General features: G+C 38.9%; 1 protein-coding gene across 6 annotated transcripts; it reads left to right on the top strand.

The window, feature by feature from the left end:
• Window positions 1-65,634: 65,634 nt before the first annotated feature.
• LOC149138573 (pre-mRNA-splicing factor ATP-dependent RNA helicase DEAH7-like) lies at window positions 65,635-141,188 on the top strand. Of its 6 annotated transcripts, none has more exons than XM_089449756.1 (20): window positions 71,814-71,888; window positions 72,077-72,516; window positions 72,879-73,064; window positions 116,376-116,423; window positions 116,555-116,689; window positions 116,982-117,197; window positions 117,594-117,646; window positions 117,864-118,323; window positions 118,511-118,687; window positions 118,855-119,003; window positions 119,196-119,305; window positions 119,504-119,612; window positions 119,886-120,063; window positions 120,264-120,493; window positions 120,685-120,864; window positions 120,997-121,068; window positions 121,228-121,404; window positions 122,163-122,224; window positions 139,052-139,204; window positions 139,297-141,188. In XM_089449756.1, the coding sequence occupies exons 4-20, from the start codon at window positions 116,414-116,416 to the stop codon at window positions 140,894-140,896; spliced, it is 4,071 nt and encodes a 1,356-aa protein (XP_089305882.1). In that variant the 5' UTR covers window positions 71,814-71,888; window positions 72,077-72,516; window positions 72,879-73,064; window positions 116,376-116,413; the 3' UTR covers window positions 140,897-141,188. The 6 variants fall into 6 exon arrangements, with proteins under 6 accessions (XP_089305883.1, XP_089305882.1, XP_089305881.1 ...); XM_089449755.1 differs by having other exon boundaries at window positions 72,875-73,064; XM_089449759.1 differs by having other exon boundaries at window positions 72,875-73,064; window positions 116,376-116,419; window positions 139,297-141,187.
• Window positions 141,189-144,179: the final 2,991 nt, after the last annotated feature.

Raw genomic sequence — 144,179 nt, 5'->3', positions numbered from 1 at the left:
TTGTCCAACACATAAGTCTTGTCCCTAAATCTGATCAAACCATTTGTTGTGAGATGATAGTCCACCTCTTTTTCACATGTACCCTGTTATTGTCACTTGTGCTTAAGCTCCCTACACCTATCATCTTGTTATCCTACCTATAGGATCTGATCCTATAAATTTGTCCCATATGAACTCATAGCTTCTATATGATTTACATGTACACTTCTGCTAAGAGCATCTGCCAACCATGTTCTCCTTTCCCTTAATGTACCTAATCTTGAACTCAAACTCATTGATCATCGCCAACCATCTAGCTTGCTTGGCATTCATATTCAGTTAGCCAAACAAGTATCTCAATCCACAGTGATCACTCATCAATACAAACCTCCTGCCAAGAAGATAATGCCTCCACATCTTCAATGCATGAATGGTCGCTGCTAACTCAAGATCATGTTTCACATAGTTCTTCTTGTGCTCATTCAGTTTCCTTAACTCATATCATACTACCTCTCCCTCCTGCATCAGGACTCCACCAAGTCCTCTCTTGCAAACATTTGTACACACCACAAACTCTTTTTTCGGATCTGCAATCTTTATAATTGGAGCATTTGTAAGCAATTGGTTCAACTCCTCAAAACTTGTTGCACATTCCTCTGTCCATTCAAATTTCTTCCCTTTTTGCTGCAATGATGTGATAGGATATGCAATCTGCGAGAGGTTCCTAATGAACCTCCTGTAGTATCCTGTCAACCCCATGAATGATCTATCATCCACATTCCTAGGAGCTGCCCATTCCATGGCAGCTCTTATCTTTTCCGGATCCACTGCTATGCTTTCCTGGGAAACAACATGCCCCAAGTAATGTATCTTGTCTAAAAGAAACTGCATTTGCTAAGTTTGGCATATAATTGATGCTCTCTTAGCAATCTCAATAATGTTGATAAATATTTGGCATGCTCTTTCTCATTCCTAGAATATATCAATATATCATCAATGAATACAATAAAAAAAACTTGTCAAGATAAGGACACAATACACTATTCATCAAGCACATAAAAGTAGTTGGAGCATTAGTCAAACCAAAAGGAACTACAACAAAATCATAATGCCCATACCTGGTCTGGAAAGTAGTCTTGTAAATATCCTCTCCTTTGATGCGTACCTAATGATAACTTGATCTCAAATCAATCTTCAAGAACACTACACCTCCCTTCAACTTATCAAACAAGTCAACAATCCTCTGCCACAGATACCTGTCCTTAATTGTCACCTTGTTCAACTGCCTATAATTAATACACAACCTGAGAGAACCATCCTTCTTCACAAAAAATATTGGTGCACCTCGAGGCGATACACTTGTCCTAATGTATCCCTTTTTAAGAATTTCCTTCAGCTACAACTTCAATTCTACTAGCTCTGGAGTGCTCATCCTATAAGGTGCCTTAGATGTTGGTGTTGCCCCTGGTAGCAACTCAATAGAAAATTCCACTTCCATGTGAGGTGGAAAATCTGAAATATCTACGGGAAATACATCCTGAAACTACTGTAAAATTGAGTACCTGTTTGAAACCTCCACATTCTCAACATCCTTACCTTTATCACTAGAAATATGCACTACAAATAACACACACCCTTTCCTGCGACTATGTTTTGCCTGCATAGTCATCACCATTCTATCTAATGTAGCTTTCTTCTTACCCTGTAAGATTCTCTATTCCCCATCGTCATCCAAGCACTCAATAGCCTTATCATAACAATATACTTTCGTCCTGTGAAGGTACAACCAATCCATACCCAAAAACATACTATATGATCCCAACGGAAGTACATTCAAATGTGTTTATGTAGGAATATCATTGTGAGAAAAGTATATATTACAGAGCAATGGAACACATAAAATATTGCATAAACACAAACACAGAAAATGCATAAAACAAGAGAGACATGAATATACGTGGTTCACCCAATTTGGGCTACGTCCACAGAGAAACAACCAGTCCTTCCTTTTATATTATCCACCAAAATGATGAGATACAACCTACATCAAATCTATTGTAATTTCCTCTTCGTTCTCACACAATCTCCTCTCTTTTTTGCTCAGAATACACATATACACCACCACAATACAATTCCCTCATATAACTCGAGGGGTTTCCTTCTAGATTAAAAAACCCTAAATTAAAGATAACTTCTACCATCAAATCATCCGCCTAATGAATGACCCAGATTGACTATGAAATTACAATATTTTATAAGGCAATTTTACATCTATTTTTAGCTTTGGGGGTGTTGTTCCCATAAAATCGTCGTCATCCCCCCTGACAACGATTAAACAGGCGGCGTTGCCACCTCGTTAGGAATTGGGGTACAACACAATGATACCTTTGAATAAAGAAGATAATCAAGCTCCACACCCAACAACCATTCAGCTCAAATGCACAAGCTCTTACCCAATGATGAACTATTTTCTTTGTACCTGTAGCCAACTGCACTAACCAATATTCTGCATGTACTTCTTTATTCAAACCACACTTATCCACGAGGTCAGAGTTAACATAACTATAATTAGATCTAGGGTCAATCAAAATAGAAACAACTTGATCACAAAGCTTACCATCCATCTCGATAATAGATGTTTGGCGATCCATATGCCTATTATCCAATGTTGCATAGATCCAAGGAATGTTATGCCCATCATCCCCAACTGTCTGTGCCTCCTAAGCACTTAGATTTAAGGCCTACCACCCTGATTTTATGGACAATCTTTCTTAAGATGCTCTTTACCACATGTGTAACACTGCAACTGTCTCCTACCATCACCTACGTTTTGTTGTTCTCCCAGTTGAGGTCCATTAAACTTATTGTAAGGTACAACATTCTCTTTTTCACTTGCATCTTGGGGTCTTGCCCTTTTTGGCTACCATTTACCTTTATTCTTGTATTTCCCTTTCCAACCTTGCAGAGATTACGTCTTATGCTTTGATTTCTTATAACAATATTTCAATTTCCCAATGAATTCTTCAAGTGATCAAGGCTCATCATACTCGATCTAATCTTTAAATTCTAATGGCAATCCACTAACAAATATATGAACTTTGTCCTTTTCATCCTTAAGATACAGTACATACCTCAACAACTTTAGGAAGTTGGTCATATACTCCTCATTTGTCATTGATCCCATCTTTAGCTCATAGAATTCCTTGGCTTTACTGTCATAGTACATTTTTGACAAGTACTTCTCCTAGAAAATTTTATAGAATTCATGCCAACTCAACTCCTCTATCTTGATGTCTCTAACCCGCTTCACATCTTTTGTAACACCCTTCTCCCACATCTACCCACACAACCAGCCAGCTGGGGTAAACTTGCGACGAGAGGCTACTATGATATGATTCAACCTCCTAGGTGACCTTAAGGAAATGGAATCGATGAAAACACAACACATAGACCTCCCTCGGGTGCTTCAGGACCCCAAGGAACTAATCCACCACTCCAGGTGCCCAACCCCTGAGTTAACCTAGCATTTAGATGAATTAAACCCAATGTCACTCCCATGATAAGGCATGCATGCGACTGTAACCCTATAGTCGCTCTCACAGGCTTGCCTACCAGTGACCAAAGACCCAATTTGTCAATGTTATGATAGCGACTCTGGGATTTGAGCCACTTTTTTCAGACCCAAAGCCCAAGTCACTGGCCATAATTGAACCATCTCTTCAAATCAGTAAAATAACATGGAAATGACAGTACTAAAGAAAATACTTGTTCAAGACCTTCATTGGACCCCTACTAGCCATGACAAGTATTTTGTCAAACACTTAGTAAATATGCAACCTATAGGTGTAAATAACATATACGAGCATAGGGGTCTCATACTTATCTGAGATTCACTATGAAGCATTGTCTCCTTATCAGATTAGTTGTCATTTCATCCATTAGGTCATAAATACATTGATAATTCAATAACAAGTAAGAACATGATGAGAGCCACTCATGGTTGTTATCATAAAACATGTAAATAACTAGCATAATAGGAACATAAATACCAATGAAATCACAACCATATAAACCACATATAATCCATCATAATTCTCATAGAGATACAAGGAGAAATAACCTTTTGTTAATGATGCAAAATCCAAACCTAGGATGGGACTTCCATGTTCCACTGGACCGTAGAATGGCTGAGCCAAATCTCTCTTCAGCGATTCACCCTTGTGCCATATTCCAAGCATGAATGTCGGATCTCATAAAACACATCAATCAAAACTCATCCAGGGCTTCCAGAGGCTATCCACCTCAACTCATCAAACAATGATTCCACCTCACGGTCGGACATCACAAAACCAACATCAGATCAGTCTCTATCCCAGCTTTCCAGGGCTCCAGAGTGTTTTTTCCAACCAGGCTCCTAGGACTAGTAACTCAAGCCATGGTTGTTACAGGGCTCCAGAGCGTTTGTCCAACCAAGGCTCCAGGACTAGTATCTCAACCCACAACTATTGTCGGGCTTCCAAACGTTTGTCCAACCAAGGATTCCAATACTAGTAACTCAACCCACCAAGGGCTTCCAGAGCGTTTGTCCAACCAAGGCTTCTAGGACTAATAACTCAACCCAAGTTGTTGCAGGGTTTCCAGAGTGTTTGTCCAGCCAAGGATACGGGACTAGTAACTCAACCCAAGTTGTTATAGGGCTTCCATAGTGTTTGTTCAACCAAGCCTTCGACGAACTAATAAGTCAACCCAAGCTAAGGAAAGATGAGAACCAACCAAAACAAAACAAGGAAATAAACCCATAAATAAACAATGCGAGAGCATAACACATAAAACACATATACACAGAGATTTTCCCCTGGATCCCAAAACCGGGACTACCAGCTTGATTTTTCATTATATTCCTTTCAATGTTACAATACATATTTATACATGCCGAAGCATCCAATACCATGGACCGAAAACCATAGGTAGGTTCGCCCAACCTAATATAGGGTCCAAAAAAAAATTTCTCGGGGCGCTGCCCCGGACCCTGTAGAGGGGGGCTACCCGTCCCCCTCAAACCCCCCGGACAGGGGGGGCTCCGCCACCCCAATTCACTACGTGGATTAGTCGTGGCAAGAATATAACACAACCCAACAATCTCCCACTTGTTGTTTTCTTTCCACAGGGGGCCACAGGAGAGCTTAGTCATTTTTCCAGCCCTGAAATGCCCATTGTTTCTCTACACCAAGAGAACTTCTAAGAGCTCACAGATTTTGTCAATGCATCTGCAGTATTCTTCAAAGTGTCCACCTTTACCAGCAACACCTTTTTGTCTTCTATCATATCCCTCACAAAGTGATACTGAACATCAATGTGCTTTGTCTTTGAATGATAAGCAGGGTTCTTTGCCAAGAAAATTGCACTTTCGCTGTCACATTCTATTCTTATAGCTCCCTGTACTAACCCCATACTTGAACACAATCTCTGCAACCAAACTGCTTTCTTGCTTGCATGAGTGGCTGCCAGGTATTCTGCCTCTGTAGTTGATAGTGCCACTACATATTGTTTCTTACTCATCCAACTGACTGCACCTCCAAATAGGTTAAACACATACCCACTTGTAGATCTTCTCTGATTCAGATCTCCAGCCCAATCTGCATCAACAAAGCCGCGAATATCCAACACTCTGTCCAATCCTGGTCTTCCTTGGTAGCACAAACCATAATCACTAGTGCCACACAAATACCTGAAAACCCGCTTCACTGTTGTCCAGTGCTGCTTCCCTGGTTTTGACATAAACCTGCTCAATACTCCCACTGCATGTGCAATGTCTGGTCTAGTACAGACCATCGCATACATCAGGCTACCGACTGCACTCGCATATGGAACACGGGACATGTCCTCTTCCTCTTCTTGTGTCTTGGGACACTGTTTAGCAGATAACCTCACACCTACAGGAATAGGAACCTTCACCGATTTACTATCCTGCATATTAAACCTCTACAATATTGTCTCGACATACTTCCTCTAGTTTAACCAGAGCTTCCTCTTTGCCCGATCTCTTTTAATTTCCATGCCCAAAATATAGTTTGCAGCACCAAAATCTTTCATGTCGAATTTGGAGGACAATTGGGTCTTCAAATCCTGGATAATTTCTTTGTCATTTCCAACCAGCAACATATCATCCACATACAAGACCAGATAAATAACACGGTCACCAATCAATTTAAAATACACACAATGATCTGCTTTGCTTCTGATGAAGCCAAGTCCCCGTATAAATGTATCAAATTTCTGATACCACATCCTTGGTGACTGTTTTAACCCATACAGAGACTTCTTTAACTTGCATACCAGTTCTTTCTTACCCTTCACCGCAAAGCCTTCAGGTTGCTTCATGTAGATTTCCTCTTCCAAATCCCCGTGAAGAAATGTTGTCTTCACATCCATCTGTTCTACCTCAAAATCAAAAGCAGCAGCAACAGATAAAAGTAATCTAATAGAATTTACCTTGGCAACAGGAGAAAAAAATCACCAAAATCAATTCCCGGCACTTGGGAATATCCTTTTGCTACCAACCGAGCTTTGTATTTCTCCACCTTCCCTTCTGCATTGGTCTTCTTTTTGAACACCCATTTGCTGCCAATGGGTTTCCTTCCAGTCGGAAACTCCACCAGATCCCAAGCCTCATTTTTGTGCAAAGATGCCATTTCATCAACCATGGCCTCTTTCCAGAGTTTTCCATCCTCTGAATCTACTACTTCCTTCACAATTCTGGGATCATCATCAGTCATAGACAAAGAAAAATTTGAACAGAAAGCAGAAGGATTATACCTTTCTGGCTGCCTTCTTTCTCGAACTGATCTTCTCACAGCCGGAGTTTGTGGCTCTTCATCTTCTGATTCCTCCTCTGCTGCAGAGTCTGATTCTTCCTCCTTTAGCTCAAACTCTATCTTCTCAGGTTCCTTTGATTGGACTTCATGTTTAATAACATCTTTCACCTCTCTGAACACCACATCTCGACTGTACACAACCTTCCTTGTTATTGGGTTCCAAAGCTTATAACCCTTTAAACCATCCTTATACCCAATAAAGATTCACTTTTCAGATTTACTATCCAACTTGGTTCGTTTCTCCTTTGGAACATGTACATATGAATCACATCCAAATACCCTCAGATGTGAAAGAGAGGGTTTCTTACCAGTCCATACTTCTTGTGGAGTCTTATCCTCCAACGCTGATGAAGGTGACATGTTGACCAAGTAACATGCAGTATCCACCGCCTCTACCCAGAATTCCTGTCCTAACCCGACACCACTGAGCATGCTTCTTGCCCTTTCCATCAATGTCTTGTTCATCCTTTCTGCGACTCCATTTTGTTGAGGTGTATATGGAGTAGTCTTCTGTCGTGCTATACCACACTTCTTACAGAATTCTTCAAATTCCTTGCTGCAAAACTCTCCACCATTATCTGTCCTCAACACCTTTATCTTCTTCTCTGTCTGATTTTCCACCAGAGCCTTAAATTCTTTAAACCTGTCAAAGACTTCAGATTTCTTCTTAAGGAAATATATCCATGTATTCCTTGAGAAGTCATCTATAAATGATACATAGTACACAGACTTACCCAGTGATGGAACCTTCACAGGTCCAAACACATCACTGTGCACAAGCTCTAATATCTGTTTCGCCCTCTTACCACCAAAGGGGAAACTCACCCGATTCTGCTTCCCATATACACAATTTTCACAGAAATCAAAATCCAGAGAACTATTACTCATACCTTTACCATGAAGTATTCGAAGGCCCTTATCTCCAATATGTCCAAGCCTTTGATGCCACAGCATGGTTTTCTCTCCAGAGACCATTTTCAGCTCCACTTTCAGGAACCACAGAACTGTTGCATCTATCAACAACAGTGCTACCTTGCAGCTTGTACAAAGTTCCAGTCCGAACTCCCCGCATCAATACCAGTGCTCCCCGAACCATCTTGCGGGTATCCTTCTCAAACACTATTTTTACACCTGCATCATCCAACTTGCTTACAAAAATCAGATTCCTGGCCAATGCAGGAATATGCAGAACACCCGAAAGTTTTCTAACCCTTCCACCTTGCAACTTCAACTTTACTTTTCCGCGACCAATGATTCTAGCCTTCCTATCATCTCCTAAGAAGACATTACCACCATCGTATTTCTCATACTCGCAGAACCACTCTCTATGGGGAGTGAAGTGAAAGGATGCACCTGAGTCAATCAACCATGCCTCATGATTTACATGTGTACTTGAAGAAGCCAAGTACACATCCCCACCTTCATCTGAGGTGGTTTTCACCTCTATAGAAGGAGCATCATCAGATCCCTTTCCTTTATCAGGAGCTTTAGATTTACAGTCCCTTTTGAAGTGCCCTTCCTTTCCGCATTTCCAGCACACCACCTTTACAGGTTTTCCTGGAGATTTAGATCTCCCTCTAGATTTAGATCTCCCACTCGATGACTTATTTTTGTTTCTATTCTGGGACCGTCCTCGTACAGACAAGGCATCACCATTCTGGCTCTCCATATTTTTCCATCTCATCTCCTCCGTCAGCAACGCTGAGACTATTTCATCAAACTGCAAAGAAGTTGCATTGCTACCTATTGCAATAACCAGACTATCCCACGAATCTGGTGGAGAACACAACAAACTGATGCACTTATCTTCATCTGAAATTTTAATATCAACAGACGCTAACTGACTTACCACAGTATTAAATGCGTTCAGATGCTCTGTCACCGAGTCTCCATCTTTCATCCTCAGGTTATACAACTTTTTCCGCAGGAACAGTTTATTCACCAGAGACTTAGATTGGTACAAAGTCCCTAACTTGTCCCACAAAGCCTTCGCCGTAGCTTCCCCTGATACATTCAGCAATCCTGATACATTCAGCAATACTGAATCTGAGACACACAATCGTATTGTGCTCTTTGCCTTCCGATCCAACTTCTTCCATTCTTCATCGGTCACTCCCGTTGGTTTAGTACCTGGATCTACCGTGATCCACTGATCTTTATCCACCAACAGATCCTCCATCTTGAGTTTCCACAACTCAAAACTCTGACCATTGAACTTCTCGATCTCTATCTTTCCGCTGCTCGCCATCTTATTTCACCACTAGAATCGATCTCACAGATCTCCCACTGAACAGGGTCTACCACAGGCCCGAGCGAAACCCCTCAGCAACAAAGGCGTCCCCTTGAAGCCAAAACAGCTTTGATACCAAATGTAGGTTTTAACCCCGTACAGAAATTACCTGCATACGAATTTTAAATCACAGAAAAATAAACAATGCGAAAGCATAACACATATACACAGAGATTTTCCCCTGGATCCCAAAACCGGGACTACCAGCTTGATTTTTCATTATATTCCTTTCAATGTTACAATACAAATTTATACATGCCGAAGCATCCAATACCATGGACCGAAAACCATCGCATCCAAAACCATGGACCGAAAACCATAGGTATCCATGGACAACCCAACATGGCTATCCAGGAAATAGCAAGGCTAGGCAAATCCATTTTCAATCCAGGCAATCCTCCATGCCAGTGACAGATCATGACCAAGAAACTGCATGCATGTGTCATGCATGCCAAAACTATTGAGGAAAATATATATGCAACTCGATAACTGCAAGCAAAACCCGTTGTAGCTGCTGATACTGATGCCCTTTTGCGCTTTCCTGCTCTTCCTTTTCCTTCTTGCTCCAAAACTCCAAGTATGCCACACCCTTCAAGAGTGCTCCAAGAAAACTTTAAGTGTCCAAGAGTATGAGAGAGAGAGAGTAATGAGAGAGCTCCAAAACTATGTTGATCAAGTCTTACCCACTGATCCTTAGAAGCCTTTTTATTAATGAGGTCTATATTTTCTTCATTTTTCGTTATTTTCCTCCTCACTTGCAACTTGTGACCTTTCACCTTCCTTTTCTCCTAATTTCCATTATTTTCATAAATAAATTCCAATTAATGCCTCATGCCTTTCCAAAACCTTAGTCGTTGCCTTTTCCAATTTCCTTAGCCATAATAAACCGAAAAAACTCCCACTAGGATGTTTCCCCCACCATTTAGCTTGGAATACATGTTGCATTACAGTGGCCTTATATATATTTTACATGGAATTTTCACTAGGGTTGTTATAGAAGCCTCCCCCTTGGGGGAACACCGTCATTGGCATACAATCACACCTATAACCACAATACTATGGAGAAAACAAAACATACTGCCCATGGAGCTTTATAATACATCTTGTTGCGATATTTACAATGACCAACGCTGAAACATGACAAACATACCAATTATTGGAGCTCTATAACATATCTCATTACTATATTTACAATAACCACACATACACATTTTCTTCAACCAAAAATAACCATGTTGTCTATGGAGCTTTATAAACTAGCTCGATATAGTATTTACAATAATATACACATGCACATTTGCTCAACCAGCAAATAAAAGGATATGATGCATGCATCCGCAACAAGGGAATCCAGAGGCTCACACCTCCACCCTTAAAGTAATACCAGGATTCACATCCTTCCCAGGAAGTCCAGAATCCACTGTAAAGTCAAATCTACATCCAATGTCTAGCGCTACAATCCTGCGCCACTTGTCTTCTCATTGAACATTTACCGGTTCATTATCCCAGGGCGCATTCCCAATGTGCATCTGATTCCATCTGGCAATGCTAATGACCAAAACAAATATATCCACGACCTTCCCTTCTCTCCTACACAGTCCCTCGGGCAATCCGGTCACCCCTTCCGTGCAGTCACTCACCTTCCAAGTTCCACTGGCACCCCCATTTCGAGCAGTCCATCCATTGGCAAGGCTTCCTAGCATCGGAAGATACAAAAACCAAGGCATATCCCTGCCTCAAAACCATCATATCAGTCATAGCATGCTCATGGAAATCAATGGACACCATTGGGTACCAGTGTCCCACAATGGACATGTTCCTGAATGCTTTACAACATGTTGCTGCATCTTCCAATTCCTTTTGTTGTTGCCAATTCTTGCAGTCGATTTCAATCACCTAGCCGTGCATTTCATGCATTCTTGCACCAAGCACATAACTTCCATTAGCTTTAAAATAAATTGAAATAAATCCACATCGTACCTCATTGGTAAATCGTCAATAAGGTACATTTGCCATCATGTTTGCTTCCTGTCACAACAAGTCAAACTAACGTATTTGACCAAATCAACATGTATAAAAATATCTCATCAGGTTAGCTCAAAACATAACCATCATAGATCAAAATCATAAATCACATGTAACCATCGTAAACTAGAATCATAGCACACATGTAATCATCATATACCAGAATCATAAATCACATGCATAATAAAACTGAAATAATATATCAATATTTATCCTTTAATTGATCCTTACTTCTGCCTTTGTTCTTATTTCGTATGCACACCAGATCGGTTGCCACACCCGACAAACACCCAATGCCTTCTCCTCAACCAGGTGCACATATACATAGTGTGCATCACACACATACAACCACACATGACATACAACTCCATGCAATACATGCACCTACACCTGACATACAACACATACACCTACACCCAGTGTATACAATACAATACATATGCCTACATCCAATGCATAACATAATACATACACCTACACCTGGCATACAACACAACACAATACATCTATACCCAATGTACAACACCACACAATACATGCACCTACACAATGCACATACATAGTACCACATGCCCTCAACACAACATGTATGACATGCACACAATACCATACATACACTAGTACCATATGTACAACATGTACACAGTATCACCTGTACACTGCACCACCTGCACAACATGTGCAAAGCATCACATGTACACGGCGCCACCTTCACAACGTGTACACAATGCCACATGTACACTACACCACTTGTACAACGTGTACACAATGCCACATGTATGTAGTACCACATGCACGACATGTATGCAACACCACATTTACACAGCGCCACATGCACAACATGTACACAATACCACCTGCACACAACGCCACTTGTACAACATGTACTCAACACGACATCCACACAACACCACTTGTACAATCATGCACACCACACCATATGTACATAACACCACATGTACAACATGCACACAGCACCACATGTACATAACACTGCATGTCCAACATGTACATAGCACTGCATGTCCAACATGTACATAGCATCATCTGTACACAACACCGCATATCCAACACAAGCAGAGCACCATATGCATATAACACCGCATATCCATCATGCACACAGTACAATCTGTACACAACACCGTATATCCAACATGTACATATCACCATCTATACCTAGCACTGAATATGCAACATTCATACAACACTATTTGTACTAACACCATGTACATGATATTGTATAAATAACATGTACACACACTACATATGCACAATATTGCATGCGCACAATCATCATAGATGCAACATGTATGACATATGCACAACAGTAATACCACACATCTGAAACCACACTACCTCTACCAAGCAACCTTGCTTCCAACTTGTCCTAGCATGTTGTGGACCACACTGCTTTCATTTCACTGATGTATCCCTTGGTATAACATGTCCATGACATAGACATAATATAATCACATAATATCAACTCATAACCACATGATACTGACCTCATATATTTGTCATGACTACTCTTCCCAATTGATTCTTCGTAAGATCAAGAACCTCTTCATGTCATTTGTTTGCATAAGCAATCATTCCTCCATGAGAATGACTCATGATGACCCTATCAGATAACAACGTACATACATATATATATGCCTATAATCATTAGCATAAAGCAATCATGATCACAACATAAATACTAGATATCAAGGTCAAGGTTAAGAGAACTTCTTTTATTCATGCACAACATTGAGAACCACTATTCCCAACTTAGTCAAGCCATCCGACATCTCAGGTCCATTTACTTTACCTTTTCTGGTTACCTTTCTCCTGCCTATCCTGCCATCATCCATTTACACCAATGGACCCAACCAGTCCAACTGGTTTTCATAGTCTTACCCTCCGTTGTGCTTACTCATGCATAGAGCTTCATTTGAATCTCACATTACCTTTCAGGTACCACACAACTCTCTCGAGCTCCATCAACTTTCCTCTTTCCCAAAAAATTCCCAAGACTCAAAACACAAAAGGCAAGATAAGAAACAACTAAGAAGAAAACCATGAAAGTCAATAACAATATGACACCACAACGAAGTGGCAAGGCCTTGCATCAAACATAAACAAAACCACAATCAAACTCAACAATTCATAAAAGACCAAAAGCACAAGATTGGCAATAGACACAATGACTCAATCCTCATGTTTCTCAAGGAAACTCAACCAGACCCTTCTTCAAGATTTAATGGCAACCTCTCTTTTTCATGTAACTCCCTGCATCATACTGCCATCAACACATAATTGTCGGTGCATAAATAAACATAACAATACACTAGTTACCTTTCCTTGTTGTGCTAAGCACATTGCCTTGTAGCTGAACACATATGTGCCATGTCTCAAGGGACTCCAATTCCCTTGACAAATCCACCTGTAACTAGAGACTAGCTAATACACTTGTCAAATACATATTCATGAATCTAGCACACATCCATATAATTTCAAACAAAACCAAGGTTAAGAAGACTTCCTGTATGTAAAGCACTCATTCATTTGGAATTAATGTTTCCAAACATAGCCAGAGGAATTATTACCCTAGTCCTTTCTTTTACCATTTATCTTGCTACAATTGAGTCTTATTATATGCTATCACATCATCCAACTATTAGTTATATAACCACATGAACTATTACCTTGTCAAGCTAATACCAAGCATGTTACCCTACAACTGCTCGCACATGTCAACCACATGTTCCAAATATGAGGACAATCATATCTATCAATTTGAAATCAACTTTTACAAACAATCATGTCATAATCCATAGTCAACACATAGTCATTAGACATAATGTTACAATTTTCACCTACTATACTCAAGTAAATATTAACTATCTCAACACATATGAGTTAGTACAATCATCTCAAAACAAGATCATTGGAACACGTACTCGTATTATGCAACTCATTAAACATTCAACCAACTTGCAAACATACCATGTTAAATAAATCAACTAGATGACATGATAGACACCAAACACTCAACATCAAATAGATGACATAATCAAGAATGAAGCACCAAGTATACTACATAAGAAAACTCATACCTTAGTGTACCTTAGGGGAGGCTATCTTGTCTGCACAGTCAATCTAGTTAGCAAGATATAGCTTTACAACATGTCAACCCAAACATAAATAATATCACGATATCCCTAACACTAACTAACTAACAGTTTCGCATCATAAACTCATAAGCACTTATCGTTCATGCATAACAACCACGTGTGCAAAGTCATCACAATTATGTCGGCTCATACCTAAATATCATAACCATAACCATATGCATAGTCCAATCCAATTTAGCGTGATACATATAACATGAATATATTAATGTTATAACCCTAATCGTCAAGTTAACTAGCATATAACAACAATCAGTTAACATATAACATGCTTACCAACAACATATGACCTAATCATCAAGCTATCTATCATATAAAAACAACAAGTTAACCTATATCATACTCATCAACAACATATAACATGATCATCAAGTTATCTAACATAAAACAAAAATAGCAATGCATACAACCACAGGTTACTATCATTCATGACACATGTGCATGTGACTATACTAATCAACTATCATATATCATGTATGTAAGCATAACATCAAAAACATGTACATAAACCTAATGCATATGACAATCCTTAACTTACATACCTGCATGCCAAACATACAATACATGTATGACGATCTGCTCTTGCCTCGAGGTCCAATGTTGTAACTTCACTTTAATGATCTGCATCTCATGTTCTATCTCAGTGAACACATTAGCATCATAACAGCCAATAGCACCATGATGACCTAAATTTGCATACAATGACTTCACAAGGTATTTTTGACTTACTATTCATGCATAACTATAACCAAGACTATACATGCATAACAATTGCATATAAACATATAACACATGAGTGCAAAACCATATACACACCATTCTAGCTAAAGTCCAATCATCAATGCTTAACCATATCAACTACACAAACCATGACCTCATGCATGACAACAACAACCATATCATTTGCACTTGATAATATGTGAACACTGACGTGCATAACAATGCATAATCAACCATGCACACATGAAGACATACTCCACGATAACACCTTCAACCTTCACATGGCAACATCACTACAACCATGATCAACACCATGCAAATGCAACAAACACATGGACTACATGCATAAGGAACACATGTGCAACCAACATGAAAGCATGATCAACACACAACCCAAGGAGAGCGCAACAACGCTCTGATACCACTCTATAACACCCTCATACCACATCTACCCAAGCAACTGGCCAGCTGGGGTAAACATGCGACGAGAGGCTACTATGATATAATTCAACCTCCTAGGTGACCTTAAGGAAATGAAATCGACAGAAACCCAACACACGAACCTCCCCAGGTGCTTCAAAGAAACTAATCCACCACTCCAGGTGCCCAACCCTTGAGTTAACCTAGCATTTAGATGAATTAAACCCAAATTCACTCCCATGACAAGGCATGCATGCGACTGTAACCCTATAGTCGCTCTCACAGGCTTGCCTGCCAGTGACCAAAGACCCAATTTGTCAATGTTATGCTAACAACTCCGAGATTTGAGCCAATTTTTCAGGCCCAGAGCCTAGGTCACTGTCCATAATTGAACCATCTCTTCAAATTAGTAAAATAACATGGAAATGACAGTACTAAAGCAAATACTTGTTCAAGACCTTGACTAGACCCCTACTAGCCATGACAGGCATTTTGTCAAACACTTAGTAAATATGCAACCTACAGGTGTAAATAACAGATCTGAGCATAGGGGTCTCATACTTATCTGAGATTCACTATGAAGCATTGTCTCCTTATCACATTAGCTTCCATTTCATCCATTAGGTCATAGATACATTGATCATTCAATAACAAGTAAGAACATGATGAGAGCCACTCATGGTTGTTGTCATAAAACATGTAATCCATCATAATGCTCATAGAGATACAAGGAGAAATAACCTTTCGTTAATGATGCAAAATCCAAACCCGGGATGGGACTTCCACGTTCCACTCAACCATTGAATGGCTGAGCCAAATATCTCTTCAGCCATTCACCCTTGTGCCATATTCCAAGCATGAATGTGGGATCTCATAGAAAACGTCAATCAAAACTTATCCAGGGCTTCCAGAGGCCATCCACCTCAACCCATCAAACATTGATTCCACTTCACAGTCTGACATCACAAAACCAACATCATATCGGTCTATATCCCAACCTTCTAGGGCTCCAGAGTGTTTGTTCCAACCTGTCTCCCAAGACTAGTAACTCAACCCATGGTTGCTACCGAGCTCTAGAGAATTTGTCCAACCAAGGCTCCAGGACTAGTGACTCAACCCAAAACTGTTGTCGGGCTTCCAAAGAGTTTGTCTAACCAAGGCTTCCAGGATTAATAACTCAAACCACCAAGGGCTTCTAGAGCATTTATCCAACCCAGGCTTCCAGGACTAATAACTCAACCTAAGTTGTTACAAGGCTTCTAGAGCATTTTTCCAACCAGGGCTAAGGGACTAGTAACTCAGCCCAAGTCGTTACAAGGCTTCTAGAGCATTTTTCCAAACCAAGGCTTCCATGAACTAATAACTGAACCCAAGCTAAGGAAACATGAGAACCAACCAAAACAAAACAAGGAAATAAACCCATAATCTCCATGGCTATCTAGGAAATGGAAAGGCTATTCAAATCCATTGCTAATCCAGGCAATCCCCTATTTCAATGACAGATCATGACCAAGAAACCACATGCATGTGCCATGCATGCCAAAACTAGTGAGGAAAATATAAATGCAACTTGATACCTGCAAGCAAAACCCGTTGTAGTTGCTGATACCGATGCCCTCTTGCACTTTCCTTCTCTTCCTTTGCCTTCTTGCTCCAAAACTCCAAGTATGCCACACCCTCCAAGAGTGCTCCAAGAAAAATCTAAGTGTCCAAGAGTATGAGAGAGAGAGAGAATAATGAGAGAGTTCCAAAATTGAATTGATCAAATGTTGCCCAATGATCCTCATAAGCCTTTTTATTAATGAGGCCTCTATTTTCTTCATTTTCCATTATTTTCCTTCATTTTACTCCTCACATGCAACCTGTGACCTTTCACCTTCCTTTTATCCTAATTTCCATTATTTTCATAAATAAATGCCAATTAATGCCTCATGCATTTCCAAAACCGTAGTTGTTGCCTTTGCCAATTTCCTTAGCCATAATAAACCGAATCAACACCCACTAGGATGTTTCCCCCACCATTCAATTTGGAATACGTGTCCCATCACCATGACCTTATATATATTTTACATAGAATTTTTCCCACAGCTGATACATCTTCTCACCAATTGTTTGCTTTCCCTTTAAGGATGAAGATAGTTATTTTGGCCCTCATGTTCTCTTTATAGTCATGCAACTCAAAGAACTTCTTCATCCCAAGTAACCATGCCTTTGCATCTTCTCGCTTGTTCAATTCTCCATCAAATGTAGTTGGCTTGACTTTCTTGAACTCATCTGGCAAATGTCCCTTGTCACTCCTCCTATAAGGATGATAATGATGATGACCATGATACATATATAAACCAGAACTAGAATAGAACATGTGTCCCTCTCCTATCTGGCATATCCGAGAACCTGCCATCTTTGATCATGTCATCCTTATCCGACTTGTTCCCACCATGAAGCCTACTTCCATATGCCCCATTAATTATGTCCTCATGTCCATGATTGATTCTAAGCAGTCCTTGTCTCTGCAAATCTCACAAACTCTAAAGGATAATTGCATTAACCTTTGCTTGTTCGCCTGTGCTCGAATGATCCTATCATTATCTGATTTGTAGCTTCTTATTTATGCCTTCAAACTACTCAATGTGTTTGTGATGTCAGGAGAGTACCCATCACCACATTTCTCATCTGATCTATAGGGAGAACCTCATGAACTCTAATCCACCATCTTGCTAGTCATCTTTGATCTTCTTCTTCTTCCTGCAAGCATACCATGTCAGCTAAACTAAAATATAAACATAACCAACATACCTCAATATAGTTCAGGGGAGGATATCTCGTCTGCAAGTGTAATAGCCCTGGTCAAAAATCCATGTAATAAAGTTAATAAAGTCAAAATAATAACTAAGGTCATGGGAGTTGTATTCCAAGATGAATGTTGAGAAATCATCCTAGTGTGGGTGTTCATTTGGTTTATTATGACTAAGGAAATTGGCAAAGGCAATGTCAAAGGTTTTAGAAAGGAAAAGTGGCATTAATTGACATTTTATTTATGAAAATAATGGAATTAGGAGAAAATGAAGGTGAAAGGTCACAGGTTACACGTGAGGAGGAAAATGAAGGAAAATAATGGAAATTGGAGAAAATAGAGACCTCATTAATAAAAAGGTTCTTGAGGATCAGTGCACAATATTTTTTTAGTTCAGTTTTGGAGCCCTCTCTCCATGCTATCTACTCCCTCATACTCTTGGACACTTAGATTATTCTTGGAGCACTCTAGCATTGGAGGAAAGTAGGCAAAGGAAGGACAAGAAAGCAAGAGGAAGCAAGGATCAAGCAAGGAGGAGCAAGATTCAAGTGGCTATAACGAGATTACTTGTAGGTATCCAATTGCATTTATGATCTCCTTTCTAGTTTTGGCATGCATGGTACATACATGTGTGTTTTTGGTTCTCTTGTTGTCATTGGCATGGGTCTTTCCTGGTGTGACAATGGTTTTTATCCTTGCCTTGCCATTTCCAGATAACCATGGTGTGATGGGGTTCTCTTGTTTTGGTTGAGATGGATTGCTGGATGGTTTTCAAAACTAAGTGGGGTGTTCTCAGGGGAGAAACACAAGGCCTAGGAATCCATGAATCGGTGAAGGTGGGATTGCGGTAAAGCCTAATTATTTATGCCCTCGTTAGGCTTAGGAATCCTAGACCAGTGAATGGCGGAATATACAGTAAATCCTAGAGGTTGGAGCCTCGTTGGGCCTAGGAATCCTCAACCGGTGAATGGAGGGATATACAGTAAAGCCTATAGGTGGAGACAGACAAATTACTCACAGTTTAGGTGGAGAGATCTGGAGGCATCCAAGCTTGTTCAGGGCCTAGTGATCCAGTGGGATTACGGTAAAGCTCGGTTATATTGATGACGGTTTCGGACCAAGGAATCCCTTGGTGGATATATGGTAAAGCCAAAGGAAACCTTGATTGGTTCTATTGTGAGTCCCACATTCATGCTTGGAATATGGCACGAGGGTGATTGGATGAAAGAAAGATTTGGTTCAGCCCAATCTATGGTCGAGTGGTACGTGGAAGTCCCTGGCTTGGTTGGATTTTGCATATGTTAATAAGAGTTCTTTTCCTCTTGTGTTTTATGTGTAAATGTACTTGTTAATGTGTGGCTTTAATGGTTGTTCTATTATTGTTATTATGTTGGTTATATGTTGGTCATAAGCATGGTTCATGACAGACTTTGGTTATGGCTTTCATCATGATTTGATTAGTACAAGAAATGTGAATGAATATATGACCTAATAGATGATAATGCAGCTATAGTGTGATAAGGCATCAATCATTCTTGACGTTTCTCAAATAAGTATGAGACCCCTATGATCAGATTTGTGGTTATGACCTGTATATTACATGTTTTTGATATGTTTGACAAAATGCCTATCATGGATAATAGGGGTCAGGTCAAGTCCTTGTACCAATGTTTGCATTAGTAACTTCAATTTATTGTTATTTATCATTTCTTAAAGTTTCATGAACTTCTTGGCAGAGACCTGAGACCTCGCCCTGAACAGTGGCACAGAATCCGGGGTCACTAGCTCAGAACTACCTGAAAAAGGCCACAGTTGCATGCATGCCTTGTTGTGGGAGTGACTAGACGGTCTCAGTCGCAAGCATGGCTTGTCATGGGAGCGACTAGGGGTCTAGCTCAGTAGAATGACAAGTTGGCTCAAGGGTTGGGCACCTGGAAGGGTTAGTTATCTCCTGAAGTTTTGTAGCTCCTAAGAAAGGTTAGATTGGTTTTGTTTTGTCGGTTCCACTTCCTTAACTTTACATGGGGATTTGAATCACATCATAGTAACTTTTCGTTCAATGTTTACCCCAGTGAATCAGTCATCTTGGGTAAATGTGGGAGGAGGGTGTTACAGAGTTGTATCAGACCCTGGTTCACCCATTGGACTAGATGGGCGGAATGTGTTAATCATGCATACATGTCAGTTTCATATGTGTTCTTTATGCTTGTGGTATATGTACTTGTTGTGTGGGCATGGTCACAGTTTTTTCGCCATGTGGAAGTAGATGGTGTTGTTGTTGGATGTATTTATCATGAGTGTGTGCCGATTATGCATTTGTTATGTATGTCATTGTTTATACTTCATTATGAATACATTGACATAGTTATAGTTATCGTGCATGAGGTCATGGTATGTGGTTGGTATGGTCATGCATGGTAACTGGCTGATGGTTGATATGATGTTTATATAATGTTATGATTATGTTTATACATGTATTGCGCTAATCTAGTTGATCTTACAAACGCGATATCCTCCCCTAAACTATATTGAGGTATGTTGATTATGTTATTTTTTGGTTTAAGCTGACATGATATACTTGCAGGAAGAAGATCAAAGGTGACTAGCAAGATGGTAGACTACAATTCACGAGACTCTCCCTATATATCAGATGAGAAGCATGGTGGTGGGAACACTTTTGACTTATCAAACACATTGAGAAGTTTAAAGGCAGAAATAAGAAGTTGCAAAGCAAATAATGACATAATCATGCAGGCACGGGAGAAACAAGTAGAAGTTAATGCAGTTATCCTTCATAGTTTTTCAGAGTTGCAGAGACAGGGACTACTTAGGATCAGCCATGGGCAAGAGGATAGGACTAATGGGGCATATGGCAGTAGATCTCATGGTGGGCACAAGTCTGATAGAGATGACACAATCAGAGATGGTAGGTTCTTGGATACACAGGATAGGAGAGGTGATGGACAAAGGTTCTATTCTAGTTATGGTTTTAATAGGTACCATGGTCATCATCATTATCATCCTTACAGGAGGAGTGACAAGAGATATTTTCCATATGAGTTCAAGAAAGCCAATCTGCCTACCTCTGATGGGGATTTGAAGAAGCCGAAGGATGCAGGCGCATGGTTACTTGGGATGAAGAAGTTCCTTGAGCTGCATGATTACACAGAGAATATGAAGGCCAAAATAACTATATTCAGTCCCAAAGGGAAAGTAGACGTCTGGTGGGAAGATGTGAAGTGGGTTAGAGACCTCAGGATAGAAGAATTGAGTTGGCATAAATTCAAGAGACTTTTCAGGAAGAAATATTTGTCAGAGAGGTATTACGACAACAATTCCAAGGAATTCTATGAGATAAAGATGGGTTTGATGACGGATGAGGAATATATGACCAAGTTCCTAGAACTATTGAGGTATGTATTGTATCTTAAGGATGAAAGAGCCAAAGTTCATAGATTTTTCAGTGGATTACCATTAACATTTAGATATCGGATTGAGTATGATGAGTCTCGGTCACTTGAAGAAGTCATTGGTAAATTGAAGCATTGTTATGAACAATCAAAGCACAAGATAAAGTCTCAGCAAGGTTGGAAAGGGAAAGACAAGGCTAAATGTAAATGGTAGCCAAAGTGAACAAGACCTCAAGATGCAGGTGAGAAAGAAAATGTTGCACCTTACAAGAAGTTTAATGGACCTCATCCTGGAGAACAACAGAATAAAGGTGATGGTAAGGGACGATTGTAGTGTTGGACATGTGGTAAGGAGCATCTCAAGAGAGATTGTCCACAGAATCAGGGTGGTAGGCCTCATATTTACTGTGCATAGGACGCGCAAACATTTGGGGATGTTGGGCAAAGGATTCCATAGATTTATGTAGCACTGGATAATAGGTAGGCGAATCACCATGCATCTATTATCGAGATGGACAGTAAGATTTGTGATCAAGTTCTTTTTATTTTGATTGACCCTGGATCTAATTATAGTTATGTAAGTCCTTACCTGGTGGATAAGTGTTGTTTGAATAAAGAAGTGCATGTAGAATCTTGGTTAGCACAGTTGGCTACAGGTATAAAAAAGAGAGTTCATTACTGGGTAAGAGCTTTTGCATTCGAGTTGAATAGTATGACTACCTCAACACATTTAAATGTATTATCGTTGCGATCATATAGTATGCTTTTTGGTATGGATTGGTTGTATCTTCACATGACTAAGGTGGACTACTATAAGAAAGCTATTGAATGCTTGGATGACAATGGAGAACAAAGAATCTTGCAGGGTAAGAAGAAAGATACATCAGTTGGAATGGTGACAACTATGCAAGAAAAGTGCAGTTGCAGAAAAGGGCGTGTGTTATTTGCAGTACATGTTTCTAGTGATAAGGGTAAGGATTTATGAGAGATTTTTCGGCATAAATCACAAGATCTATCATTTGTCGACGCGTTTCAAACCAGCCAATGTGGTTCATCGTCAGGACGATGAACCACATTGGCTGGTTCGAAACGCGTCGACAAATGATAGATCTTGTGATTTATGCCGAAAAATCTCTCATAAACCGATATGGATCATAGAAGCCTCAATTCAACAAGGGTAAGGATGTTGATGATGCAGAAGTTATGAAGAGGTACCCAATCTTGCAGCAGTTTCAGGATGTGTTTCTAACAGATATTTTAGTGTTGTTGCCTCACAGGGAAGTGGACTTTTCTAATGGTTTATTACTAGGGGCAGCACGAGCATCAAAGGCACCATACAGGATGAGCACACCAGAGTTAGTAGAGTTGAGGTTGCAGTTGAAGGAAATGCTTGATAAGGGATACATCAGGCCAAGTGTATTACCTTAGGGTGTACCAGTGTTATTTGTGAAGAAGAAGGATGGTACTATCAGGTTATGCATTGATTACATGCAATTGAACAAGGTGACCATCAAGAATAGGTATCCATTGCCAAGGATCAATGACTTGTTTAACCAGTTGAAGGGAGTAACAGTGTTCTCGAAGATTGACTTATGATCCGGATATCATCAAGTGCACAATAAAGAAGAGGACTTCTACAACTGCTTTCCGAACCAGGTATGGGCATTATGAGTTTGTTGTAGTTCCATTTGGTTTGACTAATGCTCCAACTACTTTTATGTGCTTGATGAATAGTGTGTTGCATCCTTATCTGGACAAGTTTGTCATTGTATTCATTGATGATATATTGATATATTCTAAGAATGAGGAAGAGTGTGCCAAACACTTAGCAACGGTGTTGATATTGCTAAGAGAGCATCAATTGTATGTCAATCTTAACAAATGTAGTTTCTTTCATATATAGGTACATTACTTGGGACATGTTGTTTCCAAGGAAGGCATAGTAGTGGACCCGAAGAAGATAAGAGCTATCATGGCTTGGGCAGTTCCTAGAAATGTGGATGAGGTAAGATCATTTATGGGGCTAACATGTTATTATAGGAGGTTCATAGGGAACTTGTCTCAAATATCATATCCTATTATGTCACTTTAGAGGCAAGGTAAGAAATTTGAATGGACTGAGGAATGTGCAACAAGTTTTGAGCAATTGAAGCAGTTGTTGACAAACACTCCAGTTATAAAGATTGCATATCCAAACAAGGAGTTTGTGTTGTGTACAAATGCATGCAAGAGAGGACTTGGTGCAGTCTTTAGTGTGCTATGAGTCATGGAAATTGAATGAGAACGAGCAGAATTATCCGATGCATGGTCTTGAGTTGGCATAAATCATCCATGCATTGAAAATGTGGGGGCATTATCTTCTTGGCATGAAGTTTGTATTTATGAGGGATCACAGTGGATTGAGGTATATGTTTGACCAACTGAATCTGAATGTCAGGCAAGCTAGATGGTTGGCCATGATTAGCGAGTTTGAATTTGAGATCTGGTACATTAAGGGAAAGGAAAATAGGGTTGTAGATGCTCTTAGTAGGAGAGTGTAGGTGAATAATATAGCATCTATGAGTTCTTATGAGACAGACTTACATGATTGGATCTTACAGGAAGGACAGCAGGATGACAGGTACATGGAGCTTAGGCACAGGTTACAGTAGCATACAAGTGATCAGGATGTGGACTATCATCTCACAATGGATGGTTTGGTCAAATTTAGGGACAGGATATATGTGCTGAATGACAGTGACCTCAAGAAGACTATATTGCGAGAATTCCATGCAAAACCGTATTAAGGGCACCCATGATACCAGAAGGCATTGACAGCAGTGAAGAAGTTTTATTATTTTCTGAATTTGAAGAAGGAAGTGGCGGATTTTGTGACTAGATACTTGGATTGTCAATAGGTAAAAGCAGAATGTAAGCACCCAGGTGGATTACTACAACTGATTTCGATTCCAAAGTGGAAATGGGAGGTCATTTCCATGGATTTCATCATAGGATTACCAAGGATATCTAGACAACGTGATTCTATCACGGTTTTCATGGACACGTTGACAAAGGTAGCACACTTCATTCCAGTGAAGTCTACTTATTAAGCTAATGATGTAGCACACGTCTTCATCATAGATGTAGTGAGGTTGCATGGTGTTCTAAGGAAGATTGTGTCAGACAGGGATGCTTAGTTCCCTTCTAGATTCTAGAAGGAGTTGTTTTCAAGTTTGGGCACAAAGTTGGCCTTCAGCAAAACTTATAATCCGCATACAAATGGACAGACATATAGGGTCAACAAGATATTGGAGGACATGTTGAGGATGTATGTGATGCTTCAGCAGAGGAGATGGGAGGAGTACCTTCCATTGGTTGAGTTTGCTTACAAAAGTGGGTATCAAGAGCCATTGGTGATGAGTTCGTTTAAGGAACTATATGGGCGGAGTTGTAATAATCCCATTAGTTGGAGTGATCCAGTGAACAAGGTGTTGATAGGATCAGACATGTTGGCAAAGATGGAACATGAAATGCAAGTAATCAAGAAGAATCTGAAGGCAACACGAGACAAACAGAAAATTTATGTAGATCAGAACAGGATGTTTAAGGAGTTTCAGGTTGGGGAACAGGTGTACTTGCGCATCAAGCCCAAGAAGAGCTCCTTGAGGATTGGATCGTGTGCCAAGCTGACACCTCAGTTTTGTGGACCTTTCAATATTATTGAAAGGATTGGACCAGTAGCCTATCAACTTGCACTGCCTCCGACAGTGAAATTCCATGATGCTTTCCATGTGTCATTACTTAAGAAGTATGTTAAATATGTTGATCATATGATTGACTGGTTTGTATTGTAGGTGGAGCTGGATGGAGAATTCTAGTTGAAACCTCATTGTCTTTTGCAGAGAAAGATGCTCATGCTCGGGAATCGAGCAATCGAGCAGGTCAAAGTGCAGTAGAAGAACTTTGGCCTGATGAAGCTACATGGGAGATGGTGGATCAGATGCAGTGTATGTATCCTTCTCCATTCGATAATTGAATGAATGTTTTTGGAATATGTTTTGGTACATGTATATATGTACATGGATGTAAATATCGCCACAAGTTGTGTTATAAAGCTCCAATAAGTGATATGGGTGTCATGTCGTTATGGTTATCATGTTGTTATGTTCCTCATGTTAATTTGCTTCTCAGCAGGATAATTATTGTAAACATTGCATCGAGCTAAGTTATAAAGCTCCATCGGCAATATGTTTTGCTTACAGTAGTCTTGTTGGTTGTAGGTGCCATTGAACATCGAGGACAGTGTTCCCCCAAGGGGGAGGGTTCTGTAACAACCCTGGTCAAAAATCCATGTAATAAAGTTAATAAAGTAAAAATAATAACCAAGGTCATGGGACACGTATTCCAAGTTGAATGCTAAGAAAAACATCATAGTGTGGGTGTTCATTTAGTTTATTATGGCTAAGGAAATTGGAAAAGGCAATGGAAAAGGATTAGAAAGGCAAACTGGCATTTTATTTATGAAAATAATGGAAATTAGGAGAAAAGGAAAGTGAAAGGTCACAGGTTGCATGTGAGGAGGAAAATGAAGGAAAATAATGGAATTTGAAGAAAATAGAGGCCTCAATAATAAAAAAAGCTTATGAGGATCAGTTCACAATTTTTTTAATTTTTTTATTTTTTATCGGTTCAGTTTTGGAGCTTGAGGTGGTCTCAGTGGAGAAACACAAGGCCTATGAATCCCTGGGCCAGTGAAGGTGGGATTGTGGTAAACCCTGATTGTATGTGCCCTTGTTGGGCCTAGGAATCATCAAACGGTGAATGGAGGGATATACGGTAAATCCTAGAGGGTGGAGCCTTGTTGGGCCTAGGAATCCTTGATGGGTGAATGGCAGGATATACAATAAATTCTAGAGTTGGATACAGACAAATTCCTCATATTTTAGGTGGAGAGATCCAGAGGAATCCATGCTTGTTTAATGCCTAGTGATCCGGTGGGATTGCGGTAAAGCCTAGTTATATTGATGAGGGTTTTGGGCCTAGGAATCCCTTGGTGGATATACAGTAAATCCTGAGGAAACCTTGATTGACTTTGTTGTGAGTCCCACATTCATGCTTGGAATATGGCATGGGGGAGATTGGATGAAAGAAAGATTTGGTTATACCCAATCTATGGTCGGGTGGTACATGGAAGTCCCTGGCTTGGTTGTATTTTGCATGTGTTAATAAGATTTTTTTTTCCTCTTGTGTTTTATGTGTAAATGTACTTGTTAATGTGTGGCCTTAATGGTTGTTCTATTATTCTTATTCTGCTAGTTATATGCTAGTTATAAGCATGGTTCATGACAAACTTTGGTTATGGCTCTAATCATGATTTGATTAGTACAAGAAATGTGAATGAAAATATTACCTAATAGATGATAATAAAACTATTGTGATAAGGCATCAATCCTTCTTGATGATTCCCAGATAAGTATGAGACCTCTATGCTCATATACGTGGTTACGACCTGTAGATTACATGTTTGTGATATGTTTGACGAAATGCCTATCATGGCTAGTAGGGGACAGGTCAAGTCCTTGTACCATTTTTTGCATTAGTAGCTTTAATTCATTGCTATTTATCATTTCTAGAAGTTTCATGAACTTCTGAGTAGAGGCCTTAGACATAGCCCTGAAAAGTGGCACAAAATTTGGGGTTGCTGGCTCAGAACACTCTGAAAAAGGCCACAGTCGCATGCATGCCTTACTATGGGAGCGGCTAGAGGGTCTCAGTAGCCTGCATGGCTTGTCATGGGAGCGATTGGGGGTCTAGCTCAACAAAATGACAAGTTGTCTTAGGGGTTGTGCACCTAGAAGGGTTGGTTGTCTCTTGAAGGTTTTGTAGCTCCTGAGAAAGGTCAGATTGGTTTTGTTTCATTAGTGCCACTTCCTGAACTATACATGGAGAGTTGAATCACATCATAGTAACTCTTCGTCACATGTTTACCCAGTGGAATGGTTAGCTTGGGTAAATGTGGGAGGAGAATGTTACAGCAAGATCAAGCATATTAGCAAGATACATGTATAATCATAATCATAACAATATACCAACATCATCTCCATCTTGTCCAGTTACCATGCATGACAATACGAACTACATACGATGACCTCATGCACGACAAATATAACCATGACAACGCATGCATACATCCACATAGACAACAAAAATACACAACAAATGCATATTCAACTGACATGCATTCATGACAACCACATTCCAACAACAACATCATCAATTTTCACATGACAACACAACTGCAACAATGACCATCACCATTCATACACATCAAGCACATATGCAACCTACATGCATACATGACAAACACATTCCACCCATCTAGTCCAAGGGGTGAACCATGCTCCAGTACCATTTTTTCGTATCAGATATCACCCAAAGAGGACAGAACCTGCTTTGATACCACTCTATAGCACCCTCCTCCCACACTTACCAAAGCTAATCGGTTTGTCGGGGTAAATATGTGACGAAGACGTACTATGGTATGACTCAACCTTCTAGATCACCTTAAGGAAGTGGAATTGATGCAACAAAAACCTTAGTGACCTCAGGAGCTACAGGACCCCCAGGGGCTAACCAACCACTCCAGGTGCCCAACCCCTGAGTTAACTTGTTTTTTCACTGAAATATATCCCCAGTCACTCCCATGAAAATCCCTCCATGAGACTGTAACCCTCTAGTCGCTCCCACAACAAGGCCTCCATGTGATTGCAAACTTTTTCAGCCAATTTTGTGCCAGCGACCGCGGGATTTAAGCCACTTTCCAAGGTTAGGACCCAGAACTTGATGAAACAATCAGAAGTGATAAATAAAAAATAATACAAGGCCTCTAATGAAAAAATTGAACAAGGAACTGACCCGACTCATCCTAACCATGATAGATGATCTGAAAATGGGAGCACAACACTCCCCACTAAAAACCGATTGTCCTCTGACACTTTCCAAGTTAAAAAATGGGTCTTCAAAGGTAAAATACGTTTCACAACCTCTTCAATATGGTGAGTTAAGTTTTCACATGAAATTAAAAGATTCAAATGCAACTTAAGATGATAAACATGATAAGAAGAAACTAGAATTTGATAACCGAGTTCACCCCTCCTGGGCTATGCCTTATGGCCCTGCTCCAATGACTAGGCCTGATATATTGATTTAAGCAAAAAATGAGTACATCACAAATTGTTCACACAAGAGTGAGTTGTTTCTCCTACAAAGAATTCTCACTCAAAAATATGACTCCCTACAGTCAGTCATGATGGCGAAAACAAGGACACTCTCACAACATGTCCTTGTACTCCACCTGAAATCCAAGCACATAAACATACCAAAAATCCATAATGAAGTGTTGAAAATAGCTTCTCTCATGAGCACACTGAGAAAAGACTGAAAATAGCTCCTCTGAAGTAACAACTAGTGCAGATGAAACAAGAAGGTTGGAGAACCTCTGACTAAGCTCTCTCCATGCTCAAATATGCCTTCAACTTGCTGCAAAACTTTGATTGTCATTAGCACTAAAGGAATTTAATCTGAAAAAAGTCCATCATACAATGCTCAAATCAAAGAACAGAGGATGCCAATGAATCTATGACACTCAAAAACCCCTATCTAGGCTTTTCTTGAGCTCAAAAAGGTTAAAAATTGAGCAAGATATGCTTCTCCAAGCCATGCTCTGCTATTTGTCCTGCAAATGGGCAAAACCCACTAACTATGCAACGATTTCGCCCTTTTCATAGTCCGTTGAGCAATAATTTCACCCGAGACCAGCAAGATTCCCGCTGCAAAAGGTGCATTTGGTCTCCTGTTTAAATTCACCCATGTAGAAATTCCTTATAGATTCAAAGTGCAAATTGTAATATGCTAAAACAGTTGACTTTAATCTACTCTACTCATCATCAAAAACAATAAACGATAAATGAAATCACGGAGCATATAAGAGAAAGAATTCAATCACACATAACACAATAATTTTATGGGGAAAGCCACAGCTAAAAACCCCTGCTATATGTATATTTCATTAATCAGAAAATGTGAGAAGATTACAATGCTTTGCTCAAGCCTTAGCAACCTCTACATTATCTCTATCTATCTCACTGCTTCTCAGACAATCTCAAGGCAATACTTAGCCAATTCTACTTTTGGTCAAGCTTCTATTTCCTTGCGAAGTTCCCTTGGGAATTAACCCATATTTAATTGGGAAATTCCACAATTATGAATTGCACAATCCTCATAGGCCTTCCTCTGATTACATGCACCACCTGTACAATTCAGATGATTATAAAACTGATAGTACGCAGTCCCTAAACTCCAACCTCAATTGGATTTTTCTCTTATCTGACATGCATGAATTAATTATGAGTGAATCATCAGTTAATTGGTTGAACACATGAAGCAACACCCAACTATCTGACCTCCTACTAGTTCCCCCATCAATTGGAGCTAGTTTAACTGACTTTAACTCAGTGAAACTGAAATAATTAATTACAACTCAATATAAACTCAACCAAGGCTCCTGTAAAGTAGGAGACACTCTACATGACTCAAGTTAGACCCTCAACTCGAACTAACTGAGCCAACTAAGTCAAATTAACTTAGTTAACTATTACAAGTTGTCATGAGATGCTAAATTACAATTTAATTCCTAATTTAATTCAAGGACAAAATTAAATTAGGATTTTCTTGTTGCATTTTCAACACCCTCTCAACAATAAAGGGATTATCTACTACCCCCGATCATGCCCCTATGAAACTCAAATTTGCATCTTGAAAATTCCTTTGTCAAAATATCTGCATCCTACTCCTCTATAGAAATATACTCTAGCAACATGATTCTCCTTTGCACATAATATCTTAGATGGTGATACTGGATGTCGATATGCTTGGACCGATCATGACAAACTGGATTCTCAGAGAGTTTGATACAACTATGATTTTCACAGTAAATCATTGTAGTACCCATCTACTGACCAAATAACCCAACAAGGATCTTCCTCATACAAATAGCCTCACAAGTTGCTTGACTAGTATCCATGTATTCTGCTTTTGCTGAATTGAGTGCACCTAATCTCTACTTCCTGTTGTACCAAGAAACAGTTGTTGACCCAATACTGAAGACTCCCCCTGATGTGCTCTTCCTGTCAGATGGACTCCCTGCCCAATCTGCATCTGTGAAGCCTTGAATCTTCACTCCATTTTTCTGTCTGTACCAAAGACCAAATTGAGTAGTGCCTCTAAGGTATCTAAACACATGTTTAGCAGCCTTCAAATAAAGTCTGGTTGGCTTAACCATGGGTTAATTGCAAAACACATGTTCAATCGTGTGTTCACCAAATACATTAGTGAACCCACAAGTTGTCTATAAATAATAGCCTCCACTCTTCACCTGAAGTAGCACATTCCTTCCTCCAATTACTTGTTAGAGGAGTCTCCATGGGTTTGTTTCTCTCCATGTGAAACTCCTTCAGTATCTCGTTGGTATACTTTCCTTGAGAGACAAACAATTCCCCATCTCCTTTCCCTACTTCCATACCATGAAAGTAATGCATGAGCCCCGGGTCCTTCATCTCGAGTTCTCTTGCAAGATCCTCTTTGCAAGATTTTATCAACTTCTCATCACCTGTTAGAATCAAATCATCGACATATAATACTATAATCAACAATTTACCTTCAACCACAATATGCTAAAGGTTCGCATCTCCTTCACTTTCGGTGAATTCCAACCCGATGAAATAGATGTCAATTCTGGTGTACCAAGAAAGGGGTCCTTGTTTTAGTCCATATAGCACTCGCTTGGGTCTGCACACATGTGACTCTTTGTCGAAGGTCTCAAATCCTTCCTACTGATCAATATACATTTCTTTCTCAACCATACCATTGAGGAATGTTGTCTTCACATCCATGTGATGTATCTTCTATCCCATCTGTGCTGAAACTGCTATAATAGATCTGATTGAAGAGTACCTTGCTACTAGAGCAAAGGTCTCATCATAATCAATTCCCTCCACCTAAGAGAACCCTCTGGCCACAAATCTGGCGTTGTGTTTCTTCACACTCCCATATGCTACTTGCTTTACCTTGTAAAGCCATCTAGAACTCACCACTAACTTGTCCGTTGGTCTTGGGACCACTTCCCAAACATTATTTCTTATAATGTAGTCATGCTCCTCAACCATGGCATCAACCCATACTGCTTGTTGCACTGCTTCCTCGAATGAGGATGGCTCAACCTCTACACTCTCGCTCATTAGAGCCATGTAGCCAGTGTACCAATATGGTGACCTTCTCTTCCTATGTTGTAATGTGGGTGCTCCAACATTCTCTCTAGCATCATGCATAAATCTTTCAGCCTCTCTGGTGCGCTTCCTTCCATCTCTAGAAGTGTTTGCATGAATGGGTGTTTCCACTCTCTGCTCCTTTGCATGTGGTTGCTCCACATCATCCTGAGGTTCCTCCTTTGGAGCTAAAATCTCATCATCTGCATGTAAATGAAGCTCCCTCTCAAGGGAACATCTCATGGCCTTCTCTTCATAGAAATTCAGATCTCTACGAACCACTGTCATTCTATTGGATGGCAGGTACACCCAATAGTTGTGAGGTGTATCAGTGTACCCCACGAATATGGTCAACTCAGTTGTTGGCTCCAGCTTTTTTCGTGCATACTTGGTAACATGATAGTAGACTGATGAACCAAAGATCCTGAAGTGTTCCACATCTAGTTTCTTACCTGAAAAAGCTTCTTCTAGTGTACTCATCCCGAGAATTTGATGAGGGCTTTTGTTCTGCAAATAAACAATTGTGTTGCATGCTTTAGCCCACAAATGCAACAGTGGGCCCTCATCATGTAACATCGCCTATGAAGCTCCCATAATACATATGTTCTTCCTTTCAATGACTATTAGGCGGATTAATCCCTCTTACAGACAAGATGGATCTCATAGATACATGTCTTTCAGAATAATCACATCATTAGGAATAATCCATTCGCAAAAAAACTCACACGGGACAATATCTTCATGCTAGTTGTCATCATTTTCCTGCTCATAAATTTGGTGTTATCAGCACCCTTGCTACCCGTGCTCTGAGAATCTCTGATGAAAACCACCTAGAGCAGGAGAAATCTCATCTCCTTGAAGTTTTTAAGAAGAATGGATACATCAGAACTCAGAGCCTCAAAGCTTTTCAAAGAGCTTGTAAAGAATCTAGAGTGAAAATTACCCGTGTTGATCATATCGCCAAGGTTCATCTCCCATTTATTCAAGGGACCTCTGATAAGATTTCTCATATCCTTAGGCGGAATAATGTTTCCTCTTTGTTCAAACCTCTAAGGACCATTAGAAATTCTCTTGGTTCAATTAAAGATCCTATTGACCCGAAGGACATGAAAGGTGTTTACCTGATTCCATGTTCATGCTACACTCCATATATTGGAGAAGCAAGTCGATCGATCAACCAAAGGATCCATGAACACACGACAGACATAAGGCACAATCATTCCCGCTCTTCGGCTCTAGCTGAGCATGCAGAGAAGTCCAAACACCATGTGTGTATTGAGGATTCCAAAATCCTCGCTAGGGTTGACCATTTCCACCATAGGAAGCTTAGAGAGGCTATTGAGATTGAAAGGCATGCTAGGAATCCCAACAGAGATGATGGTTGGAAATTGAGTAAAAGTTGGATTCCTGCCCTCTCCTTATGATCCTCTTGTCTCTTTTTTCATTTTTTCATTTTTTCTCTTTTCCATTTTATTTATGTATAGCATATTATTTGTAACTTAATGCTCATTCTCCCTTTGTTTATAACATATATCCCTATTTTGACTTCTATAGTATTTAACCTCTTTTTTCCTTGTAATACATATTATTGAGATCTAAACCTTATTATTACTTATAATCTCCTTATTAAATTTTATAGCTTATCCTGCCCCCCCACCCTTATTAATTTATGAGTTTTCTTATCATTATATCACTCCTTATTACTATTTTATAAATTTAAAAGATTGATTAATTCCTATCCCCCTTTCAAAATCTCTTTACCTTATTCTAGAACCAATCTCTTATCCTTACACTTAATCATCATCTAATATTACATAAACATCTTTTTTTAATGTATACCCCTTATTACTTTGTTTTTATTTATTAAAAAACCCATTTTTAACCCCCCTAACATCTACTTTATTACTAAATTAAGAACACTAAATATTTTATTTCTAATAAAAATTCTAGGATTTTATATAATATTTATTTCTAACTTTTAATATTAAAATATTAAAACTCTTGATTACTAAATTAAGTATATTAAATAATTTAAATCTAAACAATTTGTATGTTTTTTGGGATTTCAAATAATACTAAGATATTAAAACTATTTTATTTTTTTGGGATTTTAAATAGTATTTAAATATTAAAAAGTCTTTAATAAAAATATTAAAAAAATTAAATAATATTTTGTTTACTTGTTTGATTGTTCTCCAACGACTAACCTGGAGTAATGATGCATCCTTACTATTTATTCTTGAAGATTGTACGATTTCTCTCACCTTGTCCTGAGGATGAACCACATTAGTTGGTTCGAAACGTCGATCAAATCCTAATGATGTGATTATTCCGAAAGACATTTATCTACAATATGGATCACAAAAGTCTCAGATCTAACAAGATGGATCTCCCTAGACCTCAAAGAAATCTATTAACAAACAAGAAAAGAACTGCTACCTTTCCTTAGCTTATGATTGATTTAAACAAATAATTTGAGAGAGATCACTTACATGTTTAACAAAATGCCTGTTGAAGTCCCTTTCAGTGCCTTCGACAATTAGCTTCCTCTTGATGCTTTAGAGACTATTCCAATGCTTTCCACAACTTCTCCATGATGTTTCAAAGGAGATTTGCATAGACAGAAACACAAAAAGGATCAAAGCATCTAGTGTATAGAATGAAAGATAAATGAACTACTTAACTCAACATATAACCAGTCATAACTTATGTGAGTGATCACGGAATCCCACAAATTATATCATAATAGACATGATTAAGAAAGGATATTTTCTTTTTATTAAATAAAAGGGAGAACTAGCTTACAACCTCAAAGCCTTGATATTACAAGCCTCTTCTCACAATCTCCAACCCTCTCCTTGGATGAAAATCCTTCTAGCCTTATTTATGTAGCGTAAGCCTGCCTTCAATAATCCCGATCAATCCTCTGGCCCATGTTTGATTTATAGGCCAAGAGGAGAAGGTTTGGGATCATCTTCCTAATGGATGAGATCCACAAATGGTGGGATAGGGGATCCACAAAGAGAGGGACGTAGCTCCATGATGGGAGGGATCATGCTTGAATGGGCATTCATTCGAAGCTGTTAGTTGGGAAATATTCGACTAACAAAGCTTCTAGATTATTTTTTTTACTTGCGTTAATTCATGTGTGCAGGCCATAGTGTTAGATAGAGCGCACTTTTGCTTCATTTCTAGTTGTCTCTTCTGCATATGCGCATAAATGGACTAGGGAACTGCGTCGGAATCCAAACAAGATTTTTGAAGCTTGAGATATAGGAATTTCATTCTATTTGGGATTATTTGGGTTCTAACCTTGTAAGGGGATGATTTGGAACACTTTGATGGATAACGAAAGATCTAGACTGGTAGTCATTTGCCTAATGCGACAAAATGACGTGTAACATATTACCCCCTAAAGTGCAAAGTAAGAAAAGATGTTTGATGACTGTAGCGCTTTATCGTGCCAAGGTTTGGGTTAGAGACTATAGTCAGAAACCTGAAACAATTAATCAAATGTTACAATGCAATATAAAATCATCGCCGAGGTAGGCATTCCCATACTCAGAGCATAAATGTCTCAAAGAACCAGTACAAAAATACATCTAAAGATGCATGTCAATAGATGACATAGTATGGACGCAACCATCAATGGATTTATGTTTACAATCATGAATATTTAATAACTCCACGTAGCCTGGATGGATGAAACTAGATTCAGGGTCTTGATCTCCATCTCTCAATCTATAGTACAAATCTAGCCATGCGAGTAAATGTCTCGTAGTCGAACATGGTAGAAACCATTTGATTACTAGTCAATGATGTGAACCGTTAACAAGTGCTACAGAAACCACCAATAATGACAATGGTTCTTAAGGTACTTCCGGTACAATTTATGAAGTGTGAATAGATGTGTTGAAGTCAAACATTCATAGAATCATTTTATCGAAGGTCAATGATGAGAACCTATCATTGAAGGTGAGAAACCTGCCATTACGGCATGCAGGCTCCAAGGTACTGAAGGTTTCTAAATAAACTTCCTAGATAATGAGCTGAAGTTGATAGGAACTGGTCCGTCATAGGAGGGCCTACGACACGAAACTAATATCAAGTTTTGAAGAACAACAATTTGGAGTAATCAAGGACTAACTTAGGGATGGATGACGTGATTGAAGACTATAAATAACAAAGAAATTTTGACTGAGGTTGGAATTCTCTTGAACATATCGATGACACGACATTCTGAATTGACAGCATTTGACTCAAAAAAGAATACCCAAAACCAACTGAAGACTTTCAATGAGGTATGGTCAATTAGGAGACAAATGGATTTCCCAACCCGAACACAAAAGTGATGGAGTGTCATTTTCAAGAGCGACATGCTGCCTTTGTAATATAAAAACAAACATTCTTTCCCAATTGCTCCCCACCATTACTGGCAAGTACCTATTTATTTTTGGCAAGCTTGAGGAGGATAACATATGCTTGTCTTGTAAGCTCATCCTTCGGATGAGTCCTTCGAAGTATTTTTAATGAACTCTAGGAAGGAGTGGTTCGGTCTCATTATGATTGACGAGTCCTACATTTTTTATGTTTTATGAGTCTAGTGAAAGGGTAACTTGATGTTGTTTTCATGTTTAAATAGTTTGAAAAGACACAAAAGTAAACTCGTGCTGTTCTTTCAACATAAAATTTTAACGAGCCCGGAGAAAGTAAATCTCGGTGTTTTTCATTTTGAGGGAGTCAATAGAAAAACATAAGTAAACTCCATAGTGTCCTTTTTCGTAAATTTTGTCTCTCAAGCCCGAAAAAGGGTTAAATAATGCAAGAGAGAACTCTATTGACCATTAGTCAACGTATACCTTTTCGTAAATAGTCTAGTTCAGTCCATAAAAGGGGTCAACTTATACTGAATAGATGGCTGTTCATTTAGTTTTACGAGTTCAAATAGTCAAGTACTCCAACAATATTTTCATGTTTAGGGAGTCTGAAAAGGGCGTAAAGAGAATTCTTAGTTTTGATTTTTCGTAAGTTTTTAACGAGTTCGAAAAAGTGATAAAAATGTACTCTTCATCAAAATGATTAATCTTCATAAATAACCTGTGTTATGCACATTTACTCAAAAATAATAGTCACTCCTAAAAAATATAGTAAAAACATTAAAAAAAAATGGATTTCAGAGACTAATAGGAAAAAAATAATATTTTAATGGGCCTACAAACTTATAAAAATTCAAAAAAGTAAAACTTTTTACCATTTGTGTTTTTTACCATTTGAGAGTGGTTGAGTGCATTTTTCACTAAGAACTTCAAAGGTAGATCCTAGGCAAACCATTGGACCAAATCACGAGTCGTATTTTCAAGGTAAATGATCTCTCCAATATCTTTGTTTTCATTATTTTTATTTTGCTTTTCACCATGTGTTTTGGTTTTTTAGAGGGGTTATCAAATCAAAAATTGTCCTCAATGTGCATAGTTCATCTTCATTGGGCTTGTGCACATCGACTGATTTTTTAACACAGAAAAAAATGAGAATTGCGCAGTTTCTAGGGCTAGAAACGTGCAAATCCGCACTGGTATTCAATAACGGTCGTGCACAGCACCAAGGGCTTCGAAAAATTCATTAAAAATGCCTTTTTTTTGCAAAAAAATTACCACAACATTTTCTAATTATCCTCCATGTTTATTTGCAAGGTTTTGAGCTACAAAAATGGAGTGGAGAGAGCGTGAACATGAAGAACAAGATATAGCTACATTAAACCATCCAGAGACATTAGAGGCTCTGAGAAACTATGGGTTGTATAAATTTTTTACAATCCCAGGCATGAAGGCCCAATTAGATTTACTGGAATGGATGGTGAGAAAGTGGAATGTACAGGAAGAGTGCTTCCTGATAGGAGACCATAGGCTCACTATAGATGTCGATGACATCTATTTCTTATCTAGGCTCCCACGTCGTGGAGTGGACATTTCTATGTATGGACATAGACGAGGTGGTGAAACAATTGCCACCTATCTAGTGCAACATTACTTTTAAGGAGTTGAACTCAAAGACGTGAGAATTGATATCAAAACCATTGAGAGGCTTCCTTTGAGAGCTATTGGCTTCACTGTTGCACGATTATGTGGGAGTGCAACACTTCACCTGCTCACCAAGGCTTAGATGTAGATCTCCGTAGAGTGCTTGCAACCTACAATATTCAACTAGTGTGAAGGGGTAGTTTCCAACCTGAAAGGGCAACTAACTAGAGCGAAAATAGGCAAACTCAAGAACTTTGGGTATGGTGCCTTTGTTATCTTGTTTTCCCTATAGAGGATCCCCCTTCTCGCCCCACAGGTATCCATATATGGAGGAGGGTTGTGAGATCCTCACATGCTAAAGTGGGTCACATTGATGGCACGCCACGGAGTTAGTGAAGGCCCAAATGTTCGATATACTCCTAATTTATTTGGAGGGTTGGAACGTCGAATCGTTATGATCGAAGACTTTCCATATGAAGGCATGGATTAAACAGGTGATCCAAATATTCCACTAATAGTTGGAATGCAATGGAGTGGCCTAGGTAAAAACTTCACATTTTGGTTTTTTGTTTTTTGTTTTTTTAGTTTTGGCATCCAAAACCAATTGTCCAAAATTATCATGTCGATGTGGACCTGGTGAGACTAGTAGGACTACGTAGATTCAACAAATGAGGTCAACAGCCAGTAGCTACCGTAGTATAGAACCCTGACGCAGCTGAGGCTTTGATAGCGCTGTTGCACAACCTAGAGAGGTTGAACCTAGACACCCCGAATGTCTAGATTGATGACTTGCCTCTTTGGTATCAGAGACACACCGTGGGGGTTCCTGGATCGATTAGTCGCTTACTATGATGAGTAGCTCGCGCTATTGTCTCCTACCATGATCATCATGCGTAACTGCTAGTCTTAGGGCTTCTTCTTTTTTTTTATGAGGTATCGGCATGTTCAGAAAATAAAGGCCACGGGGCCTCATGTCTTGGATGACAGTTTTGTAAAAACCACACTTTTTATAAATATTTTAACTAATGAAAACTACTACTCTTATCTCAATTTATCTTGTACAATATATGGATGAATATTGTGTTTGCTTTCTTACAGATATTACAAATGTCGATTTAACACATAATTATCTAATGCATCAGCTAATGTGTTTAAATGTCTTCGAATGTGTTGATATTCGATGTAATCATGTGTTGATGTTCGATTTAATCAAACTCTCTTTCCAAGAGACGAACCCGCAAAAACATTCTTAACATTGCAACACTTCTTACCGAATAGACACCATTTAAATGTAATACTATGAGTTGAGAATCTAGCCTAATGATCAACCGACGAATACCAAATGAAATGACGTCAGATAATAGTTCAATCACTGCATTATACTCTGCGATGTTACTCGTTGTTCGACTAAGGCATTTTCCATGAATAGAAACTAACTCATCTATGGGTGAATAAATGACCCAGGCTGGATAAGACAAATATTGATTACTACAACTAGCACCATTATCAAAGATAATGTAAGTTTGAGGGAGTGTCGACATCTGCATATCAAGTGTAACACAAGATCGGCAAGAGAAGTAGCAGAAAATAATAAAAAACTGCTAAAAAATTGCCACACACAAAATGTGATACAACAATATACAAATTCTTCACAAATTCATTTAAGCATAATATTTCTTTAAGTAAAGACCATTTCTGGGATTTCCTAAACAAATTTCGTCATAATCAACTAGATCATAAGCCCCTTTTTCCAGTACACGTTTTACAATATAAGGGCCATGCCACATGGGCTCGAATTTACCAACACCTAATTTATCGTGCTCTTGATCATAAACCAAGAATAGGTCACCTTCTTAATATGAGCGAGGTTTTACATTTTGATCGGAGTATGCCTTAACTCATTTCTTATGAGTCTCGCTAGCTAATGCAACATCACGACGAGTCTCATCTAGTCCTTCAATGTACAAAAAAAGTTCTTACTCTGCAGAAGTGGTCGGTAACAATTTGATTGCCAGTTTCAAAGACAATATTTCACATTCAATAGGAAAAACTGCTTCCAGACCATAAACCAGCAAGAAGGGAGTAAAACTAGTCAAAGTTTTTGCTGAGGTATGATATGCCCAAAAGGTTGGAAAAAACATTAGATGTTAGTTTCATTTATGAATTCCAAAAATTTGTTTAATCATGGTGGTCAAAACCTTGTTAACGACTTCTACTTGGCCATTTTCCTCCAGGTAATATGAAGTAGAACTGTCATGAGCAAGCCTAGCTTCACAATAAGTTCAGTCATCATAAAGTTTGGAAAATAGCTACCATGGTCTGTGACGTTGGCTCATGGAACCCCGAACCTAGCAATAAAATGATTGAATATGAAAATAGCTTTTGTTTTGCCATCATCCTTATATGTAGGCATCGACTCAGCCCATTTCGTAAAATAATCCATTACTAGGATAATGTACCCATGCTCCCTGACCGAGTGAGGGTTACATGTAAGGAAATCGATGCCCCATTTGGAGAAAGGGCTGACAATAATGATTGGGTGAAGAGGAGTTGGAGGTGCAGGCATTTTGTGATCATAGATTTGGAAATTGTGGCATTTCTGGATTGCAGTTATACAATCTTTGAAAATTGAAGTTTAGAAATACCCAGCGCGCAATATTTTTTGGGCAATGGCAAACCCTAACATATGATCGCCACAAGCTCCAGAATGGAATTCATTCAATGCCTTTTCAGTGTCCTCGTGCGTCAAACATTGTGAAAATGGAATCAACATGACGACGATAAAGTGTATCACCAACAATAGTGTATTGTTGGGATTGGTATCGAATATGACAATGGTCGATTCGAGTCAATTATGGCTGAAAAGTTTGGGTTTGAAGATACATTATGGTATCTCCATACCAAGGGTCTAAGGTACTGATAAGAAAGAGGTATTCATCTGGAAGAGAATCCTTTGCCACATTTTCCGTTTCAGTATAAGAAAAGTCACATAAAAACTCGGAAAACACCAATGATTTCTTAGGCTTAGATTTTATGAATTCTAAATCAAATTCATGCAAGATAACTATCCATTTAGAATATTTGCTCCCTAGTAACTGTCTCGTAAGAATGTAAAACATAGGGTTGTAATCTGAAATCATTGTTCTTTTGCGTAAGAGAATGTAGTGACGAAATCTTTGGACAACTTGAACGGCTGCCAAGGCCAATTTCTCCACATGTGCATATTTTACTTCAGTTTTTGTAAGATTTCTGCTTAAATAATATATCACGTGCTCATCGGTTAACTTGTCTTCTTGAACTAAAACCATGCCAATGGTGACATCAGATGCAACTAAATACAAAAAGTAGTCTCGATGATAATTGGGAGGATGCAACAATGGTGTATGAGTCAATGCGAGTTTGAGTGCATCAAAGGCTCCTTAAGCAACTTCATCCCATGTAAATGAGATTCCCTTTTTCAACAATCAAGTAAAATGTTTAGTTAGCTTAGTATAGTTCTAGATGAATCAACATAAGAAGTTTGCTTTCCCTTGCAAACTTTGGAGTTGTTGGAGGTTGGAAGGAGGAGGCAAATTCAAAATAGCCTCTGCCTTGAGTGGATCGACATGAATGCCTTCCTTTGATACGACAAATCCCAGTAATCGATTGGATTGGACACAAAAAAACACATTTGTGAGTGTTCAAGCATATAATGTAGTGTCGGCACCTAATAAATATATCTCTCAAATGCATTATATGATCTTCCCGTTTCAGTGAATGAGATGGTAAATAATCCAAAAAGGGTTGTACAATATTCTTAATATATTGAAATGTGTAAGACATAGCCCGTTGGAAGGTGGTAAATAATCCAAAAAGGGTTGTACAAATAATCCAAAAAGGGTTGTACAATATGCTTAATATATTGAAATGTGTAAGACATAGCCAGTTGGAAGGTTACACCCACATTATTTAATCCGAATGGGAGTTTTCGATAAGAAAAAGTCCCCCATGGACAGATGAATGTGGTTTTATGTTGCTCAATTGGGAGTACGTTGATTTGGTTGTACCCAAAAAATCCATACATGAAAGAAAAAGATTTTGTTCCCGACATAATCGTCAATGATTTGATCGATATAGGGGTTAGGATATTTGTACTTGGGATAAGCCTTATTAATATACCTATAATCTATGCATACTTTGATAGTCCCTTTCTTCTTGTTAACAAGAAAAATATTGGAAACCCAATCAGTCAAGGGAACTCGGTAGATAAAACTTGCTTTAAGCAGTTTTTTCAACCTCAACTTTAATAACAATAGCCTTCTGTGGATGCATTGGACATGACCATTGTCTAATAGGTTTAGAATCTAGGTAATTCTAATACTCATGAACAACAATACTCAGGTCAATTCTTGGCATTTCCTTGTAGGACGAGGCAAAAATGTCACAAAAATATTGAAATAGGGCTTTGTACGTTTGAATTTCTTCAAGTGAGCATGAAGCACCTACGTGAATGTTCTCGATAATTCCTGTTTTGATTAAGATATCAATCGCAAACGTTGTAGATATGTTTCCCAAATTCTTTTTAGATTCAGCTTGAAGAACTGACATGGGCCATTCAGGACTATCTACAATCTTAGTCGAAAATATAGTTGAAAAATCATTCTCGATTTTATCAAAGTTAGGAAGAAAATATGAACAATGATGATAATCATCCCATGGCATTTCATCCAAAGTCATAATCTCCATAATACTTTCATTAGTTGGAAACGTATTGTCGAAAGGATCAGGAAGTGAAATTGGTTCTAACCAAGGTAATTGAGAATAATCGTCATTGATCGCATTCACTCGATCACTCTTAGAAGATGGTGAATCGAAAAATGATTGAACTGTCCGATAAGCCAATTCAAGTGGGCTCAAAGGCATCTCATTGCCATATGATGTCAATTCATATTCTAAAGGCACTATCCACAGATCATAAGATTCCATAGTGCTTGATGTGATCATGTTAACCTGGGAAACATTAGAAGGAAAATTCGGTGGAGGAAGTGCAAAAGTTCCCATTAGCGATGAATCTTTAATAAAACCAACATCAATATCCCCATAAGGAGTAATCGTTTTTTTGACGAAAGGTACGCTACTTGTAGAGTTAAGGTTGGAAGTGTAGTGAGACAACTGGTCTACTTTGACCATTTTCCCTTGATGAGGAAATAGTATCATACGGAAAAGAGATGAGACCACTGCAGACATAGCATAGGTCTAAATTTGATCAAGTAAAAGGTTATAATCAAGTTGAGCATCAACAAATTTAACTTCGATCGCGGTCGTCTTACCCTCTAACGCTATAGGTAGATCATTTAGGATTCCATAAGGACGAAAACCTCTTCCATCAAAGGATTTCAGAGTGGTAGGTGACTCATTGATAGTTGGAGAGACTAAAGCTTTCCAACAAGAAATAAACATAATACACGTAGAATCTCCTTCCTCAATTATTGTGCGAAACACTCGTTTGGTTTTGACAAAAACAAGTATTTTGAATGATAGTTGATGCAGGAGTCTAGGTATATGAATTTCAAGATCAAACATAATAAGATTAGAATTATGAGGATTAATTGCTCCAATAACTTACAATAGTAACTTTCTTTGTGCTGGACATGTTTGTAGCACCCCAAGAGCTGGCATTGTCAAAGGAGACATAGCCAGGTCTTCAACGATGTTGTAATTCTGAGCAGCTCTAGCATGTGGGTTGAAAGCTGGTTTTCGAACAACACCTTTGGGAGGTGGTTGGATCATCATGTCAGGTTTGGTTTCTCAATCTGCAATGGTTCAGAAGGAGGAGGAGGAATTGAATTGAAAGGTTGACAAGATGGACTAGCATCATTTCCATTTATTGCACAACCCTTATATCTGTAAACTTTTGATCTTGTTGCTAACATAACCTGTTGCAAAGACATCATCATGATATATGTTGATGTCGAAGAAGAATATGGATTATGTGAAATCATTTTTTTGTGTTGAGAAGGAAAGGATACTTCAAAACAACAGGAGTTGGAGAACCTTTTAATAATTTGGTACCCTTTGCCCGATTTGGGCATTCCTTTGTATAGTGATCTTCATTACAAATTAGGAAATGATAACGAGGTTTCATTTTCTTATCAGTAGGTTCATTTTAGTCGGTTTCCCTTTCTAAGAAGCATTTTGTTTTTTTTTACCTTTCCCCTTCTTTTTACCTTCAGATGATTGATTCTTGCCAGTAGATGACTCTATGGCATTAATTTCAAAAGTAGTTTCTGGAGAAAGGATTTCAACGGGTGAATCTTGTATAGCCAAAGTTCGAGTGCTTTTAGAATTCTTCTTTTTGCTCTTAGACTGATGGTTGACATAACCAATTACACCATCAATGGTGTTAGATCCTATAAGAGAAGAGTCTGATTGATCTACAAATTTTGGGCGAGGTAAATTAGGGATTTTCCTTTACAAGGTGCCAGATTGGGTATAGACTAAGTCTAAGCACTAGGCAAGAGCAATTACATGTTCTTCTGTTACAACACCTCCCTTAGAAACATCCTTGATAATATCGGGAAGAATTATTTTGTAAACCATTCAGCTAAAATTTCATTTGGAATAAAAACTTTGACTAATTGACGTCTACGTCTCCATTCATATATATGACTTGAAATATAAGTAGATTACGATTGTTTTAAGGAAGTCAAAAGTTCAGTACCAATGTCATATCAAATTGGTAGCTAAAAATGTGTTAAAAATGTTGTTGCTAAAGAGTTGAAATTATGGAAAGAAGTGTGAGGTAACTCAATGTACCATTTTGTTGCTGAACTGGTTAAAGTTCGTTGGAAAAGGTGAAGTCTGATAGAATCATCGATTAGTGAATTCGATGCACACCAAAGATGATATGTCATGACATGATTTGATGGGTCCTCTCCTGATTTGCCTTTAAACTTCGTTATATCACTCAGTAACTTGGTGGGAATCGTCGGCCAAAAAGGATAATAATAGATAGGATCGTTTGTTAAGTGGGATAAATATGGTAAATCTAAAGTTGCAATGAACGATAACTGTCGGTTAGGGTCTTATTGTGGAGCTTGAAAACCTTGAGAGTTAAGTCCAAACCTTGGAGGAGGATACCTAGGATATCCTAGAATAGCCTGTGCAGTTGAAATTTGCATTCCTCTAGGATACTCAGGGTGAATCATACCAGGTTGCAGTTGAAAAGGAACTTGATAAGTATGACCAAGGTATGGTTGACTCTGGAATGTGGACTTTGACCCATTTGACCCAAGCAATATTTCCCCTGTACAGGTTGAGCTTGCAAAGGTTGACCTTGAACAAATTGACTTTGAACAGGTTGACTCTAAAAATATTGACCTTGAAAAGGCTAGCTTTGGATAGCTTCACCTTGGAAAGGTGGGCTTTGAAAAGCTTGACCTTGAAAAGGTGGAACCTCAAAAGCTTGACCTTGAAAAGGTGTTTGCATTGTCCTTGTACCAGGTTTTCCGATAGGAATCTATGTTGTAGATTAGACAGTAGGACCAGTTTGATGAGAAGATGCTTGAGGAATAGCTTGTGTAGGTTGTGAAACAAGTATTTGAGGGGTAACTTGGACAGTCGTTTGTGACACTCCTGGGATAGGTGTCTGAGGTGAACTCAGAACCAGTTGTTGAACAAATGTCTAGACAGGTGTTTGAGGTCCACTTTGAACAGGTTGTTGGACCCGTTGTTGAACATGTGTTTGAGGAATTCCTTGGACAAAATGTTGGACAGGTGTTTGCGGTCCACTTTGAACTGGTTGTTGGATCAGTTATTGAATAGGTGTTTGAGGAATTCCTTGGACAAACTTTTGGACAGGTGTTTGTGGAATTCCATGGACAGGTACTGCAATACTTGGCATAGGTATTTATCGAATATATTGTCCAGTAGGCTCAACAAGTTGATAAATTGGAACTTGTGGAGCAACTGGAACAAACTGTTAAGGAAAAACAAGGTTCCAAATCGTATTCATCCTAGGGTAAGGATTATCAACCAAGGGTTGAGCCACAACAGGTTGACCTAGACCAACCTGAGGTATTTGACCATAAGTTCCAGTAAAAGGTTGTCCTCCAAGTGTAGGATATGATCCAACAACAGGTTGTCCTCCAGGTGGAGGATAAGGTGGTTGCCCCCCAAGTAGGTAATAAACACCAGTTGGGGTTACTTAAGGATTACCTAAGATATTGGATATCATGTGAACATATTGGTTTGATGCCAGAGGTGCTTCAAGCATGGATGTCATGCTCTAAACAATAGATGTAGATAGGCTAGATGACCAAGTAGAAACTTGAGGGGAAGAAGTAGCTCTTGTAAAAGTTCCAATAAGTGACTGGTACCCAGGAGGAACTAAAGGACCACCATACAATAATGACTCTAGAGAGATGGTAAACATATAAGTGTATGTAGGTTGGCTCCCAAGAGGAATTTATGACATGGTTCGTCTCGGTGAATAAAAAGGAATGTGGTGAGGTGGAAAACTTGGACCTAAAAAGTTCAAAAGCGATAGAATACCAAAGATAAAGTCAGAAAGGATCAAAAGGAACTCTTGGAAAAATTCTTGGTTCACCAGTAGTAAATGGAGTATGAGGTGATTCTTCCTCCTCATTCCCAATAATATCTTCAATACTAATTAAACCAGGAGGTAGTCTAGTTGTAATTATAAGTTTCCTTCGAGGTGAAGGTGGAGAAGGAGTAGGAGCTATAACAACTGAAGGTGATTCAAATTGAGAAATATCATACTTGGGTTCTTCAACTTCTGGTTCAGTTAGTTATGTGTTTGAAAATTCACTAGTATCAGATTCACTTTGAATAAGTTCGGTAACTTTTGGGCCATGATGAACTAAACTTGATTCTACTTCTTGCGTTGGATTCAATTCATTTTCTATTGTCTCAGATTCTAAAACTGTAGATGTTTCAGGTTGTTTTGAGGTTCCATATCCTATTGATTTTGACCTTTCAGTTTTAATCTTTTCCAATTGACTAGGTGTAAATTCAGGGGGTAAACCCTGTATTCTATGCGAATGCCTTGGTGAATCAGGGACGATGAAATTTTATCAAAAAACCAAATAATATTCACAATCCAATCCTAAGGTCTCTAAAAAGTAAAAATAAACAATTAACACGCGCTAGTAAATCTAAGGAATCAAACCATGCAAACAAGTTATTCACAACGAAATCACTAGTTGGTGATGAAATCCAACATCGCGGAGATCAATGTGAAAAGTGGCTAAAGATAGAGCGGGTGGAACCAGTTACGTTGACAACCTACTTAACGTACACAGTCTAGTGCAAGTAAACTTCATTTATGCCATCTCGGATGAGGAATACCCTCCAAAAAGGTCAAAGTGAGTCTAGTAGTGTATGTTCCAACTAAAGTAGAGATTTCCCCTCCCCCTATCACCTTGGGTAATAGCCCTAAGATTATGGTCTCTAATGTTACCACGTAAAAGAATTTAACCTAGGGGAATAGTCGCAGATCAAACATACACGCAAGGGCAGAGTAACAAAGCTCAATCCTCTTGAAAGTTCCTCAGCATGGTTAATTTGAGGTTTACTTCCAAGTGAGTCACAAGTACCTTTCGGAACTATTTTTAATACATGTAAATCACTCTATTGTAACCAATGAAGTGGGGTCGATCACTCCACTAGGTCCGACATGATCTCGTGCTTAACTCCTTTGTAAGGGGAGCTTCCTAGAGCCAAATTGTAGTAAATGGATTTACTCCCTATCGCAAGATTCTAATGTTTGTTTGCAGCTTTGGAAAGTTAACTCACTTCCCTATTCCAAAGCCCTACAACCTGATCTAATGTAGGTGGAAAAGAGCCCTAAAATAATAAAAATTCTAGATTGATTTTATTAGTGTTATTTTTAGCTATTATTTACTCAAAGGTAATGGACGTGAAACTGATGGTATTATGACTTGATGCAAATCCTTAATGCAGTCGAATATGAAATTGTAATCTTTTCTTTTCAATGAATTTCTAACTGAAGTAAGGAGAGAGTATTTTCAATTTTTAAATGGAAATGCAAAAAAATATTAAATCCCCACTAAATTCCTTTTCCTAAATGCAAATCTTCAATTTCAAATTACCCAAATGCAGAAACTAACTTTTAAAATTTCAATTCTCCTAATAACTAATAAAATCAAGAAACTTTCCTTTTGACATACAATCACTCAAAAAATTTCCAAAATGCATGAAGAAACCAATCAAAACTTAAAATGAATTTCTCTTATTGAATGTTATGAATTTGCTGCAGTTGAGATTACAATTTTGGAACACTTCAGTAATGGAAGAAAAATGACTTTTCGTTTCACATTCAGCATAAGAAGCACTTTTCATAAACAATACTCATTCTTTTAAATCATTGTTTTTCATTCACTTAACAATCTTTCACAACAAAGTAACATAAACACATGATTTGATTTGTTCAAAAGAAGAAACACAGGAAGACTGGATAGTCAAACCAACTGATCTTTCTTTTGATAGATCGACAACACATTAGATGAAGCTTTTACCCTAAATTATGAAAACAATAAAATTTCAAGCAAACTCTTTCACAACACTCAACCAAACTCACTAAGACATAATGAAGGTACAAACAAGTGTAATTAAACAGGAAAAATAAAAATATCTGGACTTAACGAAGAGAAAGTCATTTTTTTCAAAACTCTCAGGTATGTGCGCATACGCATTGTTGCAAAGGGCTAAGTGCACAGAAATACGCTATATGCCTAAAGATAAAGTGCGCAAAATGGAAAACTTTTAGAAAAACTAAAAATAAGTCAAACAAATCATAAAATCCAAACTTTCAGTATTTCCAAAACACTCAGAGAGGGCTATGACAAAAGGATCAAAGGTCAAAATAAAGAGAATTATAGAGAGTGAGACGATCCCTAGTATGGTCACCAATTTGTTAGGCAGACTAATCCCTCTTGTGGACAAGATGGATCTCGCTAGACCTTAAAGAAATCTAGTAACAAAAAAGAAAATAACGTCTACCTTTCCTTAGCTTATGATTGATTGAAACAAATAATATGAGAGATGTCACTTACTGGTTTAACGAAATGCCTGTTGAAGTCCCTTTCAGTGCCGTCGATAGTTAGCTTCCCCTTGATGCTTTAGAGGCCGTTCCAATGCTTTTCATAGCTTCTCCATGATGTTTCAAAGGAGATCTGCAAAGAAATAAACACACAAAGGATCAAAGCATCTAATGCATAGAATGAAAGATAAATGAACTCCTTAACTCAATATATATCATAAATTAAATCAATAACCAAACATAACCTATGTGAGTGATCAAGGAATCCCACAAATGATATCAGAATAGACATGATTAGGAAAGGACATTTGTTTTTTATTAAATAAAAGGGAGAACAAACTTACAACCTCAAAGCCTTGATGTTACAAGCCTCTTCTCACAATCTCCAACCCTCTCCTTGGATGAAAATCCTTCTAGTCGTATTTTTGCAGCATAAGGCTACCTTCAATAGTCCTCCCCAATCCTCTGGCATGTGTTTGATTTATAGGCCAAGAGGAGAACGTTTGGGATCCTCTTCCTAAGGGATGAGATCCACAAATGGTGGGATAGGGGATCCACAAAGAGAGGGAAGTAGCTCCATGATGGGAGGGATAAAGCTTGAATAGGCATCCATTCAAAGTTGTTAGTTGGGAAAGATTCGACTAACAAAGCTTCTAGACTTTATTTTTTTATTTTTTATTTGCGTTAAGTCATGTGCGTAGGACATAGTGTCATACAAAGCGCACTTTTGTGTAGTTTCTAATGGTCTCTTCTGCGTATGAGCAAAAATGGACTAGGGAACTACACATGAAGCCAAACATAGGTTTTTGAGCCTTGAGATCTAGGAATTTCATTCTCTTTGGGATTGTTTGGGTTCTAACCTTGCAAAGGGATGTTTTGGAACACTTTGATGGATAACGAAAGATCTAGATTGATAGTAATTTTCCTAATGCGACAAAATGTTGTGTAACAGGCACCCCATAATGGTGTGGGTTATGAGGTGCTATTAACTCTTGTCAAATGCCTTCTGATGCACAAAATCTCTTGAATTCATTTGACACATTATCCACCATTATCGTTTCTAAGAGATTTAACTTTCCTGCCAATATCTTTCTCGACAAGTGCTTTAAATTCACAAAATTTATTGAACATCTGATCTTTATTCTACATGAAGAAAATCTAGCACTTACGAGAAAATTCATAAACAAATATTACATACTACCTATGCTTGGCTGTGGATGTTTTAGAGAATGATCCACACACATATGAATGAACCCTATCAAGGATTGCTTACGCTCAACTGTCTTTATCATGAAAGGAAGCATTGGAGTACTTCCCCAATGTACACCTTTTGCATGTGTCTCTCGTCTCTAGTGTACCCTTGGGAAGTCCTGTAGAAATTTGTTGCATGATCTTCAAAGCTCTGTGGTGTAAGTGACCCAATCTTTAATGCCACAACTCATCGATGTCTCAAATTTGCACCTTCTCTGCTTTTGTGCTCAAAGTACCGCAGTCTTCTACATCCAATTTGTAGAGGTTCTTCACCCGAACCCTAATCCACTAAACATGTCCTGAAGCTATGTGACGAAGGAAAGCCTTTCGCTTTCTAAATATCACATTATAGCCACGGTCTTCCAACATGGCAATTGAAACCAAATTCTTCTTCAAACCTGAAACATACATGACATCTTTTAATGTGAGAGGAGAACCAAACTCCCTCTGAAAGGTAACAGTATTGATGTCAGTCGCGCTATACCTCCCATCATCTCCCATATCGATGTGCATCTAGAGGTCCTTCTCCTCCAAGTCACTGAAGAACTCTTTGTTGTCGGTCATATGGAATGAGGTTCCACTATCTAGGTACCACACACTACCCATCACCGATGTCACCATGCAAGCGATGAGGGTGAAATACAGCTCAAATTGTGAAGCAAGAGCTTCACCTACCACTGCTCCTAAGGGATTCTTATCGACCTTCTTATGCGAACACTTTGTGGCATAGTGTCCCAGCTTGTGGCAGTGAAAGCATTTAATATTTGACATGTCCTTCTTCTTGCCGCCCTAACTGGAATCTGATTTGGAATAAGATGACTTCCCCTCCCCTTTCTTCGCCTTTCCAGCTAAGGCACAATTCTCCTCATCATCATGCTTGGATGAGGATCCATCTCTGGTGTTCCTCTGAATCTCTTCTTGTACTAAGTCAGACGACAATCACTCCCACTCTAGTAGTTTCTCCATCCCAGTAACTGAGTCTTGGTAGTTGTGGCAACTCTTGGGAAGGCGTAGAATTGCTAGGCTCACCATATCGTCTTCAACAATCGCAAAACTGACACTTCCAAGCTCATCCTGACATTGGGTGAACTTGGTCAAGTACTTAGGTATTGAGCCACACTTCTCCATCTTGATCTTTATGAGCTTGTCCTTCAATGTTGGCTTCCTGTGGTCACTGTTGTTTTGAAACAGGTCTCTCAAGGCCTTCCACATTGCAAATGGAGTTTCCTTACCCTGGAGGTTCGAGACAATATGATCTTGAACTCCTTCTACGATAATCCTTCTCGCCTTTTCCACACATTTTCTCCACTTTGCCAGATCTTGAGCATCAACTAGCTTAGGAATATCTTTGTTTATGAATTCCTTAAGCCCATTGTCTTCCAACACTACCTCCATCCTATCCTTCCAAGCAATATAGTTCGGACTACCTTGAAGGGTATATTCGAGTCTCAATCCGTAGAATGACATCATATTGGCTCTAAACTATGATACTACAAATTTGATTTCTCCTACAAAAGACAAACTCGTATTCTCCTCTTCTATAGTGATTTTAGCTTTGATACCATGTAGAAATTCCTTGTAGATTTAAACTGCAGTTTGTAATATTGTAAAACAATTGAATTGAATCTACTCTACTCACCAGTGGAAACAATAAACGATCGATGAAATCGCGAAGCATATAAGAGAAAGAATTCAATCACACATAACACAATAATTTTATGGGGAAAGCCACATTTTAAAACCCCTGCTATCTGTATATTACATTAATAAAAAAAAATTTATAAGATTACAATGCTTTGCTTAAGCCCGAGAAACCTCTGCACTATCTATATCTATTTCACTGCTTCCCATAAAAGCTCAAGCCAATACTTAGCCAATTCTGCTGTTTGCCAAGCTCATATTTCCTTGCACAGTTCCCTTGGTAATTAACCCATATTTAATTGGGAAATTCCACAATTATGAATTGTGCAATCCTCGTAGGCCTTCCTTTGATTGCATACACCACCTGTACAATTCAGATGTTTATACAACTGATAACACATTTTCCCTGAACTCCAATCTCAACTGCGTCTTTCTCTGATCTGACACGCATGAGTTAATTATGAGTGAATCATCAGTTAGCCAGTTGAACACATGAAGCAACACCCAACTGTCTGACCTCCTACTAGTTCCTTCATCAGTTGGAACTAGTTTAACCGACTTTAACCAGGGCTCCTCTGAAATAAACTCAACTAGGGCTCCTATAAAGTAGGATACACTCTACCTGACTCAAGTTAGACCCTCAACTCGAATTGACTTATTCAACTAAGTCAAATTAACTTAGTTAACTATTACAAGTTGTCATGAGATGTCAAATTACAATTTAATTCCTAATTTAATTCAAGGACAAAATTAAATTAGGGTTTTCTTTTGCATTTTCAACAACCAATAACCCTTAAGCACTAAAGTAGGGTCACATTGAGCCATGTGGCCAGGGGTCGGGGTTAACTGCCCAACCCCGTCAGCTTAGCCCTCTTTCTCCGTCTCCGGATGGTCATATGTGGCAATATGGTCAGGGGTCAGGGCCAACTACCCACCCCCGACGGCTTTGGCTCCTTCTGCTTAGGGACAAGGTCACATGGGCATTGATGTGGCCGAGGGTCAGGGCTAACCACTCGCTCCCGTCATCAAAGCCCTCATTTGTGGTCATGTGGGTAGCACATAAGACCCTGGGACATGGCCAAGTGTCTCGCCCCCACCATAGCTCTTCGCTCGATCGTATAGGTGATGATAGGTTCGGCAGCTGGAGCTTCCCGCTCGCCCCTCTCCACTCCACCTATGCCATGGGCATATGGGTGTTCAATGTGACCTAGGGTTGGGGCCAACCGCCCGAACCCTCCTCCCAAATGAAAAACCATACGATAATAATTAGCAATTACACCGAGAGGTGCAAAGGAACGCCGAAAGCTCAAAAATCCAAGCATTTTGTTTTCTACTATCTTTGTTTATGGTTGTCTTCCATTTCGTCTCAACTTCGTTGTCTCTATATTTTTCTGCATGGAGGGTGAAGAAGAAGTAAAGTGTAAATTCAAAGATATTATGCAGAAAACAAACAAAGGTGTAATGATCGATCCCTGACGTCCAAGCGTGGGGGCATCTTAAGTTTGGGCCACTTGATTGGTTGTTCTAGGGGATATTGTAGGGTTCTATCACCGGTGAAAATTGGTTGGATCTTGGGTGATTATTCATGATAGATGGTTAAGTACCATAAAATTGGTTGAAACAATTCCAATTGGGAGGGTTTTTGCGACCCCTACGCATAGAGGGCTATGATATACATACATCTAACTATGCCTGGGAAGGATATGAAGGGGCGTACAACATAGTGGCCATGGATATTTTCATCTCTCTATTTATTTTGACTTGGTCGTTTTCATTTATTTTGTATGCGCAAAATTACACCAAAAAAGAAGAAGAAGAAGAAAGAAAAAAAAAAAAAAAAAATTTGAAAGAGCAAGGGGATTGAGTCAACCATTAAAACAAAATCAAACATCTAACTTGAGATTCTCTCAATTTTCTCAACGCAACTCCTAAAGCACATCCGTATCCCGACAACCTGTCATTTTAGTGTGCCTTGCGTGGGTGTATTTCAGGTGCCAAGTCTGAGGGGTGAAAATTTCACTTGGACTTGGTACCCAACTTCATCTCTTTCAAACTCATGCAATATGAATGTGATTGAACACAGGAGCGGAATCCTGGTGAAGAGCTTAACACTCCATCAAGCGATTGGACCATTGTCGGATTGGTATTGACGAATGATTTTAAAAATGGAGAAGGATTCAACCACAAGTCTTAAAGGAGATGCATATTCACCTATATATGTTTTAGAAGATGAGGGAATGTCTATAAGTGAAGTGCCAGTTGTTGATGCAGAGGATAATGATTTATCAGTTCATGGTGAAGCATTGGAAGTTTCAAAGGATATGGCCATGGAGGAGAAACGCCTAGAAGAAGAACGAGTTGAGCGAGAAAAGAAGGAAATGGAAAATCATCTGAGCAATGGGAATTCACAGATGGATCATGTGTTATTTAACAAATTGGATGAGATTCTTAGCCATACTCAACTTTATTCATAGTTTCTGCTTGAGAAGATGGATGACATCACATTTATTCCAAGCGAGAATGGCAATGCAAAATCAAGTGCGGTGAAGAAAAGTGGTAGGGGTCGAAAGCGTAAGATGGTGACGAATAATGCAGACTCTTATCAGACAGAAAAAGTCAAAAAATGCTATGAATGCTATGACTGAGAATTGCATAGGAGGCACCCCAGTTCAAGCTTCTGATAATTTAACAGAGGAGGAGAGGAACTAGAAAGAACAAATGGAACTTGTTCCTCTATTGATCGGGGGAAGGTTAAAGCCCTATCAAATTAAGGGTGTAAAGTGGTTGATTTATCTATGGAAAAATGGGCTCGATGGAATTTTGGAATATCATATGGGTTTAGGAAATAAGGTGCAGACTATTGGTCTCCTTGCTCATCTCAAGGGGATGGGCATGCATAGGCCCTTTTTAATAGTTGCTCCTCTTTCAACTCTATTGAATTGGGTGAATGAAATAAATAGGTTTGTTCCAAACATGAATGCTATAATATATCAAGGCTCCAAAATTGAGTGATAAGAGCTGAGGAAAATCCACATGCCTCACACGGTGGGTTCAACATTCCCTGTTATCGTCACTTCATATGAGGTTGTTTTGAATGATAGCAAGGCTTTGGCTTGCTATGACTAGAAATATATAGTTGTTGATGAGGGACACCAATTAAAAAACTCCAACTGCAAATTGTTGAGGGAATTGAAAACCTTGCTGAAAATAAGTTGCTTTTGACTGGAATGCCCCTACAAAATAATTTGGCGGAACTTTGGTCCTTGCTGAATTTCATTTTGCCTCAAATATTCACATCACGTGAAGAGTTTGAATCTTGGTTTGATCTAGCAGGGAAACAAAGCAATGGGATGAGGCAAGAAGAATTGAAGAGAAAAGAAGAGTTCAAGTAATTTCAAAGCTTCATTAGATCGTTAGACCGTTTCTTCTCAGAAGGTTGAAAGAAGAGGTTGAGTAGTCCCTGCCCAGGAAAAAAGAGATAATTTTGTATGCAGATATGACAGAACTCCAAAAGCAAATCCAAGATCATTGTCAACAAAACACTTGAGGTTTATTTGCACAATAAATCAGAAAATGACATCGGCATGAAGGGAAAGTTGAACAATTTGATGATTCAACTGTGAAATAATTGCAACCACCCTGATCTTTTGTAGTCATAGTTTGATCAATCATTTGAATATCCACCGGTGGAGTGGTTGGTTAAGCAGTGTGGTAAATTTGGTTTGCTAGACAGGCTATTAACGCACTTGAAAGCTAAGAAACACAAGATGTTGATAATTTCTCAATGGACTAAAGTTCTTGACTTACTGGAATACTATCTATCTAAGTGAGAGAGGATATGACGTTTGTAGCATTGATGGAAATGTTAAGTTGGAAGATAGGAAGAAACATAAGATGTTGATATTTTCTCACTCATTGTGTGTACATACTCTCAATTTCTTCCCAACAAGACAAGGCCCAAAATCCTTCAAGATAGCATACTCCTCAGATTTCCTTCCTTAATTCCCTACTTGGCTGCTTAGTTATGCCAAAGAATTTATCTACTATATGCTGATAATCACCTCCAGATATCCTCTCGAGTGAGAGGCTGATGGAAGTTTGTAATTCCCACTAAACGACTTTCAGTCCCTCACTCAGGTTGCATAGACAAGTAGTAAGGAACATGGTGCTCACTCCAACATTTTGGTGTATCATAAAAGCACAAATCCTTAATGTGTGAATTCCTTCACTCCACCCGCCCACAACAACGACTTTGTATCTCTGTATCTATCAGTATAAATCAATCCACAATGATTATTATTATAAATGTGGATGTTTTGTGGTGATTTTACCTGAGATTAGAGTGGCGAGGGAGTCAAATCGCTACCGCCAAGCCCAAAGAGTGCGTGCGTGAGGTGCATCACACCAGACCACACTCCTTGTTTAGACCCCAGACCCTTTATGACTTGCATTTCTCATCCATATTGTCTCAAGGAACTAACATAATTGACAAAGACTCATGAATTGACTCTCGGCAGAGGAATCATGGTTGGCAGAGATCTCATTCATCGGACTGAGCTCATCTTATTTCTTCATTTTAGCAGGGGGGCACAAAACTTAGAGAGAGGTAAACTAACCTCATTGTGTAACCTCTACATATATCCCTCCCTATTTGTATCTGTAGAATCCCTCTCGTTGTTCCTCGCCCTCCCCATTGTTGCAATGCCTCGCCCTCCCGTTGTTGCATCAATTTCTCCCAACAAACTTCAATGGTGATATCTCGGCGAACATTTCGAAATGGAAGAGCAACAACGGTGATATCCCGGTGAAGATTTCGAAATGGAAGAGCAACAACGGTGTGGTTATGCTTTAGGGATGAACCACATGGTCAAATACTATTGGATTGAACGACGAAATTAAAGCTCACCGATTCGCTGCAGCGAATAATGTTTGGACATGCAAGTCCATAGAGAAAATGCCTTTACTGTAAATATATTCGAAGAGTTATATGGGTTAAGAACCATTGTGATGGTATGTTGGTAAAAAATTGTTGCGTGTTGTAGGAGGTTTAGAGGTCGAAGCCATTCAACTCTTATATAAAATTTTTAGCCAACCATAGAGGGCCACATGGCGTCCTCTGATTAGGCCACCTCAAACCCAAAACAACCAATCAAAACAAGGCACCTGAAACCTGTACAAACTTGTCACGTGTCAAGACCTGATTGGTGCACCGTCATCCCTACCCTACACAGTTAGCTGATGACGTCAGTTGTACGAACTGCCTAGTCGGTAGCCCAGTCAACCTTGCTATTGACTTTTCAGTTGTTGGTTAAAAACTTCAGAATGCCATAACTTCCTCATACTATGTCAAATTGAAGTGATTCAAGCATCATTAGAATCAGGACGACCAACACTATGACTTGACGTCGGTTTTGGGAGATTTTGAGCACCTTCATTTTTTAGCCTATTTTTTTAATCTCTGGATCATACCTCCCCACTAGGAATTTTTGGACCTCCAAAAGTCTATCTCCACTCAACAAGTAAGTGAGGAAAAAATCTCATTAACTTTCTTGGTCTCAATCCTTCTTGTTCTGTTTGAAATGGTGCCTTAGAGCTTCAATCAAGGTACTCCACCTTGCCTTTGTGTGAAGTCCTTATATTCTTGACAAGAATTGCAACTTGTTGCAATTATTCTAAACATAAAGGAACAAAAACTTCAATGGATGGAATATAGCATTCTCTCCAAAACCATCTTTTTTTGGCTAAAAAAAAATTCCTTGAAGTCTCTCTTTGTTGAAACCAAACTTGATTTTCCACCTAGAAATCATAAGCAACTATGCTTGCCATGCATCACTTTGTACTTTTCTTTGTTGTCCTCAAGATGCACTTGTACTCTTAGATGCATTAGTTGCATTTGTTCAATGACATGCTTAGCTTTGTCCACATTACCATGGTCATCTTCTACATAATCTTTACCAAAGATCAAATTCACAAACAAGCTTCACATCGAAATACTTGTATAAGTGAGTGCTTGACACAACTGTAGGCATACTCGATGACATGTAAATGCTCATCCCAAAAGTCCCAAACAAATGGACTCATCATCGAGCCAAAATATCATAACATGCCAAATAAAACACACTTGTTGCAGATAAGTGATTGTACATGAATTCACTTTACAAAGTACCCAAACATAAATATACAACAAGTAATTACAATTTTAGGAAGAAAGCAAACTATACAAAATAGTCTACCCATTCTTTGCCTAACCAGGCTTATGGTTTCTCTTTCTGCACCCACTCTGCTTCGAAGGCTGCTTCAAGAAATACATTAGTTTCCACTTTGCCACATGTTAATTTCTTTGCAAGGGATCATATGACCTCTTTGTCCTTCTTGGGACGAAGTTCCGGATGGAGTTTCCAACACTTTTCAATCTAGTGCCCATTCATGTTACAATGGGTACAAAAATGCTTATGCTTGCCTATTGAGAAGGAAGTCTTCATAACTGAGAGAGGTTCCTCATGCCTTGTCCCAAGGATTTGTTCCATTCTTTTGACCATCACCTTACGTTGCTCACAATAAACCACAATATGGTCAGATGCATCACAAAATGTGAAAGGAAACATTTTCCATAAATAATCAAAATCACCAACATTTATGGAATCCCCATGACACTTATACATGTCCTTTGGGTTGTGACTTTGATGAGAAGAATTGGACTTTGCATGTCCCTTGGAACATTCATCTCTCTTTGGAGACAATTTTCCATTATCACTACCATGATGGTGTGACATATCATCACTTAATGATTTCTTTGCCTCAACAAGTTTAGAGCACCCTCAAATTTCTCCATGGCCATAACCCAATCCTTCATATCGTGGTCGTTCCTTCACCTCGATATGATTAATAATACCTTGGACATTGACTCTAAGGCCTCTTCCATCATAACCCATCTGAGTTAAAAGCTTCATACCAATACCCTTGGTATGTTTTTCAAAGGCTGCAAAAGATGTGTTATCAACATTAGTTGAAGGAATAGAACTAGAAACATGAATTACCTCCTTTGGCATATCATCCATCTTTTCTATTTCAGATGTTGATGACAAAGTGGATGATGACTCTAGCCAACTAATTTTACCAACTGGCACATAGGGAGAATCTTTAAGATGCTGACAAAAAGTGCAAGCATCATTCTCAACATATGATCCATATCCTATGTTCAGAACATGCCCACAAATTGGATTCATCTTGGAGGGATTCTTTGTTGCTTTAGGGATGGAACTCTCACCAGTTTATTCGTCCACTACATGCTACAATTGTAGGCACATTCACCTTTTCTCCTCCTCTACAACTTCAAGCAATTTCCTTAGCTCAACATTCTTCATTCTAAGAGATAGATTAATCTCCTCTAACTCTTGGAGTCTTTCACACTTCAGTTTCTTGCCCATACTTGCAACTTGGTTAGAACCAACTCTGATACCACCTGATCTAGAAATGGGATAACAACACTCCCCACTAAAAACTGATCATCCTTTAACACTTTACAAGTTACAAAAATGGGACTTTAAAGTTAAAATAAGTTTCACAACCTCTTCAAGATGGTGAGTTAAATTTTCACATGAACTTAAAAGAGAAACAAATTCACATGCAACTCAAGATGATAAACATGAAGAGAAGAAACCAAAATTTGATAACAGAGTTCACCCCTCCTAGGCTACGTCTTTGGACCCTACTCCAATGACTAGGCCTGCTATATTGATTTCAACAACAAATGAGTACATCACAAATTGTTGACACAAGAGTGGCTTGTTTCTCCTACAAATAATTCTCACTCTAAAATATGACTCCCTACATTATGTCATGATGGCCAACAGAAAAAGGACACTCTCACAACAGGTCCTTGTACTCCACCTGAAATCCAAGCACATAAACATACAACAACTCCACAATGAAGTGTTGAAAAGAGCTTCTCTCATGAGCACATTGAGAAAAGACTGAAAATAGATGCTCTGCTGAAGTAACAACTGTTGCGGATGAAACTATAAGGCTGGAAAACCTCTTACTAGGCTCTCTCCATACTCAAATATGCCTTCAACTTGCTGCAAAACTCTGATTGTCTTTAGCACTAAAGAACCTCACTCTACAAAAATTCCATCATATAGTGCTCAAATCAGAAAATGAAGGATGCCATTGAGTCCAAGACACTCAAAAACCCCTATCTAGGCTCTTCTTGAGCTCAAAAAAGTTAAAAAATTGAGCAAGATATGCTTCTCCAAGCCAAGCTCTATTATTTGTCTTGAAAATTGGCAAAACTCACTAACTTCGCGATGATTTCGCCCTTTTCACAGTTTTCCAAGAGACAATTTCGCCTAGGACCAATACGTTTCCCATCGCAAAAGGTGCATTTTGTCACCTTTTCAAATTCGCCAATAACCCTTAAGCGCCAAATTAGGGTCATATTGATCCATGTGGCCAGGGGTCAGGGCTAACCACCAATTTAACCCTCCTTCTCTGTCTCGGCATGGTCATATGTGGCAATATGGTTGGGAGTCAGGGCCAACTGCCCACCCCCTCCGAATCTAGCTCCTTCTGCTCTAGGATAAGGTTGTATGGGCATTGATGTGGCCAAGGGCTAGGGCTAACCGCCCGCCCCCACTGTTGGAGCCCTCGTTTGCAATCATGTGGGTAGTGCATAAGACCGAGGGCTAGGGCTAAGTTTCCTTCCCCCACCATAGCTCTCTGCTCGGTTGTATGGGTGCCAATAGGTCTGGGGGATAGCTCTTCTTGCTCGCCCCTCTCCACTCCACTTGCGTCGTGGGCATATTGGTGTTCAAAGACCTGGGGTCAGGGCCAACCGCCCAACCCCTCCTCCCATATATAAAACCATACCATAATAAATATATTCAATGACTAATATGGGTTAAGAACCATTGCGATGGCATGTTCGTAAAGCATTGTTGTGCATTGTGGGAGGTTTGGGGGTCGAACCCTACCGAGGTCATTCGACCCTTATATAAAAAAATTAACTAACCATAGAGGGCCACATGTCGCCCTTTGATTTGGCCACTTGGCAACATCTTATTGGGCCACCTCAAACCCAAAATGAGCCATCTGCAACTTGTACGAACCCTGTTGTTGACTTTTTAGTTGCTCGTCAAAAACTTCAGAATGCCATAAGTTCCTCATATGACATCGGATTGATGTGATTCAAGCATCATTGGAATCAGGATGACAAACACTATAACTTGACATTGATTTTGGGAGATTCTAAGCACCTTAATTTTTGAGCCTTTTTTTATTTATTATTATCTCTGAATCAACAAACATTTCGTCAAACACATCATGAACATATAATGTATATGTCATAAATACACATCTGAACATAGAAATTTCATACTTATCTGAGAATCGTTAAGAAGGTCTAATGCACTCTCACAATAGTTGCATTATCATATATTATGTCATTCTTTCATTAACATTTCATATACTAACCAAAACATGACAAGAGCCATAACTCAAGACTGTCATAAAACCATGTTTGTAACCAACATATAACCAGATAAACAACATTAATGGAACAACCGTCATATCCAAATAATAACAAGTACATTTACACATAGAACACAAGAAGAAAAAAGTTCTTATTAACATATGCTGAACCAAATCTTTCTTTCAGCGAATCACCTCCGTGCCATATTCCAAGCATGAATGTGGGACTCACAACAAAACCAACCATGCTTCTCAAGCTTTACCTCATATCCCGCCAAATCGGTCAAGGATTTATAGGCCCGTAGCAAGCACCTATAAAACCAAGCTTTATTGTATATCCTGCTATATACCAGTCGAGGATTCCTAGGCCCAAACAAGAAACATATGTTATAGGCTTTACCACAATCCCACCATTATTGGTCCAGGGATCACTAGGCCCTAAACAAGCATGGATGCCTCTGGATCTCTCCACCTAAATCATGAGGAATTTCACTGTCTCCACCCTTAGGCTTTATCACATATCCCACTTTTGTGGGTATAGGGATTTCTAGGCCTTTGGGAATTTTCCTTAGACCACCCCACTCAGTTTCGAAACCATCCGACAATCCAACTCAACCAAGCAAGAGAACCCCATCATACCATGGTTATCCAGAAATGGTAAGGCAAGGCTGAAAACCACTATCACACCTGGAAAAAACCATGCTAATGACAACAAGAGAACCAAATACACATATGCATATACCATGCATCAAAATTAGCAAGGAAATCATACATGCAACTCGATACTTGCAAGTAATCCCGTTGTAGTCGCATGATCCAACTCTTCCTTGCTTAGTCTTTGCTTCCCTTTGATTTCTTGTCCTTCCTTTGCCTTCCTTCCTCCAATGCTAGAGTGCTCTAATAATACTCTAAGTGAGCAAGTGTACGAGAGAATAGAGAGAGTAGAGAGAGCTCCAAGCTAAAACTGACAAAAGGTTGTGAACTGATCCTCATAAGCCTTTTTATTAATGAGGCCTCTAATTTCTTCATTTCCCATTATTTTCCTTCAATTTCCTCCTCACATGCAATCTATGACCTTTCACCTTCCTTTTCTCCTATTTTTCATTATTTTCATAAATAAATACAAAATAATGCCTCTTTGTCTTTTCAAAGCCTTTTCCATTGTCGTTGCCAATTTCCTTTTAGCCATAAGAAATCAAATGAACACACGCTATGATGTTTTGCCCATCATTCAACTTGGAATACGTGTCCCATGACCTTGGTCTTATTTTTCCTTTATTAACTTTATTACATGGAATTTTAACCCATGGCTGTTACAAAAATTCAACAAATAAGTATTTGTCAGGTGAAAGTCAGAGTTGATTACACAATCATAGTATGGATCTCTTATTTATGAGATACAAGAACAAAGCTACTAGATAACAATCATAGTTTTGTTTATTGCCCAGGTATGATGTTGAGCTTAATACTGATAATATGCTGTTGATGCCAGAGCTATTGATGTACTAGATATTGGTGAGTACTTCACTATCAGTGTTATGTGATTGGTGTTGGGTATATTTGTCTACTGAGTTATGATACAGACCATTGTGTCGAAGAAATCAGAGTTTTTGAGATTGTAATAGAGTCATTCCATGAAGATATTCATGTGGTGTCGAGATAATTGGTTAGTGAAGTTTCTTGTTGTGTACATCGAGTACAATTATGCACAAAACATTATATGACAAGAATGAGTTTTTTGTTGAGCATACTATTGTTTATTTAAGTGGTGTTGTGATCTAAATGATGTCTAGAGGGAGTTAAATATTTGTTGTGTGACAGGGGTTAGTTGTTGTACTAATCATTGAATATTGTTTACCATTGGTGTTGTTGATGATATATGGTTGTATCATACTATCAGGTTCCCTGGATCATAATACATTATATGACAAGGGTAATTGTATCTGTTGGGTGTGGAGCCTGATTATCTTTTGTATTCAAAGGTTTCAGCCGAATGTATACCCCAGGAAGACTGTACACCCCTCCACGCTGGGGGGTGCGGGGGGAATTTGTCCCCCCCCCTGCGGGGGTCCGGGGGGGTAAATCCCCCCAAGCTGGGGGGTCCGGGGGCAGCGCCCCCGAAACTAAAATAGATGTAAAATTTGCCTTGTAAAAGTCTAGTAATTTCTAGTCAATCTGGGCCATTCATTAGGCAGATGATCTGATGGTAGAAGTTATGTTTAATTTAGGGTTTTTTGCCCTAGAAGGCAACCCCTTACTATATATGAGGGAATTGTATTGTGTCTATGGATATCTGGATTTTGAGTGAGAAAGAGAGAGAAGATTGAGAGTGAAGAGGGTGTTACAGCGGATCTGCTATAGGTTATATCTCTTCAATTTGCTGGATAATATAATAAAAGAAGGACTGGCTGTTTCTCCATGGATGTAGCCCAAACTGGGTGAACCACGTATATCTGTGTCTCTCTTGTTTTATACATTTTCTGTGTTTATATTTCTGCAATATTTTATATGTTCCATTGCTCCGTAATATATAATTTTCTAACTGTAGCGACTATTCTGGCAATGAAATCAATGTTTATGTTTAGAAATTGTATGATGTTGAAGTGTAGAACAAAGTTATAATTTTGATGTGTTAAAGAAGTGAGGTTGATATTAAGTACGATGATGAATGATCTTGATGGTAGAGTAATTCCTTATGGCTAGAGTTGTTTAGAGACAATATGTTGCTAACCAAAGAAGAATTTGCTGAAGGATTTGAATTACTTAAGGTTTTCCTAACAAATATGCACTATGATTTCCTGCTAATGAATTTGTTGGTCATTGTTTGCTTTGTTCATGAGAATCAAGGTTTGAGACTGTTGGACACCTAATCTGCTAAGGGTTATGGTGTGGAAGTTGAACAATCAAAGGCAATCCAAGAGACCTTGGAATATGAATCCAAGAGTCACAAGAATGTATTATAAATGTATATCATGTGAATAAGATATGTATCTAATGTTATCTTTCATATTCCGTCTTCGCCATGGTTATGTTTAACATGGTATCAAAGTAGACATATACCTGTCGTTTCTAATCACTAGTTTTTCTCTCTACCTACATACGCCACACCATCCAAAAGATCTGCATTCTCTGCCTGCCATCTCTGGTTAGGATTTTATTCTTAGGTGTGTGGAGCATTTTGATTTTATCCAGCTTGTTTCTAGGCCTTATTTGTCAGATACTCATCAGATTTGTGTTCATCTGCGCGTCTGTATGTCGTGCTTAGTAACTCCTCTCCCCACCATTTGTTGCCATCTTCTCCCTTGGCAGAGCTCGTTCTCCCATTGGTGGGTCAATTCATGCACGTCCAATGTATGTTAGCCATAATTAATTCCCTTGTTATACTTGGCCATAATTCTTCTCTACCTTAGTTGCGTTACTAAAATAATGTTTACCTACAACTCTAATCCAAGTTTGTTCACTATTTATTCCTTCATTCATGTTTACTCATATGTGGCGAGCATTCCTTTTCATATACTATTTTGACTCATGCACAATCCCCTTAAAAAAAGATTGTCATTCTCCACATCCCTACAATGTACAATTTTAAAATATGTTTCATGCCATCTCTCAAGGCTTAGTCCAAAATTATCTTTCCAATCTGTTCGCACATAGACTCATTATCTTTCTCAACAATGAAATGAAGACAATATGACCATTGAACTGGTTTGTATGGTTGCGATTACTCCTACATTGAATGTGAGTTATATCTGTTTTGGTTGAAAGCCTCAAGGTTTTTGGTTGAATGCCTTCATGTATGATGGTATGCGTTAGTCGTTGTTGCATTATTTAATAGGGCTATCACACAATAGAAGCGAGTTGTTGTTTGTTTGTTGTGTTAAACTAGAGCGAGGCACGGTGGTTGTTGCAAGTCCGTCCTCAACGATTTCTCCAGGAAATGGAGCTTTTGTGATACCTATATTTGGCTAGTGTGATACAATATCACATTCCTTTTGGTGAGGATGTGAAGTTGTTTTTTGTCTTGCATCCTTCGCGTTTTTTTATTCCAGGAATATTTGTTTTTAATAAGAAAATGGTAAGTTCACCACTAATAACAATCTTATTTATAAGCTTGATAGTATTAACATTTTGTATATTCTCACAAAACGTGTGGGGAGTGGCGCTCCGGTGTACCTCTTCGTTTAGTACTTGAATGTTCGATTGATGCTTTCATATCTTCCTGGTTGATTGGTTCATGCAAAAGAGAGACAACTGCAAACCCTTGAGCTAAAGACATTAGGCATTGGAATCTCGCAAGCTACATATTTTCCAATTTGTTGATAGGGTTTTCGTTGATCTAGTCTCCTGAAATTTTCATCAATGAAAGGTGGTTTTCGGTATTCCTTTTGGCAATATTTGTGAAACTGAAGTACGAGGTCTCGTGTTCAAATAGTTGGAGCAACAATTATGCCATCGTGACATTTGAGGTGAACTCATGCATTTGGTATTTTAGGTGTTTTCTCTTTCCATTCAAGGTACAAGGAGTCTGATGAGTTATTCCGAGCTTTGTTTATATTATGTACCCGATCCTGATTTTTACACATGGTGCAGAGGGTTAAATACAATTTATTTAACAATGCCATACCAACCGCACTTATAATACCTCTCTTTGAATCACTCGTGGCTAACATCTGTTCAGGTTTTGATGGTCACGATCTGAAAATGCTATAATAAGCTTATTCGATGCATTTTTTGGTACATTTGAAAAGGTGGATTTGGAAGGATTCACTAATCAGATGTAACTATTAAGTTGAAGTTCTTTGAGAGTCAGTGGCTATCTTCATATTCATTTCATTGTATTAATGTAGGTTCTTTACACCATGAATAATGACCGATTATGACCATATGTCCTATTAAGGGGTCTTTTAAACACCAAATCCTTTTGTTAAGCATATGAGTCTTCTCTTGATATACTCTTTTCACTAAAATCTATGTAATTTTTACTGCAATTTGTTCTGAAGAAGTGGAGTGCAAGATAATTGCATCTTGTTGTAAGGATATCAACAATCGACCAACAGCTAAAACAAATTCATTGTGAGTTGGACCTTGTATTATTTAGTGTCTGAAAAGGATAACATATTGTTGTTGTTCTTGATATCCAAGTTCGACACTACACTTATATTTGGTGTTGGTAATAGCCCTTCTGCAAGTTCTGTTGACACTCTAATTTTTCATTTGCCCTTGGTGTAACATTCAAATACTCTTTTTGCTTTTGGGAGCAAATTTGAATTGTTGGAAAATGATGAATGGAGTATTGGAATTACTGAACAATCTAATACATTCTAGTGTCGACAATACAATCATGATTGACAAGGCCATTCTTAGAGACATTAAAACCTGTTTGCAAAATGCACAAGAAAAGATTGTTTTTTTGCAACTAGAATCTGAGTTCTAGCGAGATGAGCTTAAGCATATTTGTCATTATAAATTGTTTTTTGATCAAAACAATCCTTTGTTCAAGGTTAAAACAAACACCCATCAACAACCAACAAGTGATGAAATTAGTAAGGTTGAGGTTGATTCACATTCAATGCCTCATGGAAGAGAAGATTTGCATGCAAAAGTAGAAATTCAGCCTACACTTCCCAAGACAATCATCAGACCTTGGGAAGAGCTTGTCAACGACAAGCACAGAATATGTCTTAGATATTACAAGGAGATCTCCTTTCATACTCCAGACTATTCCAAGCCCATTCAATTTCAAAGTGTTGGGCTTCTTTATGACAACTCACCTTCACCTGTTCCATATTCTGCTCCTCCACATTCACAGCCAAAAGTTGTCAAATGCCAACATTGTTTCCAAGTTGGGCATGTGAAAGATCACTATTTTGATCTTCACCCATGCAAGCATTGTGGGCAACACACTCATTCTTTAAACATATGCTTCAAAAATAAACCTCCTGCAAGAACATATATTCACCTTGGATAGATCACTTCTTGGCAATGGGCTTCAACAACCAAGAAGGTATTTCAGTCATATGTCAGAATTTCTTCTAGAGTATTGAAAAGTCTTGTAGTTGAGTTCTCTTTGTCTTCTCACCTTGTATATGACAGGGGGGAAGTGATGGTCATCTACAAATTTCAAAGATAAATCAAGCGAGCCTGAGCCACAACTTGAACTTGCTGCCTGAGCCTACATCCAATGACAACCATACCCAGATTCAGAGTTGTAGCCAGAGACATATAAGCCCCTAAGCATGCCTTTGGTTGGTGGCCTTCCTTAAACCACCACTGGTTGTAGACCTCCCTTTTTCCAGGTTGAGGGTATCCCTCTCCAAAGCATTAAGGAGCACTTCCTCTAGCAGAACTTCAGCTTCTTGCCAGATTTGGAAGAGTTTCAGGAATCACACTAAGCATTCCTTTGGTTGGTGGCCTTCCTTAAACCACCGTAGGGTGTAGACCTCCCTTTTCCAGGTTGAAGGTCTCCCTCTTCAAAGAATTAGGGGAACTTCCTCTAGCAGAAGATTTCAGCTTCTTGCCATATTTGGAAAAGTTCCGGGAACTGCACTAAGCGTTCCAGTGTTGGTGGTAATCCTTAAACCACCATCAGTTGAGACCTTGAGTTCTCCCACCTTATGCCATCATTTTAGAGAGCACATTCAACTTATTGTTGTCATGCATTATTGTATTTTGTATTATAGCTCTCTTCTTGGACTCATATATACCCCTTTGGATTAGGGGGGGGGAGGGAATGTTGGACACCTAATCCGCTAAGGGTTAGGGTGTGGAAGTTGAACAGTCAAAGGCAGTCCAAGAGACCTTGGAAGATGAATCCAAGAGTCACAAGAGTGTATTATAAATGTATATCATGTGAATAAGAGATGTATCTAATGCTTATCTTTCATATTTCGTCTTCACGATGGTTATGTTTAACAAAGACTGGTGATGTAATGAAGTTGTTGCTTGATAGTGAGGTGATGATGACTTTGTGACAGGGCTAATTGTTCTCTTTGAGACTGATGTTGTGTTGTTGGGAGCATTTTTTGTGTTGTTGATGACAAAAGAGTAAATGTGTTGTTCAACATAAATGAATTTGCAGGAAGGTATACATTGATCTTAAGCTTATTTTGAAAATTGTGTTAAAAGGAGTGGATCTAGTTTGAAAATGGATGAAAGGGAGGTCCACTATGTTTTAGGGGTTGGTGCCAACAAAATTATTTGAGGGATTAGGTACTACCTACTGGCGGGTGTCAATGAAATAGTACAAGGAAGTGAGTGCTTCCCGTTGGTGGGTGCCAACGAAACTTTGCAAGGGAGTGGGTGCTTCTTGTTGGTGGATGCCAATGAAACCTTGCAAGGGAGTGGGTGTTTCCTGCTGGTGGGTGCCAACGAAACATTACAAAGGGAGTGGGTGCTTCCTATTGGTCGGTGCAAGTGAATTTATGTAAACAAAGATTGAAGGCAAACAATATAAGAAGAATGGTGGTTTTCTCCCTTTATGGATTTCCACCTAAAATCCATGTGTTCTTGTGTATGATGTTTATGACTTGTTTATGTGCTTCTTGATGATGCATATATAATTTAGTGGTGAATGTAAATGAGAGTATAAATTTGTAATAATCCCTGAAATATTGATTCATCCCCCCTGCCCCCCTAGTATTTCCAACACCCATATGAAACTATCATAATGTCTCTTGTCTTCAAAATTAGTTGAGCATGCTTTGAGCTAAAAAAGTGGCAAAGACTCCAAAGGGTGGGGAGATACAGGGTATTCATTATGTAAAGGATATGTATTTTAATCTCTACTCTACCTTGATGGATTTGCTCCTAAATTTGGAACTTGGAAAAAAAATTGGCATCCAAATGGGATTCCCAAAATCAATATTTTCTTGTAGACTCTTTCTCATAAAAAACTCCTTATAGCTGAAAACCTCACAAAAAAGGCATCCAAGGGGCTTCAATTTGTGTTCTTTGCCAAACAACAATTAATCCATATCTCACTTATTTTTGTCTTGTAATTCTATTAAACAAGTTTGGACAACATCCTTAAAAAGATTTAGCCCAAAGATTCCAATGGCCAACATATATCATAAAATTCTTCGAGGCATGGCCTAACTTGTACATAGGATTGTAGTGGAAAGAAATACTTCCTTATTATTTGAGCATCTAAACCAAAAATATTAAAATCTCTCATTCTCAAAATTTAGACCGTCAAGAAAAAAACTAGTTCTCCAAGTTTAACTTAAAAATCATTAGCCCTCCTCTTTTTCCTTCAATATTTGGCAACTTAGGATACCTCCTGAAGAGTTTGCTCATTAATCAAGATCTTAGCAAAAACATGTTCTATGTTTTGATGGGGATTCCAAATGTAACCATGAGGTGTTATGTGCGCGGGGTGCTACCACACTTGGAGGACAAGAATAATAGCCTTTTCATGGAGTTTGAGTAAAGCCCCAAATAACCAAGTGGAGGCTTATGCAGTTTATCAAGGAATCAAACAAGCTTCTGCAATAAAACCAACAAACTCATCATTATGGGAGACTCAAATGTAATAATTTGCCATCTCCACTTCAACGCTCTTCCTTAAGACTCTAGCATTAAATCAAGCTTCAAGAAAATTTGTCTAGCTTTAATCCTTGTTAAGGAATTTCAGTCCCTCTATGTGTTGAGGCAAAACAATAAAGGAATGATGAACTAGTAAACAAAGCCATTTGATACAAGGAAGGTACCGTTAGAATCAATAACGGGGACATCACTCCCTAATCCCTTGAATGTTGGCACTCCATGAATGTGTCATCAAGGAAATTATAGGCACTAACCCATGCATGGATAGATGGCATGCCACAAAATCATATGACAATCACTTTTAAGCAACTTCTCACACTCCTCATCCCTTCGTACAAGGAATGGTACTCCTCACACCAGACACACTTGAGCTTGGAGTTAATTATGACATCAAGCCATTTATTCATTGCCATGTCTCTGAATCCTCCTCACATGGTCATTGCTTTGTTCAATCATTTATTGGATGATGGTGGGGAAAGGGTAATTTCCCTTCAATTGTGCAATCGTCTTTGCTTGTTTCAAATTTTCTCTTTGACCCATACTCTACAACCTCTCTTGTTCCTTTAATAGCTTTTTGGATATAATTGTGGTGCTTTTTCATTATGGCTTACACTCCTCATCCTGTCCCTCCTGCCTTTTCCAACGTGGATGCAACGAAAGAAACATAAGTCAACATGAACTAGATTGGGTCATTATATTGTTTTCCATCCATATCGATGCTTTAAGGGTGGAAACATTAGAGAAATCAACTTAGATGAGTAGTTTTAACAGTGGGACCTAGTTTGGAGAATTAGGTTAAAAACCTTCCAAGGCTAGTTTGAGGCCTTAAACAATGATTTTTGGGTATACAAATTTGTTGCTTAAGTGTGCACCCTTAACACTATTTTACACTAGAAGACCTTTCTAATGGTGCAAGAATCACATCAATTTGAGTTCAGGCACAAAAACTTATGCCTCCCAAAAGTTGAACTATTGTGATTAACCACCATAATTTGAGAGGATGCCACATCAGTGCCTTGTTATTGATGGAAAAGGGACTAGCCACGTGGGCACTCTGAAGAAGTTGAATGGGCCAACATAACCCCTACTTGGCTATCAAATTGTGCTATAACCAAGCCACTAGGAGGAAAAGGGGTTCCATTCTATTTTAGTGCATTTTGTTCCATAGTAGAGTAGAGTAGTTAAGAGTGGACAAAGAGAGGGAAAAACTAGAGGGCTTGTGTTCTATAGTAGCCGATGGGCCACAAGTCTCACTCCTTTGTATTTGCACCAATTCCATTAGAGAAAGAGAGAGCAAAGCATCCTCACCTTCTAACAGGTTTTTTTCCCAACAGGGTTTCCCATGACATATCTTGGTGTTATTGTGGTTTGTGAGTGGTTATTTTATCTATTTCATATTTTCCTCCTTTGATATATTGCATGCATAAGCATGAAACAAGAATATAACAATTTTAGAAATCCAAGGAAAGCTAACCCTCAGAGTATAGATTTTAGATTTCAATATATTTTTATTAGTCTATCTATTGCGATTAAATGTCTCGTGGAATATCCATGACAATTTACAAATCATTAGGTAAATTAGTCTTTTATAAATAGGGGACCCCATCGTTAGGCTTTAGGCCAATAATTCCTCTAATGTTATAACCAAGTTTGTTTTATAATTTTTTTTACATGTTTTCAAGTTGAGATACCTAAAAGTTTGAGTGTAACTTTAAATGCCAAATATTATAGAGTTGCTCTGCGAACTCAAGCTTGAAATAATATCACTTATATTTCATGGTTGACTTTATTGGATGAAGGCAATGGCTTGCCCCAATTTTTTTTGTTGTGCCACCTAGAAGAGGGGATGGTAACTTCAACTTAAGCGATTTTCTAGGAATAATTCTTAAATGTGATTCACAAGAATCCCATTAGCATTGTCTAATATGAAATACTCTTGAAAACTTAGGTCACGAGGTCCAACTTCCAATAGGACCATTAAATAAAGCATTAATAGCCTAAATGCCTATTCTAAAAAATATTTTTAGCAAAAACCCAAATGTCCTAAGTGTGGGCTTCTTTATTCGACTGAAAATGTAAAAGACAAGACTTTTATCCAATTTATAGATTAAAAACCATATTTTTAGACCATCAAAATTGAAATTTTTGACTTGATCTGCAGACACTTCTGTCTGATATTGCAGAAGTCGTCTACAATCTTTAACGTGACGCAGCCAAACATTCGAAAGCGGGCGATTTATTGATGAAAACGGCGAATTTTTTCCGGGGTTCGAGTTAGATTTTGAGAAATTGAGTCTGCTCCGATGTCAATCCTCGAACTGGTAAAAACTTTGTAATTTACAAGCGAAACGGCAGGGCTGGGGTTTTCAAGTCACGCTTCATGGTTCAGATGCGGCCGGAATGGATTACTGAACAGAGTGAAAGGAAGCAGATAATAGATACTAATAATCTTTTGATCAACTATATCCATTTCTACCTTCGTTGACACCGGTCTATAGACTATAAATTTAACAGAAGCAAGTTTTACACGGACCGGAGCTTCACAGGTACCCGTTTTATTTCTGAAAATTTTCACTGGTTTTCGGATTTAGGATTTTAGGGTTTTATTTCTTCATTTATTTAGTTTGCGTAGAAATAAAGTTGCTTTAATAATTTCGATGGTTGAGAGAAATTTTGTCTTTGGCTTTGTCTGGGTTTGATTCACATATATAACTTGTGGAGTTCATAATAAGCATTAGTTCATTTATATTACATGTTGAGTTCATAATAAGGATTTCTTGATTTCTTAGAATGGCTTGGTTGAGTTCATAATAAACATTAGTTCATTTATATTACGCTGCGTCTGCGTGGTGGAAGTTTAAAAATAAAAAATAAAAATCTGTGTGTGAATTCTGCCGGAGAAAGCCAGCCTTGAGAGCCGCAGAGGCAGCCACCGAAGTTTGAGAGCCACAGAGGCAGAGAGCCGGTTTGAGAGCCGCAGTTTTTGCGCATTTCTGGAGGCCGAGCCGCTGTCTGAGAAAGAAACGGCACATCCTGCACATCTGCCGGCGACTTATCATAAGCCGCCTGTCTGGAGGATTGAAATGAAAGCCGGGTATTTCTATTTTTTTTTTTTTGTTTGTTTTTAATTTCTTGAGAGCAAAATTATTTTTTGGCTGGTTGATGATTCCTTGAGCCGTAACAAAAAAAATTGGAGGATTTCTTTGAAGTGTTTTGAAGTTTCTGGAATTAAAAAAAATAAACTTATTCTGAAATTCTGAACTGAGGATGACTAGGGTTTATTAAAAAAAAAAGGAGGAAGAAGGAAATTCTTTTTTCTTCTGAAATTCTGAACTAAAAAGGATACAGAAAAAATGGAATAGGGTTTGAAGTTTTTTGTGGAAATTCTGGAAATTTAATAAAGGGGAACATAATCAGATTTTTTTTTTTTTAAAGAAATCAAAGGAAATTATATTCAGAGAAACCCTAGTTGAAAGCAGAAAGTGAACTGATAAAGCCTAGAAAGAAAATCTAGAAACAGAATTTTATTAACCCTATAGGAAGAAATGGCAAAAATGATGAATGCAAAGTTTGAGGTGGAGAAATTCACTGGCAAGAACAACTTTGCTTTATGGAAACTGAAAGTTAGGGATTTGCTTGTGCAACAAGGGTTGCACAAAGCATTAGATGGGGTGAAGAAGAAACCTGCTAGCATGACAGATTTGGACTGGGAGGACTTGGATGTCCGAGCTCTCAGTACCATCAGGTTATGCTTGGCGGATAAAGTTATCTTCAATATTGTTGGAGAAACTTCAGCAGCAGGTTTGTGGGGAAAATTGGAAACATTGTATATGACCAAATCGTTAACCAACAAAATTTATCTAAAAAGACAATTGTAGAGTCTTCGGATGAAGGAGGGTACAAAAATTGCAGAACATTTAAATATTTTTAATACACTTATTTGCCAATTGTCAGATATAGAAGTAAAATTTCAGGAAGAAGACAAAACTATCACCTTGTTGTGTTCTCTCTGCCCGAGTCATGGGACCACTTCGTAACCTCTATCAGTTTGAGCACAACTGAGTCCTTGGAATTTGATTCAGTTGTGGGAGCTCTGTTCGCTGAAAAGTAAGGAAAAAGTCTAGTATTGAAACCTCTGCATCAAAAGCCATGATAGCCAGAGGCCGATCAATGGAAATAGGGAAGAAAGCAAGGGGGTCTTCCAGATCTAAATCAAAGGGTAAAAAGTGTAAGGCCAAACGCTGGTATTGCAACAAAATTGGACACCTCAAGAAAAACTGCTGGAAACAAAAGGAGTCTAAAAACCCAAGAAAGAAGCAAATCAAGTTTATTCAGGTATGATTGATGAAGTTTTATCTGCTGAAGAATTAAGTATGGTAGATTAAACTTTACCTGTATGTAATGTCTCTCAGAATTTTGAAAATTGGCTATTAGACTCTGGTGCTTCTCATCACATGAGTTCGCACAAAAATTGGTTTACTACATATGAAGCAGTTAATGGTAGTTCTATGTTTATGGGAAATAATGTATCTTGTCAAACTGTTGGGATGAGAAATATTAGGATTAAAATGTATGATAATACAGTTAGAACATTAACTAATGTTAGACATGTACCTGAATTTAAGAAAAAAATGATTTATTTGGGGTTTTGGACTCAAATGGTTACAAGTTTACAGTTCCGAATGGAGTGCTAAAAGTCTCAAAAGGCGCCCTGGTTGTTATGAAGGTAGAAAATGTCGAAAATCTTTACAGACTCAAAGGAAGTACTCAGGTCAGTGAGGCAACGACTGCGTTAGAGAAAACGACTGTGTCAGAGAAAGAAGAAGAAGGTACTCGCCTATGGCATCAACAATTGGGTCACATGAGCGAGAAAGGTCTTCAGGTATTGATGAACCGCAAATTGCTTCCTGATTTGAAATCCTTGAAGTTGGATTTTTGTAAACATTGTGTGTATGGAAAACAATGTAAACAGAGATTTAAAACTGGAAGTCATAATAGTAAAGAAATTTTGGACTATATTCATTCTAATCTGTGGGGACCATCTCCTATTGTATCTTATGGAGGTGCTTTATATTTCTTAACGTTTATTGATGATTTCTCTCGGAAAGTTTGGGTCTATATGTTAAAAAGGAAAGCTGATTTATTTAATGTTCTTAAACAATTTAAAGCAATGGTGGAAAAGAAACATGCAAATCAATTAAATGTTTGAGAACTGACAATTGTGGTGAATTTACTTCTCTAGAATTTGAACAATACTGTAAAGATGAAGGAATTGTTAGACATAAAACCAATGTTGCACGAAGCGGAAGCGTTTTTTGGAAGTGGGGACGCCGAAGCATCATTTTCCAAAAATCTAGGAAACGAAGCGTCCGCGGAAGCGTCTACTATATATATATATATTTATATTTTTTTGCATTTATACTCAAAACAAACATCCCAAATACCAAATTAATTGTAGAAGACATGAAAACATGCATATTTTTGCATAAATCAAGATAGATATAACATCCATTGTACATTAATGATTAATTATTCGAGCATCAACCATTTAGATGCATCAACCATCTAGAATCTATATTCTTCTCCTCTTGTCTAGCCTTTGCCTCTACCTCGATTGTCTAGGGATATTAGTCAACATTGCCCAATTTTGATCAAACTACCTAATTCAAGACTTAAAATATGGTAGAAAAAGCTTAACATGCTTGATCGATGATTTTGACTTGATTGAAAGGTAATTTTTTGCTAAGGGCGTGCCGCGTGACAAAGGAGTTCAACAATTAACACCACCAACACTAGGGTACATATAGGGCTTGGTGCTCTTGATTAAATGCTAATCGCATACCTTCATACTTGATATAATCTAATGAAATGCCACAATCCCATTTATCCTGAATTCCTGAAAACTGTTAAGTCTGCTGAATTTTGAATAGGATATGAAATTCTATTTTCTCCATATGAAGTCCAAAGAGGCTGGAACCACTCTCAAACATCCCGAGTCATTTCATGGTAATGTTAAAAATTTAAGTAAAAGGATGAAAATGGAAAATAAGGGAGAATGTCACTTTTACTTTAAGAATTTAACATTACCATGAGGGAGCATCTGCTATATTTATATTTTTTTTTGCCTTCATTCGTCACCTTAACCCAAGGTGGACCCACCCCCAACAAGCAAACTCACCTAAAATTAAAAAAAAATTGAAAAAAAAAAAACGATTTTCTAAACGCTTTTTCGGAAGCTTTTCTGGAAGCGTACGCTTCCTCCTCTGAAGTGCTACTCTTCCGACGCCTGAAGCGCCGTACGAAGCGTGCTTCGGAAGCGGCGCTTCCGTACCACGCTTCCGAATTTCCAGGAAGCGGCGCTTCGTGCAACATTGCATAAAACTGCTGTTTATACTCCTTAGCAAAATGGCGTTGTTGAATGTATGAATCAGACTCTTATGGAAAGAGCCAGAAGCATGATCAACAATGCTAACCTGCAAAAGGAGTTGTGGGCAGAAGCAGTATCTACTGCTTGTTATTTAGTTAACAGATCACCTTCAGTTGCAATTAATTGTAAAATTCCTGAAGAAGTTTGGTCGGGTCAGTCTTGTGATTATTCACATTTAAGGATTTTTGGTTGTGATGCCTATGCTCTTATTCCTAAAAATCAGCGCTCAAAATTAGATCCAAAATCGAAATGTTATGTCTTTGTTGGGTATGACTATGCGGTGAAAGGATACAGGTTGTGGGATCCTTCTTCACGGAAGATAGTCATTAGTAGAGATGTAACATTTGATGAATATTCTCTTTTAAAATCAGATGTTGAAAAAGTTGAACAAGAACATGTATTGCCAAATCAACAAATTAAGTTGGAGATTAGATCTTTTTCAGAAAGTCGAAAGAAAGGAGAGACTTCTGAAGGAAAAGGTGAAGAGGATGCAAAGGAAATTGTTGAAGTTCCAGAACCAGTTTAGCAACTAGTCACTCTAAGAAGGTCTACAAGGGAAAGAAAAACACCCAAAAGGTATGAAGATTCTACCTCATCTTTTGCATTGATTACTGAAGATGGGGAATCTTCTTGTTATCAAGAAGCGGTGGATGATGCTGATAGCAAAATGTGGAAAAAGGCTAGGACAAATAATTGGATTCCTTAGCCAAAAACAAAACCTGGGATCTGTTAGAACTTCCTGAAGGGAGAAGTGTTGTTGGATGCAAATAGATCTTCAAGTTGAAGCGAAATGTTGATGCAGTATTGAGAGGTATAAGGGGAGGCTGGTTGCAAAAAGGTATTCTCAGGTTGAAGGTATTGACTTTCATGGGATTTTTTCACCAGTCGTAAAACTTGTTTCTATTTGTACTGTGTTGGCACTAACTGCATTACTTGACCTTGAGTTAGAATATTTAGATGTTAAAACAACTTTTCTACATGTTGATTTGGATGAAGAGGTATATATGGAACAACCAAAAGGTTTTGTACAAGGTCACAACAAAAGATTAGTTTGCAAGCTCAGGAAATCATTGTGTGGCCTGAGGCAGTCTCCCATGCAATGGTTCAAGAAGTTTGACTCCTTCATGGTGAGCCAAAAAATTATTAGAAGTGAGTATGATCATTGCTTATACTTCAAGAGTTTCAGTGGCATATTCATTATCTTGGTTTTGTATGTTGGCGATATGCTTATTGCAAGCAAAAGCATGGAAGAGATCAACAGGTTAAAGGCTCAACTCTCTAGGACGTTTGATATGAAGGATATTGGAGCGGCAAAACATATCTTGGGCATGGAGATACACAAAGACATAAAAAATGGAAAGCTTTGGTTATCACAACAGAAATATGTGGAAAGAGTACTTGAAAAGTTCGGTATGAACAATGTGAAACATGTTAATGTTCCATTAGCTTCTCATTTTAAACTTTCTTTGGTTTTGAGTCCTAGAACTGATGAAGAAAATAAGTATGTCTCGTGTACCATATGCAAATGTTGTAGGCAACTTAATGTATGCGATGGTATCGATAAGACCAGACATTTCACATGCAGTTGGAGTTGTCAGGAAGTTCATGGAAAATCCAGGTGAAGAACATTGGTGAGCAGTGAAATGGGTGCTTTGATATTTAAGAGGCACAAGTGACCATTGCATCTTCTTTAACGGTAGTGAAGGATCAACCTGCGGATATGTGGGATGCTGATTATGCAGGTGATTTGGACAAAAGGAGATCTCCTTCAAGTTATGTCTTTACTCTTGCAGGTGGAGCAATTAGCTAGATGTCAAAGCTTCAAGAAATAGTTGCTTTGTCCACTACCGAAACAAAGTATATAGCTGCTTTAGATGCCAATAAAGAACCAATCTGGTTAAAAGGTCTACTTGATGAGATTGGAAGAACGTAGGAGAAAGTGAATGTATTTTGTGACAGTCAGAGTGCTATTCATTTGGCTACAAATCCAACTTATCATAGCAAGACCAAGCACATTGATGTAAGGTATCATTTTTTGAGACATGTGATCGATGGCAGAAAAGTAGCTCTCAAGAAGGTCCATACACGAGAGAATTGTGTAGAGATATTCACGAAGCCAGTTACAGTAGAGAAGCTGTGATGGTGTTTGGCTTTTCTTGGCTTGTAGAAGAGATGATGAATGGGCATGGGCAAGGGATTAGGAAAATTGTTGTCAAGGTGGAGTTTGTTGAAATGTGACAACAAATGATGTAATTATGGGTAAAATCTTGTTTTTATTGCCAGTTAGTTTTGTAACGAGATTCATAACGAGAAGGAGTTATGTAACGAAGTGCCCATATTAATTGGGATGGCCCGAGAGGCTTGTATCATGGAGATTCATTCTTGATTAATAGAAGTTTCCAATCCCTTGCCTCGTGGAGGTTTCCTTGACACACTGTCAAGGTTTTACCACGTAAAATCACCTTGTGTTAATGTGTGATTTGATTTGTCAATTTTATGCATTTCTTGCCATGTATGTTTGAATGATGAATGACTCTTGGAAACCCAACAATACAGACGTGAAAATTTTATCTCCCCTTCAATTCCCATTCAGACAAACTATCGCATACAAACAAACTATCAAATATAGACAAACTATGTGATTCAATTTCAATCAGAATCTAATCATACTTGATGTTGGATGAGCTATTTCATTTCTAGAATTGAAATTTTTAGAAATGCCAAAAGCACCTGCATCTCACAATTCGTCTTATTTTCTAGTTGCATTTTGATTTTGATTTTGGATTGTCAAATGTAAACCTACGCTTTTAGGCACTCATGTTTTATTTGTTGTGTGGCGTGAAAGGGTTCGCACTATTTGCTAACGAATTTTTGATTCACTGCCCCTCTTTTGTTCTAATGACACCCTCTGCTTACAATTTTACTCATAGCATTTCTGATGACTTGGACTTCCCAAAAAGGTCAAGCAAATTCACCGGCGTTTATAAGCCCTGAAGATTTTTTGATTGACACTGCTTACAATTTTACTCAACATTTTTGATGACTTGGACTTCCCCCAATCACTAGCCCAAAAAGATCAAGAAAAGTCGCTCCAAAGAAGGGCTTGGGAGAATCATAAGACCTAATTCACCTGCATTTATAAGCCCCGAGGTAAATCTCAATGTAGTGTCAGTTACTGCCTTTATTATCGGGAAGCGGAGTGGGAGACTGGAAACTGAATAGGAAATGGGAATGAAATGAGAAATTGGGCTCGAGGGTTTTGAGAGATAAGAAATATAAACCGTGATTTTCCATGGAACTATATTATGTATATAAAATTGCTTAATAATAAATAATGAACTAATGTAGTGTCAAGACAGGGTGGGAACACGGTGGGAAACGGAAGGGGTCTCCTGGTCAGGTTTCTGGCAACCAAAGACATTGTTGCAGGGAATGGGAGTTGGGCATAGAATATCAAGTCGCAGTATTCTAGTTTCCCTAAAGGTGTGTTACCAATTGAGACGTTCATGAGAAAAGCAGGATTAGACGCGCTAATCTTCATTGGTAACATGACGTAGCTTGTGTGGTTTGGAATATAAATTGTAAAAGATGGTTGTATCTTGCTTTTACCAAATTGAAAATTTCATAGTTTTCAAAGTTGTGAGACCCAAAGTCACACTATTTGGAGCGACAGTCACTTGACAAACTTAAATTGGATAGCCAACTCATTGACTTAGCCAAGCTTGGTGCAAAACTCGGCATATTGGAAATTACATCATCATTTTGCAATCTGTTAGGGCTATGGAATTTGGGTTTTTAGTTGGTTTGTGAGGAATATGATAAATATTAAATAGCGAGACTGTTTGTTTGTGGAGTTTTAGTTAAAAAACCAACGAAAAAATAGCTGAACATCCTTAAAAAACCTGCAATATTGCGTGCCCTAGATCACCTAATGTTATATATGTTTTCCAATGTGCTTTATCTCCCCAAAGAAATGAGGCACCAGTGAAACTATGGTTTGAAACTTTGGCTCTCTGCTTTCCAACAATTTTTGAGACCAAATTATCAAAAATCTCCAAATAACGTTGATTTTAGGTATTCGAACCCAGTCCAACTGTCTTTCTAGCAAAAATTCCTCTATCAGCGAAAAAAACAACATAATTTACTAAACTCCATATAAAAAAGTGTGAATTTCTTCTACATTGACTGAATGAATTATGTCCACAAACCTTGTGAGTTATTGGAGAGTTGTTGAGTTTTGGTTAGTTTTAGCAAGTTTGGTCACACTTGCTTAGTTTGACTTAAACTTGCCGAGTTTGACCAAAAGTTTTGAACTTGGCTTGCCACGCATGCTTACTCGTATGCATGCTTCAAATTGTAATCTTTCCTATGAATAGTTGGTTAGATATCTTTCAAGTTACTAAGATATTTGTACTTAGGGGAACTTGTAAAAAGATATTGCTTACATTTTCAGGTACATATGAGTAAATTATTGGTTTTATCTCTAAAATCCTCTTCGGGTTCTCATGTTGGAGCTTGAAGTGAATAGATATTCATTTGAAGGCTGAATGTTGGTTGAAAAATAAGTCAATAACAATATTATTGAAATATTAGAAAGCAATGCAAAAATCGTAATTGTGCTAAGTGGCACATTCTACAACCTAGTTTGAGTGAGATTTGTAATGTTTGTGCTCAATGTTGAGCTGACACATGGCATTTAAAAAATTAAAAAAATATTCCAACGTTGGCTTGGCCCTAAGTGAGGAACTAAAATAAACATGTTCAGATACACATAAAAAGAGATTGAAGAATTTAGTAAATTGTTAAAATGTCTATGCTACTCAGACATTAGTGAAGGGGGATTTATAAGCATTGTGTTCTCAGCATAGGTGGGGATCATACTCATAGTGCTTAGAAGGTAAGGTGTAGCTAGAGAAATCTATTGTGCATCGGGTTTCAATGGACTTTCACAGAACGTCGGATGATGGGTTTAGCCCCCTTTTAATTTCTGGTAGGCACCTTTTACATTTGGATGAGTCTCATAAGCTGTATAGCCACCTCCTCTCATGTCTCTAGATTCCCTTGACGGACGATGCTCTTCTTTCCTTTTCAGTTTGGGCTGACCGTCCCCCCAAAATCACCATTTTGTTTAATGATGGGGACATAGATTCTTATTTTACCCATCACCACTAGAGACTTCCCCCACTCTCCTATTTCTAATCACTTTAGTCGGCCTCATCCAAAACACCCTACTTTCTTTGGGTATTTGGGACGTTGCACTTAGCTACTACCACCAAATTACCATATCCTCTTGCTCTTTGGAATCCAGATCTAGCCCAGTGAATTGATGGTACGATGCATAATGCAATCATACCATAAATAACTTCGCCACTCCCTCTCATTCCTATGGATTCGCCTTGTTGCCACTCTCTTTTATCCTTTTCACTTTGTGCTAATCCCCTCCCCCACCTCTAGATCACTATTTTATTCAATGATGGGCATGCAGATGCCTATTTTACCCATCTTCACTAGATGCTCTCCCCACTCTCCCAATTATGCCCTCCTCCAATTATGCCATAGTTGCTTCAACTATCTATGAAGCAACAATTAACTGCTACCCCCACATTACTAGATCACCTTGTCACTTTTTGAAATCTAGATCTAGCCCAATGAATCAATGAGGAAGAAAACAAATCATAGTATAAACAACTTTGCCTAGCATCCTCTTACATGACTTTGCATTTTACCCCAAACTTGAGAAATCCTACCATTATCTTCTTTGGTGCAAGAAACATCTCTTTCTCTCTGAGGATACAGAAAATGCTTGCAAGCTTTGGCCACTCTCCCAAAACCCTTTTGCACACCCTCTTCCCTCATCACTATGATCTACTTCTTGCCCTTGACCTTCAATCCATGTTCACCCATACAACCACCCTATATGACATTGTGAGGCGGTCTCTTGTCCTTGTCACTTCCCTCCCATCTTCTTGTAACATGTTCTAGGACTCAGATTTTTGGCATGTGATATGGGACATGAAAACCAATAGAGCAACAAACAAGGAGGGTTTTCAGATGGGTTTCTCAAACATAGCATTCGTGCACTTGTCTAATATAGTATTGATATATTTAACAATGTGTTTTATTCAAGGTTCCCACATGCATGGTCCCACCATATTATCCACTTGATTCACAAATTAGGGTCAAATGCTGATTCAAATAATGATTGAATTATCATGGTGTGTCACACATTGTCTAAGTTATATGTTGTTGCCTTGCACTTGATCCTAACATTTCTTGATGAGGGACTTCTCTAAGCCAAGGGCTAGGCAATATTTTCACCGCAACACTAGACCATTGACCATATCCTCACCTTTAGAGTTGTCGTAAAGGAAGTGAGACATAGCTCTTTGAAAGTCTTTGGTTGCTTTGTTGACTTTTGAAAAACATTTGACTTAGTCTTAAGGGAGTCCCTGTTCTAGAGACACAAAGATATTGGCAATTTAGAAACTCTCCTTGTTGTTATTATGTGTCTCGATGAGTCAATTCTAGGTTGTCTATGCACAATGGATGGGTTATCAGATTTTATTTAGAGTATCATTAGGGTGATGTAGGGGTGTCCTCTCTGATCGACATTGTTTAGGGTATATATGGATGTGTTGGATTTCATTTTGTAGGAGCATATACAACCTGAGGATGCTTGCCTCCTTCACCATGTCTTGGTTGTTGAAAATGTAGTGAGCAAGGTTTTTTGACTTGTGCCTTAGCCAATGAAGACCTCAAGTTGTCCTCAGGAGATAGACTTCAGTTGTGTTGAGTTATTTCTAGTTTACGGGAATAATCATCTACAGTTCATGCATAGAGTTGGAGCTTCAGTTAAGTGGAAGGCTTCATCAATTTGACTACAAGATTGGTTGGTAGATCCAGTCCAGTCAGAACGGGTTGGGTCTTCAGTCTTGATTGAAGGAAGGACGAGTTATAACTCAGTGATGATTGGAGTGAACCAATTCGTTTTAGTTAACTTGTAAATCACAACTCAACTTCTAAATTTGTACTTGCTTAATTTAGCATGGATGAAATCTATAAAGAGAGGACAAAGGCACAAGGAAAGGACAAGTTTTGTGCACAAAGGTTTGTGAGACAAGACAACCCACAAGTTTGTGAGAGAGGCCTTGATTGTGGAGCACAGGAATTGTGTCCTAAAGAATAGGAGCACAAGTGCGCTAGTGTTTAGAAGATTGATTGTGTGTAGATTTGAGGAGCTTGTGTGCTAAGATTTAGTAGGCCACAAGTGTGCAGGGTTGCTTTGTAATAGATTCAATTGCTCTAGAAAAATCAATAAATTAACCACATCAGGCAAGCAGGTTTTCCCTATTCGATTTCCTAAGAAAACAAGTGTGTCAATATTTGTGTGATGTGTTTTTATCTATGTGATTATTTTGCTGCTTATCTATTGTTGAGAAATTCTGTGTCCAGGTGAAAAGAAATTAGTTTCAGATTGTTCATCATAGCAGTTGTAAAGTTTCATGGAAATTTAACGTGGTATCAGAGCAAAGATCAACAAAAAGACTAGCACCAAATTTGATTAGTGGGTGAAGAGCTCAAATTATTTAGTAAGGCTAGTGCTACAGTTTTGAACGATTTTTTTTGGGTCGATAAGAATTTTTTACAGATTTTGTTTTGTTTTGTTTTCCGTGATAAGAAAAAAAGGACGTAAAAAAAGGAAAAGAAAAGGGTCTTCTTTTTAAAGGAAAAAAAGAAAAGAAAAACGAATAACAAAAAAAAGGTTTGGTGGGGGTCGTGGGTGGTTGACCAGTCAGACTAGCCTAGTCACCGACTGACAACAGGGTCGTGGGTCGAATTTGATTGGTAGCATGGGCTCGCTTGTGACAGATCGACCGAGGAATTGTAGGCGGCACTCGACAACGAATAATAGGGTTGATGACACATCAGACTAGCAGCTGAGCAAATCAAGCAAGGTGGTGGAGTTTTGGAAGCTGCAGGGCTGACAAAACTTTGGAGGACTCAAGGTCGAGGCTGTAGAGAATCGACCGACAGGGTTGAGTAGTCGACAACCAGTGACAGGACCGAACAGGAACAAGGTTGCAGAGCAGATTGGGCCAGTTTATTTTTGGCATTGGGCGGAGATCACCACGGGAGACGGGAATCCGTCACCAAAGCAAGCCGCAACAGAATATCGGGTTTGATAGTGGTCGGAGAGAAAGACGTCTAGGTTCGCACAGAGGTGACCATGCAATGGTCGTGAAGGTGAACAAATTTGAGTGAAAGGAAAGTTGCAGCAGGCTGATTGACGCACAGGTGCGGGTTGTGGAGAGTTTGACAGTTGGAGGCGCAGGCTTGGTTGAGCAATCAGACTGCGCTGCTCACCTCAGGATTTGACTGTGGTAGGGAGTGCAGGTGCAAAGTTGTTGCATTGACGCAGAGAACCATAGGGCCGAGACAAGGGTGTGGGAGGCAGATTAAGCCGATTGGATGAGGATCTCGAGTTGGCAAAGAGTGGGGATAGAGTTGTCAAAGCACACAGTAAAAAGTCAAGTCACCAACAAGGTGTTGTGTGCGGGAAATATGACAGACAGTGCAGGTTGAGTTTGGCTAGCCAATAGGCCGACAAACAGTTAAGCCAACAGTAAGAGCAGTCGGGGATAACTACAGGGGATTGTGTCGGGGGCATAGTTTTAAAAATCGAAACCGGTGACCGAACCGGTCCACCTAATAAACCGGGTTTCAAACTGGAACCGGTCAAACCAGGACTAGTTAGATCTTAAATGAATCAATTTAAAAAAAAACACATGAAATACTTATTTTTTAATGAAAAAAATGTTTTTAAGATTTAAAACCTTGATTCCAAACTAGTAGACAAAATATGCAAAGTTTGCTCATATATATACCACCATGTAAAGGTGAAAATATCAAAATGGCACCAAGTGCAATACATATCAATGACAAAATATATAATCAATGAGGCTCTAAATGGTCTTTAGAGTCCAAAAACAAAGCCTACAACCTATGGTACCACTGGCCTACTACAAATCTACATGTATGATATTAGTAATCAACATTATCACTTGAAACTGCTCATCATGGTCAAACTTAGTTGTTTGAGTCTCGATTCCCAAACTTTGCAACTGCTCGAGTCACAAACTTCTTTGCTGGTTTAGTGACTTGAGTCTCAAACTTTTGAAGGTATTCCACCCTAATATGCCCTATTACTTCATTTGGTGCTCCATATGGCTTTACATGGCCTCTCATCCCAGCCAAGTGTTGCTTGAACATGTTAAAACCCCCTCTTTCAATAGATTTTTGGCAATATTTGCAAACCATTTTGCCATCAATCATGTCACAATGAGTCCATGCAGTATCCTTGGATTTTGGAGGCATGGTGGCTACTACTTAGCTGAAACTCTCTGTTGTTCCACTACTCCAGCAAAAATTCAACACTCTCCAAGCTTCGATCGAAACTCACAAAAACTCCAAATGAGATGTGTGAGGCAAATGAGGGGGTGAACTCTTTTTAAAGGCTTGGAGAGGGTGTTTTTGGAGGGAAACAACCCTTACTTTCCCTCCAAAACACCCAGGAAGCTTCCAAAAAGAGTTTGTGTGGCCCTGTCACCATTCACCACGACCTTGGCAATGAACCAATTGGTTTGACCATAAATCGGCCGGTTCCATCATAAACCGACCGATTTGACCGGTTTTTGTGATTTTTTGGCGAAGTCAGCACATAAGCCATGTTTTTTGCCCGGTTTGGCTCGGTCGCCTAATGAAACGACCAGTTTGACCGGTTTTTGGTTCATGCCGACCGATTTTTAAAACTATGGCCGCGGGCAAGGTGCCACGTTAGGCATGATTGGTGAAACTGCGAGATGTAGTGGCCAACAAGAGTTGCTGGGCAAGGGATGTGCTGCGACAAACATGGGCCAATAGTTGTTGGCAGAGCTGGTAGCAGCTAAGAACAGGCATGGAAGACAGTACAAGCAACCAACAAGATTGGTGGAGGTCAACTCTTAGAGGGAGAGAGGGAGACTATACTAATTCATGGGGTGTCTCAAAGGGAGATAAACCCACAACCGTGCTAGAAGGACTTAGTAAAGAATTGATCTTAGTGACAAAGATTGGGCAGGAGGCCTCTTCTAGATCTATTAGGATCAATTGGTATGAGCTAACATTGATGGATGCTCAAGATGAGGATCCTAGTAGTATGGTTGGAAAGAACAGGTCTTCAAATCAGAGTCTGCAAAAGAAAGCAGGGAAGTCTTCTAGTTTAGAGGGAGTAGCTGCAACAACGAAGAACTTGGTAGGGAAGGAGACAAATCTGGGTGGACGAGGTTCTTCCAGAAGTACCTTCTTCGCTAAGAGGGAGTGATGAAAATGTAGTGAGCAAGGTCTTCTTCTTATGCCTTAGCCAGTGAAGAACTTGAGTTGTCTGTTGATTTGGGGTAGCATCAGATGTGCTCTAGCCACGAAAATTGGTGGAGAGGCTAAGGCACATGAGATCTCCAATACCCAAAAAGAGTTTGGGCAAATTTTAAACACTTTGGGAGATATTAAAATAATTAATATTTTTAATGGAGTCCTTAAGTCTAAACTTAGGGAAAATAAAATATTAATGTGAATTAATATAAAACTGTGTTAGAATGGTCCAAAAGTCATGGATCAAGCCAAATCTAATCTTAGCCGTTGATTAGGGACTTAATCTTAGCCTTTGATTTGTCAACGAGAAAAGTATAAGAGAAGGCTTGAGGGTCACTTGGAGAATACACTGAGGGAGACCAGTCAGTTCACTTTCTGGAGCGGGGTTAGCTGAGAAATTTGAGTACGGAACAGAGAGATGGGATCAACTATTGGAGACCAGCGTTGAGGTAGGAGAAGCAGACGAAGGGCATTTCAGGCAGACGCAGAGGCAGCATGAGACTGCGCAATCACTAGTTGGGCTTGCATGAGTGACGCAGAGAAGCCCAGGGTTGAAGCAATCAAGCAAGGGCTGACACAGAGTGTCTGGGAGCCACGCAGAGGTTAGCCAAGCTGACGCTGGGACTGGGAGAAGTGTTGGAGAATTTTTCTCTGTGGGTAAGCCAGTTTGGCAACCTATTGTACTGAATAATCGCTGAATAATAAAATCCTCCTTTGCTACACCGGCTTTGCCACATTGGGTTTTTCCAGGGACTGTTGTCCAAAATATCCGTGTCAATGTGTTGATTCTTGTGCATGTGTTTGTTTCTGTATTACGGTATGATATCTGCAACAAAATTTATTTTAATGTTTATTGAAGGAATTTCATAAATAACTTATTGAAGAATAAGTAGGAAAAGTAAATCAGTTGTTGCAGTGATAGAATTTTCACATTGTATTGGAGCGAGTAATCAAAGACAGGAAGGGAAAATCAGTTATGGGTCGAGACCATGATGCAGAGGCATCCATGTCAGGGGACTCACACAAATTTTCAGAAGATTGCACAAGAGAAAGAGACTTTGATTTCTCTATGTTGGCTTCCAGGCTGGAAGATTAAGTGGCTTGTATGACTAGTTCTGCATCATCAGAAGTGTGGTATATAGATAGTGGAGCCTCGTGGCATATGACAGGAATCAGGGAATGTTTCTCAGAATATCGAGAAGAGAAGATGAACTTTCAGATCACCATGGGAACAAGGCAAAGTGTACTCCAGTAGGGAAGGGTACCATAGTTTTTCAAACAGAATCGGGAGAACGGTTCCGTGCTACAAATGTGTTGCATGTACCAGGATTGGGGATGAACTTACTTTCCGTGTCGCAACTTCAAGGCAAGGGCTATGACGTCTACTTCATCAAGGAGAAGGTATACGTCAAACAGCCGAGCTAGAAAAAGAAAGTACAGATTGGGATCAAAAGTAATAGGTTGTATAGATTACAACTAGATTCACCAATGGCACTAATAGACAGTCATGGAGACAAAGACTTGAAGGAACTATGGCACAAAAGAATGGGTCATTTGCACCATGGAGCTCTGAGAATTCTCAGGAGCACTGTAATTGGAGTTTCGGATCTGAGTACAGAACGAGATGATGTATGCAAAGGATGCGCTCTAGGAAAGTATACTAAGGCAGCATTTCCTAGGAGCAAACATAGGGCTAAGAGTGTACTAGGATTGATGCACTCAGATATCTGCGGACCTATGTCTGTCAAAGCTCTCAGTGGTGTCGAGTATTTCCTTACCTTCATTGATGACCACTAAAGGAAAACTTGGATTTATTTTTTGAAAACCAAGGACGACGTTTTTTGTCGATTCAAAGAGTTCAAGGCTCTGGTGGAGAATCTGACTGGGAAGAAAATAAAAGTTTTGCGTTCAGATAATGGTGGAGAGTATGTCGATAAGGACTTCACTGATTTTTGCGCTAAGGAGGGCATTAGAAGAGAGTGGACAACTCCCTACAATCCAGAGCAGAATGGAGTAGCAGAAAGAAAGAACATGACTATTGTAGAAGCAGCTAGGGCCATGATGTATGATAAGGATATGCCAAAATTCCTGTGGACGGAAACATGCAACACAATAGTCTATGTTCAGAACAGGACTCCTCATCAGGTGTTGGGAAAGATTACTCCAGAGAAAGTTTTCACAGGGAAAACACCTGAAGTCAGTCATTTCAGGGTATTTGGGAGTTTAGCATATTGCCGCATACATGAAGAAAAGAGGAAGAAGCTGGATCAAACTGCGGAAAAGGGATATAGTGAGAATGCTAAGGCATACAGAATCTATCTTCTAGGGAGCAGGAAGGTAGTAGTTCGACGAGATGTAAAGCTCATGGAGGACAGGGCTTTCAAAAAATCTCGTGAGATGCCTTTCAAGGAGCAATCAAAAGAGGAGTCGCTGGTTAAGCCTCTTCAACCAACGAAAGTAAAGAATTGTTCCTTGGGTTAGGAAGATTCTTAGGATGAGGAGGAGGAATTAACAGAAGCACTTGTTGGCAGAGGAAGAACTAGCTGGGAACTTCGTCAGATTCTGCGAGATGCAGAGGACTTCATCAGTGCGCCAAGAAACAATAAGAGGGAGCGAAAACAACCAGATAGATATCAGGCATTAGTAGCTCAGGATGGGGAGCTTGCCAGTTTCAAGGAGGCAGCTCAATATCAGGTTTGGCTAGACACGATGCTAGAGGAGTACAACTCCATAATGGCAAACGATGTCTGGGAGGTAGTTTCAAGGCCTCGAGATAGATCAGTGGTAGGTTCAAGATGGATCTACAAGATCAAATATGCTGCAGATGATAGTGTTGAGAAATACAAGGCCAGGTTTGTGGCTAGGTGGTATGCTCAAAAGGAAGGAATTGACTATGAGGAGACCTTTGCCCCGGTAGCTAGGTATACGTCTATTAGGACCGTGATATCTCTTGTAGCTCAGATGGGATGGGAGATTCATCAGATGGATGTCAAAACGACATTTCTGAACGGGGTAATAGAAGAAGCGGTATACATTGAAAAACCAGAGGGCTTTGAGACTCATGAGAAGAAGTCTCATGTGTGCAGATTAAAGAAAGCCTTGTATGTGCTGAAACAGGCACCTAGAGCATGGTATGGTCAAATAGAAGGCTACTTGCAGAAGATGGGATTTGTCAAGAGTGACGCGGATTCGGATCTCTACTATTTGGTTGTAGAAAACGAGCCGCTAATCTTAATATTGTATGTGGATGATCTCTTTCTGAAAGGATCATCCAGGCTCATTCAGGACTGCAAGAAGAATCTAGCCACAGAATTCGATATGAAGGATTTGGGATGAATGCATTACTTCCTAGGGTTGGAAGTTTGGCAGCAGAGGGGAGAAATCTTCCTTGGGCAAGGAAGTTATGCTACAAAAATCCTGAAAATATTTGGGATGGAGGACTGTAGACCCATGGCTACTCCAATGATCACCAATTGGAAGAAGATTGATGCATTAGAAGACAAGGATGTTGATCCCACCCTATACAGGAAGCCCATAGGGTCCTTGATATATCTGGTCAATACAAGGCCAGATATTTGCTACACTGTCAACACCCTCAGTCAGTTCATGGTGGAACCGAAGAGGGCACATTGGGCAGCAGCCAAACACGTTCTTAGGTATTTACAGGGAATAGCCGATTATGGACTCTTGTACACCAAAGGTAAGGATATCAGTTTGAGTGGATTTATGATGCAGATTGGGCAAGAAGTTCAGTGGATCGGAAAAGTACCTCCGGGTACTGTTTCAACATTGGATCAGGAATGAATGACTTCCTGGTGCTGTAGGAAATAGAAGTCCATGGCTTTGAGCTCATCTGAGGCAGAATATATGGCGGCAAGCACAGCCTCGTGTGAGGCCATATGGCTTACAAAACTGCTTGTGAACCTATTCAGAAGGAATATGGAGGCGACCAGGATCATGTGCGATAATCAGAGTTGCATCAAGCTCTTTGAGAATCCAGTGTTTCATGATAGGTCGAAGCATATTGATATCCGGTGTCACTTTGTCAGGGACTGTGTCCAACGAGGAGCTGTACAATTGAGCTACATTCCGACAAGAGAACAGGTGGCGGACATCCTCACCAAGGCCCTTGGAAGGACAAAGTTTGACTACTTCTGGGAAAAGATGGGGATGGTAAAGAACCCGTTTCAGTAGTAGAAATGGGAGTGATAATAGCACAGATGAAGAGGGAGTTGCAGTGCGGATGCAGTTTTGGGAGAAAGGACTAGCAGCAACACGGATGCAGAGGGAGTTGTCGTACATATGCAACAGTGGCAGTAGCAGAGCCATGGGCAACAATACAAGATGCAACAATGCATAGGATGTTGGGCAGGGAGGCTTAGCATCAACACAGGGATCGATGCCGGATGATCAGGGTGATACTCAGTGAGGAGTATTACTAGAGCACAGTCCTCGCTAAGAGGGAGTGTTGATTTGGGGTAGCATCGGATGTGCTCTAGCCACGAAAATTGGTGGAGAGGCTAAGGCACATGAGATCTCCAATACCCAGAGAGGGTTTGGGTAGATTCTAAACAGTTTGGAAGATATTAAAATAATTAATATTTTTAATGGAGTCCCTAAGTTAAAATATTATTGTGAATTAATATAAAATTGTGTTAGAATGGTCCAAAAGTCATGGATCAAGCCAGATCTAATCTTAGTCGTTGATTAGGGACTTAATCTCGGCCGTTGATTTGTCAACGAGAAAAGTATAAGAGGAGGCTTGAGGGTCACTTGGAGAATACACTGAGGGAGACTAGTAAGTTCAATTTTTGGAGCGGGGTTAGCTGAGAAATTTGAACTAGTGGTCTGGTGAGCAGTCAGGAGGTAGCAAGTATGTAATTGAGAGATGGGATCAGCCACTGCAGACCAACGCTGAGGCAGGAGAGGCATACGTAGAGGCAACAAGAGACTGCACAATCACTAGCTGGGCCTGTGTGGGTGGCGTAGAGAGGCCCAGGGCTGACGCAGTCAAGCAGCGGCTGATGCAGAGTCTCTGGGAGCCACGCAGAGGTAAGCCAAGCTGACGCTGGGACTGGTAGAAGTGCTGGAGGATTTTTCTCTCTGTGGGTAAGCCAATTTGGCACCCTGTTGTACTGAAGAATTGCTGAATAATAAAATCCTCCCTTGCTGCACCAGTTTTCCCACATTGGGTTTTTTCGGGGATTGTTGTCCAAAATATCTGTGTCAATGTGTTGATTCTTGTGCATGAGTTTTTTTTTGTATTATGGTGTGATATTTACAACAGAATTTATTTTAATGTTTATTGAAGGAATTTCATAAATAACTTATTGAAGAATAAGTAGGAAAAGTAAATCAGTTGTTGCAGTGATAGAATTTTCACATTGTCCTTAGGAGATAGACTTCTGTTTTGGTGAGTTATTTCCATTTTACAAGAATATTATCTAGAGTTCATGCGTAGAGTTGGAGCTTCAGTTTAGTGGAAGGCTTCATCAATTTGACTATAGTATTGGTTCGCATTTTAAGTCCAATTAGAATGAGTTGGGTCTTCAGTCTTGATTGAAGGAAGGACGAGTTATAACTCTAGTGATGATTGGAGAGAGAACCAATTCGACTCAGTTAACTGGTCAATCACAACTCAACTTCTAAATTTGTACTTACTTAATTTAGCATGAATCAAATCTATAAAGAGAGGACGAAGGCAGAAGGAAAGGACAAGCTTTGTGCACAAGGTTTGTGTGACAAGACAACTCACGAGTTTGTGAGAGAGAACCTTGATTGTGTGGAGCGCAGGAAAAGAATAGGAACACAAGTGCGCTAGTATTTAGGAGATTGATTGTGCGTAGATTTGAGGAGCTTCTGTGCTAAGATTTAGCAGGCCACAAGTGCGCAAGGTTGATTTGTAATAGATTCAATTGCTCCAGAACAATCAATAAAATAGCCACATCAAGCAAGCAGGTTTTCCCTGTTGGGTTTCCTGAGAAAACAAGCGTGTCAATATTTGTGTGATGCATTTTTATCTCTGTGATTATTCCACTTCTTATCTATTGTTGAGAAAATTCTGTGTCTTGGTGAAAAGAAATAAGTTTTAGATTGTTCATCATAGGAGTTGTAGAGTTTCGTGGAAATTTAACAATGTTCTCCATCCCACTCTTTGTTGACAATGTGTTCCTCCTGGCATCCACCCCTGAGGGTCTGTAGAGACAATTAAACGTCTTATCCAGGTTTTGTGATCTTCGATAGTTGATGGGTTGGCGTGGTAAAACAAAGGTTTGGATCTTCAATGGCTCAAAGAATATTTTGTTCAATTTCCATTTCTACTTTCACGATGAGGAGATTGAGGTCACCATTACTTACACTTAGATGTTTAGTTTTTAGGGCCCCATTCTAGTGTAAGATTGATTCTTTAGCCTCAGATCAACAAGGGCTATGGTTCCCTAGACCTTTTAGAGTGACAATGTTTTCAATAACACTTTCAGGAGATTTTGTCCAAAGATGGAGCTTTTGGACAACATTATTAGGCCCACGGTTTTGCATGGCTTCAACGCTTAGGGATTGAGTTTGTTAGAGGAGCACAAGGGTAGGATAGAGAGGGTTTAGGTTTTCTCCCTCCTTGTTGCATCATCTAATGCAAGGACATTGTTTGCTAACACATTATCTAGGTTGAGGTTGTTGCACAACATGTTATGAACCATGCGCCTTAAAAGTGATAAGAAGTCAATGAATACAATCTACTTCGAGGGTGGAACCTCGTTTTATAATGAAGACAATAACAAACAATATACAATGATACCAATACTAGTCTCCTTGGTGTATATATAGGAGATAAAGAGTATAATTATAGTGAAAGTGTACAATTAAAGGTTTTGGCAAACATAACAATATAACAATAGAAATGTAGTAACTCAGTATCTAGGGCTTTAATAAGTGGTTTTATGGTTAACATGCGGCTTGTTTAAGGCTTAACATGCCCCTCCCCTTGAAATAAGTGTTGTTCTCAATACTTAAATAACTGCAGGTACTTTTGGATGAATAATTCATCTTCTCATATCACCTCTTCCGCTAATAAGTTCTTCCATTTTACGAGGTACTCAATAATTGTTCAATTTCTCAACTACTTAATCCTTGTTTTAAAGATTTTCCTGGTTCTAATACAATTTCCCTTTTTCATTAATCTTTGGTAAAGTAGTTTGGATTGGGATCTTGTCACCTATTACCTTCTTCAAACAAGAAACATGGAAGACTGGATGTACATGTGAAGATGGAGGCAACTCCAATTTGTAAGCCATACTTCTAATCCAAAGCAACACCTTATAGGGGCCATAATACATTGGTATTAATTTATTTGGTCATATACATCATGAACCATCCTTTTTTGTAACCATTATCATTGGTGAAGAGAAAGCACTTTGGCTGGGTTGAATGATGCTAGCCTCTAACATTTTTTGAATTAAACTCTCAATCTCACTCTTCTATCCATATGGATCCCTATAAGGCCTGATGTTAGGTGGTACACTTCTAGGTGGCAAATGAATAACATGGTCGTGATCTCGAGTAGGTGGAAGACCTCTAAGCATCTCTTCAAATACCTTGGAATGGTTATTGATAACTTTTCGGAGATCCACTGGAGCAGAGGATATAAATGTTTGAACATCAATGTTGAGAAATCAATGCTTATAGGAATTAGGGTTTGATTCCTCTTTCTTGATAATTACTTGTGAATTATGTTGGCTTCTTTTACTTCTTAATTGGTTTATCTTTCATCAAGCAATTACCAAATTATATGTATGTGAAGATCACAAGAACAAGAGACACAAGATGTAGGCGCACAAGTAGGGCAAAACCCCTATAAGGGGAAAACCCAGTCAAGAACTCTTCCTTCAGTAGATTTAAATCAAGATGAGACACTTCCAGAGTTCTTAGACCTAGACAAAGACCTCCTTCCACCGCCAAGTCAGCGCTTCCTTTCAATAGATTATCCTTGACAAAATCTATAAGTGACAACGCCCTAGCAACAACTTTAGTCCAGAATTTCGGCCTCCCAACAGTAGAACTTCTACCCCCAACTTCAGAATTTTGGACTTGCAGTAGAAACATTTTTGCCCCCAGCAATTGCCTAGAACTTTGCATGTGTGAGAGATAGATAGCCCAAAAATTTCGATTTAGGTCTTCCCAGCAAACTTCGTCCTTCTCCAGCTACTTAGCTCCTTTTTTGCTTCGCTTCCTTGAAGATCAAACTTGTTGAGTGAATGCTCTCCAAATGAAGTCGAGTTGCTCAATATATGGGGTTCTTGTGAGGTTGAATTGCCCTAACCCAGGCCAACTTGATGAGGGCAGGGCCGACTTGGTGTGGAGGTGACAAATGATCATTTTGACTCAAAAATAAATCTTTTTATGATATAAAAGCCCAAGAAGGGTCTAATAAAAATGACAATGACTCTAATGACTCAAGATAAAACCTAGAAGCCTTCAATGGAGGCTTTGACCTAGAAAGATTGACCCAAGCATGAAACCCATGCGTTAATAAGTCATTTTCTTTTTGACAAGTACGATTATGAAGACTGAAGCTAGTTACATTCTTCAACAATGAGCACAATTGTGCAATTACACCATGGTGAACCTTTTTGAGTACTTTGGTCACGCAGTTAGACCTTATCACTTTAGAGGGTTTCCCTTTGATACTTTTAAGCTCCATTTCCTTGTCTTCTAAAGAAATTTTCATGAAAAGATCTTAGAAATTAAGGGCTACTATTCCTAATGATTGTAGCTATTGGGCCCTTAATACAACATGAACACCACCCATTTGGATTGTAATCATGGGACTATTCAATAAATACTCCATATTCAACTTAATTCTATAACACTTTGGTGAACAATTTATGGTACCTCCATCTGCAATCATTACTTGAAATTTTGGTGCTGGAAATACAAAGCAATTAAGAAATTTTGCCAATTTGTAATTGATGAAGTTATTGGTACTACTAGAATCAATCAACACTATTGCCTTTTTCTTTTTGATATATCCTTCTATCTTGAGGGTTTGTGGAGCATTGGTGCTGACCAATGCATGACAAGATATTGTTTGAGTAGTCTCTTCTAGCACTAGATCTTGTGCCCATTGAAATTCTTGATCTTCTTCTTCTTCATGATTTATGTAGAATAATTTCTTCTCGCAACATTTATGCCCTTTACTGTACTTGTTTTCATAATTGAAACATAGTCGTTTTGGTCTTCTTTCATCCATTTGCTGAGGTGTCAACCTTGTTGGTTGAGTGAGGTTAGGAGAGAAAGCATGATGTTCTGTTTGATTGTTAGTGATCACTCTGCTAGTAGCCATACTTTTACTTTCAACTTACCTTACCAGACTAAATTCATGCTATAGGGATTTAGGTTCAAAGAGATGCACCTCATGTTGGATGCTTTCCGTTAAAGTTTCTATTACCCACCAAAGTGGGTGACCCTATAGGAGAAAAGTTTTCTCCCATTCTTCACATCCAGCCGACTAGCCATGCAACCCTTAACAACCACCACTAGCTGATGATGTGCCATTTTATCTCCGACACCTACATTAGTGATATACTTTCTCACCCACTCGGCAAGAGCATGTGGACAAAGGTGGGCTACCAATCAAACTTTATTCATTTTGCAAACAGGTACTTGTGCTTGATTGTATATGGGCTTTTGATATGGATTATGGGGTGACTTGGACAATGACTAATAAAAACAACAATGACTCTAATGACTCAAGATAAAACCTAGAAGCCTTCAATGGAGGCTTTGGCCTAGAAAAGATTGACTCAAGCATGAAACCCATGCTTTAATAAGTCATTTTCTTTAATATTAAATTTTCTTTTTAACAAGTACGATTATGAAGACTGAAGCTAGTTACATTCTTCGACAATGAGCGCAATTGTGCAATTACACCATGGTGACCCTTTTTGAGTACTTTGGTCACACAGTTAGAGCTTATCAAGAAATTTTCCTTGTCTTCTAAAGAAATTTTCCTTGTCTTCTAAAGAAATTTTCATGAAAAGATATTAGAAATTAAGGGCCACTATTCCCAATGATTGTAACCATTGGGCCCTTAATACAATATCAACACCACCCATTTGGATTGTAATCATGGGACTATTCAATAAATACTCCTCCATATTCAGCTCAATTTTATAACACTTTGGTGAAAAATTTATGGTACCTCCATCTGCAATCACTGCTTGAAGTTTTGGTGTTGGGAATACAAAGCAATTAAGAACTTTTGCCAATTTGTAATTGATGAAGTTATTGGTACTACTAGAATCAATCAACACTATTGCCTTTTTTTTTGATATATCCTTCTATCTTGAGGGTTTGTGGAGTATTGGTGCCGACCAATGCATGACAAGATATTGTTTGAGTAGTCTCTTCTAGCTCTAGATCTTGTGTCCATTGCAATTCTTGATCTTCTTCTTCTTCACGATTTATGTAGAATAATTTCTTCTCGCAACATTTATGCCCTTTACTCTTTTTGTTTTCATAATTGAAACATAGTCATCTTGGTCTTCTTTCATCCATTTGCTGAGGTGTCAACCTTGTTGGTTGAGTGAGGTTAGGAGGGAAAGAATGATGTATGTTTAGTTGTTAGTGATCACTCTGCTAGTAGCCATACTTTTACTTTCAACTTACCTTACCAGACTAAATTCATGCTATAGGGATTTAGGTTCAAAGAGACGCACCTCATGTTGGATGCTTTCCATTAAAGTTCCTATTACCCACCAAAGTGGGTGTCCCTATAGGAGAAAAGTTTTCTCCCATTCTTCACATCCCAACCGACCAACCATGCAACCCTTGACAACCACCACTAGCTGATGATGTACCATTTTATCTCCGACACCTGCATCAGTCATATACTTTCTCACCCACTCGGCAAGAGCACGTGGACAAAGGTGGGCTACCAATCAAACTTTATTTTGGAATCGGTGCTTATGCTTGATTGTATTTGGGCTTTTGATATGGATTATGGGTTGACCTGGAAGAAGGAGGGGTTTTGACCGTGATCATGTTACCTTATTATAAATGGGGGCTAATCTTCAATCCTAGTCCTGTGGGACCTCCCCTAATGGCCCAATGGGTGTAGGAGGGGCACTACTCGGGAAGCCTTGATTGAGATAGCGTGTTTCATCTATTCCTATTCTATACCACTTTACATCTTACATTACAAGCCCATGTTGCACCTCCATTCTTCGGGTTCAACTGACCATTGGTTCTCTAGGATTTGGCATGCATGCATCCACATACCTGGGTAGGGCTTGGAACTTTACACTGGGAGGTTGATTCAACTAAAAAAAAGGGAGCAAAGGCCTAGCATGAGCTCTACCTCACTCATTATGGCCATCACTCGGTTCCTAAGCACATGTTGTTGCTATACATCATAAAAAGGAACCCTTGCATGTCCCAACCCCAATGGGTAATGAGCTGCGTCATCATTAAGGGGTAATACAACCGCTATATATCATACAAAGGAAGCTCAAACCCTCTGAGCTACGAGCAATAATACAAAGAAAAATCAAACAAAAGTAAAAGGCGCACAAGAGGGGTGGAAAACAAAGGTTGAGTTGGTAACTCATGCAGCCACGATTGCTTCCTCCTCACATCTATACACTAAGGATGTGGATCCCCATTATTATCACATTCAAAGTTTTGATGTCAACTCAATTGGGGTCCTAAGGTCTAAGTTCTACCAAATTTTCGGAGCATTGGCTTTTAATTTGGTAGTGCCAATTCTAATGCTATTAGATGAAGGCATTGCCAAAATAGAAGGCAACGAATGATATGTAAGATGAATGGAGGTGCTGCCAAAATAGAAGGCAATGAATGATATGTAAGATGATAAGGGAGGCACTGCCAAATCAGTAAAGAACACGTGAGACATGTCATTTGATAGGTGGCGCTACCAAAATACAAGCCATGAGCTATAATGATTTCAACTGGTCAAATTAAAACTGCCAACAAAGAGTATTGAAGACCGAAATTGAAGTGGGGTATGATGAATGTCTGAGGGAATATATTCTTTTTGTGCTTCCACTTGTCACATAAAAGTTTGATATTTTTACGACCAAAGAGTGGTTGACGAATGTGAAGTGACAGAGCAAAAATGCTGCCAGAATTTTCTATAACACTCTGTTTTTTCCCTGTTTTACTTACTGTCTTCAAGCAGAGTTTCTGAACAACTGGAAATGAATTTTTGAAAACCAAAAGAGGTTTTTGTTGGGAACAAGCTCATTTAAAAAAGCCTCTTTATTTTTTACACAACTATCATGGTTTGGAAGATTCAAATGGCTTTTTGAAGCCTATTTTTCAGAAATTTGCCATACTTTATTTTTTCTATTTTTCAAAAATTGCCCCATCAACTTTTAGTTGGAGAGCTACCTCTTTAATTCGACTTGGGGATCCAAACTTTGGAAAGTTTTGAGCTAAAAGCAGTGGATTGTTACGGATTTGTTCCAGCAAAGCAGTTCTAGATCCACATCTTTAGGCAGTTCCATATTTGATTTTAGCAACTTGAAAAATTTGCAAGTTTTTGCAATTAATTTAGAATTTGTTTTTATTTGAAGTTTATTTTTTAGTTTTCTTCTCCTAAAAGCTAGTAATTGAATAGGCCTTGTAGTTTGCCTATTTATTGAGTGTTTTGTAATAGTGTAAGGTTTGTTTTTTAATGGAAAAACAGACTTATATTGTGTATGCTTTGTTTTAGAGATTAATAAAATTTCCAAGACAAAAGTATCTTAAACTTGCATATCAGAGATTCCTCTTATGATGTTTACCAATCAATTTCTTGTTGTGTTCTTCCGTGAATTTCATGGATGTTAGGTCTTCATATTTGAACAAAATTTAAATAATTCTATAGAATTCATCTGCATTCAGATTCTCTACCATCATGAGTTTCAAATATTTTCACTTTGTCTTCTAAAGTTGCACATAATTCACTTGTATGCTTTGTGTAATGGTTTGTTATCTCATTCTATTTACCAGCTGGATAACTAAAGGTCTAAGTGAACAATATCTTCATGTATCCGATCTTTGTTTGTTTTACCCACCAATTCTTTTTTCATTAATTTTAACCTATGACTCCATGCCCAATGGTCCTTTTCCTTAATCTCCAACCAAATCTGTTAGTATTGCTACATTAGATCTGGCCACTGAGCACATGAATGACCTATTACTATAGTGACCTTGAATAATTGAGTCAAAGGGAGATCCCTCTCTAGATTGGAAGGGCCAACTTCCAATCTAAAAGTCTGGTTTGAAGTTACATCGGTAATTTTCTCCTATAGCTAAGAAAATTATAGAGTGATAACACCCATCATGCTGGTCCCTTTGACCATGGCACTTGGCCATGAAGTCTTTTCCCCTCTGTATCATCATTATTCACTAACACCTATCAATTGAATGGTGGACTGAGAAAATGTTACTTCCCCTTAGGGGTTGAAAACACCTAATAGGGTTGTCCTTAGCCACTCCTACTTAGGGAGGAAACACCATTGCGAATTCAAGACCCTAATTTTGGAAGGGAAGCTTTATTCGAAGTATTGAATAACCCTTTATATTCAAGCTTGGTTCACTTAGATGCAAAAATGGTTATTGTCCATGATGATTGGTTGCTTTCACTAGACTTTATGTTGTGATTGTTAGGTGGTTCAACAACCCATGACTTGGGCACCTTACCCACAGGTGCCTAGGCCCCAGAGAAGTATATTGGCACTCGCATGTGAAGTGTTGAGAGCCTTGGGTCTCCGAGCAGTAGCGACACATCACACCTACCCATGGGCACCTATTGCACCTAGGACGTTCTGCCACTTTGCACTATATTTGACGATTCTTCAGGATGATGCACCTGGATCAGCATGCCTCTAGTTCGGCCTTAACACTCTCTATAAATGGCAACTGATCCAAAGCCCAGATAAGAATGGTCTCACCTTCAGAGATATGGGAGGGCTAGTAGTGTAGAAATTTGATAGAAATTGCAACTGCTCAAGGTTTCAAACTGAAAAACAAGAGACACAATTCTACTCCACTGATCTGCAGAATGGAAACCACAATTTAGAACATGCATAGACATGCAATAAGCAAAACCGCAAATACACAACGATTTCTATGGGAACCGAACTGGAAAAACCCCTCAAGCCTCTTTACATTAATTAGTTGAATAGAGAAACTATTACAATTGCTAGCTCCAGCGCTGAGCTCAACCTGCAAAAGAATAATTGTTCTCTCTGCTCAATAAGAAACTCTAGCCAACACTTAACCAATTATTTGCTCACCAAGTCTCCTATTTCCTTGCGAAAATCCCGAGGAAATTGGCCCCTAAAAATAGGAATTTTCTCCAAATTGATTACGCAATTCCCAAGAAAGGATCACTTGACCTCATGCAACACCTGTACACTCAAACTAGTTTACAACTGATGTTACATTGCCTTTTCATCTCCACTTTAGTTGAGGAACTCAAATTCCTTTCATGCACTAGCTATTTTGGTTTGATTGATTAGTTAACTGACAGATCTTTGAGTTAGACTACTGTCCCACTACCAACTGACCTTCCGCTGACTCTAGCAATAGTTAGAGGTCAGTGAACTAAATACAATTGAAAATAACTGAATTGGATTACTAAAATTTAGCAATCACACATGCATAATTGAACTCCAAGCCCTCTAACTCGAATTTACTGGGCTAACTGGGTGACAAGATCCATGTCACACTAGTTAACTGCCTCCAAGTTGACTTGTTGATGTGGAAATTTGATTTACTCAATTTGCCTAAGGCTAAAGTCAAATTGAACCTTTCTTGCTACATTTTCAACAATTAGCACCTGGGAAGCCCTCAATGTTGGAACAAAGATGGACATTTTGACCAGTTGGAGGCCTAGGAGACCACCTTTGGTGCCCTAAATTGGATTTTGGGGTCCATAGAGGGATATTGACAGAGACTTGAGGGCCAACCTTCAGTGGATCATTTTTGGAGGCTTCTACACCACACTTGGCACCCAAAAGGCCCAACACATGCCACATGGAGCTCATTTATTGCATGATGTCAACCCTTTAAGGCCTCACGACTCACATGTGTGGGCTTTTACTTGAGTCAATGTCTAAGCTAATTGGGTTGGCTTGTAACCCAAGGTTCTATTGTGATTTTACTTGTCTTTTAGGGGCTTTATTGTAAAATTAGATCTTGTCCTCCTCATATAAATAGAGGAGAGGACCTTGTCATTTCTCATCATCACCACTTGAAGATTTTGACCTCTCTTAGGAGAATTTCATCCTTCTTTACTTGCAGGAGAGATGTGATCTATGGAATGAATTTTGCATCGGAAATATCTCTGTCTTCGGAGAAGTTATCTTGGATTAATAATGGATTATTTCATGCATGCTATCTTGTAAGTGAGCCTTGTACTTGATATATCTTTGCGTTTATGTCTAATGTATGGAATATATTGGTAATCTAAGGTTTTTCTATTGTGTCTTAATTTTGTTGAAAATCAATTGCATAGAAACTAGATGTCATTATTGCATGCATTACTCCTTGTATAACATGTGAATGGTATTCCCCTTGGTGATCTCATGTTGGCTCTCCCAAGTGCCTTTGATCCCTTACAAAGATAATAGTTAGGGATTTGATGCTAGGGCTTCAAAATATCCTTACTCTTTTGCAAGGATTAGCTAACCTTTATCATCCATAGACTCCATCCACCTAAGGAATAGGCACTGACCATCCTTTGTTGGTGATCTAGTTAATTTTTATCCATAAATTTTACCCTTTTCTCTGTCTTACCTAATTTGGCCCTCTTAAGGCCAAGTGGCTAGCTAGGGCCTAGTGCGAATTGATAAGGAGGAATTTTGGGTCGTGGAAAGTCTAAACATCGAGGGTTGAGTGGTTGCCACAAAGTCATTTCCCTTTGGTGGGAATTCACTCCAATTTCATCCATAATTTCTTTCCCTAGTTGCTTGCCCTAGGGTAAACCCTAATTTGGTTTTAGCTTCAATTTGGGGGCTTCATGAGGGTTTCACGTGCCATAAACTTGTTGGAATACATTGTGGAAAACATTTTCTTTGCACCTAGACGTTTGGTCATTCCAACTCTCAAGCTATCAATCAAACCCTAGGTCTTGTGTTGCCCTAATTTAGCTTCTTGAGGGAAAGCAAATTTCCTCCTCATGGAGCCTTGTACCTAAATTGTGTCTTTCCCTTGGAGGCAATTAGAATACCAGTTAGGTGACCTATATACATACCAAGACTCCTCCCATTTGTGAAAATCCATAAAGAGCAAGGGGTTTTGGTTGTGGTGATAGTGGGTCATGACCCCATTGTTGTCACTTAGTCTAGTGAATGGCCTTGTAGGGTACCTCTCTCTAAGGGCTGTTAGATTTTGTGGCAACAATTTCGATAAAAAGGTCTAACAAATTGTCCTCTTACATGTTCTTTACCCTGAGAATCAACGTTGGAAATTGTTGATTGTGCTCTGTAATTGGACCTATTTGTCTAAGATTTACCAATTGACCAAAAAATATAATGCTCTAAATATCCTTATAATGTGCTATCAATTCTTTGGTAAAATGGACCAAGATACAATAGAATCCTTTTTCCTTTCCCAAAGCCATGGATACCATAAAAATTGGTCTTGTTCTAAATGCATGGATGCAATATTCACCTTTTTTACGCTGTCACTTGTAGATCAAAGTATTGCTCCATCCGTAATACCCATGTTATAGGATTGTTACCATCAGACTTCCTCATATCGATCTTTGGAATGAAGTAGTTCCTTAGTGTTGACTTGAAGCCCTGATGATGTGGATCTTGGATTAAAAAATCATGATTATGGTTCCATGATTCAATATTTGTGCTCTGCAACTGTGATAAAATACTCCCCACATGTAATTTAGTTTCAACACAACTGTTCTGCTTATTTTCATGATTTCCTAGGATCTCCATATCTTTTTTAGGAAGCCTATTAGAGAGAAGTTTTCCCATATTTTTTTATTGATTCTTGCTTTTGTGACAACTGACTTTCCAATTTGGATGCTTAGTATTGGGCATCTTCTATTTCTTCATGAGTCATGGATGAGCATTCTGGAATTTGGAGGTTTAAGTGGTGAAGTAACTTTTGAAGCCCCATTAGGAGCCATGTGTGTAGATAGTAATGTTCTTCTTTTTCCTCTTATCACAAATTTTGAATCACTAATAATAGATCATCCAATAAAAAATTATGCCAATTGTAAGTTACATGCCTCTTAAAATCCTAATTTGTAGACTATATGGATGGTTAACCTTTGTTTGATATATCTTTGAAATTTGACCCCTTCCGAATATGAAATTTTGGCCTATAGTAGTACTTTGATATGTCTTCTTTGCAATTCCACAGGTATCTGAATGTAGGCTTTTGTGAGTAGAAATATTTGAAAAGAAGTCTTCTGGATCCATCACATAATTGAATAAATTGTCAACGTGTTTTGAACCAACCAATGTGGTTCATCATCAAGAAGATTTAGATGAAGAGACACTGATCTGATGAGGGTATAAAAAGAGTGCGGGGGGGGGGGGGGAGGCAAGGTCAAAAGTCAAAGAAACTAGCCATTAGTAATTAGCCGTTGGAAACTAATCACATGAAAAATAATAATAAAAACAACAAATAATAATAATAAAATCAATAAAAAGCAAAGGAATAAGAAAATAAATAAAAAGTTTAGGTAGTAAGTGAATTAAGGACAAAATAAAGATAATTTATGTTAGCCTCACTCTCTTAAAAATCAATAATAAGTCCAATTATTATATTAAATAAATAAAATCATGAGAATTCCTCAAACTAAGGAGTCTAGTTTGGATGAGAGATTCTCTCCAACTAGCTCACTTAAATTAGTGTGTAAGTTGAGAAATTGTCTCAACCAAGTGAGTCTGAGATAGACACACTATCTTAAGACCACTTACTCATGTATTTAAATGTATTATTAAATTTTTTGAATAATGTGAATTACATGAGCATGAGAGACCACATGATGGCTCTCTGCGTTTTCCGCCAGTTTAATTTTTGTGTGTTAATTTGCTGTGCATATGGTTATATGGCTTTGTGATTCTTCTTCATGTGGTATCGGAGTGAAGACCGTGTTGCGTTAATAGATTTCAAAGCCCACTACGTGAACAATCCGAGTGGAGCTTTCAATTCATAGATGGGAAATGATTGCTGTTGCTTCCTCAACTTTTGAACCTGCTGGAAATTATGCGGTTGGAGTGCATGTTTTCTTCCAGGTGGAATAGCAGGCACCGAGGGTAGATGGCAATCAACATTTGGATGGCTGCCTGGTGTAGATTTTGAAGCGCGTGGTAGAACATGTGGAGGTAAAGAGGTTGTCACAAGTGTAGTTTTTTGCCTTTTACAAGTTGCTGAAACTGTAGGAACACGTTTCTGGAAAGAACATGCAGCATTTGTTGTAAAATTACATAGAGTAAAATTGCCTTTTCGGTATTCCCTTATATTCTCAGTACTTCATCTACATTAACTTTCCCAAGAAGTTCCTTGTGGTCCATATCTGAAACTCTAAGTTCTTTCCTCAAATCAGAAATCAGTCCCTCTTTATCCCAAGAAAATGTATCAGATTGTCCAATGAAAGCCCACAGAACAACACTGTATGCTTCTTGTTCCATGAAAATTGGATCAGTCCATCTATATTTGGTGATCCCACGACTTCTTCATCCCATATCTATACTCCGCTTTTGAGCAAGTGCAACGAACACCCTAAAAAAACGTCGTTCGAGCGTTTGTAACAAATTTCTGTGGCCCCTTTTCATCAGGAGATCACGGGTTCGATTCCGTTCTTGCGTTTTCTCCTTGTTCGGAGTGGAGCACTCAGTTCAACTGCCTGCAAATTGATTGTTTCTTAAAAATGTGGATGCAGATCTTGTGATGTGAACCATTGTAAAATTCCTGAATCTCACCTTGAGATACAATGTATGCAACAGGCACCATGACTGTCTTGAATATGAGATCGATCCCACATCCTCCGAGAATCGAGCCATGCCGGCTTCGTAGGGAAGCATTTTGACCCCGATTCTCACCACTGCGATACCCTTGCCTGCATTAGTGATTAGCGGTTCTTGAAAGGTTTCTTTAGCTCCAGTCATTCGCCCCAAGGTCGACCCGAGCGAGTTCAACTCCGTGGCAGGAGCATCGTTCTATAGTCCATAAGGAAAATGTTTAAAGATCGAATCTATAGTTGGTGAGGATGTGGCGGATGTCACAGCTAGATCAGCGCGGGACTTTAAGAGAAAAAATTGTAGAGCCGTTCCGAAAACGCTTCTTTGACGTCCAAGAAGCCAAAACCCGGGAACGACAGGGTTTTAGCGGGATCAAGTCGTTGTTATACTACACTGGCATCAACAGTGTAAAGGCAAGTATAGCATGTAGTTTTCATAGCCAGTAGTGCTATAGTGGCCATGTCTTTTCGAATGTCGAGCGCTTCTTCTGGAGTGGGCGTTGTAGATCACTGCAAGTACGCTTTCCTGTAGCTGGAGAGGAAGAAAACCCATCGCTACGTGGTGTTCAAGATCAACGAAAAAACTAAACAATTGGTCATTGAAAGGACTTGAGGACTTCACTGCTTGAAGATCTGTGGAAGCCAACACAGGTGGTTCCAGTTTTTCTTCGCCAGTGTATGCTCCAGCACCAACGCCAAAATCTGGCAGTGAAACTCCTAGTATTCTATGTGAAAGAAATTCCAAACCATTTTTTTATCCATGTGCATCACGCTCTGTGACAAAATCAATCTTGTTTGAATGCCTAAGCAAATCTTGCCAATTTTTTGAATCCATCAGTGTTTATCCTCGTGGTTCGACGGTGTTTGGGATTTCTGAATGTGGCTTACAGCTGGTCGGATTGCTAGTGTGGCTTTCTAATTATTTGCATTGCTGGGATTTGCATCGTAGAGTAGTAGTCGATGATGACATCGTTGGTTGTGATCGCAGAGGTCCGGAACTGGAACTTGGCACGGATTTTGTTCGGGAATTAAAGGAACCAGCAGACTTTGAGCCACCGTGGAGCAGGAATAGCCAGCATTGTGAATGCTTGGACAATTTTTTTTAAGATACATAGAAATTGTTGTTGTCTCAAATTAAACAAAGCATACACGCTGTTGAGGACGTGTGAAGACCAAGGTGAGAAGCGTGGAAGAATTGCATGGAAGCTTAAGATGGTTGCTATTAAGCTGTGCGTAAAGTATTGTGCCTAAAAAAAATCTCGAGAGAACTTCATACCAATGGTGAGTTAGTCTATACGCTCAAAGGATGTAGATTTCTTTTCACAGCATGATGTGTGCTTTAAAAAGCACATTCATTCACATTTTAAAGTTAACTTTGATGCTAGAGCTTGGCGTTATCATTGTTTTAGAGTCAGTTTTTGAAGACAATTTGACGCCAAGGAGTTCTCAGTCTGTGCTTGAGACGTCTCATTGAAGACATTGTCATGATGATGTATCTTGAAGGTTAATAAAAACATATCTTTTTGTGGGGATCGTGCCCTAGATCCGCCCGAAATTGAATAAGGGGATCATAGGTACACTCTGTGTCGTGAATGTGCTTACGTGATTTGAGTCGAATTTGTAAAACACTCTCTTTATTATGCTTAATCAAAACAACTACATGTACATAAGAAAGTTTACATATACAAGTCATTGATCAAGCTCCTGAAATCAAAGCTCCCATAATCAATTAAGTTCATAAGCACAAAGCGTCACATCATCGACTTGATAAAAGTAATATTCTGCAACAACATTTCACAACAGCTAATTCACGCCATCAAGTTAAGGACGCTACAAATCAAGCACTTCAAGCCTAACGACATCAACAACACTTTTGTTTCACTTGCAAATAAACCTGTTTTAAACTGAATTGTATGGGTGCATTTTCGGTTGTAACCGACACCCTCATTTGATTTGTTACAGTGCATACATTAAGTCAAGTCAGTTGTCACTTGAACATTTATCATTTGGGTGCATTTTCGACAGTGTTCGACACCCATCATTTTTTTTAGCACATTCAGTGCATCACTAAGTGCAGTAATCACACAAGAGTTCAAGACAACAAGTATTTCAAGCAAGTACAATCAAGCAAGCAAGCGTGTTCATAACAACAATCAAGCAAGCGAACGTGTTCATAAAACAATCAAGCAAGGAAGCGTGAGTATTTCATTCAAGTACGCATAAAACAATCAAGCAAGTTCAAGCACATAATCAAGCAAGCAATCATCTTCAAATGAGCGTGGACTCTAATCTTCAAGTAAGCATCAAAACAAGCATGTGTCTACAGCAAGCGCCCTAAGATCAAGCGAGCATGTCAAGTAACCAAATCAAGTACAACAGTTCAACGCACAACAAGCGAGCCTGTGTAAAGTTCATTAAAGCATTCATAACGTTTCAAGCGATCGTCATCAAGCGAGCGTACAATCAGCGGTTCAAGCAAGTGTTTAAAAGCATCAGCAATCAACAACCAGTACAAGCGAGCGTCTCATTTCAGTGATCGACTCAAGTGAGCAATTTTTTCAAGCATGACTTCTACGACAAGCGAGCGTACAATCAACAGTTCAAGCAAGTGTTTAAAAGCATTAGCAATCAACAACCAGTACAAGCGAGCGTGTCATTTCAGTGATCGACTCAAGTGAGCAATTTTTTCAAGCACGACTTCTACGACAAGCGAGCCTGACTTCAAAGTAAGCAAGGCAACATGGCGACACACATTCAGTTGTCCCAAATTATTAACAATTTAATGTTATCATCAGCCGGTGACATGGTGCACATCAGCAAAACCACTCTTGCTGACATTCAAGTGCATATTCAACATGCACATGAAACGATTAAGTTCCTTCAACTGGAGTTGCAACTGCAGAGAAATGAGTTGCAAGAGAAGCGTGTTGCTTCCAAGTCTTTGACCAATCCAGAGACAACTGATCATTCGACTTCATTCATCCAACCAGCTTCAAGTGTTGAAGTTGTTCTAGTTCAACTTTCTTCCAAACCCATCATCAAGCCATGGGAAGAAATTCAAAGTAATCGAAATCGACGCGGCTTAGGATATGTCAAAGATAACGACAACTTACATATCCCTGATTATTCAAAGCCCATTCAGTTCGTCAGTGCCAGATTACTTGAACAAATCACCTCAGCAAGTTCTCAACAACTTGCAGACCGACGTCAATGCACACAAACTGAAGTTGCAAACAAACAAAAATGCACACAAACTCAAGTTGCAGACAAACCGAAATGTTCTCATTGTCAAAGAACTGGTCATCTGGAAAATCAATGTTTTGATCTCCATCCTTGTAGCCATTGCGGCAAGTCAAATCATACATCAAAGAAATGCTGCAACCAACGACAGTCAACCAGATTGAAGATAAATTATTCATGGATTGATCCCTGGGAATGGTCATCCACAGCCAGAAGATTGTACAAGTTTTACAATCGGATTCACTCACACATATTGCAGCCAACAGTCAAATGAAGATGGTACTCTCATGCAGTTGAACGGGGGAGTACACCAGTGAAATACTCCTCCACCTACAGGGGGGAGTTCAGATATATTTTGGAGAATATTGCCTCTCCTTTCAGCTGACAAAGGGGGGAAAATGTCAATGAAATTGACAAGTGGTTGTCAGACTGAAAGTCTCGACAACATCAGCGAAGCAGCCAATGGGCATCTCCATCAGCCAGTGGGCGATCATCATCAGCAAATATGCCAGTGGACATTCATCAAATTGTGTTAATGGACACCGGATGTTGTTTTCAAGCAAAGGACAGTTGGATCCTTTTGCAGCTTGGCACATGATGGAGTTTTCAAGCGACATTCAGAGATGAATCAATCATGCAACTGACTCATGGTCTCTTCATATTGTAGTTTCTTCAACATCTAGCTTTGGCGGTTTTTCAGGCAAATGTTTTTTGAGGATCAACTTGAGAACTTGGAAGATGGTTCCTTGTTTGTTTTGGATTTATCATTGAGGGTGGGAATGTTAGTCTCACTCTCTTGAAAATCAATAATAAATCCATTTATTATATTAAATAAATAAAACCTTGAGAATTCCTCAAACTAAGTAGTCTAGTTTGGATGAGAGATTCTCTCCAACTAGCTCTCCTAAATTAGTGTGTAAGTTGAGAAATTGTCTCAACCAAGTGAGTCTAAGATAGACGCACTATCTTAAGACCACTTACTCATGTATTTAAATGTATTATTAAATTTTTTGAATAATGTGAATTACATGAGCATGAGAGACCACATGATGGCTCTCTGCCTTTTCCACCAGTTTAATTTTTGTGTGTTAATTTGCTGTGCATATGGTTATATGGCTTTGTGATTCTTCTTCAATTTATTCCAATTAATGAGAAAATAATAAAATAAAAGTAAAATTAATAATTTAAAAAATAAAAACTCATAATTCTAGTTACGTAGATAATAAGGGCCAAAAAGTATAAACTAAATAAATTAAGGACAAAATAATAATTAAAAATAAGAAATACTTAAAAATAAAATTAAGAAATATAATTATATAAATTATATTAACAGGGATTAGGGGTCAAAGATACAAACAAAGAATGATAATAATAATAATAACCTAATTCTAAATAATAAAATAAAACAATTAGAATAATATATATATATATATATATATATATATATATATATATTTATATATATATTAAAATTAAGAGTAAATTAGATACATAATTATATAAGTTATACATAAAAGGGGATTAGGGGCCAAGGGGTCAAAATTAAATAAATAAGATTATTATAAAGAATAATAAATGAAAGGAGAGGTTAAAATAAAAATAAAAATAAAATAAAAATAATAAAAATAAATAAATAAAAAATAAATAAATAAAATAGAATAAAAAGGAAAGGAGGAAGGAAGATAGTAAAGAAAAATTAATTTGATTTAGAAAAAATTAATTTGAAAGAGTAAACAAAAAGCAATGCAAATAGAAACCAAGAAAAGAAAAGAAGGGAGACAATCAAGGGGGGAAATAAAATAAAATAAGATACCTAGAGGAAAGAGCAGGGATCCAATTTTTACTAATTCGCTAATTGTCATCTCTATTAAGATTGTTGGCCGCACATTTCTCTATCTCGATGGCTTCCTTGAACTTTCCATGACGATAATAGCTAGGATACAAACATCCTCAATACATATGTGATGCCTAGTATTAGCAGAATGCTTAGCAAGAGCTGATGATCGAGAGCGATTATGCTTGATGTCCACAACATGCTCCTGGATTCTTCGCTTGATGGGACGACCAATTTCACCTATATAAGGCTTCCCACAAGAACAAGGGATCATGTAAACACCTTTAGAGTTAGAGGGGTTGATCCGATCTTTAACAGACCTGAGGGAAGACCGAATAGTGGTAAGTGGCTTAAAGGTTGCAGAAATATTGTCCTTCTTAAGAATCCGAGCCAACTTATCTGTGGTTCCTTGAATAAAAGGAAGATGGACAGTGGCAATGGGATTGTTGGAATCATTTCTAATTATGGGTCCTATGGCCACTTTTTCTTCCTTTTGGAAGGCTTTTAGACCTTGGGGCTTACTATAACCATTGCTCTTGAAAACTTCTAAAATATGAGCTTTCTCATCATTGATATGAAGATCATTAGAAATCATAAGGGCTCTGGTAGCAAGGGTATACAAAACACTGAATTCTGGGCTGGGTGATGATGGGAAGAGGCATGTAGATATTGCTCAGTGTGAGTGTTCTTGCGGAAAACTTGATGGGAGATGGAGCCATCCTCCTTTTTGGTAATAAGGACATCAAGAAAGGGAATGTTGCCATCAACCACAATCTCCATAATGAACTTGATAAAATTAGAAAGGCTATTAAGATGTTGCTTAAAGATTTCAAGCTTTTATCGACCATGGGGCCAAATGACAAAGGTATTGTCAACATATTTTTTCCAAAGATTTGGACGGAAAGGAGTAGAAGCAAGGGCTTTAGACCCAAAATCTTCCATGAAAAGATTAGCCATAATAGGGGAGAGAGGGGAGCCCATAGCCACTCCACAAGTTGGCTACTAAATTTTGTCTTGAAAGCCGAAGAAAGTAGATTTTAAGCAAATGCCGACTAATTTCACTGTATTAGGGTTAGTGATGTTATTAATGATGTCAATAGCCTCGTTAATAGGAATCTTAGTAAAAAGAGAAACAACATCAAAACTGACCAAAATATCATTGGGCTCAAGCCTAAAACCTTTAATTTCATTAATGAAAGAGGATTAGTCCTTAACGAAGGATTCAGTATTACCAACCAGAGGCTTAAGCTTCAAGGTGAGATGCTTAGCAAGAGGATAAGTAGGCCCACCAATTGTATTCACAATAGGTCTTAGTGGAGCGCCATCTTTATGGATTTTTGGAAGACCATAGATACGCGGAGTGAGTAGGTTGCTTTCAATAAGCTTTTTACTAAAGGTGCTACACACACTGTCAAACATGATAACATTAGGGACCTCTTTAGAAATTTTTGAAAGCGAATTTTTGCTAAGCTTTTTATAGCTACCACTGTTGGTGAGGTGATCCATCATGTTATCGATGTAATCCTTTTTATCAAGAATGACAACGACACCACCTTTATTTGCTTTAAGAACGATGGTCTAATGATTAAGTGAATGTTATGGTAACGTTCCCAAAACTTAGCTAGGATTTTTGGCCTCTTTCCAAGAGCGAACTTGTATAACATGCCACCTAAGTTGCCAAGAAACGCGGGTTCAGGTATTGTTACAGGTACGAGGACAGATACATCACTTTTTGAAATAGGGTGCGTGGGTTCATCGAGGATATATACTATGTTATAGTTTATATATATATTATATAAATTTTAATATGTTTGAAATTTGAATTATGAAATTCAAATTATGAATTTTCAATTTTGAAATCTTCGAATTTACAAGCCATGTCATCACTCATCAACATCCGTGTCATCATGATCAACTCCATAGCAACTGGAGGTAGCTTAATAAGACCATCTGGTTGTATCTCCTCATCCACACATGCAACATCATCTATGTATTGGTCCCATCTCTTGAAAGGACCCTCCTTCTACCCTGAGTCTTTCCGAGATATGAGACAAAGTGTGTTATGAATGTAGACTAAGTTCTTAGCCTTCTTCGATTCCAACCTGTATCTCTTCACTGAATGGGTGAAAGCATATGTGCTCCAATTCCTCTCACAAGGTGAGGAATTAGCTAATTAGGTATCTAAATTAAAATTTTAATTAATTAATAATCTAATTCATAAAAAATATGGAAAACTATCTACCTGCCCGAGTAATCGTATCGCAAATTGTTGCAACTCAGGAGCATCAACACCATGAAGCCACCACCAACCAATTAGATCCTTCTATCAACCAAAGAATTATGTGAACCAAAGACACCTTGGCCACGTGAAAACTTGGGAACCATGCACCCTTTTAGAGGGTATTGAGTACCCGTCACAAAGAATGAACCCATTTTTAAATTTCAGAGTATCGGGTTCTCCATACCCAAACTGGGTTCGGAAGGGTGCGTTTGAGAAGAACACGAACCGGTTTCCATTGCTTAGGTATGCGAATCGGGAACAGGTATGAGAACCCCACCCCTGGTTTTGTGTACCCCTGCTTCATAGCATGCCACATATCCAATTTTTCAAATATGATTATGAAATTTTTATTTGAGGTACCTTAGTATGTCTCCTCAGATCCCAACAAATTTCAGGATCCGAATCTTCTTTGGGCGAAAGTTACAACAAAAATTCTAAGATTACTCGTTTGGAACTGATTTCAGGACTATTCACAAACCCTTACATCCACAGGGTATATCCATAAAACTATAGCGAACTAGAATCTAAATTTTTTACAAGATGTACCCTTGAGATCTCTACTTAGTCCCTTTAAAATTTTTCACAATATGAATTGTCCCCAAAAAAGATTATAGCGAAAATTCCAAGATCACGTGTTTGAAACTAACTTCAGGACTATTCACAAACCCTAACTTCCATAGGATATATCTCCCAAAGTATAGGGAACCAAAATTTGAAAGTTTTACCAGATGTATTTCGAGATCTTTCCTCAATCTTCTCAGGTTTCATGGTCTAAAGCTTTCCATAAAAAAATTTATTGCAAAAATTTCAAGATCAAGACATTTACAAACCTGAAATTCCATAAGGTATATCTCCAAAAGTATAGCAAACTAGAATCTGAATTTTTGATTAGATGTAGTTAGAGTTCTATCCTCAATCATCTCAAAATTTCACTTTGAAGCTTCCTAGAAAAAGGGTTTTAGTGGAAATGCCACGATTACTTGTTTGAAGCAGCAAAACCCTAGGCTCTTATGCTCAAATACCAAATGTTATGAACCATGTGCCTTAAAAATGATAAGAAAATGAATAAAATCCACTTTACAATGAATACAATACAATTCAAGATATGATTATCCTAAGACTAGGTCTCCTTGGTATATATATAGGAGATAAAGGGTACAATTATAATGAAAGAGTACAATTAAAGGTTCTGACCTACATAACAATATAACAATAAAAATGTAATAACTCAATATCTAAGGCTTTAATAAGGGGGGGTTTACAGTTAACATGGGGCTTCTCTAGGGCTTAACACATCCTTTCCTGGTCGAGGCTATCTTTGGACCAATTTCACTACTTCATTGAGTTTGACACGTCATTGATTTGGTTGTCGGTATATATTGACGCCCTTACTTGTATACCACTATGTAAAGGCCATTGCCATTACCTTGATTGGTTCGTCCTAGTGATTCCATTGTTGGATTGCTAAGGTTATGTGCCCATTATGGTAAATGGGCATTTTGATGGAAAATCCCCCCTTGTTTAGGTACTCCCTTTATGCACTTGGCCATCTCTTGTTGAATGAGCAGGAGGTGAACAAGATCATCAAAGAAGACATTTACACATGGTACATTGAGGTCACATGTATGGTCAAACCCAAGATGGCCTTCTATATAGAGGATTCAAAGGAGATGAGAGATGGCATCATTGTTAGACTGTCCTATACACTTCACCACCTTATGCACACCCTTAGGATCCCTCTTGGCTATTTTCAGTTTGGTTCTCATTGGTTTTGGGTGGAGGCCATCATCATATTCCATAAGTGAATAGGGTTTGTTAACTGTAGCACCTATAGGAGACTGAGATGGAGGAACATTTCATTTTTTGATGCCCATTGATCATGAGATCTGAGTTCAATACCATTTCCTTTTTAGGAAGTCCCAAAACTTCCTGTCCATCGTTGTAAGGTATTTGGACTAGTAATGCTTGGCCTTATGCATGAGGGAGGCTTTTGGGCATAGATTGTCTTCACTCAAACCACCCCCACCACTAGATACTGTCATGACGATCACTTCCTTCTTCTTGGTGCACATAACTATATGCACTGAGAGGCAGACAAAGGGTAATTCCTCAATCTTTATATTCGTGCATCTTGGGAGAGACCCTTGATCTCTGCCCATGAGACCCTTATGACAATGTTGGGTTTGGGTCCAAGATAGTTCTTTTGTTCACAGCAAACACTCTTATTCGTTCTCAACTATATCGCAGCAAAGACTTAACAATGACCACTTGGCAGCAGATTGCACCCAGATTATCCAATTCTTTGAGATCTTTTAGTTCATCTGGATAGTCCCCCATCAGGAGTTTTTCTGCTTTGACCTCGGATGGTAGAAGAGATTCACTTACTACAAGTTAGATTCAGAGGTTAGTAGCTTCTTCTCCATTAGTTGGGTATGGCACTTCAAGGCCTTGAGCACATTCTCTAGGCACGTTTAGTCGAAACATTTTTGTAGGTTCCTAAGATCTTGACAAGGATCCTTCTTTGGAACTCCTAGATTTGTATCTTTTTTTTTAGATGATAGACTTAGATTCTAGGTATTTGACTGTAGAGTTAGAGATGCTTTTATAGGAGCTGCACTCACATTCCCACTGTGTTATTTTTGATGTACGTAGCAGTCCCTTCAACCTATTTATGGTCATTTGTTGGATATTATTAAAATTATATTATCTATAATGCTTAGGGTGGTTAAAAAAGAAAATTCACCCCAAATTCACATTTGCTTAATTAATAAAATGATAATAATAAAATAATTCTCTCTCTCACACATATAGATATATATACACAAGCGTAGATCCATCTTAACCTTGGATCTTTCAAGTGCGGGGAGGAATCAAATCTCTTGAGGGCCAAACCTTTCCTCAAGTGTTTTGCAGTCCAAAAAGTTTGCATCTTAGAGGGATTTGATCCCCCTCAATGCTTGATAGATACCGGGTCATACTGGGTCAAGATCAATCTCCAGTGGATTTAGTTTACAGTACAACTATATGCCTATATTTGCTTTATCCATTTTGTTAGATATTTTAGCTTATCCCTTCTTGTGTCTCTATGCCATCTGAAAAGTTGTCTGACAGATCTGATTTTCATATCTAGTTTACCACTCTCTACATGGTAAAAATTTGGGGGCAATATTAATTATCTTGTTCTTTCTATTTTCCATCTACTTACATTTACTTGTTGTGCAGGCATTTCTTTGATTGTGGATTAGATCCAACTTACTAAGATGGAGGCAAGTGAAAATTGCTAAATTTGAAAAGCAGAATATCTGTGCTAGTCTCTTGAAAATAATCTTTCAGTTATAGTTGTTTTCTTGACCATAAATGGTGATTTTGATATTCCTTTTCAATCTGCTGGTCTTAGGCAGGAAGTACTGTTTTTGGGAGAGATGTTGGAAAGTCAACGATATTAGAACCTGAGAAAGAAAGCAAAGGAGGACTTCAAATCCCTGGAAAAGATAGAGTTATATTCAATGCTCCTTTGGAAGGCAAATCTGTTCTTGGTACTGTGCTTGTTCCTCTGTAGTGGTTGTTGGTTTTCATTAAGGCATGTTGAGGCCTTGCACCTGCTTCTTTGAGTTCAGAACTAGAAATATTGGCCGCTTTAGCTTATGGTTTTAGAAACCATCCCTTTTTTGAAGCACAATTAGCACCTACTTATTTATGTCTTAAATTAATAATAAAATGATGCATGTTTTCCCCTAAATTAATTATCAGGTCCAGCACAATTCATTGACTTACTAATGGATGATGTTCACTATTGGTAACATTATTTAACCAATTGGAAATATTTAGGATTGGATGGTCTGGCGCGTGCGAAGAAGGCATCAGCTAATGATGGGTCAAATTCAACAAAAAACACAACTCTTACAACCATGGCAGAGCTTGACACAGAAGAAAATCCTGTCTCTATTGGTGATGAAAATAATTCTGAAACTCTTCATCACAAAAGAGATAGTAAGGCGATGCGCAGATATCGAGGAACTCATGTTGAAGAAACTCCATATTTGGGTAAATATTTTTGCCAATAAATATCTCATATGGATGATGTGAAACATCTCCATGAGTGTTTGGCATCCAGTGACAAAAGACACTTGATATAACATGTCATGATTGTGTGAAAGCATTTTGACCTATTATGTTTCCCATACAGCATATTGCTTATCCCATTTTTACTTTTAGTAGTTTGATGTTATCCACAATATATACATGTTGAAATTTATTTTTCAATGCTGGAAACAAATGCGTATTAGTCCATTCTGTGTATGACTGCCAAAAGTTGCAAGGTAACTTGAGCGCCGTGTTCTTGCAGAGCATTAATGCTATAGAATAACATTTGAAAATAGTCTTCTGACATTTAAACTTGCACATCATTATTATTGCTAAATAGAAAAATTGCATTGACAGGTGAAAGGAATGCCTCTGCTTCTGAGCGAAAGTATGATAAAGGGTCTGTCAAAGTATGTACTAATTTCAACTGAAATGAATGCAGTGGTCATTTAAAATATTATCATATTTCAATCTTAAGTTATAAACTATGGCCTTAATCTCAAGCACTTGGGGATTTTATCATTTATGGTTCTATGAATTCATAACTAGTGCTATATTTTTCTTGGCCTCGGCTTTTTGAGTGTCTGGTAATATAATTTTGTCATTTATCCTTTATTTGTTTTGAAGGCTTCAAGCTTAGACAATGGAAGTTCCTACAGAGGACGGGATCAATGCAGAGCGTCTAGCAGAGACAAAAATGATAATTGGGACAGTGACAGAGATGAATATGACTATGAAAGAAGGAGAAGATCTAGTAGAGATGCAAGGGATGATTGGGATACTGATAGAGACAAATGTAATCGTGAAGGGAGAAAAGAATCTAGCAGATATGTTACAGACAAATGGCACAGTGATAGAGATAGACAAAGTGGCAGAAGGATGGGTGAATCTGGTAGGGGTGACCAAGAGGAGCAGGACAGGAAACGAGAGAGATATGATCATGATACTAGGGATTCTATAAGAGATGTGGGAAAAGAGTGGGGTAGCAATAGAGATGGATACCAAAGACATGAATACGAGAGACAATTTTCTATGAGGCACGGTACAAAGCGAAACAAAAGTGAATATTCACCAAGAAGAGCAGCAGGTACACAATTTAGTATAAAAAAGATTATGTATAGCATACATATATGCTCTTTTTCACCTTTGTCTGCCATTTGAAGTAATCGATAGATATATGTAACACGCACCCAGCATTATGTTATTTGCCTTTGTCTGCATTATCAAGTACACAACATTTTATTTCTATGAGGCTTAATGTGGCATCTGTCCAGGTAGGTCTGATTGGGATGATGGAAGATGGGAATGGGATGATACACCACGTCGCATTGCAACACCTGGACATGATAATAGGTCTCATTTTTCTATGCCATCTCCGATGTTAGTTGGTGCATCCCCTGATACACGTTTGGTATCGCCATGGCTGGGAGGGGATACACCCTATGCTGCAGGTAAAAATATAAGAAATGAGACAAGTACCCTTTCCTTAATTCTCAGATAAATTATAATTATAAGAGTTGGTATCTTTGCATCAGAAAGCATTTGAGAACTTATCGTTCCATTTAAAATGAAAATGTTCATGGTTTAAACCGTTAATGATGAGTAACCAACATGGCAGGGTCTGCACAGTCTCCTTGGGACTATGTCTCCCCATCTCCTGTACCAATACGTGCTGGTGGATCTTCAGGTGGTGTAACAAATCCTCGTTCCAGTGTGAGGTCACATCAGTTAAGTTTTCATTCTAGAACCACACAATCTCTATCTCAGGTATGAAAATTGTTATATCAGTATCTGAGGACAATGAAAATGACTGTTTACTATAAATGTAGTTCCTTTTGGCACAGTTTTCTTTTGAGATTAATTCAGTAATTATATTAATAATGTCAATCATACCTACTAAACTAAATCAAGATTTTGTTATCAAATGACACATCTCATCTTTAATGCTTTCTCATTCAGGAGAATATGATTGGCAACAAAACATCTTTTGGTAAAGATGAAAACAAAACAATAAGCAAAGAGATGCTGGAAGAAATGGAAGAAGCAGAACGTGATGCTGACCGAGCATGGTACTATAGTTTTTGCTCAACCGAGGTTTAGTGTTTTAGGCTTTAATATAAAAATTATACATCAATAATAAGCAGAATAATTAGAGAGACTTAAAAACTGGATTAGTTAGTGTAACATGATGATAAACTCTTTTTTATTTTATTTTATTTGTAAAATAGTAAATTTTCGCTAAAACGTTTGTAGCTTTACTTCTGCAGGTATGACAGGGAAGAAGTGGGAACAATGCTAGAGGGTGACTCCTCGTCATTGTTTATTGGGGATGAAGCAACCTTCCAGAAAAGGGAGTCTGAAATGGGAAAGCGATTGGTATATTTTCTCTCCCCATATAGAAACTTGGGTTGAGACTCTGTATTAATGAAGTTATCATTTTCAGCAATCAATTTTTGTGTTTCATATTTCATAATACAACAACTAATGCAAAAAAAAATTTGAAGTTTCACTTGACCAGATACTTCTTGGTAACCCTAATAATTTTTCTTTTTGGGTGTTTTTCCTACTTTCATCCTGTTATCTTGTTAAAGAACTTCTTGACTTATGAATTTGCGTCCTGACATTGTCTATATGGCAAAATTGCTGTAGATTCGGAAAGATGGTACAAAGATGAGTCTCGCGCAGAGCAAGAAGATGTCGCAGATGAGTGCAGACAATGCAGAGTGGGAAGACCGCCAGCTAATGAGATCTGGAGCAGTCCGAGGAACAGAAGTGCAAACAGAATTTGAAGATGAAGATGAAAACAGAGTTATTCTTCTTGTTCATGGTGATGTTAATTGCAAACTTGACACTTTTAAAATTAAAATTTAATCATATGTTTTATTGTTAAGTAATTTTATGATTCGGGATTTTCCCAAAATAAATAGTATGTTTGGGAGTCAAGAAAGCACTGATAACTACAGACATGTTCCCCCCAAAAAACCATTCTAAATCAGAACTTCCTTTCAAATGTTGTTGCATTGACAGATACAAAGCCTCCATTTCTGGATGGACGTGTTGTGTTCACAAAACAGGCAGAGCCTATTATGCCAGTAAAAGATCCAACATCAGATATGGCTATCATTTCCCGGAAAGGGTCTGCACTAGTAAGAGAGATTCGTGAGAAACAGAGCATGAACAAATCACGGCAACGCTTTTGGGAGCTTGCAGGATCTAAACTAGGAAATATACTTGGGGTTGAGAAGACAGCAGAGCAGGTACATGATGATCTTAAATGGCATCGAAATTCTAAATTTTAATTCTAGTCTTAAAATTTGAAGCATCTTTTTGATTGCTTCTAGGGACTGTTTTCTTTATTTTGTTCATTAAGTAAGAGCTTTTTCTGGTATCTATGGCTATAGTTGTCAAGTGGTTTAAGTAATGGGAGTTATACACATCCTTTTATCAGATAGATGCAGACCAGGCAGCAGTTGGTCCAGAGGGTGAAATTGATTTTAAGGAGGAAGCACGATTTGCATCACACATGAAGGAAAAAGGTGAAGCAGTCAGCGAATTTGCAAAATCAAAGACACTATATGAACAGCGGCAGTATCTTCCGATATACTCCACTCGAGATGATCTCTTGCAGGTGTGGTTGTGTCTTTGGCTTTACGTTTTATTATAGTTTTGCTTTCCTTTCCCGAATCCATATTTTGGCAGTTCATTTGTCGTACAATATTATTGTACCATAATAATCACATATTTGGTTTAATGACTACAGGTTGTACGTGAAAACCAAGTGATTGTGGTAGTCGGGGAGACAGGATCAGGGAAGACTACACAGCTTACACAGGTTTGCAATTTAATTTTACTAATCAATCAACAAGTGATAAAATATTTGGCATCATTGAAGATTTTTTTTTTTGCTCGTTTTCACCAAGACTTGAATTGTTGAATGTGCCTTTTTGCTTTGCCCTAAAGCTTGATTCCAACATGTTAATTTTTTTTGCAGTATTTGCACGAGGATGGATATACAACATATGGTATGATTGGATGCACTCAACCAAGACGTGTTGCAGCTATGAGTGTTGCCAAGCGAGTCAGTGAAGAAATGGAAACTGAATTGGGAGATAAAGTTGGTTATGCCATTCGATTTGAGGATGTAACTGGACCAAATACTATAATCAAGGTAACTTGTTTGTTCTTATTGCATCTCGTTTGATGGCTATCTTCCTTATTGCTATTGACATCCTATAGTTAATCTGTTTTATGATCTTTTGTTAATCATTGTCTGATAATGTGGGATTGCACTGAGCACAAGTATTTCAAGATCAGACAGCTTTTCAGGGTTTTGGTTAAATCACTTCTTTTATTTTCTGTTCAGAAATGTTAGTGTACATCTGTGTTAAGTCTCAATACTCGACTATTTACATCTCTCTTTTATGTAAAAAGTTAAAACACATACAGAAATTGAGAACTTAAATTTGCTGGGAATTATTTGTACATATTTACAATTTAGGAGGATTGCTGAAACAACGAATGCTCAGGTTGGGGGCAAACAACTCTTTGTAGGATGTACAGGCTGTCGTTTTCACTCCAAATTCAAGGGGCTGTCAATCTATCACACACTTATTTGGTTACTTGCACACTTTTTCTACTACCTTACATCATATACAGAGTAACATATCCATGATCAAGTTATCAAATAAAAGACTGTATCCTCCCAATTGTTTTCCATGAAGATATAGGACAGTAGTGTCTTGACTGTGTTATTATCTGGAGTTAACTTATTATAAGCATTTTTTCATCGATAGCCAAACAATGTATTTGGTATCAGATGTAAGGATACTGGTTGCTTTATCTGTGTCAGAGAATCAGAAAATTGAAATAACTTTGTATGCCATGAGTAATTTTTGGGATTGACATCTTCTTTGGTGGTTATGGCAGTACATGACAGATGGAGTGTTGCTGCGGGAAACTCTTCGTGAACCAGACCTAGATCAGTACAGGTATAATTTAAATTCTTTTTGATTGGTTTTTCGGATATGCTTGCTTATGTTATCTATGTTTTCTAGTTTTTTTTGAGTTCTATAATAAATTTCAGTGTAGAAAAATTGTAAAATACTCAAATTGAAATTTGTTCTAGGTTGTTATGGTGTTTACCGATGTTCCACCAGTTTCTGGGATGTAGCATTTGGTGGATGTGTAGAAGCACCTACCTGCCCCCAGATTCCAGAGAATATCATAGGGAATGTTGGGTCTCCAACATAGAGGACCCCACCCGAAATACTAAAAAATAAAATTAATATATAAAAATTGAAACATAAATCATTGAAACCTTGTACATAACAATGCGGCAATATCACATATCAATACATGTTACAAAGCAAATTGGCTCATGCCCCATGAATCAGTGATATGATGCAGATTGCAAAGTTCTTCATAGCCAATTTCCCTATGCCTTTTCTCATGATCATTGTTCTTATCCCAGTCTAAAAGCTTCCTATTGTTGTCTTCTCTGTGACAAAAAAACGCTCTTCATCTCAAATAGGAGATGCAATTTGTGTGCTTCCCTTATCCATTTTCCCAAAAGTTTTTGTAACACCATCTTCCCCTGCCTTTCACCCCTCCCGCCTGATCCAGATCCAAACTCCATGATTTCCTATACCTCCACTATATGTGATGTCCCTGGGCAGACCTTGATTCATGTTAGCTCCCCCCTTGGTGCATACTGCTACTTATTCCCTTATTGAGGTATCCTGAAGTAGCTTGGGTGATGAACACCAACAAAGTTGTTGATGAGGAAGGGTTTTAGGTAGAGTTCTTCAAGGCCCTTCTTGCTAACCATGTTGTTTGTATGTGTTTTTTGTAGGCTTGGTCACATGACACTATTCACAATTAACTTGATCCATAAATTGAGCCCAAGTGTGGATCCAAACAACTACAGAATGATTATGGTGGGCCACACATATTTTCGAGCTCTATGCTATGGTATTTGATATGAAGATTTCTAGAGTGCTTGAGGGAAGACTCGTTAGAGCTCGGGGGTAGGTGGGGTTCCGTCTTGCACATCAGACCATTGATCATATTCTTACTCTTCGGACCATCATTGAGGAGGCACAACATTGCCCTTTGAAAATCTATTGCCACTTTGTAGATATTCAGAAAGCATTTGACTTTGCCCCCTTAGGCCCTATTCCAGAGGCTTAGAGGCATTGGCATTTTCAAGATGCTTTTGGCTGCTGTCATGAACGTACATGATTCAGTCCTTGGTTATCTCCATATTGTTTACATCGCATGTGATGTTCAACTTTATGAGGAGTATATCTAAAAGCCTATGAATTGGTGGCATGATGCAGATTTATGTGCTTTCCGTATCCATTTTCCAAAAGTTTTTGGTGCACCATCTTTCCTTGCCATTCCCCCTTCCTGCCCAATCTTGATCCAAACTCTCCATGTTTTCCCATACCTTCGCTATATATGATGTCCCTGGGCAGACCTTAGATGTCCTTGGGCAGACCTTGATTCGTGTTACCTCCCCTTTTGGCCCCTCCTTCTGCTTATTCCCTTACTGAGATATCTTGGAGGTAGTTTGAGTGATGAACACCAACAAAGTTATTTGAAGAGAAAGGGTTTTAGGTAGAGTTCTCAAGGCCTACTTGTCTAACCATGTTGTTTGTACATGTTTCCTGCAGACTTGGCCACATCACACTATTCACTATTAACTTGATCCATAAATTGAGTCAAAGAGTGGATCCTAACAGCTACAAAACCATTATGGTGGGCCACACTTTTTTTCGAGCTTTAGATGAAGCTTTCTAGAGTGCTTGAGGGGAGACTCCTTAGAGCTAGCGGTAAGGTGGGGTTCTGACTTGCACATTAGACCATTGATGATTGATCACATTCTTACACTTCAGACCACATTGAGGCACAACATTGTTCTTTGAAAGTCTATTGCCACTTTGTAGGCTTTCGAAAAGCATTCCTCTTTGCCCCCTTAGGCCCTATTCTGGAGGCTTTGACGTTTTCAAGACACTTTTGGCTATTGTCATGCTTCTATACAAGTCAATCGATGGTTATCTTTGTATTGTTCATGCCGCATGTGATGTGATTGACTTTCACTAAGTCTTGATATCTATTCCCTTCTTTGCTGATGATGTGGTCCTCGTAGCCTCATCCTTGAGGGCCTACAAAGACAACTAGATGCTCTAGAACTTTATTTTGATCTTCAATAGTTGATGGCTGTTGTTGCCTAAATTCACAACTAAGGTTAGCGTGGAGAAAATCCCTAACTCCACTTGGTGTGCCCTTGGGGGCAAGTTGTGAGTTGGGGCTATCACCCAATTCCCAACTCCTTCATTTAGGCTCTCTCCTAGTCGAAGCCAAGGGGGGTAGAACTTAAGGAAATTTAGGGCTTGGTTAGTGCTATACCAAATGAATTCTAGGAGATGAATGATTAAGTTAGCCAAGAGATGCATCAACCATCAAATTACAAGATTACAATGGACCATTTGAAACATGTTTCAACAAGTAAATGATATAACCATGAACATGTAGAGATAACCTCATATGAACAAATAGATAATCAATAATATCAACAAGAAAGATATTTGCAAGAAATAAAATGATGAGACCAGTGCCAAATAAGTAACTTGCAAGATAAAATGACCAAGGAAAGAAATGATACTTGTAAAGTAAAAACATGACAAGATAGCAAATGAAATGCTTGAGATACAATTTGTACTTGAAAGTAAGATGTGCTCACATGAAATATACTTGAAGGAAAAGTTGCATCCAATGAAATGAAAAATACTCCAAGATAAGTAAATAAGCTCCAAATACTTCAAGATAAACAAGTGAAATTCAAATGAAATGTTCCAAGTACAAGAATGTAAATGCTTGTAAAAGTAAATCCACGATACCTGCAAAGTGTGAAATGCTACTTGGAAGTGAATGATACTTGCAAATAAACCTTGATATTCAAGATAGCATAAACATATAAGATGTAGTAATGATGTGATCTAGAGTGCTCTTGGTTTATTTTATTAGTCCTATTCTACCTATTCTAAGGTCAAACTTTCTTGTTAAACTTTTACCCTTGTAAGGATAGGGATGGTTGCACAAGGCCTCAAGTGGAGAAGCTTAGCTTCATTAATGAGTATCCACCTAGTGCACCAAGTCAACCCACGTGCTAGCGCTTCAACATTGGACAAGCCGAACTTGAACTGGCTGGTCATGTGTTTATCTTTCTCACAAGCTTGAGAAAAGAGTATTAAGGAAGGGGTCCTATTCTCTATACAACCAACTTATGTTGGAGTATGATTTTAATGAAACAGAATGACAATTGAAATTGCTTAAGATATTGAAGCTTGCTCAAAGTAAAGTTGCAAATTGCAATGAGACAAATTGTTGTGAGCTATGTAAGCAAATCTAAATCATGTAGAAATTTTGAATAATTTAACACATATTCAATGGAGATTATCCTGATCATGTACTAATGCGGAAAACATACACAATACATAAGCTCCTCTACGTTGATCAAGAATATAGCAGCATCAATAACAATAAAACATCAAGAGCATTCACACATTAACACAGTATGTATCACGGGGAAAGCATCTCGCTAAAAACCCCACACTATCTGTATATTAATGATTGAGTCATGTAACATTACACAGCATAATACTTCTCACAAGTATCTCCACCTCTGTTACACACAATACAGCTCAGATCTGATCTCCAAATCTCTTCCACTGCTTGCCTGCCTCCACTGCTCAATACCTGCTCTGAAAACTGATGAGAATTGCTTCCCAAACTCGATTTTCACCTGCAAAATAGTCACTCACTCTTTGTGGACGTGAGCAAAGGCTAAAATGCGGGCCAAATACGTGAGCAAACTCATTGGCATACTCAATCCTTTGATTGTGCAAGATCTGGTGCACAACTATAGTCACAACTGATAGCAATCTGATTCTCTACCACCTGTCCCTGTTGAACTGAACATGCACTGACATGCAACTGAGTTAACTGATGTATTCTTTAGTTGTATTATGAGTTAATAATTAGTTTAACAACTCATCATTAGTCTATCTGCAGTTAGACTAACTACAACCAGTTTAACTAAGTTAAACTGAACACAACTCCATCAACTGTACCTCCAGTCCACTAAACTCAACTCACTTGAGTTCTAACTGAAGTCATGCATGCAACAACTCAACTGACTCATAAGAAAAACGAATTTCCTTCTGACAGCTGCATGTGCCACTTCCGTAGCTCAAACTGAAGTGCTCCAAGAGAATAAGATTAAGTTTATAGTCCAAATATTATTGTGAGATAATAATATTTGACTTTTCTATTTTTGACAGCCAGTCTAAAAATAGACTTGATCACTCACACTGTGATCACTCACACTTTCATCAAAAATAGAAGTCCATCTATTTTTCCCAACTTGATCAATCATCCATAAACATAGACATGATCCATATGTCTAAAAATAGACATAGTCTAAAAATAGACTTGCGCCAAAAATAGCCTGCGGGCCCACTTAGTGAAGGCGACTCTTTTCACTAAGCTCCATCATCTTGTTGCAATCTCAACACTCCCTCTCGACAAGATATGGATTATCAGCAACCCCTATTCTGCCTCGGTGGTACTCGAATTTGCTCCTGGTGAGAGCCTTCGTCAGAATATCAGCATCCTGATCCTCCGTTGGAATGTACGAAAGTAACATGATCCTCCGCTGCACACAATCTCTGATATGATGGTACCTGATGTGCTTGGACCCGAAAAACCCGACTAGGATCATCCTCATCCACACAGATCTCTGCTTCCTGCTGTACCAAGAAACTACTGTCGATCCGATACTGAAGACCCCTCCTGATGTGCTCTTTCTGTCCGTTGGGCTCCCTGCCCAATCTGCATCCGTGAAGCCACATAGCTTCACCTCATCCTCCTGTCTGTACCACAAACCATATCCCGATGTGCCTCTCAAGTAGCGCAATACATGCTTGCCCGCCTTCCAGAAGAGCTTGGTAGGCTTAACCATAGCTTGTGAAAGCTGGTTAACTGCATAGCATATATCAGGTCGTGTATTGACCAAATACATCAACGACCCCACCAACTGTCGACAAACAGTGGCATCCACTTCTTCTCCCGAAGTGGCATCCTCCTTCCTCCAACCTCCAGGAAGAGGAGTATCAACAGGCTTGCAGCCATGCATGTTGAACTTCTCCAGTATCTCCCGAGCATACTTGCCCTGAGAAACAAACAGTCCACCACTGCGCTGCCATATTTCCAATCCTAGGAAATAGTGAAGGAGGCCCAAATCCTTCATCTCAAACTCTGTAGCAAGATCCTTCTTGCATGACAGTATCAACAGCTCATCACCCGTTAGAATCAAATCATCAACATACAGTACAATGATAAGCAACTTACCCTCCACCACAATCTGGTATAGGTTCGGATCCGCCTCACTCTTGGAGAATCCAAGTCCTGTGAAATAGCTGTCTATCCGTGTGTACCAAGCACGTGGTGCTTGCTTCAACCCATACAGCGCTCTCTTGAGCCTGCACACATGCGACTCGCTGCTGAAGACTTCAAAGCCTTCGGGTTGCTCAATGTACACCTCCTCCTCAATGACTCCGTTGAGGAACGCAGTCTTCACATCCATCTGATGAATGTGCCATCCCATCTGCGCTGAGAGAGCAAGAATCGTCCGTATGGAAGAATACCTTGCGACAGGTGCAAAGGTCTCCTCATAATTGATCCCCTCAATCTGTGAAAAGCCTCGGGCAACAAATCTTGCCTTGTACTTCTCCACACTCCCGTCAGCTGCCTGCTTAACTTTGTAGATCCATCTCGAACCCACCACTGATTTCCCTTCCGGTCTAGGAACAATCTCCCATGCACAGTTTCTGACAATAGAATCATACTCTTCCACCATGGCGTCTACCCATGCGGGATCCTCCACAGCTTCCTCGAAAGAGGATGGCTCAGTCACAACACACTTGCTCATAAGAGCCATGTATCCAGTGTACCGATCAGGTGACTGTCTCTGCCTGCGTTGGGCTGTAGGTGGTCCTACAACTTTCTCTGCATCTTGAGCCAGTCGCTCAGCTTCTGTCAAGCGCTTTCGCCCTCTGATGGTTGGCGCTGCATGAGTGGTCTCTTCCACTCCATGAACCTCGTCCTGTGGCTGATCCACGTCCTGAAGCTCATCCTTAGGAACTAATAGCTCCTCATCTGCATGCAAGTGTAGCTCCCTCTCAAGCGAACACTTCATGGCTTTCTCCTCCTGAAATTTTATATCCCGTCGCACAACAGTTTTACCACTGTCTGGCAAATACACACGATAGTTGTGGGGCGTATCAGTGTACCCCACAAATATCCCAACCTCTGCAGTCGGCTCCAACTTCTTTCTGGCATCCTTCGTCACATGCATGTAAACGTTAGCACCAAAAATCCTCAAATGAGAAAGATCAGGCTTCTTACCAGAATAAGCCTCCTCGGGTGTACTCATGCCAAGTATCCTATGAGGACAACGGTTCTGCACATAAACTGCTGTATTGCATGCTTCCGCCCACAAGTGAAGGGGTAGGCCCTGATCATGCAACATTGCCCGTGCAGCACCCACAATCGTTCTGTTCTTCCGCTCAGCTACCCCGTTCTGCTGTGGGTTATGGGGAGCTATGAGCTCTCTACGAATCCCTTCTGCCTTGCAGAAATCCTTGAACTCGTCCGAGATGTATTCACCACCATTATCGCTCCTAAGAGCCTTCACCTTCTTCCCCGACTCCTTCTCGACCAGTGCTTTGAATTCACAGAACTTTGAATATGTCTCGCTCTTCTTCTGCATGAAGAAGATCCAGCACTTACGAGAGAAATCATCAACAAAAATCACATAATACCTGTGTTTTGCTGTCGAAGCAACTGAGAAAGGTCCACACACGTCTGTGTGAATTCTCTCAAGGATCGTCGTGGCGCGACTATCCTTCTCGTGAAAGGTGGCTTTCACAAACTTCCCCAAAGTACACCCCTTGCATTGATCTGACTGCGCAAGTGTGCCTTTAGGAAGCCCTGTAGTGATCTGCTGCAGTATCTTCAAGGCTCCATGGTGAAGGTGACCCAATCTCCTGTGCCACAACTCGCCATCATCCCGGCTCACCAATCCTTCTGCCTTGCCTGCCATTGCTGCGCATCCATCTACATGCAACTGATAAAGGTTCCTCACTCGAACCCCTATCTTCCGGGTCTCACCAGTTGTCTTGCTGCGCAGGAAGGCCTTTCCCTCGCTGAAAACAACATCATACCCCTTGTCTTCTAACATCGCCACTGAGATGAGATTCTTCTTCAATCCTGGAACATGCATGACTTCCTTCAATACAAAGGGTTTACCAGACTCCCTCTCAAAGGAAATGGTACCGATACCGGTCGCACTGTATCTACCATCATCGCCCATCTCGATGTGCACTCCAAGATCTTTGTCCTCCAGATCAGAGAACAAATCTCTATCTCCCGTCATGTGAAAAGACGCACCACTGTCCAGGAACCACACTGATCCCATCACACTTGAAACCAAGCATGCGATCAATGAAAAATCAAGCTCAAACTGAGAAGCTAAAGCCTCTCCCCCTGCAGATCCAGCAGCTTGCTTGTTCTTCTTCTTCTGCGGACAATTTGTGGCATAGTGTCCGTGCTGGTGACAGTGAAAACACTTCACCTTGGACATATCCTGCTTCTTGCCTTTCGCACCGGAATGAGAAGCTTTCTTGTTCTTCCCCTTCTTTGCTTTGGCAGCCAAAGCGCAATTCTCTTCATCAGATACCTTTGATGAAGATCCATTCTCACCTTTATTGTTACTGAGTTTATCCTTGAGCGCCAGGTCGCTCTTGCTTTGGAATAACATTTGCAATCCGTTGAAAGACATTTCAACAACACTGCTGCAAATTCGATTTTCCACCAGCTCCAAACTCAACTGCTTCCGATCTAGAATTCGTGAGAACAAAATATTTCTCGTACAGAGATGGACTGTATGGGCTTTTACCGGATATTTCACCTTCCAAAGGAAGGATGAATCCAGAGGCTACCTGGCCCGATTACAGACTCTGCCTGAAGAAATAGAATGTAAACACTTCCTGAATAGTAGATCTGATGATCAATCCTCGCTTGATATCCTGTAAAAATCTCTTCTACAAATCAAGCTGCTCCGATACCATGTAGAAACTTTTTCTACAATTATCTAGCTTCGATACCATGTAGAAATTTTGAATAATTTAACACATATTCAATGGAGATTATCCTGATCATGTACTAATGCGGAAAACATACACAATACATAAGCTCCTCTACGTTGATCAAGAATATAGCAGCATCAATAACAATAAAACATCAAGAGCATTCACACATTAACACAGTATGTATCACGGGGAAAGCATCTCGCTAAAAACCCCACACTATCTGTATATTAATGATTGAGTCATGTAACATTACACAGCATAATACTTCTCACAAGTATCTCCACCTCTGTTACACACAATACAGCTCAGATCTGATCTCCAAATCTCTTCCACTGCTTGCCTGCCTCCACTGCTCAATACCTGCTCTGAAAACTGATGAGAATTGCTTCCCAAACTCGATTTTCACCTGCAAAATAGTCACTCACTCTTTGTGGACGTGAGCAAAGGCTAAAATGCGGGCCAAATACGTGAGCAAACTCATTGGCATACTCAATCCTTTGATTGTGCAAGATCTGGTGCACAACTATAGTCACAACTGATAGCAATCTGATTCTCTACCACCTGTCCCTGTTGAACTGAACATGCACTGACATGCAACTGAGTTAACTAATGTATTCTTTAGTTGTATTATGAGTTAATAATTAGTTTAACAACTCATCATTAGTCTATCTGCAGTTAGACTAACTACAACCAGTTTAACTAAGTTAAACTGAACACAACTCCATCAACTGTACCTCTAGTCCACTAAACTCAACTCACTTGAGTTCTAACTGAAGTCATGCATGCAACAACTCAACTGACTCATAAGAAAAACGAATTTCCTTCTGACAGCTGCATGTGCCACTTCCGTAGCTCAAACTGAAGTGCTCCAAGAGAATAAGATTAAGTTTATAGTCCAAATATTATTGTGAGATAATAATATTTGACTTTTCTATTTTTGACAGCCAGTCTAAAAATAGACTTGATCACTCACACTGTGATCACTCACACTTTCATCAAAAATAGAAGTCCATCTATTTTTCCCAACTTGATCAATCATCCATAAACATAGACATGATCCATATGTCTAAAAATAGACATAGTCTAAAAATAGACTTGCGCCAAAAATAGCCTGCGGGCCCACTTAGTGAAGGCGACTCTTTTCACTAAGCTCCATCATCTTGTTGCAATCTCAACAAATCAAGTGAGCATGCGAATTGGAAATTAGATGCTGCTACAAGTAAATGAAACTAAATTAACAAATTAGATGAAACTAGCATGGAAATGAAGTAAAATTTGTTGAGAAAAACTAACATGCAAAATGATTTAATGAAGATTAGCAACTAGTAATAGCTAAGTGAGATGAACATGAAATGAACAACTAGCTCAAAATTAGTGAATGGAATGAGCATGAAACTAGATCAAATAAATTAGCATGTGTTGAGAAATCTAGGGCAGCTATGTTAGGTGATTTCTTTTACTTTGATAACTGCTTGTGATGTATTTTTAAACTTGATTATTTTCTTCTTTCACTTATTAGTATTATGTTTTTATCATCAAACAACTACCAAATCATAAAGACCAATGAGATAGGAGGACACAAGATATAGGTGATTATCTAGGGCCAAAACCTCAATTCTTGAGGGGAAAACCCACAAGAACTCTTCTTTTCTTATAGAACTTCAAATGATGAATTCTAAGACTTATGACCCTTGACCAAGATCCCTCCAAGACCAAGTCAAACATCTCCTTTGAAGAAATTCTACTAAAGTCAACCCAAGTCAAATCAGCTTCACAACTGCTGCAACTCCTCAACTTTAGACCTGCATACTGTGCCTGCGACTTTTGACCTTCCTGCAAAAAACCTAGCTTCGCACATGTGGGAAAAATATGGAGAAATTATCCTTCTCTTTCCTTTGCTTGAGGAGTACTTTCTTTCTTGATAATTCGACTTTCAAAACAAGTCTTCTTGGCACCAAAATGAATCTTCTTGGTGGCTTTGCAATTCAATCTTCCTGCAACAGAAAGTAGCCCTAAATATCTCACATGTGTGAGGTGTATAGCCTAAAACAATACTTAAAAATTTTGTTTTTCTCCTCCTTACATTCTCCTTCCCTTCACTAGGTATCCTTTGCTCTTCTTGTGCTTCTATGAGTTGCGTGTATTCCATGTCAAATGAGGTCGAGGTCTCCCTTATATATAGGTCTCTCTCTAGGTCGAATTGCTGCCTGTAGGCCAACTTGTCCTCTCATAGAGGCCGACTTGTTGCTTCTTGTTTGACAAGGTCTTGGAGGGTCTCTGACTCTAATTTTGACTCGAATAAATTTTCTTCACAATATGTAACATGCCCAAAAGTGTCTTCCATACATGACAATGACTCAATTGACTTGTAGACTCAATGACAAGCCCTAGAAGCACTCAATGGGTGCTTGACCTAAACATAAATTTTCCTTGACCATGAAACCCATGCCTCAAGAATAACTATAATAAATTTATTTTTTCTCTTTACATCAAATACATAAAAGCATGATTACATATGTCATTATGAAGACCGAACCTAGTTACATATTTCAACAACATGAAACAAGAAAGAAAGGTTAGACTACTTGCAATAAATGAAAGAGATGAAAGATGAAGACCACAACAAACACATTCAAGGTTTCCTTCCCTCAAAAGAGAGAAGGATGGGATGCCAAGGGGATGATCCCCAAGCTCCCGAAGAAAAGTGATTCCTTTATTATTAGTTGATGTGAGAGCCCCCTTAAAGAAATGAGGGCTTAGCTTTGGGAAGAATTTACAGTATGTCTTTGAGAAATTACAAAAGATAAGTTTCTTGAGCGAAGGCTTGAAAGCCTTGAATGAAAAAAATATCAAAGTTACAATTCCTCACACTTGTGAGGCTCTTGGAAGAAGAAAAGGATGAATAGAGAGGAGAGGGTATTAATATTGAAGGTTCGAATGGAAAGGACTCCAAGGCATGTGCTTTAGCTCCCCTTATCAAACTCGAATTTGCCTTCAAGCCTTCTTCCAACTCAAAATCACCTCCAATCCCTATCTAAAGCAAGAAGACAAATAAGTGTGCAAGATAAGCAAGAGGCTGAAATATTCAAGAGGAAATAGAATGCATGAGATGGAAAGAAGTTTGTGGATCAAATGCAAATCTAAAATACACTTATATTACAATAAAATCCTCACTAAGATCACTCACATGAGCTGATTTAATGAGAGAAAGATGAGCATAAGCCCACTGATCTAGCCTTCTATGCTTGATATGAAATGAAGCACAATTTTGAAGTAACCAATAGTACTTGAATTTCAAATTTGATGGAAGGAAGAATATAAGGCATATAGAAACCCTATTTCAATGTCTTTAGATGACCTTGGGAAATCCCTTGCTTGAGTGACTTACGATCTCCTTGAGGTCATTAGAGACGGATGGTCCAACTGAAGACGTCCCCAATCTCCAAAGGAACCTGGTAACCTGTCTTGAATACAATCAACACTTGCAAAGCCAATTATTAGTGCAAAAGGAGGCTTGTCATATGAAGGCAAAATTGAATTTGTTGTTCAACCGAGAACAACAAATTACAACAAGTGCTCAGGATATGCCAAACTAAAGGGAGATTGCAAATAATTGCATTCTATCTTCCTTAGATAGAAATGTCCTCAGACTATACACAAAATCAATTAGCTATGCAATATAAACTCAATAAAACACAATCATAGTATGAGAACAAAATTCAATGATACATTTTACCTCATCCTCAAAGCATAACATCACAAGACAAACATGTACCCTCCTTTGTTGATTCAATAGAAATTTGAGTATAGTAACAAGAAGCATCTAGCTTCCAACCATGAGCAAATGGGAGCCCAAATGGTTGATTTATACAACAATGGAAGAAGATCCCAATGAGAGTGACCAATGACAAGTGGAGAAGATGACAATCCAAATGAGGAAAATCGAATTCCATGTGTAGAGAGCCCTTGCCAAGTGTGAAATCAAACTTTGGTAGGTGGGGTAGTGTATCCCGTTCTCCATATGCGTTTTGTTTTGAGCTGCCATATGTGAAGTATGAGTGGGTGAGGGGAGGAAAACTCCCATACAAATCTCAACCATAAATCATGTGATGGCACTTCTCCAATTCGAGTGCTAATCTGCCATGCGTCCAACAAGATCTGCATGTCGCTGCCTCTGATGCTGTGTGTGGGATGAAGTGAGTAATTATTGAACAAGTGTATGATGGAGTTGGTGTGAGTGGAGACCAATCTCCGTAATTTTCTCAATCAAATCCTGTGATACCTCCTCAATCCATGCGTTGATTCTCTTGAGAGATTCAACTTGCCATGTAAGCAAATTGACCCCACAAACTGGCCACTAGCTCGACTTGCTTGGAGTGACATAACTCTTTGATCATGTGTGTGCCAAATCATCCTCAAACTCGTCCTTTGACTAATCTTTGTCTTGACTTGATTTTCCATGTCATTTCCACTTCATTTGTCATGTGGAAATATTTATTATTTCTCCACTTATTTATTTTTCTAGCAATTTATTTCCAATTTTCCCACTAGACTTAAGAAAAGTGGGTTTTGAGGGGCTAGAAGTGACTTTTTGACCCCCAAAGTGTGTCCTAGAAGAATGTTGAGACGAAGGAGATGAATTTTGAGTATTCATACACTCTTAACATCTTTTGGCATCACTTTATTACATTTTCCATAAAGATAATTAAAAAATCCCGTCTTGCGAGAAATTTGTAATTATTAAAAAATCTTATCTAGACTTGGTCAAATTCCGTGAAATTTTAGAGATGACCTAGCACGGTAATATACATCGACCATAGACACTAAGATGGACATAGGGCTCAACCTTCAAGCTGTCACGCCAACTTTGGGGTATGCCGTGAGTGAAAAAACTCAGTTAATTATTTGTCACTGAAAAGAAAGAATAATTAGCTAAATGAAAAAAACACTCTAGGGTATATTCACTTGCTGATCAAGTCCCAAGTATCATAGCCGTGTTACATAGCTTTATTCATCACGCTAGCGACATTTTTACAACTCCTTGAAGGGTTGTGAAATTTGAGGACAAAAAAAGAAAGAGGAGAGAGAAAGGGGCTGGAATGCTTCACTGACTTTTGGACTTTTGAAATTTTTTGAAATTTTTGATGTACATTCTTTGTCATGGGCTATGGAGTCTTCATGTTTGCCAAGTGAAACTCAACAATCAACAATGGTCAACACGGGTAAAAGAATGTTGCACATATCACGATAATGTCGGAATTATCGCGATATTTTCCCCAAACTGCCACTCACTGATATTATCGCTATAACTTATCATGATAATTTCTTTGTTTCGAATTTATTGCGATAATTTAGGTAATTATCGTGATAATTTCAAAACTATTGCCATGTCTTTGTCAATTTCTACTTCTTACCAAATGTTTCTTTTTCTTTTAACCCTAATATTTTACAAGTGAGTTAAGGGATTGAGCTGTGAGGATACTCGCCTATTTCCATCTAGCAATCAAGGGGAAATCTATTTTCCTCATTTCCAAAGAATCATCTCATGAGATACATATCCTAGTATTTAATAGTAATATTAAATTCTTAAAGTAAAAGTGACATTTTCCTTTATCTTTCATTTTCATCCTTTTACTTAATTTTTTAACATTACCATTAATTGACTCAGGATGTTTGAGAGTGGTTCCGACCTCATTGGATTTCATATGGAGAAAGTAGAATTTTAGATCCCACTCAAAATCCATCAGACTTGACAGTTTTTAGGTTTTCAAGATTGGGGGGATTGCAACATTTCTACTAGATTTTGTGATGTACGCGGATATGGAACTGACATTTAATCAAGATCACCAAGCCCTCTATGTACCTTGATTTTGGTGGAATTGATTGTTGAGCTCCTCCTTCATTACCCTTGTAAAAATGTACACTTTACTCAAGCAAAATCATTGATTAGGATGTTAAGTTTTTTCTATCTTATTTTAATGCTTAGTGGGTGATCTTGATGACTAGGATCCCAATATAGGTAACAATTTTGATGTTATATAGCTATTTGTTGTAGCATGATTTTCTTTGGATTTTGGAGGTAATTTAGAGCCTCTCAGCCTCTATTGATATATTTTGATTCAGAGATGGATTGCACTCGGTGATATTTTGGTTATATGTACCCTAGCTATACACATGAGAAATTTGGCATACATGTGTATAATAATTTGGATTCATATGGCTGCACATGAATCATATGTTCTTTTCAAAATTTGAATATTTTATGTACTTTTTGGTCGACCAATCTTTTGGTCCAGTTATGATAACATTGTTGAGGGTGATGTGACCATTTTCCATGAAGCAAACAAGGGGAAATCCATTGTTTTCGTTACCATCATCTCATGAGATAACAATTATTTTTGTTTTTATATGATTTTATATCTTATGTTAGATCTTATCACTTAGGACAAATATCATATTTCAATATTGATATCTGATGTATCCCATGACATCTTATACATCTTATATATCGATTTTATTTTCATATTTATGTAGCAATCTGTTTGTTTGATGTTGATGTTGTTTTATAAGTTAAAATATTGAAAAAATGATTATTGTTGTACTATTTAAGTTCCCTGATAATTTCCGATATTTTCCCCAATATTGGCGATAATTTAAATTTTGGACCCTTGGCGATAAATTGCCGATACCGATAAATGTAACATTGGGTAAAACCAAGGTTATATCTTCAATGGTTTGAAGAAGTACCCTTGGATCACCATTTCTTCTTCAGAGGAGAAGAGATTGAGATCATTAGCACATACACTTATTTGGGGGTACAACTCTCATGGCATTGCTTTAATCTTAAGAGCTGCATCTCGTCATCATGCTGCACCTCACCGTGCTGCACAATGCTGCACCCATCGTCACAATGTTGGACCTTATGACCATGCTGTACACATCATACTGCTGCACTGCTGTCCCATGTGTCATAAACATGTTGTCATACAATATGTCTCCTGTGCTTGCAACACCATGCTTGCCACTGCTATCCATGCTGTCCATGCTTGCCATGCTGCACCATGCTTGCCGTGCTGTCCATGCTTGCCATGCTACACCATGCTTGCCATGCTGTCCATGCTTCACCATGCTTGCTGCTGTCCATGTGCCTTTGCTGCCATGTCATAGCTGTCCCATGTATCTATACAGCACTATACCTTGCTGTCCCATGCATCTTGGCAGCACCATGTAACCCAGCTGTCCTATTTATTTTGCTGCACTAGTTTGAAGCACCATGTAGCCCAGCTGTCCCATTTATTAGCAATGCTGTACTAGTTGCCTTGCTGTCCCATGCATCTATCTATCAGTCCATAAACAGCCCTCAATTCGCTGCATACTACTGCTGATTTCTGCCTAGGGTTCTGTGCACGTACTAGTCTGGTTAGGGCACACCAACAAGCCTAACGTACAGGGAGAATACCCCTGTTTGCCTCGCTGTCCTTAGAGATGACTGCGGCCTAGTTAGGAGGCCCTTTCTAGGCCTCTTGGCCACTTAAACTTCATCTCCCAACGGCTGCTGTAATAGTCCCTCACTGCGGCCCTATAAACAGAGATATACACCCCAAAGTCATGCTTAAAACAATCATGAAACTCACCTCAATTCTGCTGCCTGATAGGCTACTCGAACGTGTCACCTCAAGCCATCCTTCTTGCCTCCTGCAATGGCTAAGAGCTGCGGCTCTTCTTCTCTAAAATCCGTACTCAAAACAGTCCACAAACTCTGACCTGCCTCAGCCTTCCTTGCTCCAAACTCGCACTATATTTCAGAGCTTGTGATGACTTAGAATTGCGTTAGGGCATCTTGCGTTAGGGCTGATTTAGGTTTGCGTTAGGGCAGCCTTTAGGTCTGCATTAGCGCTGCCTTCTATCTAGGGCTGCCTTCCATCTGCGTCTAGGGCAGCCTTCTATCTGCTTCTAGGGCAGCCTCTTTTCCTCCAACGTCTAGGGCTTCCACTCCTAGATTTCTCTTCCACTAAAACCCAAGACAAGTGGAGAGAAATCAAGATAGAAGTGTGTGGGAGAAATGACTCTCAAGTCATCTCTTTTTATACTAAAACGTTGAGCACATGTGGGGTTTATTTGGTTGCTGGCCGACCTTGATGAATTGTCTTATAACACAAATAAATTCATAACTCCATGAATACTTATCTGAATCGGATGATCTGTAGATCAATCCTACACCTCTCGATGAGAGAGATCCAAGAAAATTATCAGCTGCCATAAATAAGATGACCCACATGGAGTTTGGCCCTAGTTGCCAATTTTAACAGATCATCCCTTTGTGTCCTCTCAAAAGTGGGACATTGGGAAACTTCCCCTTTGGAGTAGGTAAAAAGTAGAAAACCATATAAAACCATGCAAATTATTCAACTTTTAAGTGAATGGTTTTTCCATCTTTGCTCTCATCAAATAACAAAATGCCTGAAACAGGCTAATCTGTCAGATGTATTTTTTGTCTCATGCATGTTAATTCCACTTTTCATCATGCATACTGCAGTACATTGCCCTATCTAAACTGTTTGATTTTTAGCAGGAGCTGAAATTTGCTTTTTGCCTCTGCAGTGTAATTGTTATGGATGAAGCACATGAAAGATCTTTAAATACAGATGTATTATTCGGGATTTTGAAACAAATAGTTGCACGGCGTCGTGACTTCAAGCTTATTGTAACATCTGCAACTTTAAATGCACAGAAGTTTTCCGTTTTCTTTGGAGGGTATGCTTTCCTTTTAAATCAGCTCATATGATTGTCATTTAATTAATCTATAAATATTTACTGATTGACATATGATATTCTTTCTGTGACAGTGTACCTGTTTTCAATATACCTGGACGGACATTTCCTGTCAATATACTCTATAGCAAAACTCCTTGTGAAGACTATGTAGAAGCAGCTGTGAAACAAGCTATGACTATTCACATTACCTGCCCAGCAGGAGATATTCTTATTTTCATGACAGGTCAAGATGAAATTGAAGCTACTTGTTATGCATTGGCAGAACGTATGGATCAGCTAGAGGGAACTACAAAAAATAGAGTAACTGAACTATCAATACTCCCTATTTATTCTCAACTGCCTTCAGATCTTCAGGCCAAAATATTTCAGAAAGCAGAAAATGGTGCTCGCAAGTGTATTGTAGCCACCAATATTGCTGAGACATCGCTTACTGTTGATGGCATCTTATATGTGATTGATACTGGATATGGAAAGTTGAAAGTCTACAATCCAAGAATGGGTATGGATGCTCTTCAGGTTTTTCCTGCAAGCAGAGCTGCAGCAGATCAACGTGCTGGTAGAGCAGGTAGGACAGGTCCTGGGACATGCTATCGTTTGTACACTGAGACAGCATATCAGAATGAAATGCTGCCAAATCCGGTGCCTGAAATCCAACGTACCAACCTTGGAAATGTTGTTTTACTACTCAAGTCGTTGAACGTTGAAAACCTTTTGGATTTTGATTTTATGGATCCTCCTCCACAAGACAATATTCTCAATTCAATGTATCAGCTTTGGGTACTTGGTGCACTTGATAATGTGGGCAGATTGACCACTCTTGGAAGGAAGATGGTCGAGTTTCCTCTTGATCCTCCCCTTGCAAAAATGCTATTAATTGGGGAACAACTTGGCTGTGTCAATGAAGTCTTGACAATTGTTTCTATGCTTTCTGTTCCTTCTGTTTTTTTCCGCCCTAAAGACAGGGCTGAAGAAAGTGATGCAGCAAGGGAAAAGTTTTTTGTTCCTGAGAGTGATCACCTGACACTTTTAAATGTGTACCAACAATGGAAATCTAATCAGTATCGAGGAGACTGGTGCAATGATCACTTTTTACAGGTAAAGGGATTGCGCAAAGCTCGTGAGGTGCGCTCTCAGCTTTTAGATATCCTCAAAATGCAAAAGATCACTCTGACAACTTGTGATCATGATTGGGATGTTATTAGGAAAGCAATTTGTTCTGCATACTTTCACAATGCAGCTAGGTTAAAAGGTATTGGTGAATATGCCAACAGCAGAACTGGAATGCCATGCCATCTGCATCCAAGCAGTGCACTATATGGACTGGGATACACTCCTGATTACGTTGTATATCATGAACTGGTTCTCACAACAAAGGAATATATGCAATGTGTTACTGCTGTTGAGCCTCAGTGGCTTGCTGAACTTGGCCCCATGTTCTTTTCTATCAAGGATTCACATACCTCAATGTTAGAACAAAGGAAAAAGCAAAGGGAAGAGAAGACTGCAATGGAACAGGAAATGGAAGATTTAAGGAAAAAGCAGGTTGAACTGGAATATGAAATGAAGCAGAGGGAGAAAGAAAAACGTTCTAGAGAGAGGCAACAAGTAGCTATGCCTGGTTTGCGTCCCACTGGCACATATTTACGACCACCTAAACGACTGGGCCTGTAAACTTTCTGTACAATATTGTAAACTAGAATAGGAGAGATGGTTCCAGTGGACCAGGGTAGCCTTGTACCACTTGTGCCATAGATTGGTTATACTCACCTTGTACATCTCCCTTGGATCACCTCTCCATCTTTGGAGTTGGTTGTCTATGTTTTAGATTTGACTTCTGTTGTATTTTAATTCCTGCTTGCTTTTACATAGGAGTTGCTTTAGTGCTCCTGCGTTATATAGACATCATTGTATCTAGCAGTTCAATTGACCTACTTCAGTTGTCATTTCTCGGACATTAATACATTTATCTCATTTTATCTTATCTATCTTATCTCCCTGACCCCCACCCTCATATGAAAACTCTGAATCTGATCAATCTCGCTAAAATTATCAATGAAAGACTGCTACAACTTAGTCGAATACTGTTGAAATTCAGAAGGGAAATTGCTGAAAACAAAAAAATATTGGGAATGTTTTGGCATTTTCTTATTATGTCACTACTACAGCAAAGAAATCGATGAATCTTCTAGAAATATAAACGTATATAATGGGCTCTACATCATATGAATTCTGGAAATGGTGAACTGAAATAAATGTTGGAAAGGCTGAATAAAAGACACTGGCTGTAATCTAGAAAATGAAAATGCTGAAACTGATTTCACTCTTGCTAAAATGATCAATAAGAGACTGCTACAACTTAACCAAAAACTGCTGAAATCTAGAAAGGGAAATTGCCAAAAAACAAATAAAAAATAAAATCAACACCTTAGGAGTAAAGGGGTGTTCTGCTCCTTCCCACAATGGGGCACTGACAGCGGCAATCTGTTATCAAACATTTTCATGCAGGATTGTCTAACTTTTCTACTTTTGGACATATTACGGTTGTATATTGACCTTTTTTGGTTGTGATTTGACTGATTATGCTGGTATAATATATATAGGTCCAAAAAATAGAACAATTAAGCTACAACTTTTCACACCAATACCAACTTAAATGATTTGACTGATTTTGGTGGTATATAGGTCCAAAAAATAGAACAATTAAGCTACAACTTTTCACACCAAGACCAACTTAAATGCAGATAAGTTAGAAACTTAATTTAGTGCTTATCCTTCTCTCTCTGATCTTTGCCTTTGCGAAATACACCTGCCTTTCATTCACCATTTGGGAAGTGCCCTTAAATCTTACCCCGCTCCACGAGATCCACATCCCCTTCCCCCAAACTTGGATTCTGCCCCATGAATAGCGTTATAACGATGAATTCAAAACCCTCCATTGTTAGCATTGGCATGCTTTCACTCATACTCACCCTTCCTAGCCTGATCCTAAGGCCTCATATCATCGCCTTCACCATTGTAAGGAACACCTCTGTATCTCACAACAGAGACTGGGGATGAGTGCTCCCCTTATCTATCCCCCTAAATACTTCTAGGCTAGTTCTAGCACATGGTCTTCCTTTGCCACTCCTCTCTCTCGTCCAAGCTCGATCCAAAATCCGCGTTCTCTCACACATCCTTTTCTATGATGTCCTTGGGCAACACCCAATCCAGGTTACCTCTCCCTACCCTTCTTGCTACTCATTCTCATACCAAGATATATAGGAGGCGGTCTGGATGATGAACACCAGCAGAGCAGCGGACGAGGAAGGGTTCCAGGTTGAACTCTTCACGCTTTGGATGTCCAGCTGATTTGTTCAACCATGTGGTCTGTACAGGGTTTCCACAGTCTTGGTCACATTACACTATTCATGTGATCCACAAATTGGGTTCTAATGCAGATCCTAACAACTACAAGACCATTGTTGGCCACACATTCCTCAATACTCTTTGCTATAGTCCTCCATGTGAAACTCTTCGGGAAGCTTGAGTGGGGGCAACTTAGAGCTAGAGGACAAGCTAGATTCCAACCTGCAGACCAGATATATGATTAGATTCTTACGCTTTGGGAGATTATTGAGGTGTGACATCACTCTTTGTACGTTTACTACTGTTTTGTATGATTTCCAAGAAGTGTTTGACTCTATTCCTTGGGAGGCATTGTTGTGTAGGCTCAAAGACATTGGCATTTTAGAGACTTTATTGACAGCCATCATGCACTCGCATGAGTCAGTCCTTGGTCATCGCCGCATAGTCCATGGAGTATTAGATTTAATTAGGAGTACAATTGGGGTCAAATAGGGGTACCCATTGTGCCCCTCTATTGGGATTTACATTGATGAGCTGGAGTCCACATCAGGGACATTGATGTGTGCCTTCTCCCCTAGGCCTTGATATCGATCTTGCTTTTGTTGATGATGTGGTCCTCCCCGGCCTCATCCTTAGAGGGGTTGCAGAGACGACTAGATGCCTTGGGTCTTTTTTGTGACCTTTGTCAGTTGATGGTGAACTTGGGGAAAACCAAGGTCATACCATATTGGATCATTTTTTTAGAGGTGAGGAGATCGAGATCACTAACATCTATTCATACCTTCGGTTGCAACTCATTGAATGTCGCTTTAGTCTAGACTCTGGCATGCCCTGCAGCCATGAGTCAACAAGAGCTACAAATCCTTAGCCCTTCTTGAACAACTCTGTTTTTGGAATCACCTTTTAGGACATATTGTGAAAGATGTCTCTCATCGACACCCTTATCTGGCCCATAGTTTCTCTATGGTTTAGAGGTTTTGTGTCTGTGTTAGCTAGAGTCTGATTGGGCCTCAGTAGAGAGAGTGTCAGTCTTACTCCTTTGCTGCATCATAAGATGTAAGCAGATAGTTCTCGACCCATCATCCTTGCTGAGTTCGGTGCTCGACAATTTCAGCTTGAGATGATGTTCAACTTCGTCTTGCTTCTAGACCACATTTGGAGCTTCGTTGACTTCAGAAGAGCAAGATCATTATTCATATTTGGCGTATTGTTCATCGTAGTCCATTGCCTTATCTAGTGCTTTGGTGATGGCATGTAAGGGTTTTAGATCTTTTGGACTTCGTTGATATTATGATGGATCGACTTCCTCCATTTAGATAGTCATTAGATGCACCTGACCACCTCCTACAAGTCCGATAGGAGATGAACAAGATCATTAGAGATGATATTTACAGGCAGTTTATGCAAGTCACTTGGATAAACCCTTCTCGCAAATTGTGTCTGAAGATGGCATCCTGTGTTAAGCACTCCATAAATTTAACGGACAAACTTATTGTTTGGCTCCATCACAGTTCACACACTTTGCCATTGGATGCATTATCCTTGTTTTCCTCTCGGCAAGTTTAGTGTGGGATCACATAGACTTTGGGTTGAGATGGACCACCGGATT

The sequence above is a fragment of the Pinus tabuliformis genome, chromosome X, assembly GCF_031772625.1.
Source record: "Pinus tabuliformis cultivar Carrire ecotype Pingquan chromosome X, CPIR1, whole genome shotgun sequence".
NCBI classification, from domain to species: domain Eukaryota; kingdom Viridiplantae; phylum Streptophyta; class Pinopsida; order Pinales; family Pinaceae; genus Pinus; species Pinus tabuliformis.
Note: the sequence above shows the minus strand (reverse complement) of the source record. Positions and strands in the feature narration are given on the sequence as shown.

Excerpts from the sequence above, each read along its gene's own strand:
- LOC149138573 (XM_089449757.1), top strand. Across the intron at positions 119,004-119,195 it reads CCACACAATCTCTATCTCAG|GAGAATATGATTGGCAACAA; the intron begins GTATGAAAATTG and ends TTTCTCATTCAG. Across the intron at positions 119,306-119,503 it reads CGTGATGCTGACCGAGCATG|GTATGACAGGGAAGAAGTGG; the intron begins GTACTATAGTTT and ends TTACTTCTGCAG.